Consider the following 144,179-nt stretch of genomic DNA (forward strand, 5'->3'; position numbering starts at 1 on the left):
TGTCGGTGGGATTACGGCACTGTGAAACTGGCATGAGGTAAGAATCAGGCCTGCACATTCGAGACTGAACACAAATAAGAGAACCTCTAGAGGCAACTTGTCTTGGGCCATCACGGTAATGACTGTGTAGTTTCTTACAGTGCTTACCAACATGAATCAATCGACTCTCCCAACAATCAGGAAAGCTAGTGTTTCTGTGGCAGAGGAACAGGACCCAAGACTCCTTCCAAGTACTTGCTGTAATTACCAGGCATCACTCTCCAGTCATGGCTCTCCTTGGTCCCAGTGGGGGGTTGCTGTGGGTAGCTGACCTGCAGCTGGATGTGACTCAGGCTGGTCTCTGCTGACCCCCAAGTCATGGTCAGTAGAGTGTGAGCTCACTTGACTCTGCGCAGCCATGTTCTAATCCAGTGGTTCTCAAACTTTGGTACTGGGGACCCCTTTGACACAGCAAGCCTCTGAGTGCGAACCCCCCCCCCCCATAATTTAAAAACACATTTTTTATATTTAACATTATTACAAATGCTGGACGCAAAGTGGGGTATGGGGGTGGAGGCTGACCGCTCGTGACCTCCGAAGGTTGGTAGGGTTGCCAGGCATCCTGCTGTAGCTCACGAAAGCTTATGCTCAAATAAATTCGTTAGTCTCTAAGGTGCCACTAGTACTCCTTTTCTTTTTGCGAATACAGACTAACACGGCTGCTACTCTGAAACCTGTTTTTTACTGGAACGTCGAGTCCAAAAGGGACCCTGGTGGCTCCGGTCGGCACTGCCAACTGGGCTGTTAAGAGTCCGGTTGGCAGCGCAGTGGGGGCCCGGGGCTAAGGCAGGCTTCCTGCCTGCCCCGGCTCTGCATGGCTTCTGGAAGTGGCCTCCAGGTCCCTGTGGCCCCTAGGCCAGGGAGGCTCCCTGTGCTGCAGGATTAGGGCATTTCAGAAAAGCTTAAACCTTTACCTTTCTGAGCTAGCCAGGCCCCATCCACCAATCTCCCTATATTGGAGACTGGTGACTGTGCTTCATTGGCGGGGTGCAGAGTTTTACACTGAATTTCCTCTCTGCAGTTATGGGTGTGGTTCTGGCTATGAAGGGTGCAGTCAGCTCCTTGTCCAGTGCTTTTAACCTCCTCCATGCCAGGGCTCTGGTGAAAGGTTTCCGTCTCTCTCTCTCCCAGCACCCTGCTCTGTCACCCAGGGTTTCCTCTCATATGAAACATTCCATTTACTATTGGTCACTGCCAGTCAATGACACCACGTCACTCTGATGGCTGCCTTCTTGGCTGACCCCAGGGATCAAACTCCAGTAATGCAGTGGCAGGGGAGGTAACTTCAGTGTGGCCAACCCAAAGTGCTCAAAAATCTGAGACTGGCTTTAAAACTCAATAGGTTTGGGGTTGTGTTTATTGGTTTTGGAGGTTATCTGGTTTTGGAGTCTGCAGGAGTCATTTTTTCCAGCTCTACTCTGCAAGTAGCACTAGAAACTTACTTTTTTTAAATGCCAGCTGAGGTTCTCACATAGTCCTATGACTCCAGGAGCTGGGGCTCCATGGAGAACAGCAGATACATGAGACTTGCAAATGCAGTTTTACCTCATTAAATAAAAAGCAAAAGAGTTGGCAACTCTGTGGGACCTGCAGGGCTAAACACAGCAGTCTCTACAGCCAGGATCTCAAGCTGAGAGCGGTTACAGACCCATCTGCACTGGGGGACATAACACACACTGAACAGTGTGTAGAAACTGCATGTGGGTGCCCAGGGCTACCTGCAAAGGCTGTGTGGTGAGGTTCAGGGCTCTGGTGATGGGCTTGGGGAATTCTGTACCCAGCATCACATATAAAATATCCTAGCTGCCTTCATGACCAGTCAGCACACAAGGGACACAGAACACCTTGAGGCTGCTCTAACTTACTCACAGATAGGGCTCGTTGTGATCATCTAGTCTGACCTCCAGGGATCAGGAGAACAGAAAGGTGTCTTTGCCCCAACCCCTCAGGTCCTGTGCTGAGCGCAACATGGCTGGACCAAGGATCAGACTTATTATCCAAAGCAGTGGTTTTGGGATGGGGGTAAATAGAGACATGATTCACTGTTATCTTATCGTGAAAGCCACCAGCCGGCTTCCCTTTGTTACTGTGCTTTAATTATATATTTCCTGCTGATCGTTTGATAAAGCCTGTTACGTTTACTACAAGGCACTGAATGCAGATCAAGCACCAACGTGACAGTGATGATGCTCACCTGTGCAGAGCCAGCTAATTAGCAGCACTCTCCCCTGGCTCCGTGCTCCCCTGCAACAGCACTGAGCTAAACTCCAAGCCGGCCAGAAATGAGAAATAAAAGCTAAGGACCCTTAGGCTGTGTTGCTGCTGCAGCCTCCTGGAAAGGTGCTAGAGAGGGATCCATAGCAGGGACTGGTTCCCTGCACGCACACGCCCAGGCTTGCTCTGAAAAGGTGCGGCCTTGTTTCAGGATTGCCAGAGCTCCATGGAAGCAGGCCTTCCGCTTGGGTGAGCAAAGCAAACGTTAAGGCCAGATGGGACATTTATGCTTATCTAGTCTGCCCGGCAGAACACAGGCCAGAACCTCACCCAGAGATTCCTGCCCACAGCCCACGTCCTGAACCACAGCATGTTTCTGAGAAGGAGGCGTCCAGTCGTGCTTTAATGATCCCAAGCAATAGAGAATCCACTGTGTCCCTGTGTAACTTGTTCCACTATTCGGCAGCAGGATCGCCACAGAGTCCCTTAGACACCACATGGACCCCACCAAAGGCTCTGAGCATGCAGAGACACCAGGCAAATTGTGCCGGAGGCAATTACCTCAAAGTGATCTCTATGGCCTCACTGCTGCTAAACGCTGAACTAACAGAGACCCCTGAGCCTCAGACCAACTTCCACAGTCTCAACCTCACTGAGAACCCTGAGCTTACCACAGACTCTGCTTGGGGCAGGTTCCTAACAGAGACTCCTAAGGACTCACAATACCTTTCCCTCAGGCAGCGACCCCACGGAGAGCACCAGGACCACTGCCCAAAGCAGCGACATCCATGGAGACACTACGGCCTCACACAAACACAGTCTGACACCAGGGCCTCCTAGAGACACTCAAAGTATGACACCGTCCCTGCTTGAGGCAATGACGTCACAGACACCATCAAGGCCTCACACCATCCTCTGGGTACTGACCTCGTACAGACCCCCTTGGCCTCAGACCTGTTCCTGGTGCAAAGGGCTCACAGAGCTTCCAAGCCCTTAGCCCAAACGGATCTCTTGCAACAAACCGACAGCCCCATGGGCTTCCCGCCACCCCTGCCAGACACATCAATCCCTTGGTAAATAGTTCAGATGGTTAATTGACCTCACTGTTAAAAATGTGCACTTTATTTCCAGTCTGAGTTTATCTAGCTTCAGCTTCCACCCACGGGGTCTCAAGTCTGCTTCGGTCTGCTAGATTAAAGAGCCCTCTCACATCAGAAACCTGCTCCCCATGTAGGTAAATAGACAGAGGTGCTTTAGTCACACTGAAAAGCAAGTTTTCCAGGGTTGCCAGGGGTTCCTGGCACCAAGGGGCCCAAGAGGCCTGGACACAAACTGTACAGGAGGCTGCAATCCTGGCCTGGCAGAGCAGAGACCCCCCCAGCCAGGACCGCAAGGAGGAGGACAAGCTCTCGGCCACAGGGAAGGCCACCCCACAGCTGAACAGTTTCTGCCTGGGGGTCACCCCCACACTCCTGGCTGGTGAGTGAGTGGAGCTGTAGAGGGCTCCCTGCATAGCCACAAGGCCGAGGACACTAGATCCTTAGAATCATAGCATATCAGGGTTGGAAGGGACCTCAGGAGGTCATCTAGTCCAACCCCCTGCTCAAAGCAGGACCAACCCCAACTAAATCATCCCAGCCAGGGCTTTGTCAAGCCTGACCTTAAAAACCTCTAAGGAAGGAGATTCCACCCCCCCACCCCCGGTAACACATTCCAGTGCTTCACCACCCTCCTAGTGAAAAAGTTTTTCCTAATATCCAACCTAAACCTCCCCCACTGCAACTTGAGACCATTACTCCTTGTTCTGTCATCTGCTACCACTGAGAACAGTCTAGATCCATCCTCTTTGGAACCCCCTTTCAGGTAGTTGGAAGCAGCTATCAAATCCCCCCTCATTCTTCTCTTCTGCAGACTAAATTGTCCCAGTTCCCCCAACCTCTCCTCATAAATCTTGTGCTCCAGCCCGCTAATAATTTTTGTTGCCCTCTGCTGGACTCTTTCCAATTTTTCCACATCCTTCTTGTAGTGTGGGGCCCAAAACTGGACACAGTACTCCAGATGAGGCCTCACCAATGCAGAATAGAGGGGAACAATCACATCCCTTGATCTGCTGGCAATGCTCCTACTTATACAGCCCAAAATGCTGTTAGCCTTCTTGGCAACAAGGGCACACTGTTGACTCATATCCATCTTCTCGTCCACTGTAACCCCTAGGTCCTTTTCTGCAGAACTCCTGCCTAGCCACTCGGCCCTAGTCTGTAGCAATGCATGGGATTCTTCCGTCCTAAGTGCAGGACTCTGCACTTGTCCTTGCTGAATCTTAGCAGATTTCTTTAGGCCCAATCCTCTAATTTGTCTAGGGCCCTCTGTATCCTATCCCTACCCTCCAGCGTATCTACCACTCCTCCCAGTTTAGTGTCATCTGCAGACTTGCTGAGGGTGCAATCCACGCCATCCTCCAGATCATTAATGAAGATATTGAACAAAACCAGCCCCAGGACCGACCCTTGGGGCACTCCACTGGATACCGGCTGCCAACTAGACATGGAGCCATTGATCACTACCCGTTGAGCCCAATGATCTAGCCAGCTTTCTATCCACCTTATAGTCCATGATGAGGGGTTTGGGGTGCAGGAGGGGGCTCCGGGCTGGGGGGTGAAGCCGAGGGGTTCAGAGTATGGGAGGGGGATCTAGGCTGAGGCAGGGGGTTGGGGTGTGGGAGAGGGTATGAGCTCTGGGATGGGGGTGTGGTTTCTGGGGTGGGGCCAAAAATGAGGGATTCAGGGTTTGGGAGGGGGCTCTGGGCTTGGGTAGGAGGTTGGGGGCTGAGGCCTCTGGCTGTGGGTGTGGGCTCTGGTGTGGGGCTGGGGATGAGGGATTTGGGGTGCAGGAGGGTGCTCCGTACTGTGGCTGAGGGGTTTGGAGTGTGGGAGGGGACTCCGGCCTGGGGCAGGAGTTTGGGGTGTGTGTGGGAGGTTTGTGGGCTCCCGCTGGGGGTGCAGGCTCTGGGGTGGGTCTGGGGATGAGGGTTTTGGGGGTGCAGGAGGGGGCTCTGGGTTTGGGGGGGCTCAGGGCTGGGGCCTGGGGTTGGAGAGCAGGCTTACCTTGGGTAGTTCCCGGTCAGTGGCAGAGCGGGGCTAAGGTAGGTTCCCTGCCTGTCCTGGCACCGCGCTGCACCCTGGAAGCAGCAAGCAAGTCTGGTTCATAGGCGGGAAGGCCAGGAGGCTCCAAGCACTGCCCTCACCCCCAGGCACTGCCCCGCCAGCTCCCATTGGCCACGGTTCCCGGCCAATGGGAGTGCAGAGCCAGTGCTCGGGGCGGGGACAGCGCGCAGAGCCCCATGGCCCCCCTGCCTAGGAGCCGGACCTGCTGGCTGCTTCCAGGGCACAGCGTGGTGCCAGGATGGGTAGGGACTACCCTGCCTTAGCCCCACAGCACCACTGACAGGACTTTTAATGGCCCAGTTGGTGGAGCTGACTGGAGCCGCCAGGGTCCCTTTTCGAACGGGCGTTCCAGTCGAAAACCAGACACCTGGCAACCCTACCGAGGCAGCATTTTACTTTTCTAGTAACTGTAAGGTGGAGGGAGAAATGAACATTCTTGTCTTAGAATGAGGAGGTGCCCAGGTGATCAGGGTGAGAATCACTGGGATAGTGGGTATGATGTGGCACTTAGACTGAGGTTTGAGTCCCACCTCGGCTATAGACATCCTCTGGGCAAGTCACTGAATCCATGCTTGGCTTCAGTCCTCCAGCTGTAGAATGCCAACAATGATTCCTTACCTCTGAGGACTGGTCTGCACTGCAGCCGGGGTGTGATGGCAGCATGAGCGGACGAACCACATCGAGCTAGATCAGAGCTAGCTCAGGTAATGACAGCAGAGAAGCCGGGGCAGCATAGTTGTCTCATGCTGTACCCCCGGTCCTCAGTGGCTGGGGCTAGCCCGTGCTGCCATGGCTTCAATATGGTGTTACTCAAGCTAGCTTTGGTGGAGGGTAAATCTAAGATACAGCTGGAACATGCACTTCCCGGCTCGGGCAGACATACACGTGGTAAAAACCCATTTTTTCATGGTTTGTGTGTATAAAAACATCTTCTGTATTTTCCACAGTATGCATCCGATGAAGTGAGCTGTAGCTCACGAAAGCTCATGCTCAAATAAATTGGTTAGTCTCTAAGGTGCCACAAGTACTCCTTTTCTTTTTGCGAATACAGACTAACACGGCTGTTACTCTGAAACGTGCAGGCTGTCATCAAGCTAGTGTGCTAAAAACAGCAGTGTGGCCATGGCCACGACACACCTAGGATCTTAAGGGCTAGTGTGTGTGGCTGCGTAATCAGAGCTAGTCCACCCCCATCTGTTTGTGCTGGGAATTCCACCTCTAGCTGCAATGTCGCCGTGCTGCGAGGACAAAATCTGCCAGTCACTGTGTGGCACTCAGGCACCGTAAGGATGAGGGCCAGAAGCACTTTGGGTAAAATTCAGGTCTAGTGCAAGGCCTCCTGCTTATGCCAAAGGACAGTAGTGGTGCTTAGGCCTTGCACAAGTCAGAATTTCACCCTTTGTCTTGGGATACCTTGTTAGTCTAGTAATGAACTGCAGCTTTGGCGGGCAGGTTGCACCCAGTGTGGTCTTCCAAAGCTAGACAGTGCAGGAAACTCAGGACAGGAGAGAGCAAATGGCTGGGAGAACCTGAAACCCCTTAGCCCCTCTTACTACTGAGCTGCTGAAATGTGCAGGTGTGTTCATTATCCTGAAGAGAGAGGCAAGCCACTGGGTGCGCTCTGCCTGTCTTTGCTCTCTCTTGCAGCAGTCTCCAGGGATTTTCCAAAGGCTGTCCGCCAAGCAGGCTGCTCTCATCTCCCTCTCCCCAAGCAAGGGGGAGGCAGGCGGATTCCATCTCTAGCTGCTGGGTCCACAACAGAGAAGCTCACTGGTGACACCCCGATGAATTAGATTAACCAACCGCTGCAGATGTGAGGTGAGACGCCCCATGAAGTGATGGAACCCTTACAAAACCTCCCATCACAGCAACAGGAGGAGGAGGCAGAAAAATCCTAGCAGCGCAGGATCAGCATGTGGGGAGGATGAAAAACAATCAAGGATAAGACCAGCCAGATACAGGAACACTTCGGATCTGCAAACATTATTAACACATTCACTGCAAAACCCAAGTGAAGACACTTGGGACTCAAGTTTGCTGGTGACCTCGTAAGTGGTACAGTACGTCCAATTCTGCATGGCTCTGTTTTTCAGAGGTGCTGAGCACCCGCGAATCCTGAGGAAGTCAGGGGGTGCAGGGCTCTTATAGAAAGCAGGTTCTGTCTGTCCCCATCATGCGACAGATGCTTGGGGATTCCAGAAAGAGCTGCTTTCTTCTAATGCTGAACAAGGAGTTGTATCAGAATAGGGAAAGCAGATGCTCAGCAGCTGTAAATCAGTGTAGGTCCATCTCAAGTCAGTTTAGGATCTGGGCCAGAAAATATTGACACTGACCTACTCTATTATACTGCAGAGATTCTGCCTGGATTCTCTCCCAGCCCCTATGCTGCTTATGTACTTTCCTGATACACATTTAAAGGAATGGCACATTTGTCTGCCCCTGGCCTCTTAGGCAGCACTGATGTGGTTAAATGTGTAGGTTTTTCCGATGACTCGGAGATGTAAGCACTAGCGTTGAGAAAGCTCTCAAACTACCTGATTTTACTTTGGAGACCACGAGAGAGCACTGTTCCAGGATATCAAAACAAACCTCTTCAACCAAAGATCATGGCCCTTTAGAGTGAGACTACTTAAATACACAACCAAAGAACATATCCTGCAGCCAGCCAGAGACAGAGGGGATTGATAGCTGGAAAGTACAAAGAGGAAAATAATGATCTTTCAAGATTACAGTAAAGAAATCAGAGATGAAAGCCAAAAGTTCAAGCAAGCCCGCATTTCAGCCAAACAGCAACACACTGAAGTCCTTTATGATTTCCCATCTGCACGGTATTCCCACTCAAGCACAAGTGCAGGATTCTCAGTTTCGCTGAACCCGAGGGAGCAAAAGAATGCCAGAAAACATGATAAACAGAGATTTTATTTTAGGATAAACTAGAGCAGTTGTTCTCAAACTTTTGTACTGGGGACCCCTTTCACATAGCAAGGCTCTGAGTGTGACACCCCCTCCCCTTATAAATTAAAAACACTTTTTTATATATTTAACACCATGATAAATGCTGGAGGCAAAGTGGGGTTTGTGGTGGAGGCTGACAGCTCACGACCCCCCATGTAATAACCTCATGACCCCCTGAGGGGTCATGACCTCCAGTTTGAGAACCCCTGAACTACAGACACAGAGCTAGATTGTAACTAGGCCATAGGGGATACAGAGGGGCGTGGAAGACAGGGACAATCCCAGCACTTGTCTTATGTTATAGGTAGATGAGAGCTACTGCTGTTCTATTGTCTAGAGGAGCCTGGGGACGCTCAAACACAACCTATTGTTGCAATGGGCACTCTAGCTTGCACCTGTGTTTGTTTAAGTAGTCCAGGAATGTCTGCAGAGCTGCTGAGAAAAAAGTCCTGTGGAACTTCTCCTAGAAGCTGGTTAACGGGTGCATGTGCTCTCCACTCTGCTTGGTGTCTTCTTTTGTGAAAAGGGAAGCCTTTGTTCTGGAATCTCAGGGGTCGGGCCATGCTGAACCCAAGTCCTGGACCCATCACAGGCACTCACAGTCTCTGGGTCTGAACTTTGAGGTTGCAGCTCATGTCTCAGCAAGGGGATGACGCATGTCGTCAGCTGAGCCTACGCAGCTTCCTGCAGGGGCCCAACCAGAATGTTCCTCAGGAGGGGGCCTGCCCCTCCCCTGCACCTGGCCCCACATGCTACCCCCACACCCAGTCTGACCTCTCCCCTTGCTGCTCCCCCATACCCAGTTCTGAGTTCAGACCCAGTGAGGCAGTCAGGCTGAGGAGCATTGTCCCCACCAGGGGCCGGGAAGTTCTGCGAGCCTCAGGCCCTGTCCTCCTTCTGTGTCTCTGCTTCCCCAGGAAGCACAAAAAGCCTGGATCCAGCCCTCCCACCCTCCTGGGGACTGGGAGTCACTGGTGTCCCCTGCTCCACTTCTCCTCAGGGGCTGAGGGTGCCCGGTGCCCATGGCCACCAGAAGGACTGCTGAGGTGGGGGCCCAGGGGCAGCTGGGCCAAATTTTTAGCTGCTGTCATGGCTGCAGGGGGTGGGGGTGGCTCCCCTCCCTCCTGTTGTGCCACTCCCTACCCCCCAGACATCCCTTTGCTATCCGACACAGCAGTGATTCTTGAAGCCCGCAGCACTGCTAATTCTGACCTCACGGGTTGGCTGGTGCCCATGCTGCAGACCCAGATGGGAATGAGGTGAGGCAAGTGGGTAACTGTGCCCCCATGTCAGTGTGAAGGGGGCAATTGTCTGAATTTGCCAAGGTTCCAGTTAGCTTTAAAAGCTGAAATCTCACACCCTGGACATGCCCAGGTGATAAACGTTCCAGGCGATATTTGACTGGAATTGAATAACGCCAACCCCTTTTACTGAGTTCAGGCAGCGGCAGTTCACTAATTTGAACTCTAGGTTCTTTTTGAGTCTACTTTGACCTTGGACGGTACTTTTCACATCAGCACACTTAGTTGTTCTTAGCCAATCACCAGTCTGTTATTTCACCAGGAACGACATCGGTCTATAATCAATAGTTTTAAAGATTCAATTTTGATATCAGAGGTTCTTGGCATGTGCTGAATACAACAGACTGTATTGCAAGTGAGGGACCTAAACAGCATTGAGGCCAAGCAGTTATACCAGAGAATGACACAAATCCCCAAGATTTCTTCTTCTATTTAATTAGTGGAGGGCAATTTTTTGAACAAATAATTAATATTTTTGGACATCAGTTTTGGGTTAGCTGAAATGGCAAATTCGACATGAATTTGTGAATAGTGTTGGACAATTTTTTTCCTTTCAGGACTCCATTCACAAAGGGACTTATGCGCCATTCAAGGACAAGGTAGTGCCTGCCCTGCCCCATCCCGACCGTATAGTCTGTGTGGTAGGGAACTCCTGGGATGTTGTGCTGTGGGGTCAAGACCCCACTCTGCCTGGTTTGGAGAAGGGATTTGTATTTAGGTCTCCCACATCTACAATGAACGCCCTAACTACTGGGCTATTCTAGGGTGGGTTTAACTCAACCTGCAGCCCCCCCAGATCTGTGGAGGGTGAAGAACCCTAAGGAGTAGAGGTGAGACTGGGAGGGAACTGTGGCCTAGGAGTGTCAGGGGGTCTGAATTGCGGGGGGTGGGGGAGCTGTATGAGTGGTGGGTGCTGAGGAGATGGGCTGAGTGCTGGGAGGGTGAACTGAGAGCAGTGTTGGTCGACGGGGTAGGTGAGTTGAACTGAGGGGGTCTGAATTGAGAGGAGTTGGATGGGGACAGAACTGATGGGGGATGGAGGACAGGATGAATTGCTGGGCAGCAGATGGGGAGATATGGGGGTGAGAGCTCCTGCAGCAGGGGCCAAAATCCCCTTACCCAGTACATGTGGCAGAGTGGGCGACACTAATGTCACATGCCCACACCCTGGGGATGGGCCGCGGGAGCTCAAACATCAAGAGACTGGCCAAAAATCACAACGTCATCTCTTTTTAAAATGTCGGGATTTGGGGGGGTCTGACTCATGCTTTTTGGTCTCTTGATGTTGGCAGTACTGTTATCCGCATACAGAGAGATGTGTATCTGGGTCATAAGGCATGCAAATCGTTTCTAATTTGGGGTGAAAGCTGTATGGGGCTTCTTGGGGTATCAGGAGGTTTGATCTGTGTAAAGGGTAGTTTTCTGGGTCTCACAGCAAGCTATTCCTAAACAGTTTATCAGACTCACCATTCCCCTTCCCCCATCTCTGGCACTTAATACCTTCCCAGGACACAACAGCCCAGTGGAGCATGCTGCACAGAAAAACAAGGTGTTACTCTTTGTTTGCCAGCCCCCGGGGGTGGGCAAGGCAGCTCTGATCACATGAAAATCCTGAAAGGTCCTGCCTAAGGAAGCAACAGTAGCTTGGAGTGTTTTCCTAAGTACCCCTTTTCCCATTCCTGGAGGAACAGCGGCTCCAGCCTCTGTCATCTGGAGCTTCTGAGACAGGGTGTCTCACCCGTGGGGCTATGGATGTTGATCCCTCATTGTCTAGAGTTTGGAAAAGGTACAGCAGTGTTTAGCTGTGATTTTGGTTGCCATGGAGGAGGAACAGGCTGACAGTACCTGATTTTAGGGCCAGACAGACTAATAGTTATTAGTTATCTAGTCAAGTGATTGTTAATGATAGCTCTCAGACCCGACGGCCATGTATACCATTCACGATTCTTTGAAACTGCCAGGAATCACAGTGCCGCCAGACGGAACCGATCTACACTGCTGAGGACCATAGCACTGGAAAGGTATCGAGAGAGAATAAGCAGGCAAGGCCAGCTTCTCAGCTGGTGCAAGTCCACTGGAGTTAGTGCCGATTTCCATCAGTGGAGGACCATGGTACAGAGAAGGGTGCATGTTATCCCCCGAGCCACAGAAAGCACCATCAGCCTCCTCCATCCTCTATGGTCCTTCACACTGCTTGTTACTCCCCATTGTCTTAAACGAGACTCTGAGCTCTTCAGGGTAGGGACAATCTCCTGGTGCACCTGTACAGCACCTAGTGCAATGAGGCCCTGAGCCTGGCTGGAGCCTCTGGCTGCTACCGTAATGTATGTAATTGGCCAAGTGAAGTGAGGCCTTACACTCAGCCCCATGGCAGTTGTCTGTCTGCCTGTCCGTAACACAACTTGAACGCCACATCCAAAATGTCAGGGAATGTTCTAGACTGCAGTGGCCAGAACCCTGTTGATTTTGGTGAACGTCAGAAAAAACAGAAAGGCGGTAATGGAGGTCACATAGAATCCAGGCATCTGGATAACAGAGCCAGAGCTTCAACCACCTCTGTAACTGGCTATAGGCCATGCGGCCTCACACTTTATTGCTTCTGTCAGCCAAGCTCATTGCACATGCCAGGGCTCTTTGCATCCCCACAAGAGCTCCCTGAGTACCACCAGCCCCCTCTATGTCATAGAATCTTGTCAACCCCCCCGTGATGTTGCACTCCATATGATTTTATGAAAATATGCCAATGAGTGTGGATATAATGTAACTGGAATATGCTTCATGCAAAAGGTCTCTTGTAGGGTAACATTACAAAGCTTATAATCTACTGAGTGTGTTAATCCTATTTGTATGAATGTATCATTCTTGGATCTGAATCTAGGAATATAAAATATAACTCTGAGGTCCTATTGTAGTTATGCAAAGTGTGGGCCAAAGGGTGGCTTGGAATCTTGATGGCTCCCATTAACCAGGGCAATTGGTTGTAAATGGCTCTGTTTACTTGGAAGTTTTCCTGTATACGTGTGTGCTGGCAAGTGGGTAATGAAGTGTTACAGTGACTAGTGATCATGTCACCTGAACTGGAATCCATCTTTAACCTGGTGCTTTTCCATTTAGAAGGAGGGGTGGAAACCCAGAGAGGGACAAAGGATTCCCGCCTTGTGCAAAAGACATATAAGGGGGTGGAACAGAACAAAGGTGGCTGCAGTCATGAGAAATCCCCTAGCTACCACCTGAGCCAAAACGAGGAGTGTACCAGGGGAAAGGATTGGCCCCAGACTAGAAAGGAGTCTAGTCTGTGAAGGAAGCTTATTGGAACATCTCTGAGGGTGAGATTTACCTGCATTCAGTTTCTTAAATGTATTAGGCTTAGACTTGCGTGTTTTTGTTTTATTTTGCTTGGCAACTTACTTTGTTCTGTCTGTTACTACTTGGAACCACTTAAATCCTACTTGTTATACTTAATAAAATCACTTTTGCATATAAATTAATCCAGAGTAAGTAATTAATTCCTGGGGGAGCAAACAACTGTGCATATCTCTCTATCAGTGTTATAGAGGGTAGACAATTTATGAATTTACCCTGCATAAGCTTTATACAGAGTAAAACAGATGTATTTGGGGTTTAGACCCCATTGGGAACTTGGTATCTGGGTGCTGGAGACAGGAGCACTTCTTAAGCTGTTTTCAGTTAAGCCTGCAGCTTTGGGGGGACGTGGTTCAGACCTGGGTCTGTGTTTGCAGCAGGCTAGCGTGTCTGGCTCAACAAGACAGAGTTCCGAAGTCCCAAGCTGGCAGGGAAAGTGGGCTCAGAGGTAGTCTTAGCACATCAGGTGTCAGTCCCAAGGGGGTTTCTGTGACTCAACCCGTCACACCCCCACCTTCCCTCATGCCAGGGGCCTTCTGTGCCCCCCTATGCCAGGTTGGTAGGTGTGATCCAGTGAAATCTAAATGCTTTGTGATAATGGGTTGATGCTCCTGGAATTTCATGTAGGAAAAGGCAACGCGGCCAAGCGGGGTGGAGTGGGGTAGTTGATAAATCCCGTTTTGACATGTTTGGAATGGAACATTTTAATTTTTCATTTTCAAATGACTTTTGGTTTTGAATGTTAAAATGTAGCCTGAAATTCTCTGTTAGGGTGTAACATTTCAAAAAAGTTGTAACTGAACCAAAAAGTCCAAATTCAAATCAATTTGGTTGAAATGAAACATTTTGAACATCCCAAAAATGATTTTTTCCCCCAGAATTTTTCTTTCTGGAATATTTAGACATTTTTCTCTCTGATTTTGAATGATGCCAAATTTTGAAATCTGGAAATCCTTTGTGAAATGAAATTTCCATCCTCTGCCCATCTCAGTTCACTTTATAGAATAGAATATCAGGGTTGGAAGGGACCTCAGGAGGTCATCTAGTCTAACCCCCTACTCAAGGCAGGACCAATCTCCAATTTTTGCCCCAGATCCTTAAATGGCCCCCTCAAGGATTGAGCTCACAACCCTGGGTTTAGCAGGCCAATGCTCAAACCACTGAGCTATCCCTCCCCCCCACTTTAGCCCTAGGAATTCTACCCCAAACAAACTTTTGACCCCAAGAAAGGGGGAAAGGCCATAGCCTCCATGAAATCCACTAGGGAATTTGCTGTTGCTATTGATTTTTCATGGAAGGTGCATGTATTCTGCTGTGATGGGTGGCAGGGTAAAACCCTAAAATAGATTAACACCAGAGTTGACTGTTGTACTGGGACACATGGTCCACCATGTCCAATATTATTTCTGTCTGATCTTGTTTTGAATTCCTTGACACAAGCCGTGAAAGGGAATGACAAATGACTGACATGTGGAACACCCATGTTTCGTTGCCTGTTAGGCCATCAGCAGCAGATTATATTGGTTTTAAAGTCTAAAACATGTTTTAAAGGAGATTTTCTCAGGGTGCAAATCAACATTGCAATTGATAACTGGAAGGGGTGTGTGGGGGGTGGCCTATTAAAGGCTGAAAAACTGGTTTGATTCACACACAGAAAACACCCTTTAACACAGGTTCTACACCTTAAACCCATTATAATCTCTTGCTTACTGTGTACAGGTGGGGCCCAGGTGGGTGGCATAGGGGTGACCCCTGGCTAGGCTGCTGGGGCCAGGGATGGGGTATCTGCCTGGGCTTCTTGGGGCACCAGGCAGGAAGGAGTTCTGGGAGGAAGGGGTGAGCTCAATCCAGGCTGCTCCCAAATCCAGTCAATGAACCCCCATCCCACATTCATGTTGACTAGCCTCCCTACTCAATTAATGCAGGATTCCCTCCTCCCCAAATGGTTACTTGTGGTTGCGCCTTCTGTACTTTAGGGTTAGCTGGGGGCAGAGTAGGAAGACAAGGCAGCATCTTCCCCCTTCCCCACCCTTCAGGAACTGTGCTACTCTTCCCCTCAACATCAGAGCGGGGCGGTGGGGGCGGGGGGCGGTGCTGCTGCTCAGGAGCCGACAGGAGTTTTCAGGGTGGGGAGGAGAGGGAGAAGCTGGGCTGGTGCTTATCCACAAAAGGGAAGGGTGAGAAAGCCCAGCAGCTCAGACCAGACCTGCTCCCTCTTTCCCTCTTGAGAATCAAGCATTGACCCTGCACTTCCTCCTGCTTCACCCTTTCCAGTCTGAAATGCCCGCCAGCCCCTGGGCAGGGCACTTCCTCCTGGCCCAAGCCCCCCTGCGGCTTGCAAGGCAGGGGAGGGGAAGAGGGCACAGAGCTGAAGCTGGAGAGCTCAGCCCCAGCAGCCCTGCCCCGAGCACTGCCTGGGCAGGTGGAAGCAGGACAGAATGTGGGCTGCCCCCCACTGACATTATCTACCTAGCTGTTGGGGGATTGATCCTGCTGCCCATCACCATAGCAATGGTGAAGTTAGGGGAGCCTCTGGCTCTCGTCCCTTTTTGAGGTCAGACTCTGCGTGCTGTAGGGTTGGTGGGCTTTGGGGCATGCGGGGGGCTGATTCTTTGGGGAGGTTGGTAGGGAGCTGAGAATAGAAGGGGTGTTTGTTTTGGGAAGGTCACTTGGAAAGAGAAAGGTTTTTCAAATGTTTCTTAAAGGCCCTGGACTCACTTCATGGGTGGTTGTTCCGTAGCCGGCTCCCCTTGACTGAGAATGCTCTGTCCCAGCTCTCACCCGCTCTGGTCCCGGGCTCTGAGATCTGCATTGTCCCCTCGGAGCCTAGTTGTCCAGGGGAAGGAGCTGGTGGGTCACAGATAAAAATTTGACCTTTGATGTATCTGGGGCTTGGCCGAGTTCCTGCTTTACAGATTAGGTCCAAGGCCTCCGACTGGCACCAGAAGCTACCTGGGAGCCAGTGGAGGGACTGGAGCATGGGCCGGACATGCTCACAGCAGACTGAGCCATGGTGAAGGCAGGCAGCCGCATTCAGTACCAGCTGGAGCCTGGCCATGGTTTGCACGTTCAGCTTCAGACCCAGTGATTCCAGTGACCCAGCCACGAGGTAACAAATGCAGAGATCACTGTGGCCACGGCCTCATCTAAACGGGGTGATGTTTCCTAGAGCACTGGAGGTGAAAGACATGACGGTCACCCAAGCGTAGTGAGGAGGCACACAGGGTTCCTAGGTGTCACACCACTTTGATGGGGCTGGATCAGTTCGCCAGGGGGTGGAGACAATGCCCTGGCAAGCTCTTCAGCCCATTCCCCCTCCTGACCACCATCACCTTGGTCTTACCAGGCTTCAGCCTGAGCCACCTGCTCTTCATCCAAGGGCTGACGTCTAGGCTCTCTGAGGTGTCAGCAGTGGTGTGGTCTGCACCAGCGGAGAACGAGATACACAGCTGAGCGTCATCAGCATGCTGTCGGCAACTGAGCCCATGGTATCTCACTGTCTCTCTCAGTGGCCCACAAGGCCCCAGCCACAGGAGACAACCGGCATTTCCACAGACTGGTGGCCAGATAGCAGGAAACCCACCCAGGAGGCCTCTGCCACCCACCGTGCACCATGACAGCAACACAGTGGAGGTGGGGCTGTGAGGGCAGGCCTGGCATATAACTAATGGGTCTGTGCACGTGGCTGGTTCGCTGGCCCAAGCCCTGACATAGAAGCAGCTGCAGACAGCCTCCATTCTACTCCTCATGCCCAGGAGTGATGACCACAGCCCAGCAGCAGCACGGTTTCTCTGGCTGCTGGTCCCTAACCCCCAAGATGGTGCGCGCGAGCTTTCTCATGAGACCAGAATCACCACTGGTGGCTCTGCTCAGTGCTAGGACTGCCGGCGTGGTCACTGCACTAGGAGCCCATCACGATGTAAGCATTCTGAAACGAGAGACAAAGGGTTAATTTAATGTCGGGTGCCTGGTTCTACCTAGTTCCATTGACACCAGTTAATGGTCAGTTTACAATAATTGCTCTCTTCTTTCAATATCATTAAAAGATACCTGGAGCCTTATGGGACTGTAATGAAATATATTCAACGATTATTACTCTTAGAATTCCTACATTAAAGTTATTTATTATAACTCCCTAATTACTACAGGATTTCATTATTACAGTAGATGGTGATAAATTGCTTTAAATCATTAATAATAATAATCTGTGCTAGTGAAAGTTGGGGCTGCCCTGGAACTGGAAGCCATGGGGCAGGGGCACCATTTCCCTGCAGCTGGGCCTGTCATTTGCATTAGTGCCATGTGGGCATCAACTGACAGCATTCCCGTTCTTTGCCCGTACTTTGCCCTGTGAATATCAGCACATGGTGCAGGGCAATGGAGACTCAGGGCCATAGATGCCTAAAGACATCAAAGAGATGGAAAAGGCCGGTTATGTCCTCCAGCCCATCTGCCAGGGGCCAAGGCAGGATCATTCCCTGTGGCATATTTCCTGATTCATCTCACAGCCAGGAAGCCTTTCTGGAGAGCCAGGACAACTTTTCCATTTTTTAAATTGCTCCTAAGGTGCATCCACCCGACATATCAGCTGCATAGTTCACCAGCAACAGCAGAAGCTGGTGCCTGGGCAGGATGCAAGCGTTTGCTGTGCAGTCACGCTTAGACGTGACAGACGCTTGGTCGTGTCAGCAGCAGACTGCACTGTCACTGCCACCAGTGCAGCTGCACCGGGGTGAGTTATGATCCGGTTTTTGCCAGCACAGACATAGCCCTTGCTACACTAGTGAGATGACGAGTGCAGTGCCACCTCTTAGGATGGTTGTTTCAGACCCTCTTCCATAGCACGGAGTCTGTGGGTGCTCTGGGCCTTAGCACCCACCAACCACCCACCGATCAGCTGTTCGGCAGGAGGCACGGGGGGAGGGGGTGGAGTGGGGTCAGGAAGAGGTGGAGTGAGGGTGGGGCATTGGGGGAAGGGGAGGAGTGGGGGTGGGGCCTCGGGGCAAAGCAAGGATGGAGCACCCACCCGGGAAGTAGAAAGTCAATGCCTATGTCCTCGACAGACTCAGTAAGGCCTTGAGCCTGCCAAGATTGCTGGCGGTGCTTAACTTTACACACCGCGGGATCACCGGTCAGAAAGCTAAGCACGTGTTGGCAAGACTGGAGCCTAAGACATTGCCCCATTATTTAACCTTTGGAAAGTTTTGGGTTGCTTGGGATTTTGGACAAGCAAGAGCTGTACTGTGAGCCTTTTACTCCAGCTGATGAGCAATAACTTGCATGAATAGTTTCATCAAACTGCTCCTGTAAGTAGCTACTCACCAGTAAGGGGTTCACAGTCTGGCCCGAAAGAACTTAAGCTTTCTAAAGAACAAATCCTTGTATTCTGCAGAATATAATGGGGCCAGCAGAGAACGGCCAGCCCGACCGTAGACAAAAACTTTACACACCGCGGGATCACCGGTCAGAAAGCTAAGCACGTGTTGGCAAGACTGGAGCCTAAGACATTGCCCCATTATTTAACCTTTGGAAAGTTTTGGGTTGCTTGGGATTTTGGACAAGCACAGAGCTGTACTGTGAGCCTTTTACTCCAGCTGATGAGCAATAACTTGCATGAATAGTTTCATCAAACTGCTCCTGTAAGTAGCTACTCACCAGTAAGGGGTTCACAGTCTGGCCCGAAAGAACTTAAGCTTTCTAAAGAACAAATCCTTGTATTCTGCAGAATATAATGGGGCCAGCAGAGAACGGCCAGCCCGACCGTAGACAAAAATGGACAATGCAACCCCTCATGACAGCCCAGCTTCCTCTCTGCCCATCGAAACCCCCACAGTGAGCCAGCTTTAAAAGCAAAGCACTCTGCTCAAAATCTCGCCCTACATGTTCAAACCCTGTCAGTGCTTGAAAGCAAATGGTTGCCGTTTCCCCACACTGGGGATTAACTTTAAATCAGAAGACAAAGACAGTGACACTGAAAGTGTTTGTGTTAATACGCTCACAGTAAAGCTGCCTGCTTGGGGAGCCCACCGCCCTGAGATGCACATTTAATAATATGCCACTGCAAGATTTGTACAACGTGGCCTTGTACATTATTCATGTGAGTGTTTGCTTTTCCTTTCATCACTCTTTCACTGGCTGCATGGAGGTGGCTCTTTAAAGATGTAAAATAGGAATGTGTAAAGCTTCGATTTAATAACCCTTGCCAGGATAATGCACTCTCACAAATATAGGCTAATCCAGAGCTGGATCACACCTTCTTGCAACATTTAACCTTATGCATAGGCCATCTGGAATGTTTCTATGGTTACCTCCTGGTGTTTAGCTTTCAGGGTATTGTGGAGTTAGATAATTTCTTCTTGGAACTTAAATTCTGGCCTGATTTTCAGAGGAGCTGAACTCCATCAGCTCCGTTGGAGTCACTAAGAGCTGTAGGCGCTCAGCATCTCTGGAAAACAGGCCCAGCTGTTATTACTCCAAAATTTCTTGCAGTGCCGGTAGCCGCTTGGATAGCATCCATGCACTTCTGTAACAGATATGGACTGGCTCCAGAACTTGTTTATACACCCCAGCTGTGTTCATCATAAGATCCTTCGATGCTCTGCCAGGTATGGCTCCGGTTCGCCAAAAAAGGTATTTTACACACAGTGCCACCTAGTGACTGAACAGTATAATACACGTTAGCATTCCGTTATATCTCCCCTACATTCCTATCATTTACAAATATTTACACTATCATGCTCTCTTTGAAGTTCAGTACATACCAGTCTGTTAAATGTCTCTGAATCATACTGTTTTTTTCAGTTACATGGCCTGAATGCTTAACTTCCTGGTCATCTGGCTATCCATTAGTTGCGATGACTGGCTGTGGTTGGTTTGGAATCTGAGTCTTCTTCTTGTTCTGCATCTGCCATCTGTAGAGTTTGCTCTGTTGATTGTTCTTTCTGAGGAACAAACTGTAGATGCTGATGGTTTCTGTTGAACTCTCCACTGTCTATCTCGATCACCTATGATCTGGGTGCTGAATTCTTTTTCTTCATGACAGCTTGAGTTGTACATTTCTTTTCTCTATCCCATTTGACAGGAACGTGGTCAGCAGGTTCTAGATCTGGTAGTTCTTTGAGTGACGTCTGTTGTAAAAGTGTTCATAAGCTCTTTTAGTTTTTTTATCCAATTTGGATATTCTCTTCATGTCTGGCCACTTTGGAGATAGATTCTTTTCCAAAGTTGAATCAGTATTCTGAGTTGTCTTCCCATCAGGAGATGTACTGGACTATATCCAGTTGTGGATATTGGTGTTGATCCATAACTCAGAAGAACAAGGAATGGATCTTCCTGATGTAGCATTTTTTTGGCTGTCTGTACAAATTTCTCAGATTCTCCATTCACTTGTGGGTAATGTGGGTGCTACTAAATTAAAACCATATGTCATTTGGAATGACTTAAATTCTTTTGCAGTGAACTATGGTCTGCTGTCTGTCATTAGTTGTTCTGGAATACCAAAGTGTGCAAAAGTGCACTTTAATTTCTGGATAAAACTGTAACATGTTATCTCTTTCAAGTACATTATTTCTATATACCTTGAAAAATAGTCCACAATGACCACATAATATGTCCTCTGAGTTCACATAAATCTGCAGCTAGTCTCTTCCAAGGTCTGCCTGGTAGAAGTAGTGTTACCAAAGGTTCGTTGTGTTATGTTGGTCTGTTAGTTCTGCAATATTCACATGCAGATACTTTTATTCATTATGTCCTTGCTGATGCCCGGCCACTACATTGACTAGTTGGCCTGTTCATGGCATTTAGTTAATCCTTGATGTTCTTCATGGATGACATTTAGATTTCTCCTCTCACTTTGTTTGGTATTATGAGGCAATTGCCTTTAATCATGAGTCCATTTGACTCGCTTAATTGTCCACACACCGTAAAGTAGTCTCTTGTCACTTCCTTAGTTTTCTTCAGATACTTGGGCCAGTCACCCAATTCTATGATTCTAATGGCTGAAGAGTATAAGGCAGATTAGCATTCCATTACAGATAGCAACATAAAATGGATTCTCAACAAGTGAAAGTCATGTCAATGTCAATGGTTTCACATCCAAGAATTGAGATGAGAACTCTTGAGACAACTCAGAAAGCTACTCCACAAATGGCTATGACAGAAATGAAGCAGGTCATGCAATTCGGTTATCTCCAATTGCAGGGCTTGGAAATGGTCTGAAATCACTGTTAAGAAGCTGCTTGCAAGCAAGAGCTCTTTTAGCTTTGAATGGTGGAACGTCGCTTTAAAAAGAAGGTAAGAACTGGGCTCTTTCCTTGTAGCTGGAGGTCAAGCGTATTCATATGACTGCTGATATTGCAAAGAAATGCCACTTACATCATGAATGTTTCATGATTCAGGGGTGACAGTGGATCAGACATTCTTCCTTTCCTAAAATTCTCTGGTCACAGGGAGAAGACCTATAAAATTTGTTCTTGGCTGAATCACTGTCTGTTTGCACTCAGTGACTAATAATGGTGATGAATTTCCTTAGATAAAATTTTGGCTGGCCTGTGTTGGAGTACATGCCCAGCAATCAAGCGTATCCCTTTAACTGCATCCTCTGCTAAGGGGTTGCGGTTGAAATGTGCTGTGAGTTTGAAAAGGAACGTGGACTCCCATTGTCAGCTTTAAGCAGAGCTGTCACTTCTTTTTCTTTTCAATCTGTGTTGTGTTGCCAATTGTTGCAGAAACAAGCTTTTTCAAATCCGGAGCTTTGCCTGATCTGTCAAAAATGTCACAACTTGCTTGTACATATTCCAAAAAACACAAAAATCTGTGTTTCAAAACCCAATTATGGTGGCTGAGTGACAACACTGTACTTATCTATCACACCATTCACAAAACCTGGGCACTTAAAAGCAACTGAATAAATAGGTAAGTGCATTAAATTTCACACTGCCCAGGTAGTAAACAAATTATTCTTTCCATGCATATTTCATCACAGTACAACGACCTAAATTCTGACCTCAAATGAGTAGTATTCTTCCACCAGTAAATTCAAAATGTAAACATAACACAAGCCCTTTTGTAATAGAAGCATAACAATTATATATGTTCAGATTCATGATTCATGCTGCATAAGAGTGTTTGACAAAATTCCTGGTTCCAATGTTAATTAAAATCTCCATCAAAGAAAGACTAAAGCACAATCTGGATTTCTGAAATTTTCTTTAATAGACAAATTCTTTATGACATGACAACAAATTTGGCAACCCCTTAGCTTAGAAAATACTTTTAGCACAAATTGAGTATAAAGATTGTACAAGCACCTGCAGCTCTCTTGTGGAATAGAAAGCCAGCTAAATATCACATGAAAGGCATGAATTATTACAGTACCTAAAGAGATCAAATGTGACCTAGTACTTCTCCAGGAAATCCAATAGAAGATGAAGCCCTCAAGATAATGAAACCATCAAGTAACTTGCTCCTCTTAAAACTGTAAATGCAGGGAGTGATGATTTTAATTTGCAAACCGTGCCCTAGTCCAAGCTAACAAGCAGGTTTCATATCTAGAGAGAAGCATTAGCATGGCAAAGGGAGAGGTTAAGATGTCACAGATTACATTAACTAACATATGTCCTCTGAACACAGCTGCCCACAATGATGAAATTATGTGGCCAAGTCACAGGCTCCCCATGCAAGCCAACATTTTGAAGAGCAGAGTGCAGCCAGACTTGGTTTGATTACACCCATTTACATTTGCACTTAAAAGGTTGTGTTATAGGAGATACATAGGATATACAGGCAAACTGTGTGAGCAGGTAGAACGTACATGACTTTGCACAGATAAATGATGTAGAGGGGGTGTGTAACACAGGGATGTTAACAGCCTATGGTGTCACCATCAGCCAAGCTAGTGACTGGTGCAGTAAGGCAATGACAATGACACACACACACACACACACACATGCTGCCCCTAGCTCAGCATATAGCCTGGCTCACCTGTGTGTCTACCTGCTGCAGCCTGAGGGTGAGCCACAGCCAGGTAGGACAATGGAGAAATCTCAGTTGTCTGGAACAGAGTGAGAGGAGCACAGTGGCAAAGATGTTTGCTCCCAGAGATGGCAAGGGGGGATGGAGGGGTCAGACTGAGCTGTCAGGCTCTGCCCAGAGTAAGGGGGGGTGTAGCTGTGCCACCCCAGGAAGAGTTCTGGGAAAGGATTGTGGCTCAGTAAGCCATAGAATCATAGAAATGTAGGGCTGGAAGGGGCCTCAATAGGTCACTGAGTCTAGCTCCTTGAACATAAGAACATAAGAATGGCCAGACCAAAGGTCCATCCAGCCCAGCACCCTGTCCACCGACAGTGGCCAATGCCAGGTGCCCCATAGGGAGTGAACCTAACAGGTAATAATCTAGTGATCGCTCTCCTGCCATCCATCTCCACCCTCTGACAAACAGAGGTTAGGGACACCATTCCTTACCCATCCTGGCTAATAAAATCCTTGCACGGAGGCAGGACCAAGTAAACCTAGACCATTCCTGACAGGTGTTTGTCCAACCTGTTCTTAAATGCCTCCAGTGATGGGGATTCCACACGCTCCCTTGGAAGCCTGTTCCTGAGCATAACTACCCTGAGAGTTAGAAAGTTTTCCCTAATATCTAACCCAACTCTCCCTTGCAGCAGATTAAGCCCATCACTTCTAGTCCAACCACCAGTGGACATGGAGAATAATTGATCATCGTCCTCTTTATAAGAGCCCTTAACATATTGAAAGACTGTCAGGTCCCCACTCTGTTTTCTTGTCTCAAGACTAAACATGGCACATGTTTTTAACTTTTCCTCGGGGTCAGGTTTTCTAGACCTTTTATTATTTTTGTTAGAATCATAGAATCATAGAATATCAGGGTTGGAAGGGACCTCAGGAGGTCATCTAGTCCAACCCCCTGCTCAAAGCAGGACCAATCCCCAATTAAATCATCCCAGCCAGGGCTTTGTCAAGCCTGACCTTAAAAACTTCTAAGGAAGGAGATTCTACCACCTCCCTAGGTAACGCATTCCAGTGTTTCACCACCCTCTTGGTGAAAAAGTTTTTCCTAATATCCAACCTAAACCTCCCCCACTGCAACTTGAGACCATTACTCCTTGTCCTGTCCTCTTCTACCAATAAGAATAGTCTAGAACCATCCTCTCTGGAACCACCTCTCAAGTAGTTGAAAGTAGCTATCAAATCCCCCCTCATTCTTCTCTTCTGCAGACTAAACAATCCCAGTTCCCTCAGCCTCTCCTCATAAGTCATGTGTTCCAGACCCCTAATCATTTTTGTTGCCCTTCGCTGGACTCTCTCCAATTTATCCACATCCTTCTTGTAGTGTGGGGCCCAAAACTGGACACAGTACTCCAGATGAGGCCTCACCCCTCGAATAGAGGGGAACGATCACGTCCCTCGATCTGCTCGCTATGCCCCTTCTTATACATCCCAAAATGCCATTGGCCTTCTTGGCAACAAGGGCACATTGCTGACTCATATCCAGCTTCTCGTCCACTGTAACCCCTAGGTCCTTTTCCACAGAACTGCTGCCTAGTCATTCGGTCCCTAATCTGTAGCTGTGCATTGGGTTCTTCCGTCCTAAGTGCAGGACCCTGCACTTATCCTTATTGAACCTCATCAGGTTTCTTTTGGCCCAATCCTCCAATTTGTCTAGGTCCCTCTGTATCCTATCTCTGCCCTCCAACGTATCTACCACTCCTCCCAGTTTAGTATCATCTGCAAATTTGCTGAGAGTGCAATCCACACCATCCTCCAGATCATTTATGAAGATATTGAACAAAACCGGCCCCAGGACCGACCCCTGGGGCACTCCACTTGACACCGGCTGCCAACTAGACATGGAGCCATTGATCACTACCTGTTGAGCCCGACAATCTAGCCAACTTTCTACCCACCTTATAGTACATTCATCCAGCCCATACTTCTTTAACTTGCTGATAAGAATACTGTGGGAGACCGTGTCAAAAGCTTTGCTAAAGTCAAGAAACAATACATCCACTGCTTTCCCTTCATCCACAGAATCAGTAATCTCATCATAGAAGGTGATTAGATTAGTCAGGCATGACCTTCCCTTGGTGAATCCATGCTGACTGTTCCTGATCACTTTACTCTCGTGTAAGTGCTTCAGGATTGATTCCTTGAGGACCTGCTCCATGATTTTTCTGGGGACTGAGGTGAGGCTGACTGGCCTGTAGTTCCCAGGATCCTCCTTCTTCCCTTTTTTAAAGATTGGCACTACATTAGCCTTTTTCCAGTCATCCGGGACTTCCCCCGTTCGCCACGAGTTTTCAAAGATAATGGCCAATGGCTCTGCAATCACATCCGCCAATTCCTTTAGCACTCTCGGATGCAACTCGTCCGGCCCCATGGACTTGTGCACATCCAGCTTTTCTAAATAGTCCCTAACCACCTCTTTCTCCACAGAGGGCTGGCCATCTACTCCCCATGTTGCGATGCCCAGCGCAGCAATCTGGGAGCTGTCCTTGTTAGTGAAGACAGAGGCAAAAAAAGCATTGAGTACATTAGCTTTTTCCACATCCTCTGTCACTAGGTTGCCTCCCTCATTCAGTAAGGGGCCCACACTTTCCTTGGCTTTCTTCTTGTTGCCAACATACCTGAAGAAACCCTTCTTGTTACTCTTGACATCTCTTGCTAGCTGCAGCTCCCGGTGCGATTTGGCCCTCCTGATTTCATTCCTACATGCCCGAGCAATATTTTTATACTCTTCCCTGGTCATATGTCCAACCTTCCACTTCTTGTGAGCTTCTTTTTTATGTTTAAGATCCGCTAGGAATTCACCATTAAGCCAAGCTGGTCACCTGCCATATTTACTATTCTTTCGACTCATCGGGGTGGTTTGTCCCTGTAACCTCAACAGGGATTCCTTGAAATACAGCCAGCTCTCCTGGACTCCTTTCCCCTTCATGTTAGTCCCCCAGGGGATCCTACCCATCCGCTCCCTGAGGGAGTCGAAGTCTGCTTTCCTGAAGTCCAGGGTCCGTATCCTGCTGCTCTCCTCCGGGCTCTCTCTAATTTATCCACATCAGTCCTGAAGTGTGGTGTCCAGAACTGGACACAGTACTCCAGTTGGGGCCTCCCCAGTGCCGATCAGAGCAGGACAGTTACCTCCTGCAGCTCACATACAACACTCCTGACACCCCTCACTTCCCACTTGTTCTGATGGGGAGGTGAGGTGGGGGAGTAAATGACAACTCATACATTACTGGGGGCTACTTACTTACCCCTTTGTGTCAGCCCAGCTAGCCAAGGCAGTGCTCTGCTCCACTCAATCGCTCTGCACCAGACCTGTATCCAGGATCCAGGCGGATCTCACACGGCAGTGCAAGGCTAGTGCTTGGGGCCTGTTTGTGTGGGACATGGGTACGGTTAACCCCAAGGGATCAGCCTTTCTGTCTTGCATCCTCACTGGATCAGGAGATGTTTACAATTAAAATCATCTCTTTTTTAATGAATGTTTATTCCCCTTTAGAAAGTTCCAGTCCTCACACAAATCTCATGAACCCCGGACAAAGTGTGAAACACTCTTTCCGTATTCCATGGTACATCACAAACAAATTCTTATCTAAAGGAGGCCCCCAAAATGCCATGGAAAGCAAAACAAGAAATTAAGGTAAAGAACTTCAGAGTTTGAGAGTATCAGCCAAACAGCACGAATGAGACATCTGGGGGCAGTTCATCAGCACTCACTTTAGATCAGTTCTAACTTTGAACAAAGCACAAGCAAACAGATAGTGCCCCATGCTCACACTCAGGAAACATGCAGTTAGGGATGGTCAGAAAATGGAGTTTTTTCCCTGAGGAAAATTTCAATGACAAAAAAAAATTGTCTAAGTTTTCCAGGAAAAAAATGATTTTTGGTGAAAATTCATGGTCCCAGTCTCCTCTATTGGCTGGGCTCCTTGGTTGTGCAACATCTCCCATCATGCACCACTCTCGGAGAGGGGAGATGGTACTTTCATGGGAATCCCTTGCTGTGACATCATGGGCGATGGAGTCCAGCTGATACCCCAGCCTATAGAGGAGAATGAGAGTGTGGGACATCCAGACTACAACTCCCATGAGGCATTGCAGCAGCATTTCTGAATCAAAATATTTTCATTTTCAGCTGAAATATTTTGTTTTTTGCGTGTTCAGTTTTTCAGTGAAAAAACAAACTTTTCCTCAGAAAAGTTTTCCCCACCAAAAAAAAAAAAAAATTAATCAAAACCCAATTTCCTGTCAATACATAGTTCTGATGGAAAATTTTCAACAAGCCCTACAAATAGCATCTAAAACATCTTCAAAGGGCGTTTGACACTCTCCTTGCCTGGAATGAACTACCATACTACCTAGCTGAGATAATAAGGTGGCTTTGGTGGAAGAGTAATAAAACAAGAGATAGGGTTTCTGATCCTTAATTAGTCTTAATTTTGCAGGGAATAACCAAGAGGATTGCAATCCCATAGACACAAATTCCAGGCACAAAGCCAGCAGTTCTTTTCTTTGCTTTCAAGTAGCTCTGGAGATGTCAGGGAAAAGAGAGAAATCTGTCTATTAAAAAGGTTTCGTTCCTATTCATTCTCCTGAGCGCAATCCTGGCACACACCATTTAAAGGGTGATGCCCAACCCCCGTTTCAGAGGCTATGCTCTACAAGAGACTGTGTGAGGGTGGTTTAACGACAGGAGGTTAATAAGAATATGGAATATTTTTATCATGCAAAGCAAAGGATCAAATACTGCCAGAAGACTCAAGAAAGGAGAAATCTTTTCAGGCAGCTCATCTCTTACAACAGACTCTGAGATAAGTAGGAGCCTTATCCTGTGAGATTACCCCTGTTTTTGTATTTCTAATTTGTGGTGCTGCTCTGGATAGGTGCTCTCTACAGCTAAATAAATAAGTGATTCAAGCGCATACAGGCAGGCTTCTGTGGTTCTAATTGTTGGTGTATTAAAGAATTACCTTAATAATCGCATTAAAGTTCTTGCACTCGCTGTTTGTGCGTGTGTCTCATTAAACAGATCTGTAGATGATCTTGCGTTTTAATTATGATGATTAAGACTTGTGATACTTGACTCTAAATTTGAGATGACACCAAATCCAGTGTGGATGAGAAGGAATCGCTTTTAGGGACCAATCCTGATCATCTTTACTATGGGGTGAATGCTTAGGATGGGCAGGGCATGCAGCTGTGGGCTTTCCTTTACTCAGAGAGAGCATGCTAACCGTCTCTGTGCTAGCCTCTACATCAGAGGCTAGCCCCCAGTCCCTCCTCTGCTGTCCCCCCTTCAGTCTCAGCTCGCCATGCTGCCAATGCTCTGGCCAGTGGGGCTGCGATCTCCTGCCGGGCAGCGCGGCGTCGTGGCTGGCTCTGGCTGGGCAGTGTGGCTGCCGGACATGTTGCTCTGAGCGGCACGGTAAGGGAGCAGGGGAGTTGGATAAGGGGCAGGGGGTCCCGGGGGCAGTCAGGGGACCGGAAGCAGGGGGCGGTTGGATGGGGTGGAGGTTTGGTGGGGGACGGTCAAAATGGGGGGGGTTGGATAGGCGTGGGAGTACTGGGGGGCCTGTCAGGGGGTGGGGGTGTGGATAGGGGTTGGGGCAGTCAGGGGACAGGGAGCAGTGGGGGTTGGATAGGGGGTGGGGTCCCCGGGGGTCCCTGGAGGGGACAGTCAGGAGACAAGGAGCAGGGCGGGTTGGATGGGTCGGGGGTTCTGAGGGAGGCAGCCAGGGGACAGGAAGTGGGAGGGGGCAGATAGTGGGCAGGGGCCAGGGTGTTTGGGGAGCCACAGCCTTCCCTACCTGGTCCTCCATACCATTTGGAACCCTGATGTGGCCCTCGGGCCAAAAAGTTTGCCCACCCCTGGGCTAGATGGAGTTTATGCACCCCAGCACACATAGACTAACTCATCGTATGTGTCCTTTTCTGGTTAGTTTTAATGTTTCCCCATGTAAGGACTCACAGGCTGGTTCTGAGATTGCAAAAAGGCCTTTTCAGTTGTTGTTTGGCATCCTAAAAAGCCAAGGACTCCACCAAACGTGCTCTGCCTCCCAAGAGAAAGCAGTGGCTGATAGGCTGATGGTTCCAGATCACCACATCTGCTCTGTGTTGGAAAGGGCTCCAGCGTCTCATAAAACCATAAATACAGTCCCATCTAGTCTAGAGTCTGCTAGTAAAATCGTTAATTGTAAAGGAAATCTCCTTATGAGCCATTCTGTTTTCATTAGGCAATGAGTTAAGAAGAAGGTGGATGATGGAGGGGGCTCGTGGCAAAACCCACATGGCTGTGGAGAAATTTGGATTTTAAGGTTGACTGGCAATTGGTTACCAAGAAAATGAGAAAGCCATGGGGCTCAGCGCAGCAGCAGAGATATACTGTACTGTGGTAGCCCTATGGCCTTTGAACAATTAAGAAAAGAGCTCCATCTTTGTTTTTTGAATGTGTTTGCAGCTGAGAGATAAGGCTGGGGTTTTGCAGAGAAGACACTACTCAGCTAATGACAAACTCACAGAGGCTCCATCTCATAATTGCTTTATTATGATAGATGATTTCTGACAGCAAGAACATGCCCAGTGGAATGAGAGGGGGTGGGGGATAGCTCAGTGGTTTGAGCATTGGCCTGCTAAACCCAGGGTTGTGAGTTCAATCCTTGAGGGGGCCATTTAGGGATCTGGGGCAAAAACTGGGGCTTGGTCCTGCTTTGAGCAGGAGGTTGGACTAGATGACTCCTGAGGTTCATTCCAACCCTGATATTCTATGATTCTATGAGAGCCTTGGCCAGTGGCTGAGCATTGTAAATGGGGATGTTCACAGAGTCCATGCTATGCCTTAAGATCTAAAGAAGGGCTAAATAAGGGATGGAAATATAGCCAAGCAATAGGCCCATTGCTTCTTGCAGTGAAGGAATGTCCATTGCTTCAACCATCTTGGAGATGGGCATAGAGAGTCCTTCCAAAGTGAACACAAGCGCAGACAGAGCCTGCTGTCAGGGCAGAGGCATGCTTTCAGGCTCCAGAGCAAGGGGCAGAAGAAAAAACACAAGGACCAAGCAGAAAGAGGCAACACCTTTCCCATCCTCCACCCCCTGGGCCCAGAGAAAATAGCGCTCAGGTGAGCAGGCTGGCTAGGAACCTAGCTGGGACTTGGAAGATCCAAGTTCAGTTCTCTGTCCTTCCCCAGAGTTCCTGCAGGACCAGATGGGTTACTGAGGAGTTAAGTGCCTGAGTCCCCATATCAGGACCACGGCGATCAGCTCCATCCCTACCAGTTATGGTGCCCTATGCAGCCTGAGTACTTGCTCCCCCCCACCTCCCCCATGGAGGGGCTGGGCTGCGCTCAAGGCCTGCGGGGCCACGGAGGCAGGAACTGTGGGGGCTGCTTTGGGGGACCCCACAAGCCCAGAGCGGCCTGCGGGATTAGCAAGGGGCCTGGCGCCGGTAGCAGGAAGTGGAACCTGCTCTGCTCCCCCCGCCCTAGCCGTGTCACTCAGGGGAGTGGGCTTGGGGGAAGGGGTCTACTCCCCCCGCCCCGCGCTCACCTGGTGGTGGGAAGATTCCCAAACTTCCTCAATGCCTAAGCTTTGCAGTGGATGCTCCCTCTGCACCTCTATGTCAGCCTCTGTGCATGCACCCTGCTGCCTTCCCCTGGGCCTCCAGGTGCCTGTCTCCCGCCCAAGCCCCAGGGCGATTCACAGACCCAGGGGAAGCCGAGGGCTGCCAAAGGCCCCATGACTCACTAACCAGTCTCAGAGGGCACCGCAGGCCAGTTGGTGGGGTGGGCAGGAGAGAGAAAGTCTCCCTCCTCACGTTTATCCTAGTGGTTAGAGCACTCACCCAGGAGGTGGGACCCCAGGGTGCAGCCCCCCTGGTCTGGTGATGATTTATCCAGCATGTTGCAGCGACACTGAGCACCACAAGGCCTCACTCCTTTTGTGCATTCAGGCCATAGTCTCTCTGGGCCTCAGATTCCCGGTCTGTATAGTAAAAAGGAAAGGAGTACTTGTGGCACCTTCGCGACTAACCAATTTATTTGAGCATAAGCTTTTGTGAGCTACAGCTCACTTCATCGGATGCATACTGTGGAAAGTGTAGAAGATCTTTGTATATACACACAAAGCATGAAAAAATACCTCCTCCCACCCCACTCTCCTGCTGGTAATAGCTTATCTAAAGTGATCACTCTCCTTACAATGTGTATGATAATCAAGTTGGGCCATTTCCAGCACAAATCCAGGTTTTCTCACCCCCCCCCAACACACACACAAATCATAGAATCATAGAATCATAGAATATCAGGGTTGGAAGGGACCTCAGGAGGTCATCTAGTCCAACCCCCTGCTCAAAGCAGGACCAATCCCCAATCAAATCATCCCAGCCAGGGCTTTGTCAAGCCTGACCTTAAAAACTTCCAAGGAAGGAGATTCTACCACCTCCCTAGGTAACGCATTCCAGTGTTTCACCACCCTCCGAGTGAAAAAGTTTTTCCTAATATCCAACCTAAACCTCCCCCACTGCAACTTGAGACCATTACTCCTTGTCCTGTCCTCTTCTACCACTGAGAATAGTCTACATCCATCCTCTCTGGAACCACCTCTCAGGTAGTTGAAAGCAGCTATCAAATCCCCCCTCATTCTTCTCTTCCGTAGACTAAACATTCCCGGTTCCCTCAGCCTCTCCTAATAAGTCATGTGTTCCAGACCCCTAATCATTTTTGTTGCCCTTCGCTGGACTCTCTCCAATTTATCCACATCCTTCTTGTAGTGTGGGGCCCAAAACTGGACACAGTACTCCAGATGAGGCCTCACCCCTCGAATAGAGGGGAACGATCACGTCCCTCGATCTGCTCGCTATGCCCCTACTTATACATCCCAAAATGCCATTGGCCTTCTTGGCAACAAGGGCACACTGCTGACTCATATCCAGCTTCTCGTCCACTGTCACCCCTAGGTCCTTTTCCGCAGAACTGCTGCCTAACCATTCGGTCCCTAGTCTGTAGCGGTGCATTGGGTTCTTCCGTCCTAAGTGCAGGACCCTGCACTTATCCTTATTGAACCTCATCAGGTTTCTTTTGGCCCAATCCTCCAATTTGTCTAGGTCCCTCTGTATCCTATCCCTGCCCTCCAGCGTATCTACCACTCCTCCTAGTTTAGTATCATCCGCAAATTTGCTGAGAGTGCAATCCACACCATCCTCCAGATCATTTATGAAGATATTGAACAAAACCAGCCCCAGGACCGACCCTTGGGGCACTCCACTTGACACCGGCTGCCAACTAGACATGGAGCCATTGATCACTACCCGTTGAGCCCGACAATCTAGCCAACTTTCTACCCACCTTATAGTGCATTCATCCAGCCCATACTTCTTTAACTTGCTGACAAGAATATTGTGGGAGACCGTGTCAAAAGCTTTGCTAAAGTCAAGAAACAATACATCCACTGCTTTCCCTTCATCCACAGAATCAGTAATCTCATCATAGAAGGCGATTAGATTAGTCAGGCATGACCTATCCTTGGTGAATCCATGCTGATTGTTCCTGATCACTTTCCTTTCGTGTAAGTGCTTCAGGATTGATTCCTTGAGGACCTGCTCCATGATTTTTCCGGGGACTGAGGTGAGGCTGACTGGCCTGTAGTTCCCAGGATCCTCCTTCTTCCCTTTTTTAAAGATTGGCACTACATTAGCCTTTTTCCAGTCATCTGGGACTTCCCCCGTTCGCCACGAGTTTTCAAAGATAATGGCCAATGGCTCTGCAATAACATCCGCCAATTCCTTTAGCACTCTCGGATGCAACTCGTCCGGCCCCATGGACTTGTGCACGTCCAGCTTTTCTAAATAGTCCCTAACAAACCCACTCTCCTGCTGGTAATAGCTTATCTAAAGTGACCACTCTCCTTACAATGTGTATGATAATCAAGGTGGGCCATTTCCAGCACAAATCCAGGGTTTAACAAGAACGTCTGAGGAAGGGGTGGGGTAGGAAAAAACAAGGGGAAATAGGTTACCTTTCATAATGACTTAGCCACTCCCAGTCTCTATTCAAGCCTAAGTTAATTGTATCCAATTTGCAAATGAATTCCAATTCAACTGTTTCTCGCTGGAGTCTGGATTTGAAGTTTTTTTGTTGTAATATAGCAACTTTCATGTCTGTAATCGCGTGACCAGAGAGATTGAAGTGTTCTCCGACTGGTTTATGAATGTTATAATTCTTGACATCTGATTTGTGTCCATTTATTCTTTTACGTAGAGACTGTCCAGTTTGACCAATGTACATGGCAGAGGGGCATTGCTGGCACATAATGGCATATATCACATTGGTGGATATGCAGGTGAACGAGCCTCTGATACTGTGGCTGATGTTATTAGGCCCTGTGATGGTGTCCCCTGAATAGATATGTGGGCACAGTTGGCAACGGGCTTTGTTGCAAGGATAGGCTCCTGGGTTAATGGTTCTGTTGTGTGGTATGTGGTTGCTGGTGAGTATTTGCTTCAGGTTGGGGGGCTGTCTGTAGGCAAGGACTGGCCTGTCTCCCAAGATTTGTGAGAGTGTTGGGTCATCCTTCAGGATAGGTTGTAGATCCTTAATAATGCGTTGGAGGGGTTTTAGTTGGGGGCTGAAAGTGACGGCTAGTGGCATTCTGTTATTTTCTTTGTTAGGCCTGTCCTGTAGTAGGTGACTTCTGGGAACTCTTCTGGCTCTATCAATCTGTTTCTTCACTTCCGCAGGTGTGTATTGTAGTTGTAAGAATGCTTGATAGAGATCTTGTAGGTGTTTGTCTCTGTCTGAGGGGTTGGAGCAAATGCGGTTGTATCGCAGAGCTTGGCTGTAGACGATGGATCGTGTGGTGTGGGCAGGGTGAAAGCTGGAGGCATGTAGGTAGGAATAGCGGTCAGTAGGTTTCCGGTATAGGGTGACGTTTATGAGACCATCATTTATTAGCACTGTAGTGTCCAGGAAGTAAATCTCTTGTGTGGACTGGACCAGGCTGAGGTTGATGGTGGGATGGAAATTGTTGAAATCATGGTGGAATTCCTCAGGGGCTTCTTTTCCATGGATCCAGATGATGAAGATGTCATCAATATAGCGCAAGTAGAGTAGGGGCGTTAGGGGACGAGAGCTGAGGAAGCGTTGTTCTAAGTCAGCCATAAAAATGTTGGCATACTGTGGGGCCATGCGGGTACCCATAGCAGTGCCGCTGATCTGAAGGTATACATTGTCCCCAAATGTAAAATAGTTATGGGTAAGGACAAAGTCACAAAGTTCAGCCACCAGGTTAGCCGTGACATTATCGGGGATAGTGTTCTTGACGGCTTGTAGTCCATCTTTGTGTGGAATGTTGGTGTAGAGGGCTTCTACATCCATAGTGGCCAGGATGGTGTTATCCGGAAGATCACCGATGGATTGTAGTTTCCTCAGGAAGTCAGTGGTGTCTCGAAGGTAGCTGGGAGTGCTGGTAGCGTAGGGCCTGAGGAGGGAGTCTACATAGCCAGACAATCCTGCTGTCAGGGTGCCAATGCCTGAGATGATGGGGCGCCCAGGGTTTCCAGGTTTATGGATCTTGGGTAGTAGATAGAATATCCCAGGTCGGGGTTCCAGGGGTGTGTCTGTGCGGATTTGTTCTTGTGCTTTTTCAGGGAGTTTCTTGAGCAAATGCTGTAGTTTCTTTTGGTAACTCTCAGTGGTATCAGAGGGTAATGGCTTGTAGAAAGTGGTGTTGGAGAGCTGCCGAGCAGCCTCTTGTTCATATTCCAACCTATTCATGATGACGACAGCACCTCCTTTGTCAGCCTTTTTTATTATGATGTCGGAGTTGTTTCTGAGGCTGTGGATGGCATTGTGTTCCGCACGGCTGAGGTTATGGGGCAAGTGATGCTGCTTTTCCACAATTTCAGCCCTTGCACGTCGGCGGAAGCACTCTATGTAGAAGTCCAGTCTGCTGTTTCGACCTTCAGGAGGAGTCCACCTAGAATCCTTCTTTTTGTAGTGTTGGTAGGGAGGTCTCTGTGGGTGAGTATGTTGTTCAGAGGTGTGTTGGAAATATTCCTTGAGTCGGAGACGTCGAAAATAGGATTCTAGGTCACCACAGAACTGTATCATGTTCGTGGGGGTGAAGGGGCAGAAGAAGAGGAGAAGGAGAGGAGATAGGACATCATAATCATAATCAAAAAGGCTGACAAAGGAGGTGCTGTTGTGCTGTTGAGGGGAATAGAAAAGCATCAGCCTTTTCTGTGGGATCGTCCCCCTCGTTCACTCTAGAGGGGACATTCCAGCTTTGCTTCCCTGATTCCTCCTACCACCCGCCCCAGTGGGACCGGCTCCAGAGCTGGTCCGAGTGGAGTAGTGGGCAGGTGAATTAAACACTTGTAAATGAGCAGAGGTTTACTCTCGGCCAACGTATGAGTCGTCCTTATCCCCAAACCCTAGAAATCTGTGCACCCTGCTCCTGTCGGATGGATGGTGGATCGTGCAGAGTCAGCCGGCAGCCAGGGATGGACATGTGAGCATGTGGCTTAGTGCTGGGATCTAGTTCTGGCTCTGCTCCAAAGGTTTGATAAACCACCGAGGCCAAAGTTTTCAAACGCGGCTGCTAATTTTGCTGCATCCACCTAGGGTGTGATTTTCAGAGATGTTGAGCCCCTGCTGCTTCCCTGGCTTCAGCTGGAAGCAACTCAGAGAATCAAACAACAGGGCTCAAATTAGGCACCTGAAAAATAAGGCAGCAGAATTAATGGGCACTTGAAAATTTGGACCCTAGCTAATCTGGGCCTCAGTTTCCCCATCATGCTTCCCTACCTCATACAGGCATTGCAATGCTAATTCTTAGGGATTGTGAGCCTCTTGGATGTGAGGGTAATGAGCACCAGAGTATAACCTATAACCAGATAACTCCCCTGACCTAGGCTATGTCAACACTATGGACGTTACAGCGGCATGGCTGTACCACTGCAGCTGCGTCGCTGTAAGGTCTCCCATGTAGCCGCTCTGTGTCGACAGGCGAGAGCTCTCCCTCTGGCATAATTAAACCCGTAATTAAGCCTCTCCTACCGACAACGCTGTCCACACTGGCGCTTTTGTCTTTGAAACTGATGTCGGTCGGGGGGTGTCGTTTCACATCCCTGACTGACAAAAGTTTTGCCAACCAAAGTGCTAGTGTAGACAAAACCTGCGAGTCAGTAGAATGAGATGCAGAGGACACTGGGGGGTGGTAGATGAGAAAGTGCAAAGCCCCAGGCACTTTCCAGCAGAGACGAAATTATTGGTTGCACCCGTCTCGGCTGGATTTTCACCTTTACTTTGTCTCACTGTCTTCAGGCTCCTTTAAGATAATTGAAATGTTCCATTTGATGCCTGCGTCCCTCTCTGCTGCTCCATAATGCCCCGCACTGCACATGGGCTGTTGTCTGATTTAATCATTTAATCATTTAATAAAATCCATATATAAAATAAAAATAAAATCAATAAATAAAATTTAATAAAATCATTTAATAAAATTTAATCATTTAATCATTCCAATAAAAATGCTGGCTACCTGCTCCAGCAAGAAATGACCCTCCCCGAGCCAGCGCTTCTCCCCAGGGCTCGGCTCCTGGGCTTTGAGGTGCGTGGCTTGTAACAAAAGAAAAAGGGGGTGCAGTATTAGTATTTATAGCACCATGGCCCAGGACCCCGCTGTGCAAGGCGCTGTATGAACACAGTCCCTGCCTCCAGGAGCTGGCTGTAACTCCCAAGGTACAGACCAACCCTCTCACACCTGGATATAAGGCTCCGCCCCCTTGGCAGGTCCCCCCACTCTGATTAACTGAGCTTCACACAGGTGACTCTTTTAATCCCCGCCCCTGCCCCCTGTCCATCTCTCCGGCCCTGCAGTCATCTGAGTTGCTTTTCTCTGAAGTCCCTCCGCCCTGCAGACCTCTTTCTGGGGGCGGGGGGTGCTAGAACTGCATACAGCATTCAGGGGGTGATGCCAGAGCCGGAGAGCATATTCTGCTCCAGGACATGGGTTGTCTACACTGCAGTGGGAGCTGCGACTGCAGCACGTGTAAACACATGGCGGCTTGAGGACGTACCCAGGGCCTTGGGCAGATGGGGTTAGCTTGTGCAGTTACCCGTGCTGCTGCAACATCACTGGTGTTGTTACTCAAGCTAGCTTTGACCTGACTATCACACCGCCCAGCTGCAGTATAGACAAAACAGCCCCAGATCACAGGATCTTTCATTAACCTCCATGGTGCATTTCCTGTGTAATTTGCTCCTGCTATCACCCGCAGGTCTCTTCCAGGGCTCCTGTTTCCCACCCTTGCCTTTCTGCCCAGTAAGCACCTCAGACTAGTTCCCCCCAGTTGCATTAGCTTGCTGTTTTCCACTTTATCTCCTGCCCATTTTTCTCTCCTCTCTCGCTCCTTCTTTGTTTTATTCATTTCCTGCCCTGCTCCACACACACACTCAGACTCTGGCGTTTCATTTCATTGCCAGCTCAAAGAAAGATGCAATTGCTTCTGAGCACAGAGCCTGGCATTCCCCTGTCTCCTCGCAGTACAAAGAGTGCTCTCCGAGGCACTCCACAATCACGGCGCTCCATAATATTAACTGAATGTTAATCCTCCTTCCTTGTGCTCAGCTCTCACTTGGAATCCTGTGTGCTTAGCCTCTTCCCTGTCGGCAGAGCCAGGACAGGTCTATGTGGGCTCCCGAGACAAGGATGAACATAGGAATGTACCTGGTGTCCTTGTCTCCAAGGGGAAAGCAAAAAGCCTGGATTTTCTTCTTGGGACGCAGCAACCACTTCCCACCCTGAGTGTATCTCTGTCATTTGCAACCCCCAACAAGCGGACACCAAATATTCATACTTTCTGAATTCTGGGAACCAGTAGAAAGCTTTGCCGGGCCCAAGTGTTCATAGATCATGCATCAGGCTCCCCCAAAACCATGAAATTAAATAATCAACATCTTGGGTTCTTTTTACTTGCCTTTTGGTTTTTATTATTATTTATTTGAATTACTGTTGAGCCTCAGAGCCCAGTTCTTGAGCAGGGCCTCATTGTTCTAGGGGCTATACAGATGTAACACCGACTGACCCCGGTTGTCGGGAGGCAGAATTGAACGTGGGACCTCTGGAGCTTAGTGCATGAGCCTCTACTGCACGAGCTAAAAGCCAATTGGCTGGTGTTCTGTAGAGCAGACTCATTTTATCTCTCTCTAAGTGGTCTTGGTGCCACTCGATGGGACAGAACACCAAACCCAGGAGGTGTGTGGGTTACACAGACACAGAACAAGAGTTGTCCAACTTTTCTCTGCAACCATGAAGCCTAGAAACATTGTTTTAAAATGGAAGCTGATCCCTTGACTCCTGGAGTAGGGCCCCAAATAGCATCGGACTCAGGACACAATCACAAGAGTTGGCAACACTCTGTGTTCCTGCTTTAAATGAATCCAAGCAATAGTAGAGCAGAAGAACTGTCTTTCACAGACTCCAGGACAAGGAGGAGCCATATGGCCAGGTAGTCTAAGCTCCAGGGAAAGTGACCAACGCAAGCTCACACGGCAGGGTTGGGGCAGCGCCAGCATTAGAACATAGGCCTCTAACTCCTAGACTAGAGGCCCAGACTGTATTGCCACACACAGAGCCTGCTGAGCCGCCTCTGCTCTGTTCGCACTCACTCAGGTACTGTCCCTAAAGCTCCTGAGACGCAGGGCGCAGAGAATTCCCCAAAGCCTAAGCTGAGCCTGATCAACGATCACCAGGAGCCTTCGTCAGAGCACAAAGGGGGAATCCAGCCCTGCCCAGAAGAGAGGCTCCAGGGTAGCTGCTCCCAATGGGTCTTGGTTCAGGAAGGCCGAACTCTACCAGGAAAGAGAATGCTGCATCCCATTCCCCCAGAAGGCCGCAGGTTCCCACAATCTCAGCAGCTAGGCCCCCTCCCGCAGGTCTCACTGGGCCATGGCTCCATACAGGTGGGGCCTTACCCTACCGACACAGGTAGCTGTGCCCCCACCCAGGTTCCCTAAAACTCTCCTTGTATGAAGGCAAAATTGGTCAGACATAAGGAGACCATGGCCAGTAATCTCATTCGCTTCCCCCTGCCCCAGCCCTCCCCTGCATGGCCACGGGCCTGGTAACTCGTCTCTACAGGAGAAGTTTAGCTTTAATTGCAGTTGTAAGTTCATTTGATCACCACAGACACTACAACCCTTGCCTTTGGGGGGGAAGGGAAATGACTTTTCATGAATGGCTCCAGTCGATTAGGGTAAGAGTGGTGCCCCTGCCAGGCGGAGCCATTGGTATGGTGAATCACCCATGGCTCCCAGCCAAGTACGCACCCATCCTGCCTCTCTTGCTAGATTTTGTCCAATCAAAGTGCTAACTACTTCCTCTCTGCCCCGTTCCCCACACCATGGGTCCCAGCAAGGGGCTGCCGAGGATGGGTCCAGCCTGCACATGTGCCCTGGTGGACAATGATGTTTGGAGAACAGCACAGCAAAGCAGCTCAGGGTGGGGGCCACAGCAATGCTGATGCTGGAGGAAGAGACAGGTCTGAGCTGTGCTCATTTAAGAAGGGCAAGAGGACTAAATAGCATATGTTACCGAGCAGGCTAATGCGGAGCCTGTATTCATGAGGGACTTGCTCTTTCACCCTCGCTAGGACATCAGGGGGAAGTGCTGCTCTCCGGGGCTAACTGGTGGCAGTAGGTGCCTTGTGCATAGGAGCCGCTTTGGTGGGGCTATAGATTCTACAGCACAATTGCATCAACATCACAGCCTCCCTGCTATACCATGCAGAATCAGGATGCAAAGGCTGTGAGGTCTCCTAGCCCATCCCTTGTAGGCAGCATCAGATTGTCTCCCACACTCTGGTGGAGTCTCTCAGGGTCTGTGCAAACCTCCTTGGCAATGGAGGATCTCACCAGACGAACCCCCCAGTCTCATACGCTCATCATCAGGTTTTCCAGCCAAGATTTTCTATCGCTTCGTTCCCTCTCATTACTGCTAGTTCTCCCTGCTCGAATGCATCCCTTCCCCACCTGAGTGTTTACACCCTTCCAGTATATGCCATTGGCCCTGTCCCCCATTACTCCTCATTTAGCCGATAGGTACATATTTATCTCTTTGTATCTTGCCTCATCCATCAATCCCACCAGCCCCCTGAGCACCACTGCCACTCCTCTCTCCAGGCCCACCCATTTATTTCACGCCATTATTGCATCTGTTTGAGTTGTATTTGATTATCTCCTGTCAGATCTCATGCCACCCACATGCTTCTGTTGTGCTGGAGATGCTTTTGGGGAGTGGCTTGTTACCAAGTATCACAATTTATGCTGATTGCCATAGGGATGGAGGAGGATACCCTGTGGGCCTGGTGCCCCCTTCATCTTTGGTTACCATAGGGATGGGGGAGAGGATCCCCCTGGCCTGGTGCCCCCCTCAATCCTGGTTACCATGGAGATGGGGGAGGAAATCCCCATAGCCTATGCCTCTCCTCATCTCTGGTTACCCCTTGGCCTGGTGCCCCCTCCATTGGACTCCTTGGGAGGGCAAAGTTCCCCTCACACCCAGATTCCACAGAGGCCATGCAGAGAAGACAGGCTAGAGCAGCATTTCTCAAATGTGGCACCAGGAGATTTTCGTGCGGCCACAGCCTCCTGGGCGGTGATTGGGGGGGCAAAGCAGTGTTAACATATAAATATCACTTTTCACAGAAACAGACTTACTAGCTAGCAAGTCTAAAAAAAAGAGCAACCAAATCAAAAGAAACAACAACAAAAACACAAGAATGTGCAAAGCACGTTATTTGTTTCTATTCTGTGTAGGTGCAGTAAAGGATAGAGAGAATTGTACATTAATTAGTATACATTATTACTGAGTCTTCAATAAAAATCTATATACATAAATTACAATGATTTGGCTATGTATATGGGCACATTTATTTGTTTTTCCTAAAGTTAATTAAGTATTTTCGGAAAAATTGTCTGAGCAGCCACCAGCAAGAGTTGGTCACCACACTCTGAGGCCACTAAAAAGTGTCTTGTGAGACCCCTGTGGGCTACATCAACCTCTGCACACCCAGGGAGGGGATGAGGGGAAGATCCCAGCACTAGCCCTGCAGAGTGGATAGAAGGTACATGGGAGGGGAGGAGGAAGAAGCAATGGGAGATGAGGAGTGAATAGGCTGATAGTGTTTGGTGGCCTAAATATGTCTCAGTTAATAGGAGCTCACCATCGACACCCCAGACACCCTATTCACCCTGTCCTGCTCGTTACCAAAAAGAACAGGCTGTGACACTTTCTTGAGCTCTCCAGAACCACAAACCACTGTGTTACCCCTCTGCCTCAACCAGTGAGAGCTTTCCTGGAGCTTAAATGGTTTATCAGCTCCCTGCCACAGCTGTCTGCCACGCCAGCAAATTCCTCGAGACTCTGCCAGTCTAAACTTTGCCTTGCAGGTGCCATTCAGTGAACCCCCAGTTCCTGACCCCCCTGGAGGAGCGTGCCTTTGCAACATCCAGCCCATGTCAGGGGTGCCCACGAGACAGAGTACACCCACCCTGCTGCCTCAGCTGAGGATGCACACCTCGCTTAAATATCACAGCACGGAGATGACTTTATGGTACAGCTACAATCATGTTTATTAATAAAGACCAGAGTTTGAAGTGATACCAAGCAGGGATAAACGGAAAATAGTTACAGATAAAACAAACAGAAAACACGCTTTTTAGTGTGTAAAACTGAGCAGATGACAGCCCTGGTCTCAGGCAATTTTTCGCCTACAGTCAGTCCTCAGCATTCTAACGCCTCATGGCTGGGGATCCACCTTTCACAGATTCCAAGAGCACTGGGCCCTTTTGCCCTTAAGTGATAGATAATCAAGGTGTCCCTTCTATAGTCCGGAAAACCTTCAAAATGCATTCTTTGAAAAGCAGGCCCAGATAAAGCTCCTCTTCCCTGCTGTTAGTTCTTCGGGGTGCAGGCACCAAGTCCCTTCTTCATCTTCTGGCCAATTTGCTTTTACTGTTGGTTTGATCAGTTTTTTTATCTTAGATGGAAACATACTTTCATTGTCCTTTGCTTGTAATCAAGTCATGCTGTTTTCTCATTCATCTGTTAACTTGATCCATGTAGTCAGAAAAGCCATATTCCTTTATCTAGGGCAGGCCTGTTTACTAGCTGCTTCCAAAACTCTAGGAGAAACTCTCCAACCTCACCTTCCACAAACCCACCCCACAGACCTTCTGCATGCTCCCTAAACTACACAAACATGGGAACTCAGGCAGACCCATCAGGAGGACCTGGCACTCTTACAGAAGGAATATTGGGACTCATAGAAACCATCCTCAAACCACTCACCACACAAAGAGCCAGCTTCTTCCAGGACACAAGTGACTTCCTCCAGAAACTCCACAACATTAACAACCTCACTCAGAACACCATCCTTGCCAGCATGGATGTCACTTCCCTATACACCAACATCCCTCACAATGATGGCTTTGGTGTCTGCCTCAAATATCTACAAGACAATGGACAACCCTCAGAGATCCACCCCAAACACATGGCCAAACTCATCCATTTCTTCCTCACCCATAACAATTTTACATTCAACAACAAAACACTTCGTCTAAATCTTAGTAACAGCCATGAGTACTAGAACGGTTCTTCAATATGCCAACCTCTTCTTGGGCCACCTCAAGGAAGAATTTCTGTACCAATGCATCACAAAACCAATGATCTACCTGAGTTACATCGATGATATTTTCATCCCTCCATCACAGATTTCCAACGTAACTTCAACAACCACCCTCCATCCATCAAACTCTCTCTAGAACACTCCCACATCAGCATCAACTTCCTGGACACCACAATCTACTTCAACAATGGAATCCTACAGATAACTATATAAAGAAACCCATGGATCATCACACCTGCCTTCACAAATCGAGTAACCACCCCAAAGACACCAAGAAATCTGTTATCTACATCCAAGCCCCCAGATACCACAGAATATGCTCTGAGGAGAAAGTCTGGGATATACACCTTAAAACTGTCTTCACCAAACAAGGACACTGCACCAGAGAAGAAGATTGCATCATGGAATGGGCCAACCAAATAGCCTGAGAGCCTGCTTCAATACGGAAAAAACCCCCAACCCTCTAACTGCACACCCCTAGTTGTCACCTACTACCTCACACTGAAACTCGAACATATGGCCTATTGTTAAACAATTACAACCCATACTTGAACCAGAGGCAATATGTATGGGGGGGCATGCAGGGTCACATGCCCCCAGATTGCTTAGTCACATGGTGTGGCTGGGCCCTCTCCCTGCAGAGCAGCTGAGCCGGCAAGCTGCACCGGGCAGGGAAAGGCAGGAACAGAAGAACTGCTGGGAGCTGCATGGAGGGGCTACTGCTTTTCAGAAGTGGAGGGACTGCTGTTGGGGGCATGACTCAAGCTGTTCCAGGGTTGTGAGCCCCCCGCCCCCACTGTCAGCAGGCATGGATTGTCTATGGACAACATACCCTGAAAGAAATCTTTCCCAACCTGCCTCTTCTGGCCTTCAAACAACCCTCCAAACTTGCCAAGCTTGTCATCAGAAGCAAGCTCCCCACAGACCAGAACCCACCAGCTCAAAGTGGCAAGAGACCCTCCCAGAACAACAGATGCAAAACCTGCAGACATATCTCCACTGCTATGATGATTAATGCTGGGAGTTTGTCATGGAAGTCACAGATTCCATGACTTTCCGGGACTTCTGTGACTTCTCTAGTGGCCAGTGCGGCTGGCCTGGGGGCTGCCTGAGCAGCTTGGGCAGCCCCTGGGCTAGCCACACCTGCCACTGCTGGGGCAGTCTTGGGTCACTGCCCCACCCCCAGCAGCAGGAGTTTGGGTGCATGTGGGAGAGGGCTCAGGGCTCTGGACAGCGCTTACCTTGGGGGGCTCCCTGGAAGTGGCAACATGTCCCTCCCTCCCTTAGCTCCTAGCTCTGTGTGCTATCTCTGCCTGCAGGGACCGCCCCCACAGCTCCCATTGGCTGTGGTTCCCAGCCAATGGGAACAGAGGAGCTGGTGCTGCGGGCAGGGACAGCACGTGGAGCTAGGACCTGAGGGAGGGACATGTTGCCACTTCCGGGAAGTCACAAGGAACTGGGTAGGAAGCCTGCCCGCCCTGCCAATCCCCCCGCCAGCACCAGCAGGGGTCCCAGGCTGCGTGCCGCCACCCGCCCCTCCAGCACCAGCGGGGATACCGGGATGCTCCCTCCCAAGCACCCATGGCACCCCTGGGCTGCCCCTCCCATGAGCACTCATCACGTCCCTCAGACTGTCCCCCATGAGCACCCACAGTGCCCCCCGGATCACCTCCCTGAGGGACCGCAGTGCCCCCCCAGGTCACCCTTCCACGATCACCTGTGGCACCCCCAGGCCGGCCCCCTCCTCCCCCCAAAGATTTAGTCAGGGGTATACAGTACAAATCATGGACAGGTCATGGGACATGAATTTTTGTTTACTGCCCATGACCTGTCTGTGACTTTTACTAAAAATACCCATGACTAAAATGTAGCCTTAACGATGATCAATACCCGTAACAACACGCCTTTCAAGATCCTTGTGATAGGCACGTGTAGGATCCAACATGTGGTGTACCTCATGTAGTGCACTAAATGCCCCAATAACAACCAAGTGGGTGAAACCAGACAATCACTATGCGCTCAAATGTGCTCACACAGAAAAATGATAAAAGACAAAACACCTTATCACCCGTGGGCGAACACTTTTCACAAAATGATCACTCCATATCTGACCTCTCAGTCCTCATCTTCAAAGGAAACCTGCACAACAAAAGAGATGTCCGGAAGCTTTAATTCATAACTGTGATGGACACTAAAAATCATGGTCATAATGAAGACACTGGATTTGTGGCTTATTTCAACAATCTGTGACCCAGTACCCCCTCTTTTTGTCCTGTGACTGCAGGGGCGTTAACAGGCTACTTCACCTGGAATGGTCCCTTAGAACAGTGGCTCTCAACCTTTCCAGACTACGGTCCTCCTTTCAGGAGTCTGATTCGTCTTGTGTATCCCCAAGTTTCACCTCACTTAAAAACTACTCGTGTACAAAATCAGACATAAAAATGCATGTGTCACAAGCACACTGTTACTGAACAATTGCTGACTGTCTCATTTTTACCAGATAATTATAAAATAAATCAATTGGCATAGACATACTGTACTCACATTTCAGCGTATAGTCCGTAGAGCGCTATAAACGAGTCACTGTCCGAATGACATTTCAGTCTGTACTGACTTCGCTAGTGCTTTTTATGTAGCCTGTTGTAAAATTAGGCAAATAGCTAGATGAGTTGATGTACCCCCTGGGAGACCTCTGTGTACCCCCTGGGGTATGTGTACCCCTGGTTGAGAACCATTGCCTTAGAATATGTGTAATGATAAGATAATGTCACTGAGGTCACAGATTCTGTGACTTCCAGACACCTCCATGGCATTTTTCTGTTTCAGACCTGGGGGCTGCAGGGTTGGAGCTATCAGATGGCGGGGGCTCTGGAGCTCTGACCCATGGTGGGCAGCAGGGTGACCCTGGAGCTCCCAGCTGCCATGGGTGGCAGCAGGGACTCCAGAACTCCAAGCTCCCATGGGCAGGGAGGGGACCCTTGGTCTGAGACATCATGGGCAGCAAGGGGATCCCAGATCTCTGAGCCACCACAGGCGGTGGGAGAACCCTGGATAGTGGGGGAACCCCGGCACTGTCCACCGCAGCAGCGGCGGGTGCTGGACACCTCCTCCCCAGCAGGGCTTGGATTTTCATCCTTCTGTCAGCCCCATTTTGCCACAGTTATTTTTAGTAAAAGTCATGGACAGGTCATAGATTTCTGTGAATTTTTGTTCATTGCCTGTGACCTGTCTCTGACTTTTACTAAAAATAATAATGAAAATTTTTTTAACCTTAAATATGTGTTAACTACTTATGCTAAACTATCTGTTCAACCTTGTGTTTAGCGGTGATTCTTGGAGTACCTTTCTAGACCTGAAGAAGAGCTCCATGTAGCTTGAAAGCTTGTCTCTCTCACCAACAGAAGTTGGTCCAGTAAAAGATATTATCTCACCCACCTTGTCTCTCTCATATCCTGGGACCAACACAACTGCTGCAATGCTACAAACAACGTTGAATCCCACAGTCAGCCCCTCACAGCCCCGAGGGCCATAGGCTAAAGGTATTCTATTTAGTTCTAGTCAGGATGAACCCATCACCATGGGTATCTGAGTAAATGCCAGTCCCCATGGATGACATGAATTTGAACCTTGTCATCACCTCCTTTCCCACTACTTGTGGGGGTATCAGACACCTCTGCTATATGTCTGACCCAAGGTCAGCCTCTAACCTCAGCCTCCTTTCCTAGCCCTGTGACTCAGTCTCCCCTAGCTCCCCACTACCCCATCTCCTCTCCCAAATGCTTTCTCCAAAGACAGAACAAACGACAATAGGAATATAGCTTTTCAGGGATGAATGGAGCCCTGAGGTATCTGAGATTCACAGCTGATGTGTGCCCTTTCTCAGATGCAGATGGTGTCCCAGGATATAATGGGATCTGAAGGGTAACCATGGTGATGTGCGCAGATGTTAAAGTCATTTTCACATTTGGGGCCCCCCTGGATATATCAGCAGGAACCTCTACTGCATCTTTCTCTACAGCACTGCGCTGGGGTCACCCATTGTATCAGCTGGATAGGTCCTTGTTATCAGTCCCAGTGATGACAATGCCAGAGCAAAGTTGGCAGGGTGGCAGGAACCTGACTGACTTTCCTGCTAGCATCCCCCTGCCCCTTGCTCCAGGTCTCTGGGAAGGGTGATTTGTCCAGGAGCTCTGGCTATGTTCCTAATTCCAGCTTGATCAGTGGGTATTATTCTAAAAGACACCAAGCAGTTCCATCATTTAACTGGATGGCAGCCCTGTCCAGGGTAGATTGATGTCAAATAATAGCCCTGGGAATAAGGTAGTGCTGATGCATATTGACAATGGAAGTGGGGACTGAACGACAAAAAATCCAGAAGCATTGCTGGCTTCGGTACTGGAAAATGGTGCAACCAAAGGGCATGAGAGACAGAGGGCACACAATGCTCATTCGTATTCTGTTTCAGCAAATTGTACTCTGGGGCACTAGGTCTCCTCATGGAGATCATTGTCTTTGCAGGAGGAGAGCTGGGATCCATTCCAATTATACCAGGCTTCCCTTATTCATGTCGTCCCCAGGGAAACATTACGGGATGTGGACTTAGCTGGTGTCTAGCAGGATAACCTGGAGATCCAACTGGGTACATTCCTGAGAAAAATATGGGAACATACCCCTGAGCACAAAGAGAAGAGAAAGGGCCAAGGTAAACACATACATCCTGTCATCCTGAAAGATCCCAGAAGTGTCTACAAACCATTTATCACCTCACTATCAGATATGTTCTTTTATAAGCCACGTTTCTCTGCGGTATAAAGGTATGCAGCCAGAACCTTTTCATAGTAATCTTTGTGACTGTCTTCAGTAACATCAAAGGGTTTAAAGATATGCTCTGCCTGCTCCCCCATGGCATAAACTAAAGAAGATACCTGGATAGCTCCAGTTTCCTGGTGGAGCTTTGTAGTCATTTGAAATCTTGCAAAATACTGCTTCCAGTCTGTCCATTGTGAAGCTTTGTCAGGGATGAAGTTCTCTGGGGCATTGAAGAGTGGCATGCTGATGAAATCCTGAAACCTTTGTTCCTTCTGTTTTCAAACTTTATTGCTGTTTTTCTTCTGTTTTTGTTCTCTTCTGGCACTAGTTTACTTGACACCCTGTCATGCTAGTCTGTATGAAATATGAACTGGCTACAGAGCTTGCTTCTGAATGAGAGACACACCAGATGTGTTCATCATAAAATCCTTTAGTGCTCTGCTAGGTATGACTGAGGCTAGCTTAAATAAAGTATTTTACAAACTGTGCCATCTAGTGGTTGAACTGTATAATACAGTGTAGCAATCCATTACACCCACCACTGAAAAGCAGCCAGCTCTGAAGTAAAGCTTGGCAGCTGTTTAACAGCATACAGCAGCATGTTACAAGAGCTGATGTTAAGAAGTGAAAAAGAATCTTGTAACCAGTTGACAGGGCAGGGGGAATATAAGGAGACAGAAGGAAATTACCCAATTACTCTGGGCAGGAGGCTGGGATTAAAGCCTACTCTTGCTCTGTCAGTAGTGGACAGACATGAAGCTCCCAAACAGGATCTCTTTAATCTTACAAACCTCTGGGGAAACACAGACAAAACCCTAAATCAAATCACCATAAACTTTCCTGGCCTGGGAGCTTGTGACAATGCTATCAGATGGATTGAGGGTCTTAAAGGTACCAAACCTAATTACCATCTCATCTTTTATTACATGGGGATCAACTTGTCAGCAAGTTAAGGAAGTATGGGCTGGATGAATGCACTATAAGGTGGGTAGAAAGCTGGCTAGATTGTCGGGCTCAACGGGTAGTGATCAATGGCTCCATGTCTAGTTGGCAGCCGGTGTCAAGTGGTGTGCCCCAGGGGTCGGTCCTGGGGCCGGTTTTGTTCAATATCTTCATAAATGATCTGGAGGATGGTGTGGATTGCTCTCTCAGCAAATTTGCGGATGATACTAAACTGGGAGGAGTGGTAGATACGCTGGAGGGGAGGGATAGGATACAGAAGGACCTAGACAAATTGGAGGATTGGGCCAAAAGAAATCTGATGAGGTTCAATAAGGATAAGTGCAGGGTCCTGCACTTAGGATGGAAGAATCCAATGCACCGCTACAGACTAGGGACCGAATGGCTAGGCAGCAGTTCTGCAGAAAAGGACCTAGGGGTGACAGTGGACGAGAAGCTGGATATGAGTCAACAGTGTGCCCTTGTTGCCAAGAAGGCCAATGGCATTTTGGGATGTATAAGTAGGGGCATAGCGAGCAGATCGAGGGACGTGATCGTTCCCCTCTATTCGACACTGGTGAGGCCTCATCTGGAGTACTGTGTCCAGTTTTGGGCCCCACACTACAAGAAGGATGTGGATAAATTGGAGAGAGTCCAGCGAAGGGCAACAAAAATGATTAGGGGTCTAGAGCACATGACTTATGAAGAGAGGCTGAGGGAGCTGGGATTGTTTAGTCTGCAGAAGAGAAGAATGAGGGGGGATTTGATAGCTGCTTTCAACTACCTGAAAGGGGGTTCCAAAGAGGATGGCTCTAGACTGTTCTCAATGGTAGCAGATGACAGAACGAGGAGTAATGGTCTCAAGTTGCAATGGGGGAGGTTTAGATTGGATATTAGGAAAAACTTTTTCACTAAGAGGGTGGTGAAACACTGGAATGCGTTACCTAGGGAGGTGGTAGAATCTCCTTCCTTAGAGGTTTTTAAGGTCAGGCTTGACAAAGCCCTGGCTGGGATGATTTAACTGGGAATTGGTCCTGCTTCGAGCAGGGGGTTGGACTAGATGACCTTCTGGGGTCCCTTCCAACCCTGATATTCTATGATTCTATGATTCTATGATGATTAATGACAGTGCCCAGGGATGGATGGGAGGCCTGTGTTGGTGCTATGGGGCTTTTGGAGCGAGGAGGACTGAGATACACAGATTGGTGGATCCCTCCTTCCCCTTTATCTGCTTCTGACAGCATCCAGAGGAAACTTGGTTTTAATAGCTCCATATTCCTGCTCCCTGGTCCCATGTTTCACTCACTGCTCCTGGGAGTGTCTCTGGCCTGGCGCCCTTTGTAGTTTCACCTGGCACTCAGCCTGTTCCAGGGGCACTCAACTTCACAATAATGACAAGGCTGCAAACCAAAGAGCACAGCTACTGCCATCTCCACCACAGACCCAGAAAGTAGGTCATTCATGCAGGAGGCAGGAGATCAATGAGCTGCCTTTTGTGTCATTGGCTTTGCAAAGCATTATGGGTAGGACTATTCTTTTTCTCTTTAAGGAACAGGACAGAAGAAGTTTAACAATGAAAATAAAATCATTGGCTGCTTGCGTTAGGCTGTGATACACATGCTGTGAGAGCGTCTAGCACCGGCAGCAGAGATGCTACTCCTGATGTTGGGTCACCATGTGGCCCTGAATTGGTTTACTTGGATCTAGGGCAGGAGGTGATGCTGTCATATGGACATGAGGGCCAGTCCTGCCTGAAGGGACCTGGGGGCTATTTCTCTCTATTCCCCAGCTGTTTGCCTGTTATGGTCTGGGCAAGACCCCTGGGAGGGCATAGTCTGCGGCTAGCAGAGACAAGATTTGACAGCAACAGCATCCGAATGCAAATGAAAGAGTGCAACAGCCCCTGAATACTGCCCTCAGCCCACAGATAAGTCACCAGCCACCTCCAGGTTAGCATTGTTCCACCCACTCCAGCAAGCTTTGGCTACATCAAAGGCCATCCCTCCTCTCCTTCCAGAGTCTCAGCCAAGCATCCTGCACCCAGGCTATGCTGTGGGTGAGGAGCTGCTGCAGAGGTGGGAGTGCATGCTCCACTGATACAGGGTGAACTGTGTGTGGCAGGTGATAACTCAGAGATGGGCTGTGCCTTGCTACAAGGGAACCCAAACTGTCAGCAACGTGAGTACACATGTTTTAGGGGCACTATGGTATTCAAATCAGGGAAGCTGGCACAAGCACCCCAGGTAGTGGGTGCTGGGAAGGGCCAGTGGCCAAGGACTCATGAGGGAATATCCATGATCCAGCAGCCAGGACATTGCAGGACAATAATGCAGGGGCTCCATGGCCAGCAGAAGCCAGATTGCAGCTAAGTGGGGTCCAGACTGGTAGCATCTAGGCACAGGGAGAGTAACTGTCTGGGCTGACACGGAAAGCTGGAAAACCAAAAGTAGAAAGATTACGACCTTTACCTTGTCCAGAGGGGAGCAGGATAACAGCCCTCTCTGAACAGCAGGGAAATGGGGCAGCTATTCAACGGGGAGTTGGGGGACGCAGAATTGGACCCAGTGTGAAATACAGTGGGAATACCAGGTGGCTTCAGTCCCTGGGCAATGGACTTTAACTCCCCCTACAAGCTGCATCCGCACGAGCAGCTCACAGGAAATCTCCCTCCTTGCACTAGCTCCAGTGCTAGCGAGGTGGGAGTGCTGGTGCAGGTGGTCGTGTGTTGCACTGTCCCCAGTGCTAATGATTTGTAGGGACACAGATTCCAAGGCCAAGAAGGGACTGCCGTGATCATCTAGTCCAGGGGTCAGATCCAAAATTGGGTTACCAGAATGTTTCAAAGAGTCCCATGGCAGCTCCTGTCCGACAGGACTGGCTGGGCTCATCTCTCTGCTCCAGGCACTGCAACCTCTGGGGTCCCAGCGCCACTCAGGACTGGCCCAGCCGTCATGATGAGGGAAGTCTGGCTAGGCCAAATTTGAGTGAATGGCCCTGCAACCCCATAACCCAGGTCACAACTTCACTCACACAAATTTGGTCTAGTCAGGGGGTGGGGCCAACCCATAGCAATTCTGCAACCCTGGAGCTTGCCCCACACGGAGCAAAGAGCCAAACCTAGCCATCCCCACAGCACAGGAGCTGCCACGTGCGGTGAGTGCCAGGCAGCACCTACCCACCCCTAGAGGACAGGACCTGACCGAAACTACCTCAGCGCCTCCACCCCAGACTATTTACTGGGTCGTGATAGGCTATAAACATTTACAAATGGGTCCTGAGCCAGAGAAGGTTGAGACTCACTGACATAGTCTGACTTCCTGCATAGCACAGGGCAGAGGACTGCCCCACAATAATTCCTAGAGCAGATCTTTTAGAAAAACATCCAAGCTTGATTTAAACATTGTGAGTGATGGAGAATCCATCACAATCCTTGATAAGTTGCTCAAAGGGTTAATTACTCTCACTGTCAAAAATTTACACCTTATTTCCAGTCTGAATTTGTCTAGCTTTAACTTCCAGCCATTGGATTGTGTTATATCTTTCTCTGCTAGAGTGAAGAGCCCATTATCAAATATTTGTCCCCACGTAGGTACTTATAGACTGTGATCATGTCACTCCTTAACTTTCTCTGTGTTAAGATAAATAGATGGAGCTCCGTGAGTTTGTCACTTAAGGCGTGCTTTTTAATCCCTTAGTCATTCTCATGGCTCTTCTCTGAACCCTCTCAAGTTTGCTTGAAGTGTGGGCATCAGAATTGGGAGCAGTATTTCAGCAGCGGTCACAACAGTACCAAATGCAGAGGTAAAATAACCTTTCTCCTCCTACTCAAGATTTCCCTGTTTATGCATCCCAGGATGGCATTAACTCTTTTGGCCACAGCGTCGCACTGGGAGCTCAAGTTCAGCTGATTATCCACCATGCTTCCGAAATCTTTTTCAGAGTCACTGCTTCCTGGGGTAGAGTCCCCCCATCCTGTGAGTAAGGCTGACATTCTTTGTTTCTAGTTGTGTGCGTTTACATTTAGCCATATTAAAATGCATATTGTTTGCATGTGTGCAGTTTACCAAGAGATCCAGATCACTCTGAATCTATGACCTGTCCTCATCATTATTTACCACTTTCCCCAATTTTGTGTCATCTGCAAACTTTATCAGTGGTGATTTTATGTTTTCTTCCAGGTCATTGATAAAAATGTTAAATAACACAGAGCTAAGAACAGATTCTCAGCGGGACCCCCCTAGAAACACACCAGCACAATGTCCTTTCCCTGTTTACAGTTACATTTTGAGACCTGTCAGTTAGCCAGTTTTTAATCCATTTAATGAGGGCCGTGTTCATTTTATAGTGTTCTCGGTTTTTAATCAAAATGTTGTGCAGTATCAGCACTATGACCCCTTATCAGCCAAACTTGCGATCACATCGGAAAAAGATTTCAGGTTAGTTTGACGGTGGGGCGATTAGGGCAGGCTGGCTGTGTGCTGCGGTAGCTCTGGTGCCGGTGAGTTGGGGGCGCTGGTGCAGGCAGCTGCGTGTTGTCTGATGCTGCACAGTGCACAAAAGCCTCTTGGAGAAGAGAGTTGTGACTGTGAGCGTTCTATGATCCTTTTCCCACATGGACGGGGTCATTCGGGCTACAGAGCTTTGATAAAAAGGATTTCCAGCTACACCCTTGCAGCTATACCCATGGGTGGGGAAGAGCTTTGAGAGATCCTTTGTGGAGTAGCCTTTGAAGAGTGGGTCACCCCAGCTGGATGAGGCATGGCTCCACCCCTTCGCTCTCCAGGAGCTGAGAAGTAAATGTCTATCTGACAGACACACAGATCATCTAATCTAACCATCTAATCTATCGATCTATCTAGCCCTATACACCCCTTCTATCTATCTATCTATCCTTTCCTGCCGCAGTATATATGTGTGTATATATCTCCCCAGGTGTTTTGAAGGTGGCCATCACCACGGTATCTAACCCTTTAAGTCAGCTCCTTCCCATTAAGAATTAGTTTAGAATTCCCATTAGGAAACCGGGTTCTGCAGAATCTCAGCTGAAGAAACGTCTGCAGCAGCAGCTTGTGTCCCACAGGAGCCTCAGCAGCCCTGGCTCCCTGTCCGCTCACTGCACAGAGGGATCACCTGCCTGGCAGAGTTAATGACATCCCCCAGGACTGTTTTCTGCCCCTCCCCCCATGCTCTGAGCTTCGACATGCTGCCCAGGTTCCTCCGATGTGTCTTCAGGCAGGCCCAGCACTTGGCCTGCTTGGGGGGCCTGGAAGGGGAGATGGGAGAGAGATCATGAGTAAGGTGGCGTGTCTGTCATGGAGGTCATGGAAGTAATGGATTCTGTGACTTCCTGTGACCTCCGTGACTTCTTCAGCTGCCGGTGTTGGCTCAGAAGCTGCCCGAGCCGAGCAGCCCCTGGGCCAGCAGCAGCAGTTTGGGTGTGGGAGGGGGCTCAGGGCTGGAGCAGGGGGTTAGGGAGTGGGGGGGCATTTACCTGGGGGTGGGGGTTCCCCAGCTCCCACTGACATGTCCCTGCAGCTCCTAGACAGAAGGGTCAGGGGGGCTCCGCATGCTGCCCACACCTGCAGGTCCCGCCCCTGAAGCTCCCATTGGCTGTAGTTCCCAGCCAATGGGAGCTGGCCTGCAGAGCCAGCACTTGTGGTGGGAGCAGCAGTGAGCAGAGCCCGGTAGGGAGCCTGCAAGCCCCGTCAGTCCCCCTGCCAGCACCAGAGGGGGTCCTGGCCACGTGCTGCTGCCCGCCCCCCGCCCCAGCACCAGAGGGGGTCCCAGGCCACCCACCCCCCGGCACATGCAGTTAAAGCCCCCCCCCCCCCAGAGCACCCGCAGCCTCGTGGGCCAAGTTTTAGTTAGGGGTATATGGTAAAAGTCATGGACAGGTCACGGGCCATGAATTTTTGTTTACTGCCTGTCCATGACTTTTACTAAAAATACCCGGGACTAAAACGTAGCCTTAGCCATGAGGGCTCACACATCCACCTGAGCAGAAAAGCCTGGAACACTGCTGCTTCTAAAATCTGACAGCAGCAGCCCTAAGCAGAGGGATTTGGAGAGCAAGTTGCAGGCTCCTTCTCTCAGTGAGATGATAAATGGGGGTCAGAGAGCGGCACAATTGCCCCTGAACCATGGGGACATCTTCCCGGGCCCAGCAGAGCGATGGGAATGCGCCAACAGAAATGGCTGCTGCAGCCACCAGAGATCCTAAATTCATACCACTTAGTGATGACACAGACTCTCCCCATGCCCTCAGCCCATAGACATGAGACTCAAGGCCTTAGTATCTACCTGCGCACAGCACAGTTTGTCTACTTCGACAGCAAATACTTGTGCCAAGAACGTATTGTCATGCCAGGATTTCAGCACTTTTTAAAGCTGCAACCAACAGAGGCTCCAGTGGAAGAGCGAGTGAACCATGGTTCACTAGCTGACTGAAAGTTTCAGAGCTCCATAACCCACAGGGGCTTGCATTAACCCAGCTCATGGAGCATTTATAACCTCTTCCTTTCTAGAGACTGTATTTGTCTGGCCCCCACCATGTGTGCCTTGCAATCTCTGTCACATCGACCCTTGCAACACCCCTGTGCAGTAGGGCATGGCTATTATCCCATTGTACAGATGGGGACGAAGGTCCAGGAAGGCTAAGGCCACACAGGGAGTGTGTAGTGGAGCAGTGAACTGAGCCCATGTCCCCCAAGGCCCAGGTTGGGGCCCGCACCCCTGAGTCATGCTTCCTATCAGTGAAACCCATTCCCAGTGCTCTCATTTACTGGTAGGGCCTACGTTCTGGAGACAGCCAGCTTTCCGAGCCGGTAAAAGTTTGGGCTGCTTTTAGGAGGACTCAGCTGAGGAGGTCTCATGTGAGACCTTTTCCAGTGATGGCTGGTTGCAGGGCAGTGGGTGGGTGTTGTGTGACATTCTGTGACTCACCCAGATAAGGAAGGGCTCCTGCCCCCACTTGCCCCGTAACCATGGAGGCCTTTATGCTGTGCATCTCCAGTTCAATTGCCTGACACCAGCCACAAGCACAAGTTCTCATCCTGGCTTCCACCAGGCTAGTTACTGCTTGAGGGTGACAGCACCAGCCTTTCCAGTACCCAAGTCCGCCCAAATCTGTCTCCCACAAATTCTTAACTACCAGACACATGGGCTGTTTCCTTCTGAAGGCGTAAACCAGTCCCTCAGGTGCCAGTTCACTTTGTCACCCGCATGCCACAGAGTTTGCACACCAGAGACATGCTAGGGGCAAAAACCAAGAGTTTATTTAATAGAAAAATCACAGAGCCAAAGATGCCATAGGGAGGGAAAACAAAGACATCCACATTTCCCAGAAAAGGACATAAAGTCGCACCCTTAGACTTTACCCTTTCATGCTCGATAAAATCCTTTTTCTAATACAAGTTCCCCTGTTGCTGTTGAACGGTTTCATGGTGTACCTTCTAGCCATAGGGGGTGTAGGCCTGGCTGGAGCCTTAGGCCTAACTAAGAGTATGAACCAGAGGAGGCGTTGGCAGAATAGTAACACACTAGGTGTCAGTTAATCAAGTAAGCCCATTCCTGACTGGAGAGGATGGTACAAAAATCACACGGATCTCTCTAGGAACTGTGTAAACACATTCCTAAGCAATGGTACAAGAATACACTGACCCAGTGTAACGATAAGGAGGGGCTGACAGGATAACGGATGAGGATGCTTTGTTTGAACAAGGAGGGACAAGACATAAGGGTGGTAAGTGGCAACGGCTGGAGTGTAATACACCATTTGTTTGTAGCAGTATATAAAAGGAGAAGTCATAGGAGGAGAACCTTTGTACTGGCCGAGGGGACAGCACCCTGATACGTTGATGGAGCCTTTACTTTGTCACGAGCATACGTGTGTTAGTGTCCCCGTGAGCCGGTGGACAGGGTGCTCGGACTGCGCTTTGCTGGCAATAAACCTGGCTGAGCAGCTTGGCCACTGATCTGAGCCCGTGGGCCGTCCTTAGGAGTAACGCGGACGTCTCTGCAGCTGCTATCAGCGCTCCAAGAACAGCGGCATTCACAGTGCTGCAGCAACAGCAACTCACCGCAACACTAACAACAGGGGGACCAGGGCTCATGGACAGCTTCCCACTAGGGGCCGGCCTGCAGGTTCTGGATGAAACCCTGTTCCAAGCCTCCTTTTAAAAAGGCTGTCCCCCCTTTTTCTTCTCTCCTGGCACAGTGACTCACAGTTATTTGGGGGGGGGGGGAGGGGAATTTCCCTTTTGACTTGATAGCTAGAAAGTCTCAGTATCTTCCCACTAACAGCCCACCCTTGTCTGTGCCTGGCCTGGCAATGGGTTGTTACTTGCAGCTGGCTGTGTGCACACACCTGGCTCTGGAGCTGCCTCTCTCTGCTGTGAGATGTCGCAGTTTTCTATATACACAAAACTATAGATTCATAACTACAGTCTGTATACATAGGTCATAATGACCATCAGTTCAGAACCTTACAAGCTTTCATAAAAGACCTTACTCTGCACACTCGTTAGAGTGTGATAAGACAGCGTGCACTCAGTTGGTTCAACGGCTCATTTTTGGGGCTTAAACCTTCTGTTCTCCCCTTGGGATGTCGGAATCTTGATTGTCACACCTTGGTCACTGCCACTGCTCAGGAGACCTCAGTCAAAGGCTACCTAGAAGGAAGACACCTAGAAGGAAGACATTAAGGTGGGAAAGGCTGGGCAAGTAAAAGACAGGCTGGCCTTTGAGTGTCTTGGGGGAAGACAGCCGCTTTCAGGAGGGGGGAATGTAGTGTATACACGCTGCTGCACATGGTTTGCGGTGGTATTGGAACAAACTCTATGGTGATAGGTACAGTTAACAATAGCATGTGCTCCCACAGATTAACCCTTCATGGAGCTCAGGCTGAACAGCTGATTCCACCTTAACAAGTTAACTAGGAACAACACCTTCCATGTCTAGACAATGTCCATCCAGCAGTGAGGTCTGTGCTGAGCGGCTGCCCTGCACCCCTGGGCATTCCTCAGCTGGCTGCTTCAAGCAGGTTGCAGCTGCGTAGTGGGGATCAGAACCTAATCCAGTGTGATTGTGCCATGTAAGCTAGACACACTGCAGTGCAACCCAATGGGGATGAATTGCTGTGATATCCGAGTCTCCACAAAGGTTTATTCCCATCTCACCTATGGCTCTAGAGCAGCCAGCGTAATGCTATTTACCTACAGTGGTATATTTCACCACCACAAGGTGCTTTCCCCTGTGCTGCTTAGTCCCAGGGAGAGTGGGTTAGAATCAGTTTGCTTTAACTAGTTCCAAAGGGTATGTCTACACTGCAAAAAACCACCCGGGGCAGTGAGCCTCAAAGCCCAGGTCTACACACGGGCTCATGGGCTTGTGCTAATAATAGCAGTGTAGACAATCCTGCTCAGGCTGGAGTTTGAGCTCTGAAACCCGGAGAGGGGGTTGGGTCTCAGATCCTGAGTGGGAATGTCTACACTGCTGTATTCAGTGCTGTCACGCAAGCCCTGCGAGCCCAAGTCTCTAGACCCAGGCTCTGAAACTTGCTGCTGCAGGGTAATTTTTTTTGCAGTCTCCAGGTTTAGGGAAGCCTCTGCTGAGATCAGACTCAGCTGTGGACAATGGCTGAATCCAGAGCAGTCCCAGTGTCACCAGCTCTTGTGAGTCTCACGATATTTGGTGTATTTTTGAAAGCCCCAGCTCCTGGAGTCCTGGGAGGAGGTGAGAATCGCAGCTTCCATTTGAATCGTCAGTCAATGGCTTTTCTCCTCCAGCACAGAGATTCAGGGAGCCGTAACAACCTTGTTTCTTTTGACACCATGTAATGCTGCCCAAAGCTGTGATCCATCCTAGCACACAGGTGTGATTGGGAACAATAAAGAACTGCCAGCCGGTCTCAGCACAAGCCGCCTCCCTCCGATTCTTAGCTCTCTTTGCTAAATGTCCCCTTATGGCTGCAGATGACCTGTAGGTGACTAATTACACATGAGGAGGTGACTTCCCTGGAGCTCTGTGGATTGTAGCAAGCCAATTGTCTCCTGCTACCAGAGCCCAGGAAGGAATGAGAATTCAACAAACATGGGCCAAGGAGCTCTCTAAATGGGACCTTTACAATGGGAAGCACATGCTGCCCTTGGTCTCTAAGCTGGCTAAAGCGAGAGGCATCCTGAGAACATGCTGCCTCCTCTTGCACTGTATTCAGACCCCGTGCTGTGCTAATGACAGGTTACAGGCCAGTGGTGCTTGAAATAGCAGCATATATTAGGGGACCCAGTGCAGGGCCATGGGGAGCCTGTGTTCGTGTTTAGGAGACAAGCCCCTGTATGATTCATTGAGCCTCAGCCTTCTGGGTCTAAAAAGCATAACCCCAGCCACCTGAGCTAAAGCTACAACCCCACAGCAGCTAGCAGGAACAGGCTCATCCGTCCCCTGGGGCACTCGCTGTCCTATAGAGTGGCAGCGACCTAGGTTACTGTGGGGTTTGCGTTGACATTTTTCACAGGCTGGTTTTGTTATCTCTGGAAGCATTTACGGGGCCAAACTAATGTGAGAGCTGGTGTTTTTCAGCTATTTCCTGTCTCTAGGAACTGAGATGCCATGAATAACATGGAAACCCTGTCTTCCTGCAGTCCCATTAGTGAGTCTCTGAAGCATAAAAAAAGCCATTGGAAAAAGTAAATAAATGCTAATTAAATTAACCACCAAACTAGGTTAATGTGGTGCTAATGGTTCCAATCCCAGATGTGCACTCATCAGGAAATGCAGAAATGAAGGATCTTACAGTAACTGCGTAAGCCTTGCATGGTGCAGACAGGATGGCAGATTGGCTCCTATTGGCTGCTGAAGTCCAGAGGAGTCATGCCTGAACAGTCAGGGGATACAGGGGTCTCTGTTACAGCTGCTATCTGCAATGGCATGAATATTGCTTGGCACTCACAAAATTCCTCAGTTAGCAGCGTGGAAGGGTTGTCCTGGGGCCAAGTTGCTAGACTAGGATTTAGAGGGCCTGTGGGTTTGATCCTTGGTGCTGGCACAGACTCCCCATCTGACCCCAGGCAAGCCATTGTCAAATGGGAGGTCATGACACTGCCTTGTTCTGTTTCAACTGTGAGATAGCTGAGGTAAGAGCGGTTTCTTATTCTGTCCAGGTATAGTATCTAGTCTAGTGGGACATCAAGCTGCTAATGTCATACAAATCATTGTAAGTATGGGCCAAACAGAAATGTCCTACAGTGGTAATGAAATGAACTGCAATGTTATGTGCAATTGCAAAGCTGTGAACAAAGTGCTAATGACCACTAGCCATTTAACAACCAAACTAGTGACCCAAAGCATTCCACAAAATGTCCTGCGGGCACTATGGGCAAGCTAAGGCTACTGCGGAAATCTGAGCTTGGCATTTCCTGGTTTGGACGATTGCAAATAGCAGTCTAGATAAGAAGAGTCCATGAATGTCACCCAATCTTTGTGTCATCTGCAAATCTTATCAGAGATGATTTTATGTTTTCTTTCAAGTAATCGATACAAATGATAAATAGCATAGGGCCAAGAACAGCCCCCTGCTGGACCCCACTAGAAATACACTTGCTCAATGATGATTCCCTATTTATAGTTACATTTTGAGATCTATCAGTTAGCCAGTTTTTAATCCATTGAATGTATGCCACGCTGGTTTTGCATTCTCCTAGTTTTTTAAAATTATTTGTGGGTACCAAGTCAAACGCCTTAAAGAAGTCTAGGGGTATGTTTACAGTGTGGGCTGGGGGTGTCAGTTGCAGCTTAAGGATGCACGCCTGCACTAGCTCTGATCAAACTGAAAAAAGAGTTGAGTCACAGTGCTGTGAATGGCAGGAGGGACTAGGCATGTACTCGGGGGGGCTTTTCCCTCCTGCAGCTTGTGGTACGAGAGCTACACTTTATTTTAGCAGGTACGTCTCCTCAAGATGGGAATTGCACCCCCAGTTTGAAGGGCAGCCGGGCCTACCTTAGGTATATGACAACTGTGCTTTGACCTATAGCAACCAAATTTGTGATCGCCTCCAAAAAGAGATCAATTACTCTAACAGGATCTCTCTCCCATAAGCCCATGCCACCCCCAGTTTGCACACAACCTATAGTGTAGGCAGGGTGTGAGCGAATCTCATCCTCTTTCCGACCCTGCTGAGCTGCACCCTGTTTAGGCGCGAGGAGGGCTGACAGATGAGTGTAATAAATATGCTAATGAGCATAAATTAATTATTCCTAATTAAAAAGGATCGTGAGAAGTTCCCACCTACCCGTCTCTGTGTGCAGGCAGCAGCTCCAGCCACTCCGGTGCGATCAGCATAGGAGCTTGGCGCTGCAAATCACGTTCCAGTCATTAAACAGCAGGGAGGAGTCCCAGCTCCCCTAGCTGGAATGGGGTGGGGTACACGCTGAAGCAGCCTAGAACAGCAGGCCCACAACACAAGGAAATTGAAGCAAGAGGCACACATAGGTGGCTGATAAAATGTAATAGCCATGACCCAGCAACAGCCTGAACAAATGGCAACAATCCAAATGGCAGGTCCATAGCAGCAGGCCCTGAGTAACTGCACATACCCATGCTATGCACGCGCACACACGCACGCAAACGCACGCACTGGAATGCTGAGCTGATGGAGCAGGGAACACACGGGGGAACGTATTCCTGCACTGCTGACTCTTTTCTCCGTGCCCCAGCATCGGCTGCACTGGAGAAAAGCAGGATCTCAGTGCGTGACGAGATCCGGAGAATCCCTCCTGAACCCGGGGCTTTACAACCGCTTGCATCTATCACAAGCGGCTGCGCCTTCCTGCTCTGGCACCTCCCACCAGCCATCGCACCCCGGCCTGGGCACCAGCACCATGCTTGTGCCAAGCCATTGGCCAGGAGATACAAGGGGGTGGCAGGCTTCTAATGCCGCACAATGACATGATTAATATTTTCCTTCCCTTTCTCATTGTGGCTGCTGCAAAGGCACAAAGGCAGCTGTGGAGCGATGGATTGTGTGCTGCCTCCTGAAAGGGAACCCCCGCCAGCTGCACAATGGGGCCTGCTGCTCCCATAGCTAATTATTTCTGCTTTGGTAATTAGCAAACGACACACAAATAAAACACTAGGCATGCGAGTACAATGGTTGGGTGATAGAGACCCACTCCTGCATATTTGTGAAGCTCGGAAATAGATGCGCTTGATCAGTGGTGCAAGTGGAATCCATTTCTGACCAGTACGGGGGGGGGCAGCAGCTAACGGGGGGGCACGTGACCGCCTCACGTGACCTTCCATATGACTCCTCTCTGCCCTGCCCCCAGCCCAGGGCCTCCACGCTCTCCCTGTCCCCTCCCCATGATCCACCCCCATTAACGGGGGGGGGGGGGGGCAGGAGGGGCTCTATCCTCCTCCTGCTGAGCCGGAGACTTCTGAACCACAGCGGTGAACGGAGCAGAACGTGGGACCACTGGGTGCCATGCCCATGCCCGCAGCTGCTCTGGCGCGGCTGTACCACCCCCAGCCCTTCCACACAGGGTCTCCTCCGTCTGGGCAGCAGCCTCCTCACCCTCCTGCCCGCCGCTCGTCTCCCTGCTAGTCTCCTCACTGTCCGTCCGGCGCACCCCCGCTGTCTGCCCAACCACCCGTCTCTTCCCCGCCGGCTGCCCGCTCGCCTCCTCACCTGAATATCGGGGCAAATGGCGTCCTGATCGTACATCGGTCAGGACATGGGACAAAGGGCTAAATATCGGGAGAGTCCCAATTTTATCGAAGCGTGGGGCCCTCCAAAGCACGGGGCCCAGGGTGGTCACTTGTCAATTTGTCCTACCCAAGGGACGGCTCTGTGGCCGGTGGCCCCATGTTCTGCTCTTTCCCTGCTGCGGTTTCTGGGAGACCTCTGCTGTTCAGGGCTCTCCTGGGAACCGCAGCGGGGAAAGGAGCAGAATATGGGACCACCAGGCAGCACCATGCCGGCAGCTCTTCCGGCAGCTATACCAGCCCCCACCCCGCCCTCCCAAGCCCTGTCCTCCGGCGGGCTGCTGTACAGATGGAGGAGACCCTGCGTGGAAGAGCTGGGGGCAGTACAGCTGTGCTGGAGGAGCTGCAGGCGTGGAGCCACCCAGCAGCCCCACGGTCTGCTCCTCCTGTGTCTCTCCAGTACGCCATACCAAATATCTTGCTGGTATGGCGGACCAGACCGTACCGCCCTAGTTGCACTGCTGCACTTGATTTACATCTCCAGACACAGAGGATGCACAGTGCTGTCACAGGGTATGTGTACACTGCACGTGACGGAGTGATTACAGCATGGGTAGGTATTAGCTTTAACCTACCTTGCAGAGGGTCACACAAGCTTCAGCATGAGCTAGCAACCAGAGTATGTATGCAGGGAGCCTGATCGGCTTGTCATCTCATTGCTAACCCATGCTGAAGCCCGTGCCGCCACATCCACACTACTCTTGTCACCTGTGCCAGCTAGATTAAAGCCAGCCTGGGTCCGCCTGCTCATGCTATAATCACAACTCCACTTGCAGCATAGCTACACCTGTAGAGTCAGTTGTTTAGTTTGCCAGTAACATTCCCAGTGACAGCAAGACAGAGCTGCTGGGGAGACACCTGTGACTTAGGGAGAAGAACAAGAGGCAAATAACTCAACGGACGTGCAAGGTCCCAGAATGCATCATGTCTGCTGGATGTTGGAGTCAGCCAGTGTGTAGGGGGGTGCCCATTGTATCCTATAGCCCATCTCCTGTTCACCCATCCATGCATCTAAGCCATTCTGAATCCAGCCCCAGAGCTTAGGGCCCTTCAGGACTCGTGTTCTCATTCTCTGTCTCGCTGACCAAGCTCATCACCCTAGCACCTGATCATCAGAGTACCCATTCATGCCAAACAATCCCAGTTGCAGGGTGAAGAGTTCAGCCCATATTGTACTCCATCATCCCCATCATGGTAGTGTCTGAACATCTGCCCATCCCACCCCAAGCATTGTCAGACCTACTGTAAGGTCCAGAGATGCCAAGATGCCAGATGTCAAAGACTCATAGATTCAAGGCCGTAAGGGACCATTATGACCTATGAGGAAAGGGTGAAAGAACTGGACATGTTTAATCTTGAGAAGAGAAGACTGAGCAGGGACCTGATAACAGTCTTCAAATATGTAAAAAGGTGTTATAAAGAGGACAGTGATCAATTGTCCTCCATGATCATCAAGGGTAGGACAAAAAGGAATCAACTTAGTTTGCAGCAAGAGAGATTCAAGTTAGATGTTAGGAAAAGCTTTCTGAGTCTAAGGATAGTTAAGCACTGGAACAGGTGACCTAGTGAGGTTGTGGAATCCCTGTCCTTGGAGGTTTTTAAGAACAGGTTAGACGAACACCTGTCAGGGATGGTCTAAGTTTACATGGTCTTGCCTTAGTGCAGGGGCCAGTGGCGGATTAATGATTTTGCTGCCCCTAGGCCCTGAAATAATTGCTGCCCCCTTATGAACTTGTTTTTAGTTTTTTTATAAATTGGCGCCGTCATTGGTGGTTTCAATACGAGCTATGTGCTCCGGGGCTGGAGCACCCATGGAGAAAAACTGCTCCCCGTCCCACCCCCGGCCCCAGCTCACCTCCGCTCCGCCTCCTCCCCTGAGCGTGCTGCCAGGTCCTGCCTCTCCCCGCTCCCTGCCAGCATTTGTGCACAAAACAGCTTCGGGCAGCTGAGAGGGAGGGGGGAAGAGGGGGGAAGGCCAAGCACTCAGGGGAGGAGGCGGGGCCAGGGTGGGGATTTGGGGAAGGAGACCAATAGGGGCAGGGAGGGGGTGGAGTTGAGGCCGGGACTTTGGGGAAGGGGTTGGGGTGGAGTTGGGATGAGGCCGGGGGGGCCTGAGCACCCACCGGCGCCGGGGGAAGTTGGTGCCTCTGGCTGCTATTATAAATTTGCCGCCCCTGCAAATTTGTCGGCCTAGACGATAATACACCACTGGCAGGGGGATGGAATAGATGACGTCCTGAGGCCCCTTCCACCCCTACTATTCTGATTATGATAATCGAGGCTGACCTCTTGCACTGCACAGGCCAGAAAACTTCACCCAATGATTCCCCATGGGATCTGGTTGAGCTAGAGCAGATCTTCTAGAAAGAAGCACCCAATCCTGATGTAAAGATTTCAAGTGATGAGAACCCCACCATGTCCCTAACTAAGTGGTCCCAATGGTTAATTACCTGCACTAATAAAAATTTTAGCCTTATCTAGTTTGAATTTGTCAAGCTTCACCTTCCAGCCCCTGGAACTGAAAACAACAAATTTCCAAAAACGAAACTGTCCCATTTCAAACACCATTTTTGATGAAAATAATGTTGCCCGTTTTCAACTGAGCAGCTAGTCAAAGTCTGGGGCTCTGTGGGTGTTCCAGTGGGGAGTAGAAATTGGAGGGGTTTCTTTGATGCAGTGTTGTTGTTTTACAAAGAATGTACAAAGTCCAGAGTCTCTGAACACTGAAGGAATCAAATAGCAGGAAACAGCTTCTTTTGCTCATAGCACCAAGAGTGGTCTTTTCAGCCTGCCCACATCTCTCACCCAGAAAAACTCTCCCCAGGTTTCTTCCAGAATCAGCCACAGGCTTCGAGCTGCTCTTTCAGCCTGCCTCTCTCAGGATGTGACTACACAACAGCGGTACAACTGCAGTGCCGCAGCTGTGCCTCTGTAGCGCCATAGCGTAGATGCTTCCTACATCGACGGAAGGGAATTTTCCATGGAAGTAGTCAATGTATTTGTTTGAGAGGCAGGAGCTAGGTCAATGGGAGAATTATTCCGTTAACCTAGCTGAGTTTACACTGCGGGTTAGGTCACCAGGGGGTGAGAGTTTTCAAGCCCTGAGAAATGTACCTAGGTTGATCTAATTTTTAGGTGTAGACCAGGCCTCATTCAGTCTGTTCTCAGTGTCTGTGTGTTCTTCCTTGCCCTGCCGCACCACACACACACACCTTGTCACAATCTCAAGTGGAATCCTCTACCCACCTAGTGTTAGTTTCTGGGCAGGCTCTATTAGGCTTTGTTTTAAGTGTGGCCCCTTGACTGTCTCTTATAACTGACTTAGATGGGGGACTCATTCACACAGCAGTGCAAAGAGGTTTTCACTCAATCCATGCCAAAGTTTCACCCAGCTCATAACAACAACATCGATTTTGTAGAAGCCGGCCATGTGACGAAACCAGCCAATCAAACTTGGCCATTGGACCGCACCTCACGAGGATTGAAACCGAGACACTCAGGATGAAACTGGTGAACAAAAGCTGGGAAACGTAAAACAAAAATCAACCCCCTCAAAACGTCTGCCTTGAAACTGTTCAGAAAATACAAAATAAAAACACATTTGTGAAAAGATGCTGAAATGTAATGGAAAATAAAAACAAGACTCAGAAATGTGGCCCGGCTTTGGGCATGACTTGTTTGGGGATAGTTTTTCCAGTTAGATTTTGTTTCTGCCCAAGATTGCAAAATTCTCTGGAAGAACATACTTCATTATAACATGGAGATTATTTATCCTGTAGTTGGCCGTAACTTTCAGTACCTTCAATAGGAACCATTTCCAAGTTAAGCAATGAAGCAGCCTAGCAATTAGCTGTGTTTAATTCTCTTAAGCTTATTGCTATAATTAATGTCTAACTTTCTGAAGTATAATTAAACTGGAATTGTTTCATGTTCAATAGCTAAAATGTCCCATTAGATAAAGTTAATGCAACTGTCTGTGATGGCAGACGAAGGCTGTGAGGCCTTTCTATGAGGGACACATAAATAACCTTAAAAGAAAACATACAAGCAAAAATGTGGATGGAGTAATGGCAATACCATTAGGAACAGTCATTCGTGGGGCTGCATGAGCATCGGCTGAATGGCTTAATGGCTAATTACAAAGGCAGTAACATTTGTGTACTCCACTGCATGGGAACACAGTACCCGAATGGGGATAGCAGCAGAGTGATGGTCTTCGAGCCAATAGGCCAGATTTTAAAGGACTCAAGGCCCCTAAAGATGCAGCTAGGTACCTAGAGGCATTTTTAAAAAGTGCTTAGGTGCCTAAATCTGGCCCAATGTGCCTTTCTCAGTGGCTGATCACTAACTCGTCCCTTACTGCGTGTTTGCATTACACGTAATAATGCTGTTTTCTTTTCTGTCGATGGGGTCGTCTTGAGACCCAAGATCAGGTGCTAGAGGGGGGAAAAAAAGGAATGATGAAGAAACGCTGAGGATGGAGAAGGGCGCCGACAGCAGGTAGCTGGGCTAGAGCAAGGATAGTGGAAATGCGGAGCCAGAAAAACCAGAGGCTCCTAATGAAGGAGCTGGAGAAAGGCAAAGAGAGAGCAATGGAAGCTCAGGAAAATAGCAAACGGGGAGGCAGAGGTGGCACGTACCCAACTGAGATGCAGGGCATGGAGAAGCAAACAACCCTGGGAAGATAGGAGAGAGACAGGTGTGAGAGAGGGATGGGGTGGGAATAAAGGGAGGAAGAAGGCATAAAGAAGTCAGGTACAGCAATAAAGGAGAGCAAGTCGCCATATGACTTGAGATGGGGAATCAGGACTGAGGCAGTGAGAGGGTTGCTGAGCCAGGTTGGTGGGAATGGCTGGTTGGGAGTGAGGTGTTGGTGGGAACAGACTGTCTGGCTGTGCATGGGATGTGTTCAGCGGGGTGATATTTTGGACCCCTAGCTCTTTTTGTTCCTCAGGAGGTTTGACTCATTCTGGCTGATAATGGGGGAGAGGGAGAGAGGCCATAAAATAACCCCTGGCTGGGTGTTGCTAAGTGCTGTTTTTCATATGATTGCAGGTTTGTAATTAGCCACATCAGGGCCATGGGCTGGAGCTTTCCCTTCACACTGTAGAGAGCCAGGGCCATACCAGCTCAGGGTGGTGGGCATGGGGCAGAAGGGAGTGTGCTGGAAACTGCACATCTGGGGGTGTTTAAAAAGCTACTGGGCAGTGCAGCAATAAAGGTCCTGTAGGGATGAATCCTGCGCTGGCAGGGGGCAGACGAGATGGGCCTAATTCCTGTGGGCCTGATCCAGCTCCCATTGAAGCCAATGTGAATATTTCCAATGCCCCGAGCCAGGGGTGGATCACCTATGTTTCTATAGTTAATCCCAAAGGAACCATCACAGGGAAGGCAGCTGGTAGCTAAGACATTGACTGTTCTCCTTTACCAAGAATGAGACGGAATAAGAAGTGATTCCAGGGACATTCCCACCATTCTGCCTTGGAAGATCAGACAGACACTTTTTTCAACAGGAATAATCCCGGGAGTTTAATAAAAAAATCAAGGAAATTGCGAGGGGCATTTCTGAGCCTTGGGGTGGGCTAACCATGGTGTGCTGTGCATCTGTGGTTGCATGAGAAGTTGCTAAGGAAACACCTTGGTGGGTCTCTACCTACAATGTCTGCACAAGAGCAATTGGACACTTGTATTTTTTTCAGAAGTTTCAAGTAACACCAAAATAATCAGGTTAGCACAGTGGGAGAATCCTTCACAGTCTGTGTCCAGCACCTCTTCAGTCTCGAGCCAGGATCTGGCTGCAGCTGCTGCTCGCTGATAAGTCTTAGGAACTCTCTCCCAAAAACATTGCAGGCCTGAGAGCAGCAGCAGGGACACAGGCCCTGTGCACTTCTCAGAGCTCTGTGCACCACACTCCTCCCTGGGCATTTTTCAACAATAAAAATAAATTTAAACCAAAGTTGTCAAACTTGGGTGCCTTGAATTAAGCTCATAAATCCACAACTAGGCACCTAAATAGGAGCTTCAAAGTTTAGACACATTAATCTGTAATGGGCTCATTAATGCCCACGTACAGAGGTAACATCAAGTCCCTGCTCTTACTCCATATGCCCCAGTTTATACATCCAAGAATTGCAAACTTGGCCAGCAATGATTTTACATCTATTTCCAGATCATTGATAAAGATGTTGAAAAGTGTTTGGGAGAAGGACAGATCCTTGCACAACCCCACTAGAAACACCCAAATTGGATAATGAGTCCTCATTTGGTGTTACATTTTATCATCTATCACTTAGCTGTTTATAATCCATGTAATATGGGCTGAATTGATTTTGTATAGTGTTAATTTTTAAATCAAAATTTCTAATGCCTGATAGTTAACTTCGCCAACCAAATTTGTGATCTCATTCAAAAATAATATTGTTTGTTCAACAAGACCTATTTTCCATAAAATCTTGACGACTGTTATTAATTAGGCTGCCATCCTTCAATTCCTTACTTCCTGTGGCCCATATTAGCTTTTCCATGATTTTGCCTGGGATCAATGTCAATTAACCAGCCTATAATTACCAGGGTCATCTTGTTTTCTGCCATTTCCATCTAGTCCTGTTGCTAATTCTGGTCTAATCAAATCAAATTTAATTTTTAAACAGATGTGAAAGACACAGCTCTACTGGCATTGCCAGGGGGTTGGTTTGTAATCCAAACCCGGCAACCCTCAAATTTGCAGTTCAGTAGTGCAGAATTCTCCTCTCGATTTTCTGCTGTGTTCTTGTAAGTGTCTGTACTGCCCCCACTTGATGCTGGCTGATTAGCAGAGGATCGAGTGTTTTTCTGAATTCCTCTTAAGGAAAATCTGAAATTTTTCACACAAACCAATGATGTCTTCAGGCAAACCATGTGCTGTAAACACAACCCCAGTGCCTCAGCAGCATGAGCAGCAAATGCGCTTCGGATCTGCAGTGCTTCTGGTTGCCGAGAAAAACCATCAGCCACAGTGAAGGAAGTATGTTTATTCTTCTCTGGAAAATCAGTGTGCAGGCTTTGCCAGGGCTCAGGCAGCCATGGAGTAGTTTGCAGCACAGTTCCATGGTTGTGACAGAGCTTGCCTTGGCTAATATCTCATTCAACATTGTGGTTAACAATTTGAAGTCAAAACTGTTTTTAGACAAAAACTGACTTTTTGACTTACTGAAATTTTTCATGAAAAATTTCATCTGTTTTCCATTGAAAATTTCTCTATTTATAAAAAAAAAGAACAATAAAACCCCTGAAATGTTTCTATCCAAAATAGTACTGGCGTGCCTAATGAAACCCCTCTTGTTGTGACCTCTTCAGAACCTCTTCAAGGTTTCTCTATTGTCTTCCCACAGCTGGGCCTGTTAGTGTCACAGCAAACTACAAACCTTGGAGAAATTCAGGCCTTTTCCAGTGTCTGCCCTGATCTTCCTGCAGTTCTATTTGAGGCAGGACAGGAGCGTGGTACAGGTTTGCCTACAATGTGGTTAAACGTCATACATTGCTGGAATTCATCTGCAGTAAATTGTGGTCCATTGTCTGATTCCTTTACCGCTTTCCTCCGGTACTGTCATCACCCACAAAATGCAAATGAACTCTCGTGTTTCCAGGCTGTTCGCTGTGGTTGCTGCCAATACATGAATTACCTCTAACCATTTTGAATGGCTGTTGACCACTACAAGGAAGCAGTGTTTATCCTCCTCAGATAAATCAATAGAAATGAGCTACCACGCTCGAATCAGCTGCTGCCAGAGATACAGAGCTGTCACTGGTGCCAGGCTCTGTTTCATCAGACGCACAGTATGACTGTATATTATCGCCTCACTAGGAAGTCTTGAGTACCAGACATGACTCAAGTAATTAAGGCCTTTAGGCAGCCAATTGCAAGGTGCTACTGCAAAGTTCTCCTTTATAGTAGACTATTAAAACCAAGATTTATTATTATTTCTGTCCAGTAGTGCTCCGGCTGTGCCAGCTGCATTCCAGCCAGACATGTAGGCATGGTCTCCGCCTTGACAAGCTCACAACCTCAAGGGCAGCAGGCAGACAGACAGACAGAGAGGCAAGAGTGGGGGGAGGGGCACAGCAGCTGAGTAGTCGAGGCGGTGCATGGTCATGCACTGGCAAAGGGCGGTTGTGTTGCAAAGCTCTTTACAAATCTACCTGCCCGGATAAGTCAATGTGGCGAGGGCGAGAGGAAGGGCCTTGTGAGGTGTTCAAGGTACCCTGTGAGCATGGACAAGGCACTGTACACTGGTGACCAGCCCTGCCCTGGCAGGGGGCCGGACTGGGTTTGTTGATTTCTGATTTGTCGGATGATAAAATTGTCCCAGCTTTACACCGGTTCCAAGACAATTTGGAAAGATCAGCCATGAAGTCGAGAAGACAGCTCGTGAACCGTAGCCCTCCTCAGAAAGGCTATGGCCCAGGGTCCCATTCATCACACAGAAAAGGTTACTGAGGAAACAGAATGGCCAATTACCATGTAGTCGATCCCCATCTGTCACAGCCAAGTGCAACCCACTTGGGGAAGAGGGATAGCTCAGTGGTTTGACATTGGCCTGCTAAACCCAGGGTTGTGATTCAATCCTTGAGGGGGCCATTTAGGGATTGGGGGCAAAAATTGGGGCTTGGTCCTGCTTTGAGCAGGGGGTTGGACTAGATGACCTCCTGGGGTCCCTTCCAACCCTGATATTCTATGATTCTGAGAAAGCCCTCCCTGCCATAAGCTCACCTGGCACAGCTCAGAGAGGACTGGCTGGCAGTGCCCAGCTGCACGTGCCAGAGAGACCCTGCACCAGGACCATCCTTACATCGTCAGATAAATGACCAGATAGGTACTGCCTCCCTCCCTGCACAGAGATCTCAGCTATGCTGTTAATAGGATCAGTGCTGGAAATCTTCCCAGTGTTCTGGCAGGGGTCACCAGATGGTGCTGTGAGATGGAGTCTCACAGGTTTGTGTTCTTAGCCCACGAGCAGTGTACAGTCTTGGAAGAGTTGCTGCATGATTAGTTTTGTGATGCAGTTATCTTTGGGGACACCTGTTGCAAACAGCTGGAGTGTTTGCTCTCTGATTCTGGAGAGAGGGAATTGCCTGTGGGCTAGTTGTGCTCACCTCTGTTCCAAGACTGGAGTCTATAATGTAAATAAATTGCATTAAGAAAATACCCAGTCTCTGTGTCAGCGATTTCTCCTCCAACAGGAGACCAACCTGCTGGGCTCCAACATCCACAATCACTTGGCGGGGGGCAACACCAGCCACTTCCTTTCCAACACAGTTTTAATCATGTCTTTTCCTGCAAGGAATGGACTTGCTTTCCTACACCTCATTCATGGACACGTCAGAGTGCAACTGTGCCTGGACTGGCTAAAGTCACTGGAATTGCAGGTGCTTGTGTACTGTCTGGCTTTTAGCATTCAAATGGTAATAAACATATTAGCCCCTCATGTTGGTTTTTTAAGTTTGAAAACATGCCCCATAAAGACTCAGAAACCAGAAACCCAATAAACACAACCCCAAATTATTTTTTTTAAAAGCTCAGTCTCATGATTTCCCAGGGCCTTACTCATGATTTTTAACTGCGTGGGGTTGCAATGCTGTGTTTGAAAGTCATACTTGGTAAAGCTCAGAGGAGCCATTTCCTTTCCTACCCACTCTCCTATAGAACAAGCTAAAAGGGGCACAGGATTTGTCAACACTCGCAGGAGGGACTCCCAGGCAGCAGGAAACAATGCACTCTCTCCTAACTAAACACAAACTGACAGCACTTTCAGGCCACGCTACCAGTGAGCATTTTGAATAGAAAAGCCCTGCTGAGCAAATTCCTCTGAATTCCACCTCCAGATACAACAGAGAAGTTTTAACGAAAGGGAGGTTCTGGCCAGCCGAAATATTCCGTCATGCATATTTCACATCCCCCGATTATTTTGAACATTGTGTTCTTGTTGAAGGCAGAAAATTCATAAAATGTACTTAAATTTTTTATGTTCAATTTATTTTTAACCTCCTGTCTGGAGTCTATAATGTGACTTGGGCAAAATCTATAAACCAATCGAGGGCAGCAGGAATGACCGAGTGCCTCTGTATCGCCTCCTGCCTGCCCCTGGACTGGATCTAAGCACCAGAGAGTTGGCTTTTATCTGCACAAGTTCCAAAGAAAACAAATGAGCAACAAGGCTGAAGGTTTGTGGAGCGCTCTCTCATACGCACAGTTCTGGGAAAGCTTTGACCTCTTCATGAGCTGAACTGTCAAAAATGGGACCAAAAATGCATTTTTAACAGGCTCATAGAATGGAAAAGTGTCATTGTCCTGCATATTTTATGAGAAAAAAATGGATGAAAACCCCCCCACCCACACACAGCGCCTGCAAGCAAAGCTTCTCTCCTTCCCTGTGGGAGTGCGGGGTTGCCAGTGACTCTTCTGGGACGGGATGGCTCCCTCTAGACAGGCACAGCCCTTTCCCTTGGCCTCTGCACCCCGTTTCTGCTGATTGGTCATTTTCTTTTCTTTCCCTGTGAATCTAGGTCAGGGTGAACGCTCTGGGGTTTGAGCTCTTCCATCTAAGCCTGCTCTGGGCCAGTGCTCTGAGGAAGAAGCACTGTCCCCTAGGAGGGCATCCGATGAAGTGAGCTGTAGCCCACGAAAGCTTATGCTCAAATAAATTGGTTAGTCTCTAAGGTGCCACAAGTCCTCCTGTTCTTTTTGCGGATATAGACTAACATGGCTGCTACTCTGAAACTTGTCCCCCAGGAGAGCTGCACAAACTCCCATGCTCTGCTCCTCCCATGCACCTTGTCCTGAGGGGAGCACTTCTGCGGTGGTGGCAGGGGGAAGGAGTTTAGTCTCTGTGGACTGATCATTCATTGGCCCGTTTGTAGCAAGGGGGGTGTTCGCTCTCCCACAGTTGGGGCTGTCTTTGGGGATGGGGATGCGTGATCATTAGGAACTGCATGGTGAGAATCATTAGCTCCTTCTACCAAAGCCACCAAACAACTGCTGGGCACAGGCCCTCTGCTCGGGGCCTCCTAGCCTGTCTTGCGTTCCTGTGTGTTAGTTTGTTACTACTGGTTCTCTGCCGCCAGCTGGGAGAGGTTTGGGCATATACATAAGGGTAGAACAGGCACTGGCTTACTGCAGACATGCAGCATCTGGTGCTAAGGGCTCACACCCCGATCACTGATGGCGTGTGCACCAGCACAGCCAGCAGAGGGCACTGTTCCACACGTGAGCAGGTCTGATGTTCTGTCCACATGCACGCTGGCCATGGAATTGTGAGTTTGATTCCTGGCTCGCACTGGGGAGTCAGCACATGCATACCACCTGGAGAGAAACAGCGCAAGGTGAGCAAAGTCCACCTTTCCATTTCCTCTCCCTGCACACGAGTAAGTAGGTTTCAGAAACCAGTCACTGGGCAAGCCTGCTATTGACACCTGAAAATGGGGGTGCTTATTGCAACATTGGCCTCCAGGGCTTCCCAGACCTTACACAGGGCTAGTCTGAGAGTGGCAGATCTTGCACTGAGTCAGCAATGTGATGGGAAGGGCTAATTCTGTTTGCATCACCAGGCATACGGAAAGGATTTCACTGAATGAATGATCTGAAAAGTTCCATTCGGAAGGGCCATTGTAGGCCCCCCGCCTGGGGACCTAGTTCCTGGAGTCAACTGATTACAGCAGAATATCAAATTTCATAAAATAAAGAGTAAGTTTCTAGTTCTAGCTGTTGTGAAGAAAAGCTTGAAACCATGACCCAGTGAAACTAATGCAGCAATGTCTGCCTGAGTCTGCAGGGAGCCTGCAACAACATCCCTGAGATGTCTGAACAGGGGTATTAACTTTAAGACCCACTGTTCTACAGGCTCCTTCAACACCACTCCAGCAGACAACACAGGGCTGCAGGAGAAGGTTCAGTGAGTCCACCCCTTTGCCCTACCTCCAAGCTCTGGAAGGGAAGGAGGTGTGGGGGTGGGAGAGGAACCATGGGCGCTCAGGTCATGGTTCTGCAGAGAGCCTCTACATGCCTTAATTTGGCCCTACCTTTCTGCTCAATTACAAAGTCTCTTCTTGCCTAGAGAGAAAATTCTGCCTTCCTGTTTGAATGACTGATCCAAGTTCTGCTTTTTAGTCCTCTCTCCATGGGGAACTGAGAGCAGAATTTCCCAATTATAATCCTTATGGCTCTTTGAATAGCAAGACCTAGAGCATATGGGAGCATTGGATATAGGCAGGGAAGTGTCATCATCCCCATTTAGCAGAAGGGAAAATTGAGTCATGGGGGTTGGGAGGACTGAACAGCACAAGGTGATAGAACAAGGAAATAGAAAGCAAGTCCCAGACTGGCACCCTACCCACTGCCCCCTACTATCTCACTGAGAGCAGGGATTTACTAGGACCTTTGTCAAATGACCAAATACACCCAGCCTTTGGGACTGTTTGGTTCATATGTTACCTGCGGAGCTGAGTAAAGCTCCCAGAGAAGATCCGTGAGCAGCACCTGAGACTTTGGGAAATTCACAGCTTCGTGTTCTGACGTGGGGACAGCTGTGAATGTTCCCCCTGCACAGGACGGCAGCTCCACTCTCACTGTGGCAGATGCCTGCCCCAAACTTCATCCCTACTGTTCACATTGAGCGCAAGGTCAATCCAAAGGGTTTTGTTTAAACCAAGACACAAGTGCCTCCCACTTCTCTAGTGGTGCTCCAGGCTTCACAGCAAAGGAGCAGTGCTGTGCGCGCCAGCCTGGGCCCCAAGCTGGCGGTGGTGGGCTGGAGGAGCTGGCCTTTGCATCCCGCAGGGCCCGGTTGATTAGACTCTGATTGGCTGCCTTCTCCACTTCCCTCCCTCCTGGAGAAGAGCAGCCAATCAGCAGTGTTGCAAGAGGCAGGCAGAGCTCTGCCCTAAGGGGGCTCTGCTCCATCCTCCCCCTCTCCCACTGAACAGTGGGTCAATCTGTCCCCCCACCCCTGCAATGCCCAGCCAGGGAGGGGGAAAAGAGACCCCTTGATGTGGCTCCCTCCCTGGCCTGAGGGGGAGTGAAGAGCTCCCACAGCTGCAGGAAGAGCAGAGGTGGGGCTTGGAGGGTGCACAGTCATCGTGCGGGCTGGGGAGGCACACAATTATGTAACCATTCTGCCAGGTGCAGTCAGCAGCAACAAGGCTGGGTTCAATACCCAGGCAGTCCTCTTAACAGTACAACACAGCACTAGCTTGAGACCCACCCAGTGATCATGGAAAACTTACCAGCACCCCTGGACACCTCAAAGATGCAATACTTCCCCTCTCACAAGCACTGAGTCTGTATAGCAACAAAAACGTCTAACAAAAAGGAAAAAGGAACTCAGCATTAATTTGGGAAAAAACCACAACCACGATTCAAAAGCACGTGGCCATGAGCAGCACCCACCCCAGAGTACGATGGGCAGTGTCCTTTGCCTCAGTTTCTCACCATGTGGTGTAAAAGTCTGACTGCCAAATGGTCCTTTAACATGCCACTCCTCTCTCCCCCCACCGCACCCCACTCACCGTCCTTGGTCAGCAAAGACCCAGAGTTCAGAGGTGGGTTCACCTCCCACCCCCAGGGAGGAGTGGGGGAAACATTGAGCAATGCCTCAGGTGCTGTGGCCACCATTCACTCTGCCATCACTACTATGACCTCTGCAATGCCATGTCCTGAGGGCCCATCACATTAGCCAGCTGTCAGTGACTTCAGCAGACCAGGGAACCTCACTTCTACTACAGGCCAGGCAGTCTCTTTCACTACAACACTATCCCACAGCAGGTCTAAAACTCACCTGGTTATCAGTGATTTCAGCTCTAGTGATCACTGAACAAAACAAGGACTCTCAACTGAATCTAATCAGCTCCATCTTCAAACAGCAGAGAGAACAACAACCAGCATCCAAAACTTCTTCAGCCAAATCCACACCATAAAATAGGAACACCTATCCCTTGCCCCCCTCATTCCCAACCCCCTGCTTAGCAAGTGAGGTTCAGTTTAGAGTGACCTCCCTCAATCAGGGCAGGCTAAGCACGGTTCTGCTGCCCTTCACTCGTACAATAAGGAGAAGGACATTTCATTATCCCTGCAGTCAATACTAGAGTGATTTGTAACCCAACAGCAGCCAAAATTGATGACTTTGGCAAAGCACCTCCCTCTGCTGAATACCTTGGCAGAGTAGGTGTGTTTATGCAAAAGCAGTCTGTTCCTGCAGTCTTTTCCCCCATCTCATGACTAGATGGCAGGGGAGAGCTCATTTCAGACCCTGCTTACAATTAATTGATGTTGCGGTGCGGTGACCAACATCAGATTTCCCACCGTGAGCTGGCAGCACTGGCTGTCTCACACACCCTGGGGCTGGACTGGGCGAGGGCAAAGATTGGAAGGCAGCTTAAAAAACTTTGTTTACTCTTTAAAAAAACTCCTGATTTTGGGGCAGTCAAGATTTTTGGGGGGTTCAGACTCATGTTTTTTGAACTTTTGGGAGTGCAACTCTTTGTAATGATCTTGGCTTAGCAACTTTGTGTGTGCTAACAAAGGTGTGGAGCTAGAACTGTGCCTTGGAGTGTAGTGTAACTAACCCCATGTATGAGAAATCATAAGCTGGGCCCCTTGCCAAAATCATGAAACGGGGTTAAAATCATGAGATTTTAAAACTAATAAATGTTGGGCCCTGTTTATTTGCCTTTTGTCTTTTGTATTCTTTAAGTCCATGTTTTCAAGCTTTTCTCAGCAGCCATGAGGGCTAGAAGTGTTTTTTTTTTTTTCAAAATGAAAGCTATTCTCATGTATTAACATGTGATTCCCAGAGAATTCCTGTTTCCTCCCAGGCTGTAGAAGTTGGGAACAACCTGCCAAAGAGCGGAGCCAGCACAATAGAAAGACACATGCTCCAACTCCTCTATAAGGCCTTGCAGGCGTGACATGTTTCTGGTGTAGGACTGGATTGTGAGCGATTTGATTAGATTTGCAATAGGGATGTGTACGAAAGATGGCACTGTAACTCCAGTGCAGTGCTGCAGCTTGCCATTAACAGTGCCACGGTGCTACCCATGCCCGCCTGTGTGCCATCGGGTACTCTCCCTGTGGCAAACCTTGCCTTCCCTTTGTAAGGTAAGACGTGGTAAATAAGGAAGAGAAGATTCTGAACTACAGAAGGCAAGTGCCAAGAGGAAGACTGAGAGGGCCGCTAATCAACCCAGCTCTTCATGAAAGCCTCTTGGAAGGAATTCCCAGGAGGATTTAGGACCATAGACCATGAATGAAGGTCATTATACTGGGTGGACCTTTCCTCCAAAAGTGCTTGACAGATTTTATATACCGATGACCAAAACAAATGTGATTGATATTGATACACATGAATCACTTCACCCAGCACTGGCATGCAGCTGCCTCTGGGATTGAACGTGGCAGATCTTTGAGAGAGTACAACACACACCACAGCTAAGGACAGAATGCTGGTTGAAATGTTTTAACCAAAAAAGTTTTTTAACTGAAAAAAAAATAGTCTTTTTAAAATCGAAAATGAAATATTTCAATAAAAATATTCAGGTTTTCCTAACAAAAGAAAATAATTTTTTTCCAGGTTTCGGCAGTTGAATAACAAATAAATTTAGTTAAAAAAAGAAAGTTCTCAGCTGCTAAAAATTTTTTTTTTAAAAAAATCAGTTTTCGATGTTGGGTTTTTTGACGGAAATGTGAAATTTGTAATGGGAGAAAATACTTTTCCAGCCAGCTGCAGTTTAAGATAGGAAGTGATGGATTCCATTTCCTGTTTGTGTTTCAGGGGGATTCAAGGAGGCAGAATGAGGTTCTGTAGTTGGACTGAACCCAGGAGTTCCAGGTTCAACCCCTTTAGTCTTCTACAAAATACCAAAGATCCGAAGTGAGCACCAGTGCTCAGGCCTTGGGTTTTAGCTCCTGTGCAAAAGGCAGTGCCACTAAGACCATGCTGGGGCCCCGACTCAGAACTAAAGAGCACCTGTCATGGAATCATGGCCATCCCTGAATGTGGGACCTATGCAAACACTGACCCGCTCTGAGCTTGCCTTAGCTGATGACAGTTGATGTGCTCATGGCCCAGATATGACTGCAGCTCATAAAACCCCACTGGGATGTGCAAGTTAAACTCCGGGGAGGGTGTTCCTGGGCAAAGGTTCACAGAGATGGGCAGGTTTCAGGCACAACGACAAAGAGTTTAGCAGTGCCAAGTTTTTCATTTTTCCAGTATCTGAGGCCACAGCAGAGCAGAAGCGAAAGCACACAAACAGTGGCAGAGGTCTATTATCTGCACGGCAGCCACAGATTGTCTTGGTGTTTCCCACTATGCACAGCGACTTGGACAAAGAGCAGGCTCATCCCCATAGGAAGGAATTGGGCAGGGTAGAAGTTGTTCAGAAGACGTCTCTCTCACCAGCCATGGGAGGTCTGTGGGATGCAGTGGATACTGAGAAGGGACATGTTAAATAAACGGGGTCTCATCCTGCACTTTGCGTTTTTCTTCTGTCCTCAGTGGGAGCAGGAGCAGGCACATAGGGACAAATTTTGGCCGTTGCACCAGTGTAAATCTGCAATAACATTGTTGGCTTACCTGAAGTTGCCCTGGAGTTACACCAGTGACTCGTGACAGAATCAGGCCCATATTAATTATCTAGAGGAAAAGAGCAACCCTGCACTCCACCACTCCCCACTTATCCAGTGGCATTGCACTCAGCCAATGGCTCCCGTTCTCTCTTGGTCCCACATGTCAGCTCCTCTCCGGAAACCTTCACACTTCAGACTGGCTAGGGCAGCAAACGATGGCTGGGGGAAGTGCTCCTCCATCTATGAGGAAGAGTAACTGGGCATGGTGAGCGCTCCCACAAATTATCTTCCATCCTTTGTAATATTGAAACGATTTCTAAAATTACAATGTCCTTGGGGGAGAGGAGAGACTGCGTTCCACTAAGTAACATCTTATTAATCAGCTGCTCTATGGCACCCAAATGAATGACTGAAATCAAGTCCATAAGTCAGAGAGGATCATGAATGTCAGATTAACTCAGTAATTATTGAAAGGCTCAGTAATATAGTTCTTGAATGGAGACATGGAAAATGACTTCCTCTCCTTTTAATCAGAGCCTGCTGATTCGTGAGGGCTTTTTAGAAGCTGGGATCTGACATGAGGAGACGGATTCCCTGAGTAGAGCTGGCTTCATCTCTGCTAACAGAGGGGATGTCCTATATGTGACACCATCCCTGGGGCAGGCAGAGATCCATGCGAGCCCCATCACCACACACAGGCCCCGATCCCAGGGCATGAAGGGTATGTCTACACTGCAATTAAAAACCTGCTGGTTTGGGCTAAGGGGATGTTTAATTGCAATGTAGACATTTGGGCTCGGGTTGGGACCCTGCAAGGTGCGAGGGTCCCAGAGCTCGGGCTGCAGCTTGAGCCCAAAAATCTATGCAATTAAATAGCTCTGTAGCGTGAGGCCCGCAAGCCTGAGTTGGCTGGCACAGGCCAGCTGCAGGTGTTTAACCGCAGTGGAGACATATCCAAATAGAGCCCCACACAGCTGTCACACTCAGGGACACCTGGGAGAGAGAGCCAGGGCAGCCTCACAGGAGGGATGGAGTGAGAGGCTGGCAGGGGGAATCTCCAAACCAGAGGGGGTGGCATAGTGGCCTAAGCACTGGGCTGGAAGCCTCTTTCCTGGCTGGAATGAGTCAGCCCTTTGATCTGTTCACAGAGCGAGTGCGAGCTGCTGGGCCAGGCAGGGAGGAGGCGGCTGCAGCTGCAGGCCATGCTCTAGGGGTTGCTCTGTGCCCCTGCTGGGCAGACGGGTGGCTCTGGAGCCGCAGGTTCCTCCCTGCCCCCCCATGCTTGGGATTGTGATTTTGTCACAGCAGTCGCAGAAATTGAGATTTGAATAAACTGTGAAACTGAGAGGCAGAGCAACCTGGTGTCCGGGGTCACAGCACCTCTCGGGTTGGGACCCTCCATCTGTAGAGGGGTGGACGGGCCGAACCCGAGTGGTGCTGTGACCACGTGTGCCAGGGCACAACACCCGAAGCTGGGAGCCCGGCCTAGGCCCACAGGATGGGAGCCACCCCTGGGGCATGAGTGTGGGGTAGGCAGGTTCTCCATTGAGTGCCCTGTGGCCTTTCTATGACTTATTTTTCTGCACCTCTGCTGTGAAATTTACTAAAGATTCCCATGCAAAAAATCGCAGCCTTACCTATGCGCTCTGAGTGTGGGGCAGGGGGAGCCCAACTGGGCAGGGTGGGGCCTGTGCTGCCTCCAGAGGAGACACTGAGTCCTGGCCCCTGCCTAGCAGCAGCCCCTCCCGCCCCCCAGAGTAGGTTACAGTGTCACGGGGTTCACTCATCGCTGGGATGCCTCCTCCTTGCTGCTCTGGGGATCAGCTCCTTCCGGCTCTGATGCCCTCTTCTGCGGCTTATTCACATGCCCTGCTCGGGCTCTCTCTCGGGCTCTCTCTCTCCCTCTGAGCAACTCAGGTGCTGACTCTCTCTGTGGCTTGGCCTTCTGGTCAGGTCACTATGTGTTTCCCCCCTTCCTGGATCCCCAGGGGTTTCTACTCTCCCCTGGGTTTCTTTTCTTCCTTCCCTCTCTGACATCCAGAGAGTGGCTGCAGGCTCCCTCACTGCAGCCTTTTTCTGCGAGTAAAGTCCTGGCTTTAGAGCAGCCCTGCCTGTTCCTTCTCAGCTGGGCCCCATCATCAATCCGGGGTCACTAATTCCACCGAACTCCCCTCAGCTGTGGCCTATATGCTTAACTGGCCCCTTCTCATCCTCCTAACCTTTCCTAGGCTAACGTGGGGTGAACACCCCATCACATACCCTCCCCCTCACGACTGCCACTCCCAAGGGTATGCATGCCTCCTACCCTGTACCTGCCAAAACTGGGCTTGCAGGTCATCCCTCTCTTCTCCAAGTCTCCCCCCATGAGAAGCAGTTTGCCCTTCTCTTCCATGCTGTCCCTGTACTTCTGAAACTGAAGGTCCTCTATGGCTACGTGTAAAGCCTGCTCAGTGGCTACCAATTTCTGGTGTAGTCCTTTCCCTTTTTCTGCAAACTCCCTCTGGGTCTCAGTTCCCACAGTATTCTGCTTAGTCTGTGTGTTTAGCCCTATCTTCTTTGGGCGTATCCCCTTCACTCACGGGCATAACATCCCCTTGGCCGGGCTTCTGGCCTCCTGGCCCTGGAGCACGACCCCTATGGCACCTGCCCACTTTCTGCAAGATCCTGATTAAATATTCTTGCTCTTTGGCCAACTTCGCCAAGTACCCCTGAAGGCATAGCTGTGCCTCCTATTGTCTCTGCTGCTTTTCCAAGACCTGTGTGGATAGGGTCTGGATCCCACTTTGCTGTATGTCGGCCCCCTTCTGTGGAAGCAGCAACTCTGGGGGCTACCTCAGGAGCCTGCACTTGCCTTCAGCAAAGGAGTCCTCTGCACACGGCAGCTCCATTTCCCCTTTGCACCTTCTATACGACAGCCTTTCCCACTCCCCTTGTATCAAAGGTGATCGTCTGCCTGCATTTGCCACCAAAATTGTCACAGGGGTTCACTCACTACTGGGACACCTCCTCCTTGCTGCTCTCTGGATCAGCTCCTTCCAGGTCTGCTGCTCCTTAGGTTGCTCGTTTGCACACCCTGCTACCTCTGTCTCTCTCTGTGTGCAACTTAGGGTGCTCCCTCTTCATGGCTTGGCTGTTCCCTCTTTCTGGCCTGACCCTCCAGCCAAGTCACTGTGTATTTTCACCCTTCTGAGATATCAAAGTCTCTTCACACAAAGTGTCTCAGGCAGTCTCTCCATTCACTGCCTAGGTGTGCCACTTCCCCAGTGGCTGGTAGGGGAACCTGGGCGTGCGCTCTACTCTGGGTTCTAGCTCAGGGACCCTCTAATCATCGAGCAAGATCTGCAATGTCCCATCTGCCAGTTCCATGAACCTTTTTCTACTCTGCTTCTCTAAGGTCTTCACTCCACCACCTTTCTGGATAAACCCTTCCTTCAGGGTCTGTATCCCCTGGGGTTTCCATTCTCCCTCTGGGTTTCCTGCGTTCTCTCTCTAATGCCTAGAGACTGGCTGCGGGCTCCCTCACTGCAGCCCCTTTCTGCTGCGAACTTCCTGGCTTTAGACCAGCCCTGCCTGTTCTGTCTCAGCTGGGCTCCACCATCAATCCAGGGTTACTAATTCCACTGAATTCCCCTCAGGTGTGACCTATCTGCTTAATTAGCCCCTTCTCAGCCTCATTAATCCTTCCTAGGCTAGTGTGGGGTGAATACCTTGTTCCATCCGGTATCAAGAAGAACTGGGAGGAACAGCTTCAAGGACGGACGTAGATTTGGGAGGTTGAGCTTTGGCCAGCAGATGCTGAAGGGGCTTGGGGAGACTGGAGGGAGCCAGGGTGAGGATGATGCTGGGGCACCTGTGGGGACAAGTGCGACAAGGAAGGTTTGGGTTTTCCCCAACTTTGCTGGCAACAAAGGCAGCCCCAAAATGAAATAATTCATTTCCCACGGTGATGGACCTTGAACCAATTCAGAAATAACCCTCCTTCCACTCCCACCTAGACTCAGAGAAACACATAGGGATGGCCTAGACCCAGATCCTCAAAGGTATTTAAGCTCCTAACTTCCATCGCACCATGTCTCATGCAGCCACAACTGAGTGCCATACCATCAGGCTGTGTGGGATGTGCATGTCTGTGCATCTCTCGCTACATGTTTGTGTGTGTGTGTGTATATATATATATTTCAGAGGTCTCGGTTTTGTCCCGATGGAGGATGGGAAATTTCCTGCCCAACTCTGCTCCTAATTTCCCTCACCAGTGGCCCAAGCTGATGGCCCCTCTCCCTCCCAGTTGCCAGCTCTCCCCACTGGACACAGCAGCACCCAGCTGCCACACAATGCATCTCCCGCCAAACCCTTTCAACCCTTTCAACTCCCGTCCAGTGACAATGGTGCATCCTGGCTTTGCCGCTGACAGTGCACTGTCATCACTGGCATCTGTGGCCAATTAACTTATTGATGGCTCAGTAACAGAAATAAACAGTGGCAATGAAGGTTCTTATTGAGTTGAACGTTAAAATGAGCAGTATGATCAATGCCGCATTGACAAGGATGTGTTGTTCAATGAAACTCTGTGCCTGGGACTGGTTTTCTCTTTACCCTCCCACTGCCACAAACGTCCCGGCTTTCCATGGAACGGGCCACTCATCCATCGCCATCAGGGTGTCGCTGGGGCATGTAGCTCCAGCAGCCTGTGGGGATCTGACTGTAGCCCTTCACCCCAGCTAGTTGCTGGGAAAGACCTGGCAGACTCCTCGTGCTGCATGGGAACTGGCCAAGTGACCTTGCAGGTAGGATGCCCTTAATCCTCTGCTTAGTCCCCTGGTTCCAAACTAGGCCAGGTGCCTGAGAGAAAGTCTGGTCTTGTGGCTAAGGTTCTAGATTGGGCTTTTTGAGACTTGGGTTGGGATCCCTAATTCCGCTGTCATTTGGGGATTGTAGTGCATCCCTTGCTGGGGGTTAATACCTGCATGGGGATGGAGGCTGTGTAAATATCCAAACAGATAGGGTCCTTGCTCCATGGTATTCAGGGCTTCACAGGGTCTGTCTGCACTGCAGCTGGGGCGAGACTCCCAGCCCATGTAGAAGACTCGCACCCTGCTGAAAAGAGAAGTGTGGCTATTGCAGCTCTGGCAGAGCCTCAGGCTGGCCACCCAAGCTCAGACCTAGGGCAGCCTGAGAGCCTGAGCTGCTGCCCAAGCCCCACTGTCCATGCTGCAAATCCCAGCCTCACTAGGGTGATTTTGGGTTGGGAGGCCAGCTCCAGTGTAGACAGACCCAGAGACCCTGATGGATCCCACAGCCTCTGGGATTCCAGCATGGCCTCTGATGCTCTTGACCCTATCCCTTCCGTTTCAGGGCACCCTGGCTGCTGCTCCTCTCCCAAAGTGTGGTTCAAGTGCCCAGATTATAAGAGTTTGCAGCAGTGACCAGCATTCTGTCTGCAGAGAAGATTTAAATGGAAATAAGGACCGTGCCAGTGAAGAGACAGCAGCAGAAGGCCCTGCCTATTAGCCCAGGTCCTCTTAGGTGAAGTCTAGATCCAGCCACCTCCAGCCCAGATAAGACGTATGAAAGGTTTGAGCTGAACTGCCGGACTCTGTGCTGCTGCTTATTCCTAACTTCTCTACTCCCTGACAGGCTGAGTTGTCCCTTGCAACATGAGGAGCCTACAGAACCCTGCCGGATGGGACCTATGACTGGGGAGCTGAATGCGCATGGGCTGGAAGTATCAGTGTCACTGCATGGGAATGGGTCACTAGCTGCCTCTCCTAATCATTTGCATTTGGTTTAATTAACCCAAGTGTCAGGACCATTTGGGACCCACACATAGACAGAACAAGGATAATGGTCTCAATTTGCGGTGGGGGAGGTTTAGGTTGGATATTAGGAAAAACTTTTTCGCTAGGAGGGGGGTGAAGCATTGGAATGTGTTACCTAGGGAGGTGGTGGAATCTCCTTTTTAAGGTCAGGCTTGACAAGGCCCTGGTTGGGGATTGGTCCTGTTTTGAGTAGGGGATTGGATTAGATGACCTCCTGAGGTCCCTTCCAACCCTGATATTCTATGATTCTATGATTCTATAGCCTGACAGTAGATGGCAGAGGATTGGAGCCACTTGCTCCAAGCAAGTCTCTCCCCTTTGTCTCATTGTAGAACAAACTCAGACAAAGGCTTCAGTGACCAACTGACTCTGTCTGGAACATCAGGTCAGCAGGCCAGGAAGCCTGCTGTCTGGATCCCCCACAAGTCCCTGCCTGCCACTTACAGCTGGAAGCAGGGAGATCCACATTATGGCTACCTCCTGCATGCATGTCCTGATGGGGAGGGGCCCAATAATGTAGCCATTTCTTATGAGTGAGTGAAGTTACCCTCTAGTGCATGGGTGGGCAAACTTTTTTGCCTGAAGGCCACATATTGGTGGGGAAATTGTATGCAGGGCCAAGAATGTAGGGCTGGGGCAAGGGGTTGGGGTGCAGAAGGGATGCGGGGTGCAGGAGGGGGCTCAGGGCAGAGGGTTGGGGTGCAGGAGGGGTTCGGGGTGCAGGAGGGGGCTCAGGGCAGGGGGTAGGGGTGCAGGAGGGGGTGTGGAGTGTGGGAGGGGGCTCAGGGCAGAGGGTTAGGGGCTCAGGGCAGGGGGTTGGGGTGCACGAGGGGTGTGGCAGGGGGCTCAGGGAAGGGGGTTGGGGTGAGGGTGCAGGAGGGGTTCAGGGTGCAGGCTCTGGCCCGGTGCCGCTTATTTTGAGTGGCTCCAGGGTGGCAGCAGCATGCAGCGGGGCTAAGGCAGGCTCCCTACCTGCCCTGGTCCCATGCCGCTCCCAGAAGTGGCTAGCACCATGTCCCTGTGGCCCATGGGGGGCAGAGGGCTCCACGTGCTGCCCTCGCCTGCGGGTACCTCCCCCGAAGCTCCCGTTGGCCATGGTTCCCCTGCAGGTGAGGGCAGTGAGTGGAGCCATCTGGCCCCCCGCCCCCAGGGGCCACAGGAACGTGGTACCAGTCACTTCCAGGAGTGGAGCAGGGCCAGGGCAGGCAGGGAACCAGCCTTAGCCCCACTGTGCCATGGGGCCGGCAGTCCCGTGGGCCATATCCAAAGCCCTGACCGGCTGGATTCAGCCGAAGGGCCATAGTTTGCCCACCCCTACTTTAGTGGCTGGGCCCATAGAGAGGATAAGGGACCTACTACAAGGGCTAGCTACGGAAGTGCTCTTTCAGCGCAAGTGGTGCAGGCCTGTGTCCTTGGAGCTGTAGCATCAGAGTGCTAGTCCCAGTTCCCCATGGCTGAATGTGATGTTTTGCACAGCTGTCACTCATCTGCAGCACATGGTTTCATTGTAACACCCTGGAGCGGTGACAGATATTGCAGATGCAGGCGGTATCTTAGGGACTGTGTATTAACTGTAGGGATGTTGTCAGCCTGCCTTATATGTAGTAAGGTGGGCTAGGGATTGTATGCTATTCCACAGGGGAGGGTTACTGCAGCCCCGCCAGGAGGTAAAACAACAGGGAGTAATTATTTCGGGGCCAGGTAAAGGGCTCCAGAGAAGTACTGCCTCTAGGGAGAATTGCATAAACTAATTACAACTGGGTCCCAGAGGCCAAGGGAAACAAAGAAAGCTTTTTGGTATAAAAGGATGAGTTGAAACTGACTGAGGGGCCCCCATTTTTATCCAACCAGTGGACATGAACCTTTGACCAAGGGGGTGGACAAACACGGCTGAAGGCCTGGAACCTCCAGGGTCTCCCTAGGACTGATAGAGGATTAGGTATAGCTTACGTATGCCTTTAGGTCTCTTATTGTTTGACATGTTTTCTCCCTATGCATTTGTCCTTATCCATTGCTTTGGAAGAGCTGTGTGATTACCCCCAGGTATGCACTGGGCATAGCCACTGGTGAGAAAGCAAAGCACAGAGGCGGGACCTGCTGGGGATAAACCCAGTGAACTGCAGAGGGCTGCAGCCGAATGCCCCCGCCCATCAGGAGGGAGAAGGACTAGGATCCCTGCCCAGAGAAAGATGACAGCTAGAGGCCTGAGAACTAAGCATGCATGTTATTTACTATTCTTTCTACCCTATCCGATGTGTAGAAAGAATAGTAAATATGGCAGGTGACCAGCTTGGCTTAACAGTGAAATCCTTGCTGATCTTAAACACAAAAAAGAGGCTTACGAGAAGTGGAAGATTGGACAAATGACCAGGGATGAGTATATAAATATTGCTCGGGCATAGAATCATAGAATCATAGACTATCAGGGTTGGAAGGGACCTCAGGAGGTCATCTAGTCCAAACCCCTGCTCAAAGCAGGACCAATCCCCAATTTAGGATGTAGGAATGAAATCAGGAAGGCTAAATCACACCTGGAGTTGCAGCTAGCGAGGGATATTAAGAGTAACAAGAAGGGTTTCTTCAGGTATGTTGGCAATAAGAAGAAAGCCAAGGAAAGTGTGGGCCCCTTACTGAATGAGGGAGGCAACCTAGTGACAGAGGATGTGGAAAAAGCTAATGTACTCAATGCTTTTTTTGCCTCTGTCTTCACGAACAAGGTCAGCTCCCAGACTACTGCACTGGGCAGCACAGCATGGGGAGGAGGTGGCCAGCCCTCTGTGAAGGAAGAAGTGGTTCAGGACTATTTACAAAAACTGGACGTGCACAAGTCCATAGGGCCGGATGCGTTGCATCCGAGAGTGCTAAAGGAATTGGCAGATGTGATTGCAGAGCCATTGGCCATTATCTTTGAAAACTCATGGCGATCCGGGAAGTCCCGGATGACTGGAAAAAGGCTAATGTAGTGCCAATCTTTAAAAAAGGGAAGAAGGAGGATCCTGGGAACTACAGGCCAGTCAGCCTCACCTCAGTCCCCGGAAAAATCATGGAGCAGGTCCTCAAGGAATCAATTCTGAAGCACTTAGAGGAGAGGAAAGTGATCAGGAACAGTCAGCATGGATTCACCAAGGGAAAGTCATGCCTGACTAATCTAATTGCCTTCTATGATGAGATAACTGGTTCTGTGGATGAGGGGAAAGCAGTGGACGTGTTATTCCTCGACTTTAGCAAAGCTTTTGACACGGTCTCCCACAGTATTCTTGCCAGCAAGTTAAAGAAGTATGGGCTGGATGGATGCACTACAAGGTGGGTAGAAAGTTGGCTAGATTGTCGGGCTCAACGGGTAGTGATCAATGGCTCCATGTCTAGTTGGCAGCCGGTATCTAGCGGAGTGCCCCAAGGGTTGGTCCTGGGGCCGGTTTTGTTCAATATCTTCATTAATGATCTGGAGGATGGTGTGGATTGCACCCTCAGCAAGTTTGCGGATGACACTAAACTGGGAGGAGTGGTAGATAGCTGGAGGGTAGGGATAGGATACAGAGGGACCTAGACAAATTGGAGGATTGGGCCAAAAGAAATCTGATGAGGTTCAACAAGGACAAGTGCAGAGTCCTGCACTTAGGACGGAAGAATCCAATGCACCGCTACAGATTAGGGACCGAATGGCTCGGCAGCAGTTCTGCAGAGAAGGACCTAGGGGTTACAGTGGACGAGAAGCTGGATATGAGTCAGCAGTGTGCCCTTGTTGCCAAGAAGGCCAATGGCATTTTGGGATGTATAAGTAGGGGCATTGCCAGCAGATCGAGGGACGTGATCGTTCCCCTCTATTCGACAGTGGTGAGGCCTCATCTGGAGTACTGTGTCCAGTTTTGGGCCCCACACTACAAGAAGGATGTGGATAAATTGGAGAGGGTCCAGCGAAGGGCAACAAAAATGATTAGGGGTCTGGAACACATGACTTATGAGGAGAGGCTGAGGGAACTGGGATTGTTTAGTCTATGGAAGAGAAGAATGAGGGGGGATTTGATAGCTGCTTTTAACTACCTGAAAGGCGGATCCAAAGAGGATGGATGTAGACTATTCTCAGTGATAGCAGATGACAGGACAAGGAGTAATGGTCTCAAGTTGCAGTGGGGGAGATTTAGGTTGGATATTAGGAAAAACTTTTTCACTAGGAGGGTGGTGAAACACTGGAATGCGTTACCTAGGGAGGTGGTGGAATCCCCTTCCTTAGAAGTTTTTAAGGTCAGGCTTGACAAAGCCCTGGCTGGGATGATTTAGTTGGGATTGGTCCTGCTCTGGGCAGGGGGTTGGACTAGATGACCTCCTGAGGTCCCTTCCAACTCTGTTATTCTATTATTCTATGATTCTATGATCTACACTGCAGTAAAAAAATCTGAGTGTCAGAGCCCAGGTCAATTGACTCAACTTGCAGGGCTTGGACTGCGGGGCTAAAAATAGCAATGTAGATGCTCCCGTTCAGGCTGGATCCCAGATTCTGCCCTAGCCCAAACATCTACACTGCAATTTTTAGCCCCACGAGACCGAGTCAGCTGACCTGGGTGGGTCTTTTATTGCAATGCAGGCGTACAGTAAGAGAGCATTCCTTGACCAGGCTCTGGAGGGGGATCAAAGGTGCAATTACTCTGAAACTGTGATGGGATCATCTTCCTCTCTATTCACATTACGTCAGGTGCTCCCCATGCTGTGTGCAATGGAGAGTGCTGGTCTCGGGGCGCTGGCTGTGGCCAGCATGTGTACTGATTGCATCTATTCTATCTACACCTGAAATCAATGTCCCCTGCCACAGGTGCCAACTTTTCCTGGCACCGGTGGGTGCTCACGCCCCTCTGCCCCGGCCCCTCCCTGACTCCACTTCTGCCCCGCCCCTGCCCTGCCTCCATTCCAATCCCTTCCCCAAATCCCCACCCCAGCCTTGCCTCTTCCCCAAGCACGCTGCGTTCCCCCTCCTCCCCCCTACCTCCCTTGCCACAGCTGTTTTGCGGTGCAAGTGCTGGGAGCTAGGGGGAGAAGCAGGACGCGGCGGCGCACTCGTGGAGGAGGCGGAGGGGAAGGTAAGCTGGGGCGGGGGGGGCAGGGTCAATTTTTCCCCATGGGTGCTGCAGCCCCAGAGCACCCACAGAGTCGGTGCCTATGTCCCCTGCATGTCGTCTGTTAGCTGCCACACAAAGGTGAACCACCAGCCAAGCCTGATTCCTGCAGCCGAAGGGAGGGGCAGATGTTATGGAAAGAATGAACGGTAGCAATAACAACAGGGATGGCTGCGCCCGCCATACAGGAGAGACAGAGAGATTAGGGAAGTGAGTTCGAACACAGCTTTACTTTTAAAATTAATTCTCAGCAAACTGTATTGAAATTGTGCCTCGGTGTGTTTATCATCAAGACAATTATTTTAGGCTGACCTACTTTTCTGTGTCTCTTTAATAACATGGGCCACATCATTAGATTTATACATGGGCAGCTAAGAATGGGAGCTAATTGGTAGCAGCCTCCTTAAGAAATAAAGCAGCCTAATCGTTTGCCACCTCACGTTCTTTCATTACAGCTGAGGAACTGCAGAAGATGTTCACTGATTAGTCTGTTGAATTATGAATTAGGCTTCTGGTCCCTGTGCAGCTGTTTTCTCCATGTCATTCCCAGCACTTTATTTCCCCATCTGCTTATAAAACCAGGAGCTTGATCCTGCAATAAACACTTCAAATGCTTTTTTTAGAGGCTAATTAATTGTGTTGCATTTTTTGAACACATATAGCTAGTCTGGCTTGCATCAAATTAACAATGCTAATTCCTCCACCCGGCTTGATGCCCAAACAATTCCTCCTACAGCTGAGCTGGAAAATAAAAACGATCACATCAAATGATTTTTATGTTTCCAGGGCTTACCCTTTTGTTAATTTCCTTGCACAGTGCAACAAAGGCTGTGTGCAGTGCACTTGTGCGTGCACAAACCGGCTTACCTTTTCCAAAGCCGCTTGCTTTGGTTTGTCCTTGCAGAAGCCAAAGCACCTAAGTGACATTTGTGACTGGCTAGTGCCTAACCTTCATCTCTAATCTCCGACTGCTGCCTTGGCGTCTCTCCTGTGTGAGCTGGAAAATGGGCCCGACTGGCACCTGGACATAGAATAGGCAGCTTCAGGCTACATTCTGCTAACAGGGGACACTGAGGATTGACTAGGTGATATTAACCATGGGCAAAGCAGCAAGAAAGGAAAAGCTGGGTGACAGGCTCGTTTAATTTAATGAGTCCTTTAAAGGATGCAACCCACTTTGGTCAGTGATAATTAGAAGACAAACGGCATCTCACCGTGCCCGCTGCGCTATCGGCGACATCACCTCCATATGTTTGGTTAGGGTTATAGAGAATAGCATTTTCCCCCGCCTGCCGTGCACCCGGGGAATCCCAAAGCACTTTACACAGCCATGCTTTAGATGCCAGCAGCACAGCAAGTGTGCAGGCAAATGAATCAACCTGTCTGTGTTCAATTATAGCTCACACAGAGCACAGGGCTTCAGAAGCTGCTCGTGTCTAGCTGAGACTGGATACGGATGACCGCGAATTGGCTGACAGCTCAGACAAGGTGGAGGGGACGATGGGGGAAACAGCCGGAGGAGGCAGCAGAGGTAACGTCAGTCAGCCCCTCTGAGGAAGGGAGAGCCTTCTCCATTAGTTCCAGGTGTTCATGGTTTTGGAGTGTTTCTAGATCCCACAGGTCACTTGACTGACGGAGTCCAGTAATCTTTTCACCAGCAGCATCCGTGACCTTGCTTTTGGGTGCAGACCTCGTTACTGTTATTCAGGCTTTTATCACCTAAAGATTCATCATCGTAAGTTTTTGGAATGTGCTGGGAAAACTTTTGGTTCCAGAAAGAGGAGGAAGTAACCAGGGGAACAGCCAGTTGAGATGTGATTCTGACCAGCAGGGAGGACTTGGTAGCAAATCTGAAGGTGGAAGACAATTTAAGTGAACGTGATCAGGAAACGACAGATTTCATGATTCCAAGGAAAGGAAGGAGTGAGAGCAGCACAATAAGAACCATGGACTTCAAAAAAGCCAACTTTCACAAACTCAGAGAACTGGTAGGTAAGGTCCCATGGGAAGAAAATCTAAGGGAAAAAGGAATTCAGGAGAACTGGTAGTTTCTCAAGGAGACAATATTAAAGACACAACTGCAAACTATCCTGATGCGAAGATAGAAAGAAAAGTAAGAGGCCAGGATCAGGAGGAGATCTTTAATGACCTGAAAATCAAAAAGGAATCCTACAAAAAGTGGAAACATGCACAGATTGCTAAGGAGGAGCACAAAAGAATAGCCCCAAAGGACTGAAACTGGCCCCAGATGTGTCCACACTTGGAGCTGGAAGGTGTATGTTCTAGCTTGAGGAGATGTGCCCTCACTGATGGAGCTAGTGCTGCACTAAAACAAATGTCTCCGTGGCAGCACGAGTGGTGGAAGGAGCTAGCTGCCTTGAGCACGTACCTAGCGCCTTGGATGGGATTGTACTGCAGGCGTCTAGTCCCTCCTGCTGCTCGTGCTGTGGCCACACTCTAGTTTTAGCACTTTAGCTTGAACAGAGCTAGTGTGAGTATGTCGCCTCGAGCTGGAGTTCACACCATCCAGCTCGAGGTGTTGACATATTCACAGACATCAGAGACTTCAAAAGCCTTCTTAGCCAGGCCAGGGCTGCTCCCTAAGGTTTGGCCCAGGCCTGTGTGAAATGAGTCAAGTTAGCACCTGGTCCCTGAGCGCCTTCTGCCTGACATAAGCAGCAAGGGGGAGTCATTTTCTTTTTGCAGGACTTTCCTGTGGTTTGGGTTTTGTGCTGTCAATTCATCTCCTTGACTGTTAACCTGATTCCGTTGCTCTGGAGACCACAGAGGGCTCAAAGCACCAAACACAACATTGTGAAAAACAGATGGTTATTTGTCTTTCTGTCTGTGTCCACCTGTGTCTTATACCTAGATTGTGAATTCTTCGGGCAGGGCCAGCCCTTGGTTCTGGGTTTCTACAGCACTTAGCAGTGGGGCCCTGATCCATGATTTGGCCTATAGACACTGCCTCTACACACATAATCAGCATATTTGAAATGGACTGTGCTTTTGGGATCCCCTGGTTATTGCAGGTGGGCTACAGTAGGCTCTGCAAGCTGGTCAGACTTGGGTGCATTCTGGTCATCCACTGGTGTCTGCACCCATGAAGAGCCCATTTGTCTTAGTGAGGCACAGGTGGGAGAGTTGGGTTCGGATGTGTCCTGTACTGGTCCATGGATGGCCATACAGATGAGAGCCAAGATCTTGAACAGGACCCAGAAGCAAACGTTTTTTTGTATTCCCAATGGCACTGGGTAAAGGTAGCAACATTGGTCCAGTGAACAAATGGATCATGGATGCTAGATACTTCTGTGAGACGAACTGAAGGAGACTTGAGGTGATCCATAGCTGGAAAGAGATGTCATCTGCTCCTGGCACTGCCTGAGTATTGAGGAATAGAGATTCCTTGATTCCAGTGCTAGATGGGACCACTTCGATCATGTAGTCTGACCTCCTGTATCGTGCAGACCATAAAACTACAGTAATCCCTAAAGCAGATCTTGTAGAAAAACTCCCAGTCTTGATTTAAAAATTGTTAGTGATGGAGAATCCACCATGACCCTTGGGAAATTGTTCCTAAGGTTAATTACTCTCACTGGTAAAATATTACTCCTTATTTCCAGTCTGAATTTGTCAAGCTTCAACTCCCAGCTACTGGATTGTGCTATACCTTTCTCTGCTAGATTAAAGAGCCCATTCTGAAATACTGTACTGATTTCCCGTTTAGGTACTTATAGACTGTAATCAAGTCACATTTTAACCTTCTCTTTGTTAAGCTATATAGCTTGAGTTACTTGAGTCTATCACTATAAGGCAGTTTTTCTTATCTTTTAATTATTCTCTTAGCTTGTCTCTGAATGCTCTCCAATTTATCAACATCCTTCTTCAATAGTGGACATCAGAACTGGACACAGAAGTCCAGCAGCAGTTGCACCACTGCCAAATACAGAGGTAAAAAACCTCTCTACTCTTATTTGTAATTCCCTTGTTCATGGCCACAGCATCACACTGGGAGCTCAGGTTCAGCTGATTATCCACCAAGACCCCCAAATCGTTTTCAGAGTCACTGCTTCCAAGGAGAGAGCCCTCCATCCTGTAAGTATGGCCTGCATGCTTTGTTCCTACATGAATATATTTACATTTGGCCATATTAAAACACATGTTGTCTGCTTGCGCCCAGTTTATCAAGCAATCCAGATCGCTCTGAATCAGTGATCTGTCCTCTTCATTATTTACCACTCCCTCAATTTTTGTGTCATTTGCAAACTTTATCAGTGATGATTTCATGTTTTCTTCTAGGTTACTGATAAAAATATTAAACAGCATAGGGTCAAGAACTAATTCCTGAGGGATACTCCTGAAAACACACCCACTCTACAATAATTCCTAATTTATAATTACATTTTTAAACCTATCAGATGGCCAGTTTTTAATCTATTTGATGTGTACCATTTTAAATGTACATCACTCTACTTTTTAATCAAACTGTTGTGTGGTACCAATGCCTTACAGAAGTCTAGGTATATTATACTGTGATCTTTATCATCCAAACTTGCAATCACATCAACAAAAGATATCAGATTTGAAAGGCTCTATTTTCCATAAACCATGTTGCTTGGCATTAATTGTATTAACCTATTTTGATTATTTATTAATCAAATCTTGGATCAGCCACTCCATTATCATCCCAGAATCGATGTCAGACTGACAAGCCTATAATTACCTGGGTCATCCCGTTTACCCTTTCAACATTAATGGTCCAATGATCTCCTCAGTTAGCTCTTTAAAAACTCTTGATGCAAGTTATCCAGACCTGCTGATTTAAAATGTCTAACTTTAGTAGCTTATATTTAACATCTTCCTGAGATACTATTGGAATGGAAAGAGTGTCATCATCATCATATGATATGGCTACATATCAGACATCTGTTTTTTTCCCACCTTCAGAACAGAAATATTTATTGAACACTTCGTCCTTTTCTGCATTATTATTGATAATTCTATCATTTCCCTCTAGTAATGGGCCAACACCTTTGTTAGGATTCTTTTATTCCTAATATACTTAAAAACCCCTCCTTACTGTCTGCTGGCTATAGATGTCTTCATCTGTTCTTTTGCTTCCTTTATCAATTTTCTCAGCATCTGTTTTATATGCCTTATTATCTACTTCCCCTTTCTTCCACTTGTTACATATAATATATATATATATATATATATATATATTAGCTGCCTTCACTTCCTCCTAAACCAAGTCAACCTTTTAACCAGTGCAGCCTTCTTTCTTTCTGTTTTTTTGGCCAACAAGTAAACTGTTCTTAAACAATTCTCAGTCATCCTTCACATTTTTCTGATTAAATTCTTCTTTCCAGCAGATATTGCTCATAATTATTTTCACCTTTCAAAAACTGGCCCTTTTAAAGCACCAAGTACATTACTGATGAGTCTATCAACACCCACAAGGCTACACCCTGCTATGAGAGCTGGGTCAGTTGTTTTCTACGGAGGTGTCATAAATATGAAGGGAAGGATAACCACCTTTCTGTATACAGTGCTATAAAATCCCTCCTGGCCAAAGGCAACATCCTGTTACCTGTAAAGGGTTAAGAAGCTAAGATAACCTTGCTGGCACCTGACCAAAATGACCAATGAGGAGACAAGATACTTTCAAAGCTGGAGCAAGGGGGCGGGAGGGATGGGACACAAAGGGTTTGTCTGTCTGTGTGATGCTTTTGCCGGGAACAGATCAGGAATGCAGCCTTACAACTGTTAGTTAGTAAGTAATCTAGCTAGAAATGTGTTAGATTTCCTTTTGTTTAATGGCTGTTAAAATACGCTGTGCTGAATGGAATGTATATTCCTGTTTTTGTGTCTTTTTGCAACTTAAGGTTTTGCCTAGAGGGATTCTATATGTTTTGAATCTGATTACCCTGTAAGGTACTTACCATCCTGATTTTACAGAGGTGATTCTTTTACCTTTTCTTCAATTAAAATTCTTCTTTTAAGAACCTAATTGATTTTTCATTGTTCTTAAGATCCAAGGGTTTGGGTCTGTGTTCACCTGTACCAACTGGTGAGGATTTTTATCAAGCCTTCCCCAGAAAAGGGGATGTAGGGCTTGGGGGGATATTTTGGGGGAAGACGTCTCCAAGTGGGCTCTTTCCCTGTTCTTTGTTTAACACACATGGTGGTGGCAGCATAGGGTTCAAGGACAAGGCAAAGTTTGTACCTTGGGGAAGTTTTTAACCTAAGCTGGTAAGAATAAGCTTAGGGGGTCTTTCATGGAGGTTCCCACATCTGTACCCTAGAGTTCAGAGTGGGGAAGGAACCTTGACAGGAGGCCACAGTAGGGTCTTTGCCAGCTTTTCCTACCAGCATCACTGGTGCCTTCCACCTTCTTGTTTCTCATCCAGGTATTGCAGGCATTGTGACACCTTTGTCATGTTGCTAATGTCAGTTGAAAAGAACAAGACTAGGTGGGTGTCATTGGTATGTTGTTGGTCTTGGACCCCACTTGTAGTCCTTAAAGTGAGGGGGAAGGACTGGTCCTTGTGGGACTCTACAGGTTGGGGCTCTTGGGGAAGGGAAGCAGCTGCCCTTTGGTGCTCCCTGGGATCTGTTGGAAAGCAATGACTGAAGCTGGTTTTGTGCTATACTGTCCTCCCCTGCTTGATCTCTTATGCAGGTGAGCACTGGCTGTGATCACCTGGGAAAGGTGTACAGGGCCAGAGAATTCAGAAAGGGCAGCGTAGCACGAATATTTGCTAGAAAAGTATTTGTTTGTTATTGGCCTGAGTTTGATATTGGCCTGAGTTTGGTATTGATTCATGGGAATGTAGGGACCTGAACCTCACATCACAGGTAAACTCAACGCAGCCTTCACCAGGGCACTATCAGAATCTGGTGCTATTTTAAAAGAGACCGCCCCTCACCCGGGGGTTGCTGGCCTCTCCTGACTACCACGCACAGTTTGAAATGAACCAAAACCAATACAAAGAATGACTTCAAATGGTGCCAGAGCGAGTCCCATCTTTCTTAGAGCTCCTCTGGAAGGAACGGGCCCCTCTCTTCTCTCACTCACACCACTTGTGCACGGGCGAAGCTCCCTTGACTTCAGTGGGGTTACTCCTGCTTGACACCAGTGCAGACACAGTAGGATCAGGCTCAATGGACAGAAATCCTTGGCTGCTTCTGAATATTTCCCCCAGCCCCACTCCATAGCTCCCCCTTAACCTCATGGAGCACGATGGTCTGGCCAGGAGTGGTGAAAGCTCCCTAAAAGAGTAGGAGGGCCACCGGTGCCTGAACTATGGTCCTGCCCCACGCCCCCCTTTTCCCGCCACTGTGCCACCCCTTCCCCTGAGGCCCTGCACCCACATTGCCTCTTCCCCCCAAGACCCCGCCCCCTGCTCGCTGCTCTCCACCCCCTCCTCCCCGTCACTTGCCCTTGGCTGGTAAAAAGTGGGAGGGCATAGCTCTCCCGCTTTTAAACGTGATGGGGCCATGTCCCTCTGACTCCCCCTGTTTCAATGCCTCTGGGTCTGGCGCATGGTGACAGGCCACCATGAAGCTGCATTTCAGCAGGAAAGCAGCAAATGGGAAGCTTCTGAAATTGCTCCAAATGGGTTGATCATAGTGGCACGATCAAGAGGCTGTAGCGAAGGCCCCTTCAGCTCCCATGATCCTTGACTGCAGGGGGATTAACTCTGGAGAAAGCAGTCCTGATTTTGCCACATTGTTAGTCATTCAGCTGTCAGCTCACATGAGCCTGAGCTGGTTTGATGCTGTGTTTTGCTCCACAACTGATTACATGAAATTTCACAGATGCTTTGTAACCTGCCCCAGAGGGGACTATTTCCAGAGATTTAGTTTATTTATTTAAAATGCTTTTCCCGTTAACCTCTTGGCAATAACGTTCTGGCTCTCTCACCTGAGCTGGTGACACATGTCACTGACAACCCCACTACGTCAGGCTGGAAGTCACACCCTTCCTGCTGCCCACTGTCTTTGGTACACTGGGTGGCCAAACACACCTTAAGTTCTGTGGCATATTCCTGGGACTTTGGAGGGAGAATAGCTCAGCAATTGTGCTCTTTCTCTCTATACTGAGGTGAAGCAAAATGCCGCGACTAGCCCATAGCACTCCCACATGCAGGGGTTCAAAATCCAGATCCCCACACCAGCAGGCCCATTAGAGAAGTAGATCGGATTGGGAGGCAGAGGATTGGAGCCGAGGTGGCTTGGTTCCTTCCTGGTTAAAGCTTCTTTTAGGGTCTCCATCCCAACACAGCAATCATCATGTCAGTCTGCTCACTCTGCCCCATATTGCTGTGCTACAAAATTTCCTGGGGCTAAATGGAAAGATCCAGAGGAGGAGAAGGGTTTCTCTTTCCCTGGCTGTGTTTCCTTTTGCTTTCTTGGTTCTATTCCCTGGTGGATTCATGCCATTATTAGATATTACCGTGTTTGCTGGAGACATAGGATATTTACCAAGACCTGTGGGTTAAAGTAGAGATGGTCTGTGGTGGAGTCTCTCAACGAGACTATAATTGTCTAGAGTAGAGGTTCTCAAACTGGGGGGCAAGCCCCCCTTGGGGGGAGCCGAATATATTCTGGGTGTGTGTGAAAAGTTTTAGGAGAGCGGTGGCTGCTGGCCGGGCACCCAGCTCTGAAGGCAGTTTCCCCACCAGCGCAGCAGAGAAGCAAAGGTGGCAATATCATACCACACTTGCGTCTGCGCTGCTGCTGCTGGTGGCACTGCCTTCAAAGCTGGGCGGCTGGCCAGCAGCCGCTCTCTCCGCTGTGCCTTCAGAGCTGGGTGGTGGTGTCTGTACTTGGTGGGAGGTGGGGTGTAGATGACTCCAGACACAAAGAAGGGGGGCATGGTCAAATAAGTTTGAGAACCACTGGTCTAGAGGCCTAGGAATGCCAGGAGGGGACACTGATCAATCGAGTACTTGCAGGATGGTTAAGAAGGTTTGCCTGCTTCCCGGGCAGTGCAGTGCTGAGGGTTCCAGGGACAGGAGCTGAGCTCAGCACTAGCCAAGGACTGAAGGGCAAGTTTAGGACCTCGCTGAAACATGGGGACAGACTCCTTTGGTGTTTGCTTCTTTGTTTAAAGGTGCAGAAAGCCAGATCTTGAGTTTGTTTATTGTTACCCATTTCCGACAGACGTGGAGTTCACAGCATGGGCTGTTCGGCCCCAGCCCAGCTGCCACAGTGTCAACTGCTGGTAAAATACAGGTTCGCTAATGTTTGCATGAGTAAAGGTGACAAGTTCCATTGACTGTGATTCGTGGGGTCGTGTTACTTGTTGACTGAGAGTGGCTGGCTCTGGGCAGCTGCCAGGGAGTCCTGAATTGCTGTATGCAGTATTGGTGATACTAGAGAGACAAGGTGGGGGAGGTAAGAGACAAGGTGATATTAGAGAGACAAGGTGGGGGAGGTAAGATCTTTTGTTGGACCAACTTCTCCCTCACAGAAAAGATCTTACCTCTTCCACCTTGTCTCTCAGGTATAGAATCGTAGAATCATAGAACATCAGGGTTGGAAGGGACCTCAGGAGATCATCTAATCCAACCCCCTGCTCAAAGCAGGACCAATCCCCAACTAAATCATCCCAGCCAGGGCTTTGTCAAGCCTGACCTTAAAAACTTCTAAGGAAGGAGATTCCACCACCTCCCTAGGTAACCCATTCCGGGTAGTCATGGAATTATTATTATTATTCACAACGCCCCCCCCCCCCCATGTTTTGTGGATTTCAGTACAAAATGTGACCCAAGGAGAGAGTTATTCATTACAACCACTGTAAACCCAGAGCGGCATTGGTAGCTCTCTGTCCTGATCCAGCCCCCACTCCCTTAGTATCAGAGCTTTTACGTATTTCTCCTCACAGCACCTCTCGGACCTAGGCCATGGCTGGTATCCTCATTTTACCAGCACAGAACTGAGGCCAGATAGGCTAAGTGGCTTGGCCACAGGCACGCAGGGAGTGTGTTGCAATGTACAGAACTGAAGCTGGGGCTCCTGAAGCCTAGACTTACACCCTAATCACTGGACCATCCTTCCTCTCCTAAAATGAGGAAGCCATGTTGGCTCCGATCCATCCACTTCTGGCCAAGGGGCCTGGCACTCTGTGGCTGGCTTCAGTGTAGTTCACTGGGATTTCTAACGGTGCAACTGAGACCAGAAGCAGGCCCAGAGCGTGTGTTGATGCCTGTTGCGCAAGTGGGATTTTGGTAGTGGGATTGATAAAGAGATTGGTGGAAATAGCCTATAACATTTTGACCCAGGAAACTCTCTGAAAGTTGCTGAGCCAACGTTCTCCCCCAGAGACCCGACACTGAGTCACAGCCTGATTCTGTACCATCCCCGCAGCGCTTTCCGACTAAACCCAGCCAACCAATTTTGCAGAAAGCCTGGGGAGATGCTAGGCGCAGAGTTCAGACAGTATCCAGTGGTGCACATGTCATGCAGTCCCTTGGAATACACAGCAGCTCTTCCCTTCAGAGGGGCCTTTCATCTCCAGGAAGGTGACGATCTGGGATTGAAGTGATGCTGAATTGGAGGCTGGCTCCATCACTCTCTTCTGAAGGACAGTGCTCCTTGCTCCCTCGAGCCAGACGGCACTAGTAGCCTATTAGCAGAGACGGTCCGAGCTCAAAGGAGAAAAATAAGAAAATCTGGCATTTAAAGCAATGTGAATTGACCCCCATTGCACACAAAGGGCATGGGGGTTTTCTACAGAGGCTTTCAGCCCCCAGCTGTCTCACAGCCCTTCCCTAGACACTGCGGTGCAGTGACCGCACAGAGAAATGCTGCACAACAGCCTGGGACATGGTTATGATGAGCGGGAACGTTGTGGCTTTATGCTCTGCTCCTTTCAGAAAATGCCCTGCATCATTTGTATCCACCTGGGCAGCTCACCAGTGGCAGGGCTCACTTTATGTCTCATCTGAAGGACATTGCTTGTAACGGTGCGCGCTCTGGATCACAGTTCACATCCTGGAGTGGGACTGGAACGCCTGAACTGCTGGCCAAGCAGCGAGGATGATACCAGCTGCCACATGCTTCTTTCTTTGCTGTGTAATGGGTGTCAGTACAAAGAGCTCTCCGGTTTTTGGGAGGCTTCTCATTTGAGTTCGGTCTGTTTATTTGTGTTTCTGCTGATAGGGCTTGTGGGACTGCAATAACAGGCCATTACTGTCGGTCGGGGTCACCACATGCTAGAAAAACATTACGGCCCCAGCTGTTTAGTTCCATGCCATGTGTTTAGGGGCTTCTGATGCCTATATGTTGTTGGATAAGGGGGAAAGTGCCTGCACAAATGTGTTATTTGTTCTTAGGGAATGCTTTGGATTTGGTTCAGGTACCATCAAAAGAGCTTCTTGGGCCCATCACCATGGAATCAGGGCACTCGAGCACGTTATTATTATTTGCATTGCTGTAATTCCTAGGGTCTCCAACCATTGATCCAGCCCCCATTGTGCTAGGTGATGTACAAACACAGAACAGAAAGACAGTCCCTGCTCCAATGAGTTCACAGTCTAATATTAAGGCAAGAGACAACAGGTGGGTACAAAGATTTTGCTGAAACTATGAAATGGCTGGAAGTTACATTGAAAAGTGTCTTTTTGCTCCTTTCCCAGCCCCACGGCAGTGCCCCCTGCTGGGAGAGTTTTCTGGGCCATTCTTTGTGGTACTTCCATTTGATGCAGGGTGTTGTGCCATATCAGGGAGGAGCAGACAAACCTGAATTATATCACTGAACAGCCATGCTATCGGTGTTTAGAGGTAAAACAGTTATCTATTTATCAGCAGTGAGAGGTTTCCCAGCCAAATTCCCAGCCCATGATACACAGCTTGGAGTGACAGAGGGTCCATCAAATACCCATCATTCCCCAAAATAATCCTAACAAAATAACTGGCCAGGTGTGATGGGATGAAGCTGAGCAAAGGGACAGTTAATCTGAGTGTCTGGGAAACTCTCTCTAGAGACCTGTGCTGCTGGGGAAAAATTTCCTTTAGGGAAACAGCAGATGCCCTAGTGCTTGAGGTGTTTAAAACAAAACTGGATACAGCCCTGGAAAGTATCCAGACCCCAGCGGAAGGGAATAAATGAGCAGACAGGGCTTACCCTAAGGTTCTGTAAACCTGGGATCCCGTGGAGTGCACCCATCATAAACCAAAGCAGCAGGAAACAAGCCTCTCAACACCAGCTGTCTCCCAGTCTGTTGGCACGGACGTGGCAGTCTGGGCGGTGCTGAGACACACTCTGGCACTGCAGTGTAGTGGTGCTGATACGTCTCAGCCATTCTGCAGAGATCTGGGTGCCAGAGCAGCCCGTGATGCACATGGAGCTGCTCACCCCAGCCGGGCCGGAAAGGCCTTTCCAATCACACGGCAGCAGTGCTGGCAGCAGCTTCCAAGGCCAGCAAGAGTGACATGCTGCCCAGAACAGAGTCCACACTTTGGGCACTGTCTATTAACAGAGTGTGCAGATGCGCGTGGGAAGAAGTCGCTTCGTTTTCAAAGCATCGTTGTGTGGTGAGTCCTGCCCCCTACCTGCGCCTAAGGAGAAAACCCTGTCCCTTCCTCCACCCTGCATGGTTGCTGCAGAACCAGTGCACTTCCACTGCAGAGTCTGTGCAAGGCTATGTGCCCCTTAGTTCCTCAAGGGCTTCTTGCACGCTGCTGCACGGCAGGGATTTAGAGACAGGCCAAGGGAATGACAGCAGACTAGTGCATCCATCATCCACTCCCACCTGTACAGGTGAGGTGCAGACACTGCAGATCTGAGGGTGACGGGACAGCTGTGAAGTGCAGTTGTGGGAATGGGGTGTGGGGGGGATCCCGTCTAATCATAGAATCATAGAATCATAGAATATCAGGGTTGGAAGGGACCCCAGAAGGTCATCTAGTCCAACCCCCTGCTCGAAGCAGGACCAATTCCCAGTTAAATCATCCCAGCCAGGGCTTTGTCAAGCCTGACCTTAAAAACCTCTAAGGAAGGAGATTCTACCACCTCCCTAGGTAACGCATTCCAGTGTTTCACCACCCTCTTAGTGAAAAAGTTTTTCCTAATATCCAATCTAAACCTCCCCCATTGCAACTTGAGACCATTACTCCTCGTTCTGTCATCTGCTACCATTGAGAACAGTCTAGAGCCATCCTCTTTGGAACCCCCTTTCAGGTAGTTGAAAGCAGCTATCAAATCCCCCCTCATTCTTCTCTTCTGCAGACTAAACAATCCCAGCTCCCTCAGCCTCTCTTCATAAGTCATGTGCTCTAGACCCCTAATCATTTTTGTTGCCCTTCGCTGGACTCTCTCCAATTTATCCACATCCTTCTTGTAGTGTGGGGCCCAAAACTGGACACAGTACTCCAGATGAGGCCTCACCAGTGTCGAATAGAGGGGAACGATCACATCCCTCGATCTGCTCGCTATGCCCCTACTTATACATCCCAAAATGCCATTGGCCTTCTTGGCAACAAGGGCACACTGTTGACTCATATCCAGCTTCTCGTCCACTGTCACCCCTAGGTCCTTTTCCGCAGAACTGCTGCCTAGCCATTCGGTCCCTAGTCTGTAGCGGTGCATTGGATTCTTCCATCCTAAGTGCAGGACCCTGCACTTATCCTTATTGAACCTCATCAGATTTCTTTTGGCCCAATCCTCCAATTTGTCTAAGGTCCTTCTGTATCCTATCCCTCCCCTCCAGCGTATCTACCACTCCTCCCAGTTTAGTATCATCTGCAAATTTGCTGAGAGTGCAATCCACACCATCCTCCAGATCATTTATGAAGATATTGAACAAAACCGGCCCCAGGACCGACCCCTGGGGCACTCCACTTGACACCGCCTGCCAACTAGACATGGAGCCATTGATCACTACCCGTTGAGCCCGACAATCTAGCCAGCTTTCTACCCACCTTATAGTGCATTCATCTAGCCCATACTTCCTTAACTTGCTGACAAGAATACTGTGGGAGACCGTGTCAAAAGCTTTGCTAAAGTCAAGAAACAATACATCCACTGCTTTCCCTTCATCCACAGAACCAGTAATCTCATCATAAAAGGCGATTAGATTAGTCAGGCATGACCTTCCCTTGGTGAATCCATGCTGACTGTTCCTGATCACTTTCCTCTCATGTAAGTGCTTCAGGATTGATTCCTTGAGGACCTGCTCCATGATTTTTCTGGGGACTGAGGTGAGGCTGACTGGCCTGTAGTTCCCAGGATCCTCCTTCTTCCCTTTTTTAAAGATTGGCACTACATTAGCCTTTTTCCAGTCATCCGGGACTTCCCCCGTTCGCCACGAGTTTTCAAAGATAATGGCCAAGGGCTCTGCAAGGGCTCTGTCTTCCCTAGCTCTTGAAGAACTGCTCACTGCCCATCCCAACTGCTTGGCCTGGGCGCTGCAGGCAGGGTCTGGGGCTCGGAGAACGGCCACCCACCCACTTTGTATCACAATATTCCTAGTGCCCTCGTTTCAGGAGAGCACTGTCTTCGCCACCACCACTTCTTCCCTCAAAGGCATATTACCCAGCTCCACTTGGGTGGGGCCTGAGGCTCGGGACTCAGTTAAATCAAATTGGTTTGCAACATTCCTAATTATAAATTAATTAGGGTGAAAGCGCAGTCCTGCCGCCTTGAGTCCAGCCTCCCACTGAAGTCAACAGCTTGGCTGCAGGACCGGGCCCCAGGGTCAGGACATCAGACGTGTTGGGCTTGCTCTAATGCAGGGGTCTCAAACTCAATTTACCTTAGGGCCAGGGCCAGTCCTCAAATCCTCCCAGCGGGCCAATAATGTCACTGAAGATGGTGTTCATGCCACCTCCCAGCCCGTTTCCCATCCTTTTCCCTCGCTCCCTTGGCTTCATGTCCCGGCTGACTCTGCCTGGCATCTAATGAAGCTGCCTCCATGGCTGACTCTGCCCAGCAACTAGTGATGGTATCACTGTCCCTCTCCCCCAGCCAATGAGCGCTGCGGGGGGGGGGCGCCTGGAGCAGACAGGCGGGCACCATGGGTCTCTCCTCTGCAGCTCCACCAGCAGCAGCAGGGATAGGGAACTGCTTGCAGGGGGCGGAGCTGCCCCAGGTGAATGACACGTTGCCGAGCGGAACCCCTGGAAGGGTCCCAGGAGCAGCAGGATGGAGCAAGTTGGCGGGGGGGGGGCGCATGTGAATCTCTCCTGCCTGCCCCCCACCCAGCACCCATGTGGGCCGGATGAAAGAACTTTTAAAAAAGTTTCCGCGGGCCGCAGTGGGGATATGCTATGCATCCGATGAAGTGAGCTGTAGCTCACGAAAGCTCATGCTCAAATAAACTGGTTAGTCTCTAAGGTGCCACAAGTACTCCTTTTCTTTTTTCTTTTTATAAATCTATACAGTCTACTGAGTCAAAAGCAACATCTTCCCTCCACTAGCTTGTGGGACTCTTCAGTTAGAATCCATGCATTCTTCCTCTGAGGCAATCACTGTTAGCCAGCCAGCTGACTGATTAACCAACCGTAGAATCATAGAATATCAGGGTTGGAAGGGACCTCAGGAGGTCATCTAGTCCAACCCCCTGCTCAAAGCAGGACCAAACCCAACTAAATCATCCCAGCCAGGGCTTTGTCAAGCCTGACCTTAAAAACCTCAGAGGAAGGAGATTCTACCACCTCCCTAGGTAACGCATTGCAGTGCTTCACCACCCTCCCAGTGAAAAAGTGTTTCCTAATATCCAACCTAAACCTTCCCACTGCAACTTGAGACTCCTTGTTCTGTCATCTGCTGCCACCACACTTCTTTGGAACCCCCTTTCAGGTAGTTGAAAGCAGCTATCAAATCCCCCCTCATTCTTCTCTTCCGCAGACTAAATTGTCCCAGTTCCCTCAACCTCTCCTCATAACTCATGTGTTCCAGTCCCCTAATCATTTTTGTTGTCCTCCGCTGGACATTTTCCAATTTTTCCACTTCCTTCTTGTAGTGTGGGGCCCAAAACCGGACACAGTACTCCAGATGAGGCCTCACCAGTGTCGAATAGAGGGGAACGATCACGTCCCTTGATCTGCTGGCAATGCCCTTACTTATACAGCCCAAAATGCCATTGGCCTTCTTGGCAACAAGGGCACACTGTTGACTCATATCCAGCTTCTCGTCCACTGTCACCCCAAGGTCCTTTTCTGCAGAAATGCTGCCTAGCCATTCGGTCCCTAGTCTGTAGTGGTGCATGATATTCTTCCGTCCTAAGTGCAGGACTCTGCACTTGTCCTTGTTGAACCTCATCAGATTTCTTTTGGCCCAATCCTCTAATTTGTCTAGATCCCTCTGTATCCTATCCCTACCCTCCAGCGTATCTACCACTCCTCCCAGTTTAATGTCATCTGCAAACTTGCTGAGGGTGCAATCCACGCCAGATCATCCTTCAGATAATTAATTAACCACCCAGTTAAGTGTGTAGATTTAAAAAACCCTCTGTTACAAGAAAATGCAAAACTGAGAATAGCAAAATATAAATGACTCGTTCCCCATTTTCACATTTAAAGAAAAGTTGGTGAATTCCACTAGTTGAGACAATTTAACTTAAACAGTTTGGCTAAAATCAAACAACATTCCAAGTATACAATTAAAATAAAAAAATATGTTTCCCTCCCAATTTTCCCATCTATACTTAACATTGCCCAGACTTCCCTGTTGGAGGGTTAACACTGTCACTAACCTGGGGCAAAATGTTTCCAAGCTAGGGAAAACAGGCTGCCCCTCTTCTCCCAGCTTGCACAGGGCACAAAGCAGCTGCGCTGCCCTGACGGCTTGCCTTCATGGAGTCTGACCCCAGCCACAGGGAACAGATTGGAGCAGACCCAAAATTACCCCACCCAATTCCAGAAACTTCTGCACATGGAGGGCTAAATCTGCCTAGCAACAATGACCCAGACACAACTCACTCCTACTCTCCCCCGACCCCATTGGTCTCTTCAAAAGAGATCTCCCTATTAGGCACCGGTTTTGTTCAATATCTTCATAAATGATCTGGAGGATGGTGTGGATTGCACTCTCAGCAAATTTGCAGATGATACTAAACTGGGAGGAGTGGTAGATACGCTGGAGGGGAGGGATAGGATACAGAAGGACCTAGACAAATTGGAGGATTGGGCCAAAAGAAATCTGATGAGGTTCAATAAGGATAAGTGCAGGGTCCTGCACTTAGGATGGAAGAATCCAATGCACAGCTACAGACTAGGGACCGAATGGCTAGGCAGCAGTTCTGCGGAAAAGGACCTAGGGGTGACAGTGGACGAGAAGCTGGATATGAGTCAACAGTGTGCCCTTGTTGCCAAGAAGGCCAATGGCATTTTGGGATGTATAAGTAGGGGCATAGCGAGCAGATCGAGGGACGTGATCGTTCCCCTCTATTCGACACTGGTGAGGCCTCATCTGGAGTACTGTGTCCAGTTTTGGGCCCCACACTACAAGAAGGATGTGGATAAATTGGAGAGAGTCCAGCGAAGGGCAACAAAAATGATTAGGGGTCTAGAGCACATGACTTATGAAGAGAGGCTGAGGGAGCTGGGATTGTTTAGTCTGCAGAAGAGAAGAATGAGGGGGGATTTGATAGCTGCTTTCAACTACCTGAAAGGGGGTTCCAAAGAGGATGGCTCTAGACTGTTCTCAGTGGTAGCAGATGACAGAACGAGGAGTAATGGTCTCAAGTTGCAATGGGGGAGGTTTAGATTGGATATTAGGAAAAACTTTTTCACTAAGAGGGTGGTGAAACACTGGAATGCGTTACCTAGGGAGGTGGTAGAATCTCCTTCCTTAGAGGTTTTTAAGGTCAGGCTTGACAAAGCCCTGGCTGGGATGATTTAACTGGGAATTGGTCCTGCTTCAAGCAGGGGGTTGGACTAGATGACCTTCTGGGGTCCCTTCCAACCCTGATATTCTATGATTCTATGACATGGGTTACAATTGAATAGTTCATTTCTTTATCAAAATACACTTTGAGCTAGACATGACCTGTATCTGCCGATGAGGGTGGGGAGGCAGAGTGAGGCCTGTAGCTTCAGCAGATGTTACTGAGCATGCTCACTTCAAGCCAAGCAGCTACTTGGAGGGGGGGCACATGACCCCACATGTCCCCCCCCCTTCCCCCCTGGCGTTGTCTCTGCTTTGTCTCTGGTGAAAGGTGATGGATTGACATCTGGAGAGCAAAGTCCTCTCTCCATAGCACAGATACAGGCCAGGCAGCAGCAACTCCAGCTTCCCTTGCCCCAGCCCCCACCCTGTTCTCTCTTCTTTTTTATACTGTTGCCCCTTGGGCCAAGTGGTTTGCCGGTATTCAGGGCCTTGCCGGGTTGTTTCCATGAGGGCAAGGAATGGATGATACGAGTCAGGTCCAGTCTTGGAGCAGCCCTGCCCACAAAGTCCTGTTTCTGTAAACACAGAAACCAAACAGCAGGCAGAGTCCGTGCTCAGAACCCCCAAGCCTGCCCCTCTAGTGAGTTCTGTGCCCAAGAAGCTCTCTCCCTCTATCTCCTCTCAGAGTCATGCTCGCAATCCTTCTCCTGGCTTTCTCTGCCCAAACTACACACAGGTGGCCACCCAGTCTCCTAGCCCCTGTGTCTGCAGCCAGGGAAACCCCTCAGCCCTGCCATGTGCATAGTCCAGTGGCGTAGCTGGGGGGGAGCGGGGCAGCGGCCGCTCCCCCACTGAGCACAAGTGGCGCCTTGTCAATGTCTTGGCGCCTTTTAAATTTTCCGCTGTTGAGGGAACACCCGCTGCGGCGCTTTTACTCACCCGGCGGCGTTCCGGCTCTTCGGCGGCACCTCGGCTCCAGCGGGACCTTCACTCGCTCCGGCTCCTCGGCGGCACCTCGGCGCCGGTGGGACCTTCACTCGCTCTGGCTCTTCGGCAGCACCTCGGTGCCGGCGGGACCTTCACTTGCTCCGGCTCTTCGGCGGCACCTCGGCTCCGGCGGGAGCTTCACTCGCTCCGGCTCCTCAGCGGCACCTCGGCGCTGGCAGGACCTTCACTCGCTCCGGCTCTTCGGCAGCACCTTGGCGCCGGCGGGACCTTCACTCGCTCCGGCTCTTCGGCGGCACCTCGGCGCCGGCGGGACCCTCACTCGCTCCGGCGCCTCGGCGGCACCTCGGCGCCGGCGGGACCTTCACTCGCTCCGGCTCTTCGGCGGCACCTTGGCGCTGGCGGGACCTTCACTCGCTCTGGCTCTTCGGCGGCACCTCAGTGCCGGTGGGACCTTCACTCGCTCCGGCTCCTCGGCGGCACCTCGGCACCGGCGGGACCTTCACTCGCTCCGGCTCCTCGGCAGCACCTCAGCGCCGGCGGGACCTTCACTCGCTCTGGCTCTTCGGCGGCACCTCGGTGCCGGTGGGACCTTCAGTGCGGCTGCAGACATCCGGCGCGAGTGAGGGCCGGCCCCTGGAGCGCCGCTGGCTGAGTAAAAGCACCGCAGCGGGTGGCGCATTTTTTTGGATCGCTCCCCCTGTTCCCTCCACCTGGCTCCACGGTTGGCATAGTCCTTTGTCAGTTGCCTTTGTCAGCTGGCTTGACTGCTCCTTCTGCTGGGCCTGAAAGAGAATGCTTGGCCACATCCATTGGCTGTAACAAGGTCTATGCTTGTCTGTGGGTCTGAGCCCTCCTGGTCACAGCCAGTAGCCCCTAGCAGTGACTCAATACGATAGTTAAAAGATCTTGATCCCACACTAACAAACTGATATGGAAAAATGTGCCCCTCTATCAAACCTGATGGAACACAGGCCAGGATCTAAAATCCGTACTTAGCTATTGTAAAGCTTTTAAAGCTAGAGGAAAATTTGAAGTGTCTAGTTCCCCTGTGAATCATTCAGAAAAAATGCTGGTGTGGGGGCTGTGTTTCTTTACAAGCAAGTAAGAAAGATGTGTACAATATAAGAGTGAGCCCCCTCTGCAGACACACGTCCCCGTGTCCTATTCCCTGAACGCCAGGCTGTTTGGGTGGCTCCTGGCTTGTCCCCTGAGAGACCCTCAGCACGTGTTATGTCTGCCAGGGACACAAAATTAATGACATTGCGCATAGGCTAAAAATGAAAAGGACGGTGCAGCTGAAATGAGCGTAACTCAGGTGAGGGATGGGCTTAGCCTGGTGTAATTGACGAAAGACAGTCGCTGCCAAGGAAACAGCTCTGGCCCTGCTGAATAAGTAATAGTGTGTATCCTAGTGCCCTGGAGCTTTGTACCTCCCTCTTGAGGGGCCCTGCTGCTCCCTCTAAGGACTCCCGGGTGTGCCAGTGGCGTCTGCTGCCTGGGTACATAGCTACAACAAGCCCTAGTATCAGTCCGGGACTGGCATCCATGGCCTTTGATCTGGGCCACACAAAATTCCACTTGCCTGTGGGCCCAGCCACAGCAGCCAAAATGCCATCCTGGACCCCACCTGCTGCCCTGTCTGACTCTGCTCCCAGCATGGGGGGATTCCCTGGCTGCCCAGCCCCACACCCTTACCTGGGGGGTTGTTCTGGGGCTCCAGCCCTCTGCTTCCTGACTTGTTTGGGACAGGGTGGGGGGCAGAATCACCAGAGAACACAGACTCATTAAACAAGCCAGGGGAGGGAGACACAGGAGGTGGGTAGGGATGAGGACACCGGCTGAGGGTGGTGACCAAGGGTGGTATGTGCCAAAGATACAGAGGTTATATGGTCAGAAGGGACCACGTGATCTTCTAGTCTGACCTCCTGCCTAGCACAGGCCAGAGAACCGCCCTGAATTAATCCCTGGGAGCTGGAGCAGATCTTTTAGAAAAACATCCCATTGTGATTTTAAAATGTCCTGTGATGGAGAATCCACCATGACCCTTGGGAAATTGTCCCAGTGGCTAATTATCCTCACTGTTAAAAGTTTGCACCTTATTTCTAGTCTGGATTTGTCTTGCTTCAACTTCCAGCCACTGGATTTTGTTGGACCTTTGTTGGCTGGACTGAAGAGCTTTCTGTTATCTAATTTCTGTTCCCCAGGTGGGTACTGATAGACTTTAATCCAGTCCCCACTTAGCCTTCTCTTTGTTCAGCTAAACAGATGGTGCTCCTTTAGTCTCTCTCCTAAAGGCATGTTTTCCAAACCTTTAATCATTCTTGTGGCTCTCCAATTTATCAACCTCCTTCTTGAATTGTGGGCACCAGAACTGGACATAGGATTCCAGCAGCAGTCACACCAGTGCAAAATCCAGAGATAAAACAACCTCCCTATTCCTACCTGAGATTCCCCTCTTTATACATTGTGTAAGCCCTTTTGGCCACAACGTCGCACAATATCATGGGCATACAGATATGGGGTGGGACTTGGTCATAAGTGGGAAGGGACCTGCACATGATATGTCGCAGAGGACCCCACCAACTAACCTTGCACAATGGGTTGAACCCCAGCCCTAAATCAGAAAACCTCCAGATTCTTGGGGAAGTTTATATCTGGATTCAAATTTCAAGCGTTGCACCAAAGGCGCCTCCCTGCCGAAGTGTAAAAACAGATCTGACTTCAGACAAAGCATCTGCCAGATTTCTGACAACAGGAACATCTTTTTTCTTATTGCCAGATCACTCAAAGCTAGCTCAATTGATCCTTTTCTAAACTTTCCCCAAAGGACAAAAACTTCTGGGCTGAAACCTAGCACAGACTGTTTCAGAGAAAAGGGCAGGAAAAGACTCAGAGCTTGGAAGTGAGGATGAGGAATGAAAGAACCACAACAGCCTTAACTCCAGTGTCACTCACACAATGCTACATTAGTGCTTCCAAACTCCAGGACTGATTCCCTCTGCCTTTTGCAAACTGGGTGCAAAACTTTACCATGACAATGAAGTGACATTTCACACCCACGTTGAACAAGGGTCAGGCAAAGCCCTCAAGCACGTGCTTAACTTTAAGCTCCTGAGCAGCCCCACTGAAGTGAATTCCTACTCATAATGCAGTAGAGCCGCCTGCTGGGGAATTTTCCGTTGGAATGTTTTTTCTATGGAAAATGCAGGTTCTGCAAAATCAAAATTGTCCACAGGAAAATTTCAGTTTTGCCGATGGAAGATCACAATGAAATAGATTCTTTAGGGTCAGCATGACTGAATCAGACTGAACTGAAACATTTAGTTTTGGATCAATTCAGCATTAGCCCGTGACTCCCTGAGCTGTTGCAGTGCCTCCTGGGAGTTGTAGTTCAGATGCCTCCTGCCCCCATTCTCCTCTATGGGCCAGGGTCCCGCACAGGGCTACAATTCCCATGATGTCCTGTGGTCTTTTCTCTGATTGAATGCTGTGGCGCATCATGGGAGGTGCATGATCACAATGTATCATGGGAGATGTAATCCAGCCAGCCACAGGTCAAAGCTGAACTCAACCAAAATGAAAATGTTTTGATTTGGGAACGTTGAAATATTTTGTTACTCTCACAAATGTCCAAACACAACCCTTTGACACTGCCAAATTGACATTTTTTTAAACTTTCTGTTCTGTGAAAATTTTGACCTCTTAGTTTTCCAGACCAGTTCAGGATATAAACAAATTTTGAAATATTGGAATTTCCCCTGGGATGGAAATTCCAATTTTCAACCAGCTCTGTAGTGAAACATGCTGATGTGCTTCACTGGATCAGGACCTGAATGACCGAACAAGGTGTGAAGCAGTGGAGAATCAGGCCCATAATTTGTGAATTCACCCTTCTTGGTCCAGTCAGTGGCTTCCACACAAATGTCCTCAGAATTCCAGGAGTACAAACCGATTGTCCTTTTTCAAGATAAGATGCTTGTATGCTCTGAGCTCAGCCCAGAAAAGCTGTCCAAGTTCAGGTGCAACTAACTAACCCACCAACCAACCCACCCACCCTTTCCTACCACCACACAGCAGCTGGGAGGCTGCTTCCCAGCCCTAGTAGGCAGACACGGGCCAGCTCTACTGAAGTGAGTGCACTGAGAATAGCAGTGTGCCCACAGCAGCATTGGCGGCAGCTCAGGCCAAAATACAAACCCTCCCAACTCCCTGAATATGCCTGTCCTGAGTCACTACCCACTACTGTGGCCACATGGCTGTTTTTAGGAACTAATGCATGCCTGTCTACCCGCCCAGCTGCTGTGTAGAGGAACCCGAAGCCCAGCACCTACAGCAATGCTAATACTGAGCTGATTTGGCTGGAGGTGCTACTGTGAACAGTGTGTTGCTTCTGTTGTGTTTTTCCTTCAGTGCTTTTTTAACATTAGAATAACTTTCATTAGACAAGATAATGGTCTCCTCCCCTGCCCGCCCGAGTACTGCTAAGATGATTTGGGGCTCATAATCTCACACCATAACTGCTTTCATAGGAAAGAGATTGCCACTGAATGTGAGGTGCTAATGACTGCACTGATGTGTCATAATAAGAAACTGAACAGAAAAAGAACCTGAGCGATGGCACGTTTCCAAATAAACAGCTACGCTGGAGAGAAATGGATTGTTTAAATCATACGCCAGCTTCCGATCGCTGCAATCTGAAACTGATAGCAGGCTGACTGCTCTGCCTGAGCGCTGCTGAATGTCACAGGTACAGCCAAGTAGAACACACCCATCCTGCCATGCGCCAGCGATGTCCTGACTGTGTGAAAGGACAAAAGCACCCTCTAAGCTATTGAATGTGCAGGGGTCTCCAAGCTGAATGAATCTGTTGCGCTGCTGAATAGTCCGTGTAATCCAGATAGATTGCCTCTCTTGGGTACTGAAGGTATCGGGAATATCCAAGCGTAGCATAGCTGTTCTACTGCCAGATGTTCCAGGTGTGTCTAGATATGGGGGGAGGAGTAGCTCAGTGGTTGAGCATTGGCTGCTAAACCCAGGGTTGTGAGTTCAATCCTTGAGGGGGCCATTTAGGGATCTGGGGCAAAAACTGGGGCTTGGTCCTGCTTTGAGCAGGGGGTGGGACTGGATGATCTCCTGGGGTCCCTTCCAACCCTGAGATTCTATGATACGTTCCTGGCTGTTCTACTGCCAGATGTTCCTGTTGTGCTGGGAACGTTATGGTAGGACTCACCTGCTATGTTGTGACCATTCTGAGCGTGTGATAATACTCACTAGTTCACCAGATTTCACAGGAATATCAGTGGATAATGGCAGATGAAGTGGAAGGCCCGTAGTGAAATGGTTTAGCCCTTCTACAAAGGGTTAAGAGCTTAGCCCTGCTGGACAAGTGGAAATGAGCAATTCTGGTTCATGCAGTGTTGCTGTAGCTAGGTCGGTCCCAGGATATTAGAGAGATGGGCGGGGGGGGGGTAATATCTTTTTATTAGACCAAATTCTGTTGGTGAGAGAGACAAGCTTTTGAGTTTACACAGCACTCTTCTTCTGGTCTGGGAAACTTACCCAGGGCAGGTGTACACTTAAAATGCTGCATTGGTGCAGCTCCACCGCTGTAGTGCTTTAATGAAGACGCTCTATGCCAGTGGGAGAGAGCGCTCCTGTCAGCGCAGTTAATCCTCTTCCCCGAGAGAAGCCCTCCTGCCATGTCTACACTCGCTCTAGCTACGTCACTCGGGAAGTGGATTTCTCACATCCCTGAGCGAAGTAGTGAGACCATGTAGTGGAGGTGGAACAGATTGTTTAGCATTTGTAGTTAAACCGTATTTCCAGAGATTATTCAAGGTGAAGTTTGAACGGTCCTTTGAAATATGTCTTAACTACTTATGCTAAACAATTGGTTCTATCTTGTGTTTAGCTGTGACACTCTAAGTACCTTTCCCAGACCTGAAGCAGAGCTCTGTATGGCTCGAAAGCTTGTCTCTCTCCGCAACAGAAGTTGGTCCAATAAAAGATATTACCTCCCCCACCTTGTCACTTCAATTTTGGTTAAGACAGAAATACTAGTTTCTTACTGCAAAGAAGATGCAATAATATCGAGACAAGGCCCCACAATACCGGGCAGCTTTCCCCCTCACCTCTCGTGTTTTTTGATGTTAGTTGTCGGCCCTGTATCTGGACCCTTGTCCTTTCCCTTTCTTCCAGTGTGAGACGTCCGCTAGCCTGACCTTCGTTTGCAGTCTGAGGCGGGTTTCTTAGACTGTTTCTTTGGCTGGGGCTGGGCAATGGGTTAATGGTTTTTTCACTGTGGAGGGCTGGGGAGCACCCTGAGCCACACTGCCATGTTAAAGTGAGCAGGGGGTTTGACACCCAACCAGAGGAAGAATTGGGCAGAAAAATGGAGATGAAGCCTGTCTAGCCCACGCACAATGCCTCTGTCCTAGCAGGCTCAACCCAGAACCCAGATCCAAACCGCTTCGTTCATCCCTTGGCTTCAGATTTAGAAGAAATGGCATCGGTCCGTCTCTAGCACAAACAGCTACACTACCGCAGATGAGTACTGCAGGGTCCTGAGTGTAAGGGAATCAGTAGTGCAAGGCTGACATCTTTCTCATGTGCCCAGGAGCCCAGATTGTAGAAGCCCTGGCAGGGCAGTCGCTGTCTGACCTGCTTCAGGATGGGGCTGGTTTGGCGAGTGAGGTCAGTGCTGCTGCAGCCTGGATTCGAACGGGGAGTTAGAACAGAGCATTTGCTGCTCAGGTAATTCCAGCCCAAGGCCTGGAGGGGAGGAGGGATCACCCCCCACGCCTTCCACTACATCGTCAGCACATGTCAGGACAAGGCCTGGAGCTTGAATGACTGCCTGAGCCTTCTGGCCAGAGCCCCTCTGGGGGCCAACAGAGCAGCCTGCCCTTCAACAGGGCCGGCTCCAGGCACCAGCAAAGCAAGCAGGTGCTTGGGGCGGTACATTTGCAGGGGTGACATTCGGGCCATCCCTCTTTTTTTTTTTGCTTGGGGGCTGGCCCTGCGGGCGCTCACCCAGGTAGACGCTGTCCCGGCCCCCAAGCTGCTGCCGAAGTCCAGGTGGAAGAGCAATAGTGGGTGGCCGAAGCTGGCCCTGGGACTGGGGTCCAGCAGCAGCAGCGCGGGGGGGCGCCTTGGGGCTCCGACATGTGGCGCGCGGGACACTTGGGCTGGGGGGCTGCCCTGTGGGGTGCACGGAGGAGCCACCTGCAAATGCCGCAGGGCAGCGGCCCCCCAGCACCACAGCCGGGGCTGGGCGAAGTGGCCCGAGCTGCCCAGGGGCTGCAGCGGGGCGGCCGCCCCCCAGCACTGCAGCTGGGGCTGGGTGAAGTGGCCCGAGCTGCCCAGGGGCTGCAGCAGGGCGGCCGCCCCCCAGCACTGCAGCTGGGGCTGGGTGAAGTGGCCCGAGCTGCCCAGGGGCTGCAGCAGGGCGGCCAGGACGGAGCAGCAGTAGCGAGGCCATAGAGGGGACCGGTGCCCAGGGTGCTGCCATGCGGGGCCCACGTCCCACTCTCCGGGGCTCTGCTCCCTGCCGGCCGCTCCCTCTGGGGCAGCTCTGCCCTGGCTCCTCAGCCCCCTGCCGGGGCAGTCCCCCCGGCTCTGTCCTCCCGATTCCCGGCCGGTCCTGGAGGTGGGAGCCCCGGCTGGAGGGACCCTGGGTTGAGGTGCAGCCCAGGAGCCCCACTGCTTACCCCTACCCTGCCAGCGCCGGACCGGCTGGAGGCGAAGGGGGAGTGAGTGGAGTCAGGGCCCCCCTGGGTGCTGGGAAGGAGTCGGGTGGATGCAGCCTCCACCTCTGCTAGTGTCATGAGCAGGATGCTGATGACCTGCCCTGGGAGCGAGTTACCAGTGACCCAGGGCTGGGGCGGCAGGAGGTGTGGGCAGGTGGTTGGGTGGGGGTGAGAGCCCAGGGCTGGGGCGGCAGTGGGGGCGGCTGGGGGGATGGGGGCGAACCCAGTGATGGGGCGGCAGGGGGTGAGGGTGGGTGGAGGGGGGAGAGCCCAGGGCTGGGGCAGCAGGGGAGAAGGGGGGAGCCCAGGGCTGGGGTGGGGGGCAGAAAACATTTTTTTTGCTGGGGGCGGCAAAAAACCTAGAGCCCACCCTCCCCGTCAAGCAGGGCTCCGAGTGCATGCTCCATCCTCTGCTCCATCCCACCCTGCCGCTCGCTGCATCCATCGGCACTTTGGAATTCCACATTACAGCTCTCTGCCCAAACTCAGCCTTAATTGCCGCGCGAGCACCTTCGCTGTCCCAGTGCCCGGCGGGGCGCCGCGAGTGAACCCATCACGTGGCGATGTCCAGGGAAGCCAGCAACGAGGTCCAAGGAAAACATGAAGCACCCTGGCTAACGTGCTCCAATTCGGGAGCGCCTTTAACTCTGGCCCTGCCACTTGCTTCCTGGGCTTTAACCAAAATGAAAACCGTCTAGCTTGTAAAGCAGCTGCGGAGGAAAACTGTCAGCAAAATAATAAAACGATCACGAGGCAAGAGCAGACCTGTGCCTGCACTGGAAGCCCTGTCCGACAAGCTACGTGCAGGGCAAACGTCTGTAGGCTCTTGTAGGGTATTAAAACTGTCCATCTTCACAATGGATACTCAGAGCTTCCATCCCAATGGGTCTCTGGGCGGCTTCCATCTTTTTCCATTTTCATTTTACAGCTGCCCGAGGTGGGTGCATGGTGATAAATCCTGCCTGCACTGCTCCAGCGAGTATTACCATGTGGCTCAGGTGTCTGGGCTGGCCAAATGACACCAAATTGGAAGGGAACGGTGATGAATAGGAGGCAGGAGAGGGGAAGCGCTCACTTCTTATTGCACCTGGTCGCTGCTTCCTCCAGGTTTTAGTTAATGGCACATCAACCCCCAAATTGGATTTTAAAGGTAATCTCTACGAGGAGCAGATCCATTGCCGCCAGGCTGCAAGGGGGAGTGAGAGCATGAGCCGTCGCTGCTCCTGCCTGCCCGTCCGCTCACGAGAGCCTGCATTCCCAGGACGTCCCCGCAGTGGGGAAGGCAGCCCAATGGATTTTGAGTCCCACCTGGGCAGCTAGCGCACTGGTTCTCTGCAGTCTCCGCGGCAGTAAGCAGAACAAAGGGGTGTGTCCACATGGCAAGGGAAGGTGTGATGGTAGCTCAGACAGGCCAACCCAGGCTGGCTGTAATCTACCTGGCACAGGTAACAATGGGAGTGGAGATAGGGTAATACACTGGCTTCAGCATGGGCCAGCAACCTGAGTACAAGTCAGTTAGGGGCCCTGGGTCTGTACTCAGGCTGCTGGCCCATGCACCAACCCATGTCTATGCCGCTATGGTTACCTGGGCTAGGTAGACGCCTCCCTGTGCTACACCTACACTTCCACCTCCACTCGAAGTGCAGACACACCAGGGAACACGCTGGGTCACAGACTCCTCTATGGATGGAGAGGTGCTGATGACAGCAGCCTTCATACAACTTGGGGCTCTGCTCTGCCAACCATGAACGCCTTGTTCCCTGCCGGCTGCTGGATGTGTGTGTGCGGGGGTGGTAAACCATGCCCCCCCCCAATGGCAGAGTAACTAGTGAATACCTAGGTGGTGTTTCCTCTGCACTAGGTGGGTTCCAGAGCCTGAGGCACCAGCCCATGGACCAGGAGTTTGATGCTGCTGCTGGGGGTCTCTGGGCCAGATCAGTGTCCCATGGGTGGGAGGGGGAGGACAGGGAGGACAGCTGGTCTTGTCTGCCCAAGGAGAGAGAGTGGAGGGAGTCCTGGGCACAGCCCTGAGCTGGGTGTGACCAGCCCTGATAGTCAATGCTAGGTGCTGGGTTGTGAGAGCCAGCACCTTCCAAGCCACTCTGGGACAGAGGCGCCGACTTCCCCACTTTCCCCTGGTGCTTGACCCCTGCTCTGCCCTTGGCCCCGCCCCCACTCCACCCCTTTGGTGAGGCCCTGCCCCTGCCCTGCCTCTTCCCACCTCTGCCCTGCCCCCATTCCAACCCCTTCCCCCAAATCCCTGCCCCAACTCCACCCCCTCCCTGCCAATATTCCAACTCCTTCCCCAAATCCCAGTCCCAGCCCTGCCTCCTCCCCCTCCCTACCAGAGCATGCTAATGCCACCAAACAGCTGTTTGTCGGCGGCCTAGTGGGAAATGCTGGGAGGTAGGCGGAGGAGCAGGGACACGGCATGGTGAGTGGGGGAGGAGGAGGAAGTGGGGTGGGAGGGTGAGGGGACCTTGGCTGCCAGTGGGTGCAGAGCACCCACCAATTTTTCCCCATGGGTGCTCAAGCCCCAGAGCACCCACGGAGTCGGCGCCTATGCTCTGGGAGGCCCCAGAGGAGCAAGGTCCCTCTAGGGCAGGACCGAGCTCCCGTGCTGGGAGGGATATGTGCGGGCAAGAGTGCAGGATGTCCACTGGAGGGGGACGGCTTGTGGGAGCAGAGTGTGTTGGGGCAAAGCCCAGAGGAAGGGACCCGTGTGGGGTAGGGCCACGTGAGTGGAGGTGGAGCTCACAGCCATGCAGTGCTGTCTGAGCAGCTCCATGTGTCGCTCTGGCTCCCTCTCCCCCAGGAGCTCTGCTCCTCCAGCGCGCTGAGCCCGGTAGCTCCCCCGCTGCTGTATCGGCCACCAAGGGGAACCCAGCACCAGAGAACCCGCCTCCCATTCACATCAACCACAGGAACGGGGAGGAAGTTCCCAGGAGGGTGGTGATCCTCCAGAGTGGCTGCAGGGGGGTGGGATCCACTTCCCTAGCCATTACGCAGAGTGGGTCAGGATCTGAGTCCGCATCCTGACTGCCCCAGCCAGCCCTGGCAAGCCACTGGGCAAAAGGAGAGAGCATGGCAGAGCTATCCCAGCCTCAGCGCAACGGCACCTGGCGATAACCTACAGCGATGGCAACAGAGCTAATGTCGACTTGGTGGAGCTGAGGACCTGGAGAGGATGGAACAGCAGTGCTGCCTGCATGTGGGCCCTGCCTGCAGGGGGCACATGGGAGCCCTCACCGAGTGGGAAGTCTTGGCCTGTGCCCTCAGGCAGCGGAGAGGATGGGACTGGAGTGCCAGCTGGGGAAGCTGATCCAGCCCAGGCCTCTGCCCTGCCAGTGGCTTGGAGAGGGTGCAGAAATGCTGTGTGTGTGGCAGCTTGCAGCTATCCCAGCCTTGCCCGTCCCCTCGGGAGCTCCCTGCTATCTGCAGCCTCAGCCCCTGCCAGCACGATTTGCTGTGCCTGAAACTTGGCAGCCATGTTTCTTTCCCCACATAACACACCGCCCTGTTACCATGAAGCTAGCCTGGGTATGGGGGCGCAGCCAAGTGCAGCAGCTGCCACACACCTGTGGCCCATGCCAGAGCCTCTTCCCTGCCCAGCGGGCAGTGTGACAGGGGACGTGCCATCCCAGGAGGTGGTAAAGCAGTGAGGAGTAGGACAGCTGCCATCAAAATGCCCCCACTGGCCTGCGTCCCAGAGGGAGGGGTGTGTGGGACTGGTGGGGCTGCAGAGGCAGGGTTCACAGTCAAGCTGGTTCACAGTCAAGCTGGAAGGACATATCAAGTGGGATCCCACAGGGATCAGTTCTGGGTCCAGTTCTGTTCAACATCTTCATCAATGATTTAGCTAATCGCATAGAGAGGACACTTGTAAAATGTATGGATGATACCAAGCTGGGAGGGGTTGCAAGTGCTTTGGAGGATATTATTAAAATTCAAAATGATCTGGGCAAACTGGAGAAATGGTCTGAAATAAATAAGATGAAATTCAATAAGGACAAATGCAAAGTACTCCACTTAGGAAGGTGCAATCAGTTGCACACATACAAAATGGGAAATGACTGTCTAGGAAGGAGTACTGGGGAAAGGGATCTGGGGGTCATAGTGGACCACAAGTTAAATATGAGTCAACAATGTAACAATGTTGCAAAAAAAGCGAACATCATTCTGGGATGTATTAGCAGGAGTGTTGTAAGCAAGACATGACAAATAATTCTTCCACTCTACTCTTCATTAATTAGGCCTCAACTGGAGTATTGCGTCCAGTTCTGGGTACCACATTTCAGGAAGAATGCGGAGAAACTGGAGAAAGTCCAGAGAAGAGCAACAAAAATGATTAAAGGTCTAGAAAATATTACCTATTAGGGAAGATTGAAAAAATTGGAGATGTTTATTCTGGAGAAGAGACAACTGAGAGGAGACATGTTAACAGTTTTCAAATACACAAAAGGTTGTTATAAGGAGGAGGGAGAAAAATTGTTCTTCTTAATGTCTGAGGATAGGACAAGAAGCAATGGGCTTAAATTGTGACAGATTCCCTGGGCTACAACCCAGAACTGGGGTACTGCTGTGCCCCCTTAACTCTCCAGCCTGGGATCTCTCTTACAATGCGTTGCTAGTGACAAGCAGCAAAACCCTCCAGGCGCTGTTGTCACTCAGCACAACAGCATGTGGAGCCCCACACTGAGCTAGATTGCGTGAATGCTCCCAGAGCCACTCATGAATCACACAGAGAAAGGCATGAGTCAGTTCCCCCAAGCTCCCCAGCCTTGCCCCCCTGAGATGTACAGAAGCCTGACCAGTGTATGTTTATTACCCAGTCTGCCCGTCCCTCAGTATGGAATGGACACACACTAGCCTTTGTGAAATGAGCTGAGATTTCCCAAGCACTTCAACCAAAACACACTATTTAGGTAAAATATAAAACAGGTTTATTAACTACAGAAAGATAGATTTTAAGTGATTATATGTGGTAGGCATAAAATGTCAGAGATAGTTACCAAAGAAAATAAAAGATAAGCGCACGGTCTAAATCTTAAATCTTATTACACAAAGCAGCATTTAGATCAAGCAATTTTCTCATCCGACTGGACCAGTCTTCTCAATTGAAGTCTTCATCTTCTCAGCATTCTTGTTGCTTCCAGTGTACGTGGGGGAGGAGAAAGGTCAAGGCATGATGCCACTGTCCCCTATTTTATACCCTCAGTCCATGTGCCTGGAAGACACTAGCCCAGAGATGTCAGATGGGCTTTGCTGAGTCACAGGGTTGAGCAATCCCCCTGGTGGCCTTGTGCAACTGAGTCAGAGAGCTGAGGAGTCCCCAATGTGTGGTGCTTGTGCAACTGTTATTGAATTGTAAATCCCTTCATTACAATGCCCCTGCTGATTAACACTCTCCTAGGTGGGGATCATCACACTGGTAGTAGAGACTCTCACACTTACAGCATATTTCAGTAACAGCCATACAGCAAAATCTCATAACTTCATACACACTAATGATATACATGTTTGGACAGAACAATGGGTTTCAGCAGATCACATAAGATAGCTTACATGACATGCTTTGTATGAAATATCACAACCTTATATGAATGATGAACATGGGGGTTACAGGGTGCTATTTTGAGATACAGTGTGCCACAGTGGTTTAGGTTGGACATTGGAAAAACTTCCCGTCAGAGTTTATTAAGCACTGTAATAAATTGCCTAAGGAGCTTGTGGAATCTCCATCATTGGGGATTTTTAAGAACAGGTTGGACAAACACCTGTCAGGGATGGTCTAGATAATACTTAGTCCTGCCATGGGCACAGGAGACTGGACTAAATGACCTCATGAGGTCCCTTCCAGTCCCATGATTCTATGAAATCTCCCCAGCGTCCCGGCCACATGTAGGCAGCAGCTCCTCAAAGCATGCTCCAACATCATTGAGGTAGCTAGGTGACTAACTCTCACAATCCCACAATTTCGGAGACTGCAGGAGGAACTGGGGGTGGTGTGAAAGGCTCCTGTACCCCACCATTTTCAGGGTTGGTTGGAAAGACATTTGCCAAGCTGGTTGACCCACGTCACAGACCTGTCTATGCCACAGCCCTGCTACCGGTGGGGCCCCCATGTGAATACAGAAGAGCAGAAAATTCTGGGGCAGTGGGAGGCTGGGGACGGGGGATTCAGGCAAGAGTGGCTGTTGGGTCCCAGGAGTGGGAGGCCCCAGGCAGTGAGAGGAAAGGAGAAAGAAAATGAACTAAAGTCTTTGTAGCTATTAGCTAAAATGCCAGCCATGTATTGTCCTTGTCACTGGGTGATTTATACGTTTGATCAGGTGGAATGGGTTAAAATACATTTTGCAGTGCTTGGAATGTGGGAAAAATTGATTTAAAGAAAAATAATGTGAAGGGTTATAAAGTTAATGACCCTGCTCAAAATAGGTCACGTAGTTATGTCAAACGGGGGCTTGAAACAGTACATTTTTCCTGTCTTAACTCTCACCCATGCAGGCGCCCATCGTGAGGTCAGTGCACATTGGCCAGCTAGCTTATGGTTTGTAGGGCAGCCTGTCAGCTGTGAGCAGGGGTGAAAGTAAGGGGGGCCGGGTCAGTACGGTGTACCGGTAAAAAATGGCCACTGGTACCGGTCCCTACTGCCTTACTTTAAAGGGCTGCTGCTTTTGTGCCCCCTGTCGGCGTCTCTGCCGGGTCCTTAGTGGCAGGGCTGCCGACGGAGGAGCGCAAAAGGGGCAGCGACGTTAAAGCGCTGCCGTGGCAAAGGACCCTGCTTAAAGCGCTGCCCCTTTTGCCCCCCCCCGCTGCCAATGGGGGGGGGGAGTAAAGGAGCAGCTGCCCCAGGGCTCTGGCCACTCCTGCAGTAGTGGCAGCAGAGGCTGGAGCCCCGGGCCCTTTAAATCGCTGCTGGAGCCCCAGGCGGCAAGGGCCAGGCAACGTGGAAGGGCTGGCTGGGGGACGCTGACCAGCAGCCCCGCCCCTTCTGCCCGAGGCCCTGCCCCTTTTGGGGGGGCCAGAGCCGGCCTCCCTTACTGGTAAGTTTTCAATTTTACTTTCACCCCTGGCTTTGAGGCCTGGCTGTGGGGGAAACAGAGCTCAACGCTTCTGAAATAACATCATGATTCGTTGTGTCTGATCTCTGAAGCCACCGGTGCCTGGCGGGCGCAGGGGAATACGGGGGGGAAGGAGGGACATTAGGAGGGAAGGGAGCTGAGACAGCACTAGGAAATGGATGGCCACCCCACTGCCATAGGGGTGAGGAGAGGGTGAGTGGAGTCTCTGCTGAGCCGCCAGGGAGAGGCAGGCGTGTTCGGGTGCATTGAGGGCTTGTCTTTTCAGCCTGAAATGATCTCACCTGCTGGTGGAGGGATGGCGGGGAGCGGAAAAGTCAAGTGACTGACTACAAAATATGATTTGGGGGGGGTTAAAATGTCATGGCCTGGGGCCCAGTCTGGTGATGTTTTGGGGTTTGACTCGTGAGTTTGATCCCTGGCGGCTGGCGATCTGTGTGTGAGGGTGGCTGGTCTGGCCTCGAGCCCCTGCCCACTTTGTCTCTCTGCCTGGCTCCATGCTCTGCCCAGCTCCTGCTGGCTCTTGCCACCTCCAGGAAGGGCTGTAGGCCCAGAAATACACCCACCGTCTGGAGACACATGGGCCCAGCTGCCGGTTCCCGCCCACCCGCCTGGCACGCTGCCCTGCCCGCGGGGAGGCAGACAGAGCCCTGCTCTTCCTGGCTTCGCTGTCTGCAGCATCCTCTGACCCTGGCATGGCGGGCTGGCGGTTCCCCTGTGTTCCAGTCACAGGCCCCAACGTTTCCTTTTCCCTGGGGGTGCTCAACCCCTGCTTCGCCCCGAGACCCTGCCCCTACTCCGCCCCCCCACCCACATATTTTTTTCTATGTGTGCTCCAGCCCCAGAGCACCCATGGAGTCGGCACCTGTGGTTCCAGCCATGGAAAGACAAAGCTGCCTACACCAGCTGGAGGAGAGAGTGGCCTAAATGCTCCACAGCCTTATTGCGCCCGCAGCTCAATGGATCAGCCCCCCCAGCACCGAATCCAGCCTGCCTGCCCTCTCCCCAACCCTGCTGGGAACCCTTCTCAGCCTGCCCCACCCCATCTCTCTCTGGAACATCCAGTGTGAGCCGTGTGGTGTCCTCATTGGGGTGCACCAGCAGCTTCATGGGCTTCTGTGGGCCTGTGTGAATTCTCCCCAGCTGGGGATCTGACCATAGGTTACTTAATGCCACAAACTAGCTTTTCTTGTGACATTCTGCAGCTGCCCCATTCCTGCTTACTCTGAATTCAGCCTGCTCCCCATCACTGACAGCAAGCAGCCTTCTGCAGGAGACAGGTGTATAAACATCTCGGCTTCAGGCTGTTTATCCAAACCCAACGGAGCGGTCTCGGAGGTCAGCCATCACTCAGCACAGTGACCTTAGCACCAAGGAGGAAAGCCCCATATAAAATGCCAGCCCCATCTCCGCACGCTCCCCAGAGACATTCATTTCTCCTCAGCTGCCTTGTCAACGGTCAGTAAAAACATGACAGCCTGATTGAAGGTGGGGGTATTCTAGGTCAGAGTTGCAATCCTTCCCTGCTTAGCTGGACCCCTGGCCTCGCTCGGGAGACGGCGCTGCATGGGGAGAAAGGGGATTTCCGTTTGTCTCGGCTCGTTTGACGTTCTGGCAGGGCCGGCTCTAGGCACCAGCAAAACAAGCAGGTGCTTGGGGCAGCGCATTTCGAGAGGGGCATTCCTGCGCCGGCCAGGCCGCCCCTCGAAATGTGCCCCCGCCGCCCCAGCTCGCCTCCGCTCCCCCTCCGCCTGCTCCCCTGAGCGCGCCGCTGCTGCTCTGCTTCTCCCCCTCCCGCCCAGGCTTGCCGCGCTCGGGGGAGGCGGCGGTGAGCAGGGTGGGGAGCGGTTCCTCTACCCCCCCGTTACTTCCTGCACTCCCCCCCGACCCTCGCTCACCTCTGCTCCGCCTGCTCCCCTGAACGCGCTGCCCTCGCCGGAGAGGGAGGGGGAGAAGCGGAGCGGCGGCGTGTTCAGGGGAGCAGGCGGAGCTGAGGGGAGCTAGGGCGGGGGAGCTGCAGGAAGCAATGGGGGGGAGGAAATGGGGGGGAGGAGGCGGGGCCGGGGATTTGGGGAAGGGGTTTGGAAGGGGCGGAGTTTGGGCAGAGGGGGGGACATGAAAAAAAAGCGGGGGCAGCCAAAAATTTTTTTGTAGGGGTGGCAAAAACCCTAGAGCCGGCCCTGCATTCTGGAGACTTGGCTGCACTTTTAGCAGCTGCACAGAAAAGAGGAGAAACTCTATGAATGGGGATCCTACAAGAAACCCCAGCAGGGCTGGGCCAGATGTCGGCTTCAGTGGCTGAGCATCTCTTCAGGGGATTTATCCTCACAGCAGCCTGGGAGGCAGCGCAGGGCTATTATTGCCATGGGAACTGACGCCCAGAGAGACTAAGGCCCAGATTTTTAAAGGTATTTAGGTGCTGCTGCACTCAGTGTTGCAACACCTCAAGGATTTAGGAGCCTAAGTCTCATTTTCCAAAGGGATTTAGACACTTAGGAGCAAAAATCCCAGAAGCTGAAATCCCTTATATGTTTTTGTCCTATTAAATGGTAACCTCCAGTGATGCTCTTAACATCGACTCCTTTAAAAAAAATCCTGTGACGCTTATTGTCTCAGTATCTAGTTGCAGTGAGTTCCACAGGTTAATTATGCACTGTGGTTAAAAGCAAAATAAAAGTGTTGACTTGTATCATTTTGAAGGAGACCTGCCTTTTAATCTCATTGAGTGTCCCCTTGTTCTGGTGTTAGGAAAGAGGGGAATTGAGAGCACCTGATGCATCTTCTCTAGCCCATTCATTGTTTGACATACATCTGCTCATGTCCCATGTCTGCGGTATGGAGTCCCTATCTCCCCTCACATGGGCTTCTCTCCAGGCCTCTATCATTTTGTCTTGTTCTCTGGACTTTTCCCTTTCACTCCTCATGGTGAACCTGCAAGGGGAAGGATCAGAGGGAAGCTCACAGTACCCCTGGCACCCATCCCTCTCCATGGCTGCAGCGTGGGGGTGCAGGGTGATCACGCTGCATGGGACAGGTGCCGGAGCTCCGTGCTCAGAGGATTTTGCAGGGGGGAAGTGGCAGAGTGAGGATGGGGGCGCTGTGGAAGAAAACGTGTTTGTGGTGAACTGGGTTCACATAGGGCCTGCACATTATGCTGGACGTGAAATGAATGTAGCAGCTTATCAGAAACCTCCCAACTCATTTCCGTAATAGCCTTTGCACCTTCCTAACTGGAATAAATTCCATTAATGCATCAGGATGCTATTTATGCTCAATTATGTTCCTGCTAATAAATCGAGCCCTCCGCGAGCGCCCCTGCCCTCTGCCAGACACTGTTCCAAGGGAGATTAGGGGGCAGGAAGAAACACAATCTGCAGTTTGTTCCTGGAATCTATAATTGATTGTCTGATGAATGCAGCACTTTAAGGAAGGTGAATGCTCCTGCCAGGGGATGTCTCTCTTGACCGTACTGAGGACACACACATCATCAGCTGCAATACCAAGGAGAGATGCCAGCTCTGTTGGTGCTTTTCTGACCACAGGCTGGCTGGGGGCCAGCAGCCGGGGGCAGAAGGAATGCAACTGCCCCCAGGGACCAGCCTTCCCTGTGCCCATGGTCTCAGGAGGGGCTGCACGTTCCTTCCCGTGGGGTAAGGAGACACCAATACCTCAGTGTCTTTTGAGTGCAGAAGAAAGGATCACAGAGATAAAGCTCATGACAGATGCCCTTACCCACAGTGCCCTCTCCCAGGGGCACAGCTCACCCTGGAGATGACCTTCAGCCCTGCTGTAAGTGAGAGCACTACAACTGAAGTGAGAGGGAACTGGGGCTGCCTTCCCTAGGAATGAGTTTGGCTCTGTCTTTTTAAAGACAACTTGTGCAAATGCACTGAGGCGTCCATGTGGAGCACGAGCATGTATAGATGTTTCCTTGGCTCGGTCTGGAAAGCAACCAGCTGCAAATCATGCAGCCGGCTCACGGTGAAGGCGCAGAGGGGCTGGCTGGGTCCACAGGGCAGGGGTCCTATGAAAAGGTCCGGAGGGCCTGGGGTGGAGAGTGGGCAGGGCGTGCCCTCTCGCAGAACCCGGTCAAGGTAAGCCCGAGCAGCGGGCGGTAAAGTGGCCCTCACCTCCTGAAGTACGCGCTGGGGAGAATGAAGCCTGGAGAGCCCCATGTGCTGAGTGAGCGGCACGGGATCCAGCCAGTCTCCCCGGTTGTAGTCCGGGAGGTCTCCGACTCTGGTGACTTCTGCCAGGACCAACCTCTGGCGCACCGAGGGGGACTCTGCCACCTGCACACGGAGCTGGGGATTATGTAGCAGGGGCTCCTTGAGGAGATCTACCCCCTCGGTGGCCGCCACGGGCCTGGTCACCGAGAACAGTTTCCAGGTCCGGAGGACGTCCTGGTAGAAGACCGGCAGCCTGGAGAGGTCTCATAGAAGACCTCTCAGATGGAGATAAAGGAGCTGCCGGTTGTATCAGAGCCCTCAGAAGTGGCGCAGGAAGGCGTGCGCCAGTACTCTCCATGCCGGACTACCTGCACCATGAAGGAGCCTCTGCAGGGCCTGGAGGTGGAAGACGTGGGCCTAAGTGCTCAGGCACTTCAGGCTCTGCCCTCCCTCCTCCAGGGGCAGGTGGAGGACCCCTGCAGAGACCCAGTGCACTCCTGGCCGAAAGAACTCCAGAATCACCATCCGGACGTTGGCCAGGAAGTCCAGGGCCCGGTCCAGGGTGTTGAGCCGGTGCCAGAGCATGGACAGGACTAATTGATTGAGCACCAGTGTCCTCCCTCGAAGGGAGAGGCACCGGAGTAGTCCTGTCCATTTCCAGAGCCACTCTGTCACCCTTCCCTCTAAACCGTGCCAGTTCTTCAGCGGAGACAGATGCGTGGCAGAAAGGTAAATGCCGAGATAGAGCAGCGGACCTGTGCTCCACCGGATGGCCTGAAGTGCAGGTGGGAGGGAGGTCACCTGCCACCTGTCCCCGACCACCAGGCCAGAGCTCTTGACCCAGTTGACTCAGGCGGAGGAGGCTGCTGAGTAGACACCCTGGCAAGCCTCCACCTGCACCAAGTCGCCGGGGTCCTGGACCACAAGGAGCATGCCGTTGATGTACGCCAACAGGACCAGTCACAGCTCCAGCTCTCGCAGTACCAATGCCGTCAGCCTCCGACGGAGGAGACAAAGGAAGGTCTTGATCGCCAGAGCATACAGCTGGCCCGAGAGGGGGCACCCCTGCCGTACTCCTTGCCCGAAGCTGACCAGCTCGGTCCGGGTCCAGTTGAGACACTCTACAGAGGTGTACAGCACCTGGAGAAAGCCCACAGAACCGGGGTCCGAAGCCTAATGCTCGCAGAGTGCACAGGAGATACCTGTGATCCACCCTGTCCAACGCCTTCTCCTGATCCAAGGACAGGAGGGCGAACGACAGACCAGCCCTACACCCAAGCTCCAGAAGATCCCGGACCAGATACAGATTATCAAAGATGGTACGGCCCGGGATGGTGTAGGTCTGGTCTGGGTGGACCACATCTGACAGCACGTACCCCAGCCACAGTGAGATGGCTTTGGCTATGACTTCGTAGTCCGTGCTGAGGAGCAAGATGGGATGCCAATTCCGTAAGTCGCGGAGGTCCCCCTTCTTCGGCAATAAGGCAAGCACGGCTCGCCTGCACGAGAGAGGGAGGACCTGCTCTGACGGTGATGAGGTCTGGGCCAAGGACGTCCCAGAACACACGGTAGAACTCCACGGTCAGCCCGTCCAAGCCTGGAGATTTATTGGTGGGCATGCGGCGGAGGGCTTCCGAGAACTCAACGAGAGTGAGAGGCAGCTCTAGCCAGTCTCAGTTGCCTGCACTGACCGTCGGGAGCCCGTCCCAGAGCACTCTGCAAGCATTAGGATTGGTCAGATCTGGGGAGAAAAGGCCTGCGTAGAAGGTCCTGGCTCTCCTGCACATCTCTGCCAGATCCGTGACGGGGGTGCCGTCTTCTGCCAGAAGACAGGTGACATGTTTCTTGGCCCCCCTCCTTTTCTCCAGGGTATAGAAGAAGCGGGAGCTGCGATCTATCTCCCAAAGGAGGCGGATGCGGGATCAAACAAAGGCACCCCGGGCCTGATGGTCCTTGAGGGCCCAGAGCTCCTCCCACTTCTCCCGGCACGCCCTGCAGAGGGATGGATCCTTGGGGCTGGTGGCCAGACGCCTCTCCAGCTCTAAGACCTTCAGTTCCAAGTGCCCTATTGCCGCATCCCTCCGTCGGCTGGCGCCCCGGGCGTAGTCGTGGCAGAAGAGCTGGGCGTGCACCTTCCCCACGTTCCACCACCGCCGCGCCAAGGAAAAGGCGTGCCTCTGCTCTCGCCAGGCCAGCCAGAACTCCCAGAAGGATGCCACAAAGCCCACATCCTCCAACGAGCTGTTGTTAAAATGCCAATAGGCCGGCCCCGGCCTCTCTGCGCAGAGAGAGGCAGTCATGGTGGCTAGATGATGATCCGAAAATGGGGCCAGCCAGATGCCGGAGGAGTGGGCCCATGAAAGATTGAAATGTGACAAGTAAATGCGGTCCAACCGGGAGTGGCACGACTGATGGGCCTCCACCCGGACAAAGGTGAATGTTGAGAAGTCGTCCGGGTGGTGGTCGCGCCAGACGTCCACCAGGGAGTGATGGTCGACAATCTCCCTGAGGACGTCCGCGGCAGTCCTGCTCCTTGAGGGTGGTGTTAAAGTCCCTCCCCACAACCAGGCACTCGCAAGGATCCAGAGAGCTGAGGAAGGCGGACATCCGCTGAAAGAAACGCAGCCACTCCGGGCCTGATGTCTGGGCATAAACGTTGACAAAGTTGATCACAAGCCCCTCCATACAAACCCGGAGGTGCAGCAGGCAACCCGGCACAGCCTCAGTGACCCTCAGCACCTTGGGCCGTAGGTTGGGGGAGAACAGGGTAGCCACTCCAGCTGTATGAACTGTGAGATGGCTAAAGTAAACCCTGTCCCCCCATTCCAGCCGCCAGCTATCTTCGGCAGCCGGATCCGTATGGGTCTCCTGCAGGAAAACCACAGAGTACCCCCCCCCCCCCAAGGAAGGAGAGCACCTGACACCTGCAGAGACCCATCCTACAGCCCCAGGTGTTCAGTGTTGCAAAGATGATGGGTACCATGAAGAGCGCTGGGGGGGATCCTCCCCGGCAGGGACACTCACGGTCCCCATTGGGCCATGGAGCAAACTGTGTCCTACCCCGTAGGTGAGCAAGGAGTCACAGAAGCTGCAGACCCGCTTGTAGGCCACGGTGGCCTGATTCCCGGTCCTTTTACCCTCCCCGATAAGGGCCCTTGCGGCCCAGAGGATTTGATGAAAATCCCCCCATTGCTGGAGAATGAGCTGCACCTTGTTGTGGGAGCCACGGACGTCTTCAAGAAACTCCCGCAGCTCTTCTCTCAGTGTACGGGGGGCCAGGGTCACTGGCCCCCGGCCTTCCTCCAGAGGGGCTCCTGGCACAGCCCCGTGGCCCACCGAGACAGGCAGGCAAGGAGCAGACCCCCGGTGTGGCGCCCAATAGGCTGGTGCCACGTGGCCCACCTCAGACTTCGGCTCAATGGGGGGCGACGGAGGGAATATAGCAGCCCCTAGTGGGTCGGGACAGGGAAACACAAAAGCCGCTCCCTAGGAGTCATCTGTTGGAAAAGGGACGGAGACAGCCCCAGGGGAGGTAGAGAGAATAGGGACAGGGTCGGCATCAGGGAGAGGGCTGGGGTTAGGGAGAGGGGCAGATGCAAGATTCTGGGCTTCAGAAGCTGAGCCACGGGGGGGGGGGGGTGGCACCTCTCGGGCAGGCTCAGGAGTTTGGGGGGTGGGAAGGGGGCCCTCAGCGATGCCAGGCACAGGTTCCATGGTGGGTGTGGCAGCCATGGCATCGGGAGGTGGACTATCTTCTGTAGGGCCCCTGCCCGGGAGGGAGGTCAATTGCTCCACACCAACGAGGGGTGCCCCTGGTGGCTCAGGTCCCGGCCGCGTGGCACTGGCCATCACCTCAGTAGGCTCGGTGGCTGTCAGCAGGGTGCCATCTGCAGCTGGGTCAGTGGAAGAGTCCAGGGGCTCCTTGGAGGTGGGAGTAGAAGCAATGGTTGGGGGAGGGAGCACGGGGAGAGAGGGACCGGGGCGAGGTCGCTCAGCTCAAGGCCCGCTGGCAGAGGGTCGTCCTCCCACTGTGTGATGGGGGTCAGACCCAGGGCCTCGATCTCCTCATAGATGGAAGGGAGATCACCACCCTGGGATTCTCCCCACCAGCGCCCGAAGCAACGCTCGCCTTGGGGCTTGCAGGGGCTCCAGATGGAGGAATGGCACTTAAAGGGGCAGAAGGGGCTCCATCGAGGGCCTCCGTGGGAAGGGGCTCCAGTGGAGGGATGGCGCTTCTCTCCGGTGCTGCTATGTCTTCCCCAGCCGGCACCGGTGGATGGAATACACACAGGGGCAAGGTGGAAGGCTCGGCATCAGTGCCCCCCTTCCTGGTCTTCCGCGAGGGTCTCCACATCAGATGGAAGGAGTGGAGCTCGAGCCTTCCGCTTGCCCCGCTTCCTCTGTACTAGGGCCCAGCCCTCCATGGTATCCTCTGGGGGCTGGTTAACAGGGGTTGAGTCAGGGGGCAGGGGCAATGGCTCAGGGACTCGGGGAGGTAATGGTGGGGCAGCACAAGGGAGGAAAGATTCCTCCTGGGGCAGGCCCTCTCCCATGCCTGGCGGTACCCCTGCTGAACCCTCCTCCACAGGCCCTGCTAGACTGCTCGCAGCAGAGGCGGGGCTCTCCTGTTCATCTGGGCACGCTGGAGGAGGTACCCCTTGGGCCCAAGCGGGAGTGGTGGTGGACTGGGAGAGGGGAGGGGCGGCTTCAGGTGCCGGGCAGTCAGGGGCATCGGCGATGATGGGGCCAACGCCTTGCCGGGACTCGGGGATCTCGGACGCTCCTCCTTGCTGGGCCAAGCGGCAGTCCCTCTGGACCTGCCCCATTGCCTGGCAGAGGTAGCACTGGGCATCCCCCATAGAACAATGCACCCGGTAGCAGTCCCCCTGGTAGGGGACCAGGAAGGACCCGCCGAACACCTCTCCACCATGCGCCGCCGGCGGCAGTTGAAGCTGCACCTGCCGGCGGAACGAGAGGATGTGACGGGGAGGGGGGTCTTTGCAGCCCAGTGGGAGAGGGCTGATAATGGAGAGGGGTTAGGACCACCCGGACACCCAGATCTTCCAGCGGTTCCAGGGAAACAAACACCCCCTCCCCACCGCCAGGCCCTTTTCTACCGCCTCCTGGGCGGCGGCCTCCCATGCCAGGAAGAAAATCATCTTCCCGTACATTATAGAGGCCGCCACGTTGGCCGTGGGCCCCACCACCCTTGCCAATGCCCTCAAGTAGGTTTCCACGTGGGGTGAGGCGGGCACCAGGAGGCAACGGACGCCGTGCTTCCTGGTCAAGGTGGGAAAGGGGCCCCGGCCGCTATAGCTGGTAGCGGAGGCGGTGGATGGGAGAGATGACGTAGCGGCAGGCGGGGGGGCTGCCACCACCTGGGCGTATGCCCTGGGGGCCTGGGGAGGGGCACCTGCAGAGCTGGTGGAGGGAGCAGCGGGGAGGGATGCCACGGCCAGTGGTGGGGCTGCGGCAGTGGGGGCAGCCCCTGCCATGGAGGGCTTAGTTTTTTAGCAGGGCCATTATACTTCTTCTTACCCTGGCCCTTCCCGCCGGCTGGGGGGGCTCCCCCAGAATCAGAGGGGGCGAGGGACGTGGCAGCAGTGGAGGTCACCCCGTTGCCCGCTGTCGCTGGCGCCCCAGCGGGGGCAGTAGCAGGTGGTTCGGTAGCGGCAGTCGAGGTAGAGGCTAAGGGGGTTGATGGGGGGCAATTGGGGGAGGGGCGGCGGGGTCTGCCAGAGGGGTTCCACCTGCCGTGTCCCCTTCCATAATAAGCAGGGAGGAACGGAAAGGGAAGGGAACACCAGAAGGAGGGGAAATGTGGATCAGGTTGGCCACTCCTCCCTGCTAGGCTGCAGGCAGGGGAGGAGAATGCTGAAAAGCGGGGGAGCTATTAAGGACTTGTGGGGGGGGGGGGGAGGGGGTCAGTCACCGACTCGGGGAGGGTTTCCAGCTCCTCTAGCTGCAGGAGGGGAGGGGAGGGGATATAACAACATTGGGGGGCGTGCAGTGAGACAGGGATTCAAACTAAAGTGGGGAGGGGCACAAGTGCATGGGAGGGGGCATGGACGCATGGCGCAAGGGGCTAAAGAGGGCAGGGAGAACCACAGGGGGAGGGGGACAAGCAGGCTGGAGGTAGGACAGGGAAACCAAGGGGCTAGCTTCAGAGGCTGGGGGGGGGCAAACAAACAAAGGCTGCAGAGGGAAAAGGGTGAGGCAGGCAAAAAAACTGAAGCTAGTAAGGGGGGGCTGGGGCAAAGGGGAGGGGGAAAAGGCTGTGATGGGCAAATGGGGCAGGTAGCAAGGGGCAAAGCTGTGGGGGGCAGTCTAAGGGGGGAGGGCACGTGCACCCATGTGCGCTTGTAAGAAAGTCTTTGTTTGGGCTGGCTGCTGCTTCAGGCCCAGAAGGTGCTAATAGGGTGTGGCAAGCCAAGCAAGCAGCTGAGTCCCAGAGGCAGGAGCTTGAGGCAGATGGTAAGTGTCCACTGGGGGTGGTGAAGGGGGCAGCGGTGGTGGGGGGGGTTGGGGGGGCACGGATGGACCAGTGGGGCAAGCTCCATGCCACGCTCCCTGCATCCCCACAAACACAGTCAAAATCCCCACCACAAGAGCACAGTTCGAAAGTTACTCAGTCTTCCACAATGGTCTACAGGGTTAACAAGCTAATTCTTGCAAAAAGCATGCCCACACATGGTCAAGGTCTCAGTCTTATGTCTCATCCAGAAACTGAATAATTCAGGCCATTACCAGAACTAGCAGAGAAGGGCTAGTGCAATATACAAGCCCCGGAACAGCCGGTGGAGCAGCTCTGGGGAATCACCAAGGTTATTTAGATGGAAACAAATTCACGTATTGTCGGGCTGCACAGCCCCTCTGAGTGACACCCCATTAGATCTCAGCAGCTGACACCAGCCAGCTGCAGGTGCCTAATTGCAGTGTAGCCATGTCTTGTGGTGTCTGCTTGAAACACAGGATCATCCAAACCACAAAGTGCAACCATGTCAGGGACTCTTTTAATTCTTAGCAAGCAGGTAGGTGGGTGGCCATGACAGCAAAGGGAGCAGGGGCATGCTGAGGAGTCTCTGGTTGTCTGTCCTGCTGGCATGCCCACCAGCCCTGCAGAGTGGAGGAAAAAGAGAGCAGGAGCTGTGAGACCGACCAACAGAGCTGGCTCTGTGAAAAGAAATGCTTGCAACATGACAGGAGCTATGGGGCCTGATCTAAGCCCATTGAGGTCAGTGCGGTCTTTCCATTGAGTTTGGGGGGTGTTGGACCAGGGCCTGGATCTCTGCAATGGCATCTTAAGATGAAAGTGTTAAGAATACAGTACTTGGAGGTGGGGAGGGAGGAATGCATCGCACCGTAGCCCCTGTGGTGCTCATTTTGTGTAACTGACCCAGCTCGGCTCCCTGGCAATCTCATGTACGTCTACACTCCGGTGCTGCAGCTGGGCCGCTGTAGTGTAGACGCCTCCTACATTGAGGGACAGGGTTTCCCCTCATCATAGTTATTCCACCTCACGAAAAGGTGGTAGCTGTTCGATGTAAGACTTCTTCTGTCGACCTAGCTGTGTCTGCAGTCAGGGTTAGGTCACTCGAACGTCACACAGGGTGCAAGATTGGCCACATTCTGAGTGGTAGAGCTAGGTCAATCTAGTGTTCAGGTGTAGACCAGGCTTAAGACAAGCCCATCTTTAACCACTGCAAGGTATTTCTTCCATAGAGCACATGCCCTGTGCCACATGTAACAAGCAGAGCAGCGTGGGTGACTCTGTCCAGGGTTACCTGGCGTATCCTACAATCACTGGAGTGGTGCCCAGGAGTCAGGTGACATGTGTTGTACCAAGGCAAATGACAAGTGAGAGAAATGGCCCTTTGTCCTTCTAGCAAAGTGCAGCCAGAAAATGGAGGATCTTTCGATAGCATTTGTCATGGTTCCCTCCCCACTCTGCACTCTAGGGTACAGATGTGGGGACCTGCATGAAAGACCCCTAAGCTTATTTCTACCAGCTTAGGTTAAAACTTCCCAAAGGCACAAAGTCTTTGCCCTTGGATTAGTTAAACGCTGCCACCAGAAAGTGATTTAACAAACAATCAGGGAAAGGACCACTTGGAGTTCCTATTTCCCCAAAATCCCCCCCCCCCCAAGCCTTTATACCCCCTTTCCTGGGGAGGCCTGAGAATAAACAAGATGAGCACAAACGAGCCCTGGATTTTTAAGACCCCAAAAAACCAATCAGATTCTTAAAAAACAGAACTTTATTAAAAGAACAAAAAAAGATAAGAGAACAACTCTGTAAGATCAGAATGGAAGATAATCTTACAGGCAGTCAGATTCAAAACATAGAGAATCCCCCTAGGCAAAACCTTAAGTTACAAAACAGGAATACACATTCCCTCCAGCACAGCTAATTTCACAAGCCAAAACAAAGAAAACCTAATGCATTTTCTAGCTAGATTACTTACTAACTACAGGAATTGGAGGGCTTGCATCCTTGATCTGTTCCCGGCAAAGGTATCACACAGACAGACAAAAGCCTTCCCCCCCTCCAGATTTGAAAGTATCTTGTCTCCTCATTGGTCATTTTGGGTCAGGTGCCAGCCAGATTACCTGAGCTTCTTAACCCTTTACAGGTAAAAGGACTTTGCCTCTGGCCAGGAGGAATTTTATAGCACTGTATACAGAAAGGTGGTTACCCTTTCCTTTATATTTATGACAGCATTGGAGCTGATGGATATGTTCTCTAGAGCTGAAAGAGCATTGGCCTTACCTGCTGTGAAGATGGCTGGCCCACAGAGAACAACGGGGGAATCCTACACACGTAGCTGCGTGGCTAAGGCACTGCACCACAGCCCAAGGGCTGGACCGCTTGGTATGACCGGACTGGGATGAAGCTGTCATCATTCCTGCAGAGCCCCCAGAACACAGCGTATGATGCTCCATCCCGGGCCTCGGGTCATGTTGTGATCAACCCCCATATTATTATTGTGACACCACACCTAGATCAGGGCCTGTTGTGCCAGGTACTGTACAGACAGTAACGCAGTTCCTGCCCCAAAGAGTGGATGCACAAAAGGGGTCAGTGCGTCATTCCCTGTGTTGGGCACGTAAGCCCCAGTCTCAGGACCAATGTGAGGCACAAAACTCCTGCTGAGCCCTGCAGGTGCCTAAACTCACTTGACATCGCTGTTTTTGCAAGTTCCCATGGTGTCTTTCTCCTGCCTCTGGGTGTGCGCCCTGCTGACTCCCTGTGGGCGCCTGGGCATCCGTCTCCCACCTAAGCCCCAATGTGAGTCACAAACCAGGGGAAGACAGGAGACAGGTTGCCTAACTCGCTGGAGGGGCCCGATTGCATAGGTGTGCTCAGTGGCTGCCTCAGGCGAGTTCACTCAAAACAGCTGGCAGGGGAGGAGAATGACAACATCCTTTATCATTCTTAACCCAGTGGTGAGGGGACTCACCTGGGCTGTGGGAGACCCCTGGTTCAAGTCCCCAGGGGTACATGGGATTTGAACAGGAATCTGCCACCTCGCAGGTGAGTGCTCTAACCACCAAGGTGTGGGATAGTCTGTCCCCAGTGATGAGAGAGACAGAGAGAGAGGCACAAACATGTGAATGACTCTCTAGTCTGGTGGAGATCCAGGGCATGGGAGATCCAGTCCCCTGCTCCAACGATGTTTTCATCATTTCTCCACAGTACAACAGCTTCACCAGGACAGATCTGGAGTCTGCGGGTCACTGTGCCAGGGCTCCTGGGACTTTTATGGGGGTTTCACACCAATTTACTTGCTTCCACCCAGGAAATTTCACCAGAGTTTTTTGCTTTTCTTCTGAATTAGTAAATATTTCCTGGGAAGCAGCTGCAGGTCCCCAATCACTGCTGAGTCCCCAAGAGGTCTCTGGGTTAGTTAAGTTAATTAATAAGGAATGCAGCACACTAACCGACTAATGGGAAGGGAATGTATTGCTCTCCTTGACTCTGGCTTTAAACAAGCCTTCGCTCCTCCAGATGCTCCTGACATGCTGATGGAGGAGCAGAGTCTAAAAGAGAGGGAGGGGGAAGGAGACCCAAAGGGGCTGGATTCAGGCTAGGCTGCTAACTAAAAGGTGTTTATGGATGGAGAGAAGCAGGAGATGAAGCAGGGCCTTCAGACCAGAGCTGCCTAGCTCTGCTCCCCTCCCCCACTCATGGTCGCGTCAAGCATCCCTTTACTGGTATTGTTTGTGCCGGGGGTCCAGTCCATGGGGAGTCCTCACACATAGCACATGGCAGGAAGGTGCCAACCCATTATCTTTATGTGGGTCGCAGACGCCTGGGCCCAGGTTCCCTCCCACAGAGCCACCAGGCAGGATTTCTCTCCTCTTCCTTCTTGCTGGCAGCTCCCTTTCCGTCCTTTCTTCTTGGTTAACAGCTGGGCTGCTGCCTGTCCCCAGCCTGGCCTCCTTCCGCTCACATTCCCCTTCCGCATTACCAGATTCATGGCCGGAGGCTTGTCCTTTGCCCCGTCCATTGGGCCAGCAGGTGATATCGGTCGCGTTTCCTTTTCTGTGCTCCAGTCATCCACTGCTGCTTCCTTGATTTTTCCTAGGGGTCTCATAGGCTGCTGGACCCTCTGCCCCTTAATGGAAGGAGGGAGGGCTTGTGGCTAGGGCTCTGGACTAGAGCTGCATGGAGCTGCTTTCAGTGTCTGGCACTGCTGCTGTCTGCCGGCCTGCTCTCCAGAAACTCACATAGCCATCAACTTTCAAGATTGGCCACTGTTTCTGGGGAACTCAGCATGAGGCCCCATGGATCTGGCTGTGCACCCACAGCTCCCATGGACTGCAGCTGCTGTTCTGAGTGCTCAGTATAACTCAACAGCTGCATCATAAAGAAGGATCCGACATGGCTGCCCCGCTGCATTCAACAACATCCACTTCTAAATCAGGCGGGAAATGATGTGGGTGGCTGGTGGGAAGAAGCAGGACTGTAATCGGAGGGGTGTGATTTTGCTCTGCCAGTGATGCCGACCTATATTGCCTTTTATTCAAACATTGCCTGCTTCCTCCCACGCCACCCCCATAAGAATGTGCAAAGCCATCAAATCCCCCTCCTCAAAACGCACCATTGCTGTGATGCCCACAGAGTGTTTGACATGGCCAGGCAGTTGCAGTACTGTGACATTAATGATTATCTGGTCCTCCCCCTGGCTTCTGGCTATGTCCATCCCTGTCTCTCCCCAGCTAATTTGATTGTCAGATCTTTGGGGCAAGGACTCTGTTCATTAGGTGTGTGGGGCCCCATTTCCTGACGGGGGCCTCCAGGCGCTGCCACAGCACAAATAGGAAAGAGTAGCAAGGAATGACTTCATGGTCTGCTATCTCTTGATCTGACTGGAGTAAAAGAGAAGGCGTGTATAATATGGCATTCTGAGATTTCCCCCCGGGTTGTGGCCTGGGTGAATCACGAGCTACAGAAACCATACCACTTCCACGGGCTCTTTCGCAGCGTGGCAGTGCTATTCAGGCAGTTATCTAGCACTGAATGCACCAAGTCCTAGAGTTCAAGCCTGTGTCGTTTTCAGGCCTGAACCTCTGGTTTTATTGGGTCACAAAACGATCTAGAATGGAAGCAATTTCAGCTAAAGCAACGACCTGGGTCGGCTGGTCTGGCTGTGTGTCCTGATGCCTGCACTAGGCTGCACTCTGCTGATCAATGCAAAAGGGCTGGGAAGTTTTGAAGAGACTCTCCATATCCCCTTGGGATAATTAAACTGATCTGCTCTTTCCCCCCACAGCTGGAGCAGTCAGGCTGGGAGTGATAGGCTGGAAAGCTACAGAACAAGTGTCCAACAAACACGCGACTGGCAGCATCGACAGGACTCATTAGAGGAGTCACTAATCATTAGTGTGTACGCTGCTTTACTGAACACACTGAAATCTTTTGGTGTCAATTAAAAACACCGTGAAACTTGTCTGTGTGATCAGGCACCGAACATTGACGGCAGGAGCTTCAGCTCTCCCCCCCGCTACAGCTAGCCCAGAGGAGACCCTTGCACACGGGCAACTGGAATGCGAAATTTGCGCGTGCAGTTTAAGAGGCAGGTTGGGACAATTTGACTTCTGTGTCTAAAACATGTGTTCTCCCTGGAGGGGGAGGGGGCCTTGTGCATAGGGCGCTGTTCTGGGTCCAGTTCCTGCCTCTGCCCTGTAATCACGGGGTCACCAAGTCACGTTATCTTCTGGGCCTCAGCCCCCCACTACATAGCAGGCCCAATACAGGTTAGTGGTAGTGTTGCAAATAGCAGTTAAGAGCCGCAGTCACAGACCAGGACCCAGTGTCCTTGACACTGTACAGACACAGAACAAAGACGACCTTCCAGTCTGAACAATCATACTCTATAATGATAACAACATTTCCTGGCCCCGCCCTTTGTCTCTCTTGTCGATTTAGGCTGTGAAGCCCGAATGCACTAAAGCAGCTAGGCATTGTAACACTGAGCAGCGCAACATCTACCCGAAAGACACATGCTCGGCAGGGAACTGCCTCAGCTAGCCACTGGGAGCTGCTGACCAGAGGGGGCGTGCTAAGAGAAAGGTGCTTATTTCTGCTTGTAATTCACAGCCAGGAACCCTATTTGGAGAAGAGGGTGAGGAGATGGGCCACCCTCATAATTCTTAGCCTGGTGGTCAGGATACTCACCTGGGCTGTATGAGACCCCCAGGTCACATCCCTCCTCTGCCTGGGAAGAAGGATTTGAACAGTGAGTGTCCTGGAGATGCTGCAAAGACAGGCATAGCCAGACCTCATTCAATGGGGCTGGGAGCTTTCTCCAGCCAGTGATGAGTGGGGCTCAGATTCACTTTTCTTTCATTCCCTTTCTTCCCCGTTTTCATGTTAAATGCGATTGTCAGCATTTTCACAGAGCGGGCTGAACCAGCAGGATGTGCTTTTCTTGGATGTACATGGCTGAGAGACATGACCAGCACATGAGTCTGCATGGACAGCAGTGCATGGAGCCTGTGCCACAAGAGATGAATTAACTAGCCCAAGTAGGCTGGCCTAGCAGGGAGACCGAACCCTTGGCCTCTGCTGAGGTTCCCAGCTGCAGGGTTTTTTAGCACTGATAGTGATGGAGGTTCTGTGACATGGACACTTGTCTGCTAGGAGCTGGAGTGTGACAACCAAGCAGGTCTCTGGTCAGATTTGATCTGTGTGTTCCAGTCCCCTGAATGACACAGCCCCCAGGACATGCCAACCTACCTTCTAAATGAAGACCGTTGAATGGGAGCCCATGAGCATAGCTCTTAAGCCCGCTGGAGGATTACTGCCTCTGCCCTCTGATCAAGGTTGCTGCCTTCCAGCAACTCCAGCATCTGCCAGCTTGGAATACAGAAGATCATAATTGAGAGTCAAGCCCAGGCCTTATGTTTGGGGCAATAAACAAGGTATTGTTATGCTGGAAGGTGTTGATGGCAGCCATCAAGTTGGTCTTTCATCTAGAGACAATTACAGACCTAGTTAAAGCTGATGAGCGTGCTCAGCATCTTTCATTCAGGCTAACTAGAAAAAGCAATTACATTCTCCCTTTCCATAGTGATAGCTGGGAACAATAAGAAGCCACCACCCAAGGCAGTGGAACACTTGGTGAAGCCTGAGCAGAGGTAAACTGAATGGGCTGAGGGTTTTTCCTGGGACTGATTGCAAATGCAGGAACTCATGGATTGTTTGACTGCAGCAGTGTGTGTCTCTGTGTGTAAGAGACAGAAAGCAACCAGAAAGCCCGCAGTCTCTGGGAGAAGCAGTCATGGGTGTAGCCCTGGGAAGAAGCTGCAAGAGAGGGGTTTTTTGTGTATGGGACTTGCTGGAAAGGCAGACTTGGATTTCTGAGCAAATAAGTTGCCTGCTCTTTGTTTCCACTGTGTTCAGGGAAACAGGACTTTGTGTGTGTTCTTTGTAAACAAACAGGATTATACCAAGGACATACCTGACTCCTAGCATCAATTTCCCCACCTAACAGAAACAGCCCAGCAAGTCCCTGCATATTGGCAAGACTGCTCAGGTATGTTGGGCAAAATACACCTCCCAGTCTTGTCAGCGTCACTCGTGCTTTCAGTGGAATGTAACAGCACAGACAGTGCCATGCTGAGCCCCACTAACGCTGTGGGTGTGTCAGTCCAGGGGACTGTTTTGCAGGCATTGCTCTGCTTGTTCGCTTTTAGAGGGGAAGGGCTAATCTACAAGCCCAGCCCAGGCCCACAGGAAGCTCGGGCTGCAGTGGCTGCTTTGTAAACAGGATAAAAAAAGCCAGAGACGATCTGACTGCGGCTGTTTACTGATCTATTCCAAACAGTCCGCGGGAGCTCAAACTGGGCAGCATCATTTCTGGCACACAGAGAGGCTTGCAGCAACTTTGTATTTCTACACAGAAGCTGTCTGGCGTGTGCTCAGCTGGGGATAAGTAAACCCTGGGTCCTGTTAATGAACTATGCTCGCAAAGGGGGTGAGTAAAGATTATCCAGATGACACTGTCTGAGGGTTCCTGGTGGAGCTGTAAAGGAGTCGATCAGGCCCAATAGCTGACATGGGTCTGCCAGGACTGGTCCCTTGGGACTACCCGGAGGTGGAGCCTGTGTGCAGGACACCCCATGCACAGCTGCTGCCTGCTAGACTTTTCCAACCTGGGTTTGCTCTAGCCTGGCTCAGCCCAAGCTATGCAGCAGGTCATGCCAAGGAGGTGGACACTGGCTAAATTTGTTAGTCTCTAAGGTGCCACAAGTCCTCCTTTTCTTTTTGCGAATACAGACTAACACGGCTGCTACTCTGAAAACTGGCTAGGGTTGCCACTCATCTGGGCTTTACCCGGACAGTCCATCGAATCATAGAAGAGCAGGGTTGGAAGGGACCTCAGGAGGTCATCTAGTCCCACCCCCTGCTCAAAGCAGGACCAAGCCCCAATTTTTGCCCCCGATCCCTAAATGGTTCCCTCAAGGATTGAACTCACAACCCTGGGTTTAGCAGGCCAATGCTCAAACCACTGAACTATCCCTCCCCCTCCAGTTTTTGGCTTCTGTGTCCAGGTGCCATTTAGGATTGCCAGGTGCATGGTTTGCTACCAGAAAGTTCGGTCCAAAAGGGGACCTGGCAGTGTCCAGTCAGATGTACTGACTGGACACCAGATGCCCAGTTACTACAGGGCGGGGGAAGGTGCTAGGTCATTAACCTGGACCAGCCCCTGTTCAGCCAGGGCCGCCTCCTACCTGCAGGCAGGCTCTTTGTCAGGCTGCAGCAGCTCCTGTCCCAGCCCTAGAGCAGAAGGAGCCCAGCAAGCCCAGCTGAGGTGGGGGGCGGGAAAGGGAGCTGGAAAGGATCCAGTGAGTGAAGGTGGGTGGTGGGAGAAAGAGCAGCAAGTGATAGGGGCAGGGCCTCGAGGGAAGAGATGGAGCAGGGACAGCAAGGCCTTAGGGGGAAGGGGCAGGGCAGGGGTCAGGGCCTTGGTGGTCCGGTTACCAGCAATTAGAAAGGTGACAACCCTAAGACTGACTGATGCAGCTGAGATCTTAGCATGTAAGAGCCTGGATAGATCGGGATTGGCTGGAATAAAGCACCTTAAAGGCAGTGAGGTAAACTGAGGGAAATTAATAGGAGGAGAGGAAAGGCAAGGCAGGGCAGGGCAGGGCTGGTCTGGTCTGGTCTGGTCTGGGAATTGGCGTACACTGGTAATAAGGGGAGCGCGCTCCCTGAAGGAGTAACAATTGCCTCACTTTGTCCTGGCCGCATTAAGGAACTAATAGAATAAACCACCCCAATGTCAGGATGGGCTGCCACAAGTGTGTGACATGAGAGACAGCGCGGCGAGCCTGCTCTTCTGCAGGGGAGACCTCGGCGGGGGAAAGCAATCCAGCTGAGGAGAGCCCAGCTTAACTCTGCAAATCAGCATGCTCTAGGAACTGAACAGAGCTGGGTGGCCTGCTCCCTCTCCCCCTCCACTCCCTGCCTCAGTGCAGCTATCTACAGACCAGGACAGCCAGCACGGAGGGGAGGGAGTCACTGGGAGCAGTCCCGTACGCTGGCAAATGTCCCTCAGCAACACAGGAGCAGACAGGAAGGTTCAGGGGCCTGTGCACAGCATGGAAATGGCTCAGGGATGCATGGCAGTTCTGGGGCCTGGAGCAGGTGTTGTATAGAGGGCTACAGGGGGCTGGTCAGGAAATGGGGGGTGGGGGGGCCTCACAGCACCCACTGCTTTTCACTGTACGGGGTTGGCAGCCTGGTAATGAGATGGAGAGCACACAGTCTCCTCCCACAGAGATGGGATGCTCACAGCAGCCCCACAATGGCAGGATCTCTCGGTGCTGGATATACACCCCCCCCCCCCGCCCTCCAGGTTTGCCTGGGTGCTCAGCAACTGGCAGCTGTATGAGGAGGCAGCTTCATGGTCCTTTTGGTTGAGGGAGACTGGAGGTGCAGAATGTACAGCACAAATCCCAGCAGAGCTTGCCTAGCTGAGACAGAGAGCCACCGGCACCAACCCCCAGGGCAAGGGCCTGGAAGCGGCTGGGAAGGCCGGCCTAGTGGATGGGGCAATGGCCTGGGACTCAGGAGGGCTGGCTCAGCCCCTAGGTGCCCTGTGGGACCTTGAATGT

Source organism: Natator depressus, chromosome 15 (genome assembly GCF_965152275.1).
Source record: "Natator depressus isolate rNatDep1 chromosome 15, rNatDep2.hap1, whole genome shotgun sequence".
Taxonomy (NCBI): Eukaryota; Metazoa; Chordata; order Testudines; family Cheloniidae; genus Natator; species Natator depressus.